General features: G+C 37.5%; 2 protein-coding genes across 4 annotated transcripts; one reads left to right on the forward strand and one right to left on the reverse strand.

Moving 5' to 3' along the window:
- Positions 1-12,343: 12,343 nt before the first annotated feature.
- On the reverse strand, positions 12,344-106,610 carry EIF3H (eukaryotic translation initiation factor 3 subunit H). Its single transcript, XM_055314381.1, has 8 exons — positions 106,445-106,610; positions 82,917-83,073; positions 26,018-26,185; positions 24,395-24,494; positions 23,046-23,195; positions 16,080-16,200; positions 13,982-14,114; positions 12,344-12,567 (listed from the first exon to the last, which is right to left on the reverse strand). The coding sequence occupies exons 1-8, from the start codon at positions 106,574-106,576 to the stop codon at positions 12,470-12,472; spliced, it is 1,059 nt and encodes a 352-aa protein (XP_055170356.1). The 5' UTR covers positions 106,577-106,610; the 3' UTR covers positions 12,344-12,469.
- An 11,911-nt stretch (positions 106,611-118,521) lies between these two features.
- UTP23 (UTP23 small subunit processome component) lies at positions 118,522-125,241 on the forward strand. Of its 3 annotated transcripts, none has more exons than XM_055314449.1 (5): positions 118,702-118,762; positions 119,603-119,806; positions 120,041-120,119; positions 122,671-122,845; positions 124,413-125,241. In XM_055314449.1, the coding sequence occupies exons 3-5, from the start codon at positions 120,061-120,063 to the stop codon at positions 124,791-124,793; spliced, it is 615 nt and encodes a 204-aa protein (XP_055170424.1). In that variant the 5' UTR covers positions 118,702-118,762; positions 119,603-119,806; positions 120,041-120,060; the 3' UTR covers positions 124,794-125,241. The 3 variants fall into 3 exon arrangements, with proteins under 3 accessions (XP_055170422.1, XP_055170424.1, XP_055170423.1); XM_055314448.1 differs by lacking the exon at positions 118,702-118,762 and adding an exon at positions 118,798-119,425; XM_055314447.1 differs by lacking the exons at positions 119,603-119,806; positions 120,041-120,119 and having other exon boundaries at positions 118,522-118,762; positions 124,413-125,240.
- Positions 125,242-144,179: the final 18,938 nt, after the last annotated feature.

Consider the following 144,179-nt stretch of genomic DNA (forward strand, 5'->3'; position numbering starts at 1 on the left):
TGCTTGTCCCTGACAGGCTGCAGCCCTAGGGCTCACAGCTCTGATGCTGCCGGAGCTCCTGCGCCCTGAAAGCAACATCTGGTTTCCTGATTCAAGCCTCTCTTTGTCAAAACAGGTTCTCTCCCGGCAGAGTCTTGAGTCCCTCTAATATTTCTTAAGCTTAATTGGAGACGGGGGTCTGAGAAGCCTCAGCCATTCCTGAGAGTCAGGGAGTCCCAGGGAGAGAGACCTTGGTCCCATTCCTAGGACCTGCCAGTTGTGTTGGCCAGAGTCCTACATCCAGCGAGTTGTGATCTGAGCCAATCCCATAACCAATTTCAGTACCTCAGTTTCCCTACCCATAAAACTTAGCTCTGGGACTTGGGAGCCTTAATGAGCATTGGCCTTTCCTGGATAAATTAACCAGGTGCCGGAAACATCTGTGGCTGGAGGCAGAGTCTGCTGTATAAACAGAATATTGTATTCTTATACACAAGACTGCAGCTAGAGCTCAAATACCAACTAAACCTGACTTCATCCTAAGTCCTATTCAGTAAGTATCTTGGGAAAAGTCAGTCCCTTCTCTAGACTAACGTTATATTTGAAGAACTCACCTTCTCATTTACCTTGCTCTATTCTTCTCACAGGACAAAGAGATGCCTGTAAAAAGTGAAGAGTCAATAATTTCTTAGAGCACCGCTTTCCATTTAAATCATAACAACACTCCGAAAATAGATACCCCAAGAGAACATATGCTCTGGGTGGACAAGGGCAGTATCTTATTCACAAACATATCCACAAAGTACTGATCCATAGAGGATACGAAAAAAGAACTTGTTGAACAAGTGAACAGATACTAGCCCTAGAAAAATACTATTCTCTGTCTGCATAGGTTTTTTGTTTTTAAGATTTTATTTATTTATTCATGAGAGACACACAGAGAGGAAGAGACATAGGCAGAGGGAGCCCGATGTGGGATTCGATCCCAGACCCCAGGATCACACCCTGAGCCAAAGGGAGAGACGCTCAACCACTGAGCCACCCAGGTGTCCCTGCATAGGTTTTAGACTGCCTTTCTGGCATGTCCTTCCACGCTGTTCTTAGTTTAAAGCTTTATTAGGGCAGAAAATACAGAGTCACTTGATAAAACTAGTAAGGCTCAAAGACGTCAACTTGATAGGCCGTAGCAGATCTGGAAACAAAATCTAGGTCTCCAAACACCCGATTCAGTCTTCATATCTTTACAGCTCACTGCTTTCCTTGGTCTGAAGTAGGGGTCCGAAAACTATATAGTCCCAGGGCCAAATACCGACCATCGCCTGAATTTTTATAAATAAAGTTTTACTGGAACACAGCCACGCCCATCTGCTTACTTATTCTCTGTGGCTGTTTTCCTGCTACAAGAGCAAAGCTGAGTAGTTGCCATAGAGACCTTCTGGCCCACAAAGTCTAAAATATTTACTGTGTGGCTCTTTATGGAAAGCATGCCGACCCCAGCTCTCTAGCAACCTTCCCTAGAATCCATAGCCGTCCTGGAGCTACTGCTAGAGACCAGGGCTCCTTGGTCCCACTGTTTCGGTCACGTGGCCTACACAACACCAGTCCACCAACGCTTGCTACTGTGTCAAGAGCTCCACACCCATCACCTTATGTAATTCTCCCCACAAGCATAGGAGCTGGGCCTCACTATGCTCATACGTAGCGTGCAAACGGAACCAGGCTGAATCATGTGAAATTGTTGTTTTTTGGTCAAATCCTAGCAACTTCCACGTTGAAGATGTGCAAGGGCAGCACAGTTACGTGAAAGTACGCAGATGCTAACCAGCTCTGTGCCTTCGCCACTGGCTATACAGTTGCTTGTTAGAATTTGCGCTCAACTTTTTGTATTATTACAGGTTGTGCAAATCTTGAAGAACCCAACCGAATGCGGTTCAAGTAAACTTTTCCTAAGTTTATGTGGCTGGAGAAGTTCTCGGGACCCCCACCCCTCACCCCCCGCCCAGCCCAGGTAGCACACATAAATATCCTGCAAAACTAGTCTTCCTTGGGACACACTGTGGAGACACCTCCAGTCCCCCATCCCCATCTGAGAGGCTGCAGCATTTCATATCCCCGTTCCCGACTGTGCCAGCTCCTGCCCCCTCAGAACACCCACACAACTGCTCTGGCAATGCCCAATTTGATACCTCCCTCCACGGGCAAATGGAACTCCATTTTCACTAAAATAACCTGAATAGTCCATGCTGTTGCTGCAGGCTAATTCCATTTACAGGAATAATGAAACTCCATCCTTGGGTGGCGTTGGATGTTCATTTAATACACTTTAACCATCCCATACCTCCCATTTGTAATGCAAATAAACTGCATCTTCCATCAGAACCGCTCACTTTCCCTCTAAGTCCAAATTCTTAGGATTTATGTGCCGGATCAGTTGCAGGCTTTTTTCCAAAGGTAGTATCCAAAATCCAGTATCCAGAGGCTGCCTTTTAGTCCAGGTCAATTAAACAATGTACTTGGCTGTTTCCCTCCCCCACACACACATACACCCTACTTTTTAAAAGAGAATAATTGCTAGTATATGTAAAGTTTGCAGTTGGGGCCTCATTTATTACAAATTTTCTCCAGGAATAATATTTAGGTCCATAACTTATCATAAGCGTCCTCTCCTACCCCCTCCTAAAATATTAACTTGGTAGGGAGGTTAGAAATCTATCATAACCAATGAGACACCCATGCACAAAAATAGCAAGTCTCAAGTTTAATATTTTATTGCCATATTTTGAAACAACTGGTTACACAGCTGCTACTGTTATCTTCCAATTATTTCGCATTTTTCCAGAGTTTTAAATGCAAGCTGTAACAAATTAAATCTAAATTTCTATATGCTCCTTAAAAAAAAAAAAAAAAGACAGTTTCAGAGAACACTACCAAAAAAAGTTGAAGTAGAGAGGAAGAAAGGTTACCGACAGCAAGAAAGAGAACTTATTTTTAATCTCTACAATGACTTGTTCCGACTGCCTCCAGGTTTGTGGGGACGCCTTCCCGCAGGTGGTTCATGCAGCCTCCATTCCCAGCAGGCTCTTAGGTTCTTAGGTTGAGACTCTGCAGTTTGCTAAAAATGCACTTCTCCCTGCCAATTTTGTAAAGGTGCTCAAGAAATCCCTTCACTGAATGCTGAATGTTTTGTATGCTCTGGTGTAACACTACCAGTGGTGCTCAAATACCCAAGGAATTTCTCCCAGGATTGAATGGGTCATGTTTCGGTGCTATCAGTTCAGAAAGAATTGCATGTGATTTTGATTGACTACAAAGGCAAAGAACAGTGTGATTATTTTTTTCCAACATCAACATGATTTTTACCATGAATTATGGGCCTTGGGGGTAATATATTTTTGCTTAAAAAAATACTTAATTGAATCTTGTGTTCTTTTTTTCCTTTTGGAAAAATCTGGCCCCTTGACCCTAATTAGGGGAAGCTGAAGATGAACATAGAAGGCAGGCTATCACAGTGCTTCTCCCTCCCGCTGCTGAGATTCAACGTAGAGTTCATGTCACCGCGGCTTTGTTTGGTGTAAGGCTGTGAAGTGGCACACACTTGCTGTCCTTTTTGCTGTAGCACGTTAGCAGGTGGCCCCTGCAATCACTGCCCGGTAAACAGAGCCCTGCTATTGTAGCAGATACCCTGTACCCCTGGTTTGAAATACTGGTGACTCAAGAGAGAAGGTCCCTCTGGGACTCCTTCCAGCCTTTGTCTCCTCTCCCTCAGGCCTGGGTTCTTTCTGCGATGCCTGGAATCCCCTTCCTTCTCAATGACCTGGCCTAACTATTACTCTTAACTTCTAATAAAAGTGGCTACTCTTTACCTTATTGAAATGTCTTCCCCAAATTCTCTCTGGCAACTTAAAAAAAAAAAAGATTCCCAGGACTGATTTCAAGACCTTTTTAAAAAAACTCTCCAGGCCTTAATGACACAGAGACACATTCAGGAACAAACTCCAGCAAGCACTGGGATCACCCAGGATGGCCATCAAAGTGCAGGGTGCTTGGCTCTGATGAACACTTAGTTCCTAATTCGGTGTGTCTGGCTTGAGGCCCGGGAATGTGCATTTCTGACAAGCTCTGGGTGATGCTCCTCCAGGGGCCACACTTAGAGACCACTTGCCCTTGGGTAAGCCTCCTGAGGGTCAGGATATACTGCCCTTTTGTTCCCAGTGTGAGTGGTATCTGGCACATTCATCTGAATGAACACCTGAAGCTGCCCTAATATTAATACCACACACAGGAAAACCCGTGATGATCACCATCTTTAAAGTGTTAAGTCTAGGATTCTACTTTCATCCCACAGTGATGCTCCACTTGCAGAGATAAAACCCAGGTGCCAATTTAGACACAGAGACTCAAAAGTGCTAAATCTACAGGGTATACACTCGATTCTCTTTAAGGAAAAATGCCACTCTTATTGGTTGGCTGGTAGGTTGGTTGACTTTTCTTCTGAGAGGTAATGAGAGGCAAGTGAGCACCTAGTATATGAAAGCATCAGGAGAAAATCATCATTTGTCCAAGTGTGCCTTAAACTGGGAGCAAAGATTTACTACTAACATTGAATTTATTCAGAATCCATGGAGGATTTGCATGGCTAGCCTCTAATCACTTTCAGCAGAGTACCCCACAACTGCCACAGTCCGTTGAAACAAGATGAGAGATTGTCATTAGAGATTTGCCACATCAGGGCTTCATGAAAATACAAAATCAACACCTTCCCTTTCTCCCTCTTCTACCCCAGATGATTTCTGAATTTCTGTACATTTGTTATTTAACAGAAGCATGAACAGAATGACGTTAACATCACAAATGCAAATGTCTTTGTTCCTAACAAATTGCTCTAGCTTCTCCCCTTCCCTAAGTTTGGGAGTGGGAGGGAATGGACTCCACACAGCATTTCATCTTAAGTACAGAAGGCAAAGGCGAGTTATATTTTTTCAAAATTTTCTGTTAGGAGTCTTCACACACACACACCCTCAACTTTTTTTTCTTTTTTTTGCAACGCTGCTCCGTACTTTAATAAAACTGACATCTGCATCTCTAAAGAAATACTTTACTGTCAAAAGCATCTAGCTTAGTCTCATTTGCTTGAAATGTTTTCATCTCAGACCAAATTTAGAATAACCCACCACCTGTTTACACCACCAATCTCCAGCAATGAATCAAAAACTCACCTCTTCCATCCACTTCCCAGATGGAACAGTCAAGGTGACCCAGATATCCAAGAGATTTTTAATTAGTCCCTAACTCCTTCTTGAGAATGTCTACCTTCGTGCTTCAAATGTTGCAGAGTACACATGAACTTTGCAGTGCGTTGGAGAGCATTTCCCTCATGGAAAGATTCAGTGTATACTGGCAACACTTGAGCTCTTTACAAAATTCTGGCCGGGGGTATAGGATGAGCAAAATGGGTGGAAGGGGTCAAAAGGTACAAACTTCTAGTCATAAAATAAGTCATGGGGACATCATGTACAGCATGGTGCTATAGTTCATACTATAGTGCATATTGCAAAGATGCTAAGAGAGTAGATCTTAAAAGTATTCACCACAAGAAAAAAATTTTTGTAACTATGTACAGTGACAAATGTTAACTAGACTTACTTATTTTGGTTATTTGGCAATACATACAAATATCAAATCAAGAAAAAGAAAAAATACTGAGGCACAGAAGAATACTGAAAGAAGAGTGAACAATCTAGGCTGTTTTGGAAAGAATATTTAAAGCTCTTGGAGCCTCTTTCCACATCTGTTAACGGGAGGGAGGTTTGTGGTGGCCTGATCTGTTGATCAGGCTAGGTTCCCTCTTACTCTAAAATCCTATTAAAATTTTTGCTAAGTAACCTTTATTCTATTACCTCTTAAGATTGTGCCTTTTCAAATCTATTAGGCCTAACAGCAAATAAGCCTTGGCATATACATGGGTTGAGTTAGGTATTTTTGAGATTGAAAGCAACAAAAACCAACTCAAAGGTACTGAAGAAAAAAAAAAAAAAAGCAGTGTTACTAAGATTCAGCTATGCTTTTATGAGACCCAAGGGCAGGAAGACAAACAGGGACAGAGGGACTGGAAACAGAAAATCCAAGTGTTAAGAACCCGGAGGCATGCTTTCATTTTTGCACCTCTCTGCTTCTTCCCCTACACGCCGCTGTACAACCCAGCCCTGTATCACAAATGGTTACAAGAGGTTAAATATTCTCTACTCAAGAAAGAGCCTGAATGGACGCTAGAACCCCTGAATCTCATTTCTTGCACATCAACCAGAAAAGGGTCCAATTATAAACAAAGACATCGAGAGCTCACCACTGGGAGCTTATGAATTTAGGACTTGCAGTGAATCACTGTAATGACGAGGGTGACACAATTCTCTGAAATTGGTGAGTGAGGGGAGAGTGGTTCACCACGGAGAAGATACATCACAGATGGGAATCCATGTTGAAGAATTATTTTCCTTGAGCTGTGTCAAGAAGGGAAGTTGTCCCAAGTACTGGAAGAGGACCCAAGACCTGAGCTCCAGTCCTGGCCCTGCCACCTAGGAATATGTTTGCTTTAATCAATCACTCTTTTGAAGTCTGGTTTCATCATATTTGAGCAAGAATTATATGTTTCTCACTCCCTTAGTATTCTCAATACCAAGCACATTGGCTTCAGAATGCATTTGTCCTCCTTTCTCATTCTAAATGAGAAAATATATGGGAAAGTACTTTGTGGACTGTAAAGTAATATATTAATGTAGATCATTCTTCAAAGCTGATTCAAATGCAACGTAACTATTCACTTTCCTCAAGTATCTGGGTCTTTCACCTCCATAATAAAGGTCCCCCTCAGCAGGTATGGACTATCAAAGACTATACGCCAAAACAATACCACCCGTCCATTAAGACCACACTAGATATTTTATGTAGGCAGCACATGCATTTTGTATTTCTTTGGCCCATTGCCTCATGAGAGTGCATTTCTGTTATAGTACAGTGGGCTAGGAGTGGAAATCATCAGCAGCAATTCCTCTCTGTATCTCATTAGAGGTCTAGTTTCCCCTTAATGCACATGAAGACCTTTCATTAGCAATAATGGGAGCTGCACGCATCAAAGAGAAAAATAGACCCTCACCATTGTGATCTAGGAGATGAGGTTACTGGGACACTTGCCTGCCCGACTGGAGAATTATGACATTCAGAAATGCATGATCAGACTAAGGAAAAATTAAAATCTGTGTGACTATTTTAAAAAATAAAATGCAGCTTAAAAACCTCAAGCCGGAGAAGGGCAAGAATCAAAACTAACACACACACACAAGCAGATTGAATCTAGGAATGAGTTAAGCAAGTGAAAGCCAAATGACAAGATAAACAAAGGTGGGGAAAGATTACTCGGGGGATCTGACAAAATAAGAGCTGTTTCCAATACATACAAAGTAAAACATTGGCAAGAGAGACTATGGTCCAAGAAGAAAAGGCAAGGACCATTTACCGTCAGAAGCGGTAAACACTGCTGAAAAGTTAAACAAATCCTTTGCCTCCATGTCCACAAAGGAAGATGGAAGATGCCAGAAATGGCTGTGCCCTGGAGAAAGGTCAATGAAAAAAAATATTACTGAAGGAAATAGAAGTGACACCTGAGTTTATGTCTTGAGGTTGACACAAATGCCAGAAGCAGTATTTTCCTGCTGCAATCAACTAAACTTATAAATAAGGAGACATGGGCCACCCTGTATTGTTAGAGGTCTGTTAAAGTGGTAGAGTCTTTCACTTTTGTTCAAATGTAGAAACAGTAATTTGGGGATTAAAAGAAGAGAAAGTCATTTTTACCTTTCTTTGTAGTATAACGTCAATGGATTATGATTTTCTTAGTGTTTTCTCGAAAGGAAGATACACATAGAAGACTAAAGATGTATCTGCAACCTACTGAAAAGGGCTTCCAGCAAGTCCCACTACAAGCATAGATTTGGCATCCCATCTACTATCCCTTCAACTCATGAAGGTTCCAGGGAATACTTAAATTAGTAAGACTCTAAGGCTACTACAGCCAATCTTTTCAAAGAACTGAAATGGGTTTTCTAACTCAGTCCTAAGAAAATGCAACTGATGTCAACATCAATTCCATGGAATCAAACAGTGCCTCTAACAAACAGATCATATGACAATTGATGTGAGGGCCTAACTCTGAGAGTTCTGAGAACAAGAATACAGGGAATCAAAGAATTGTCTAGGATGAACCAAACCCCTATGGACTGGCCCAAACTCCCCAAGCTGGGGGTAGTAGCTCTTGGAAAGCATTTCTGCATCCATGGATTTTTCTCTCTTAAATCACTATTGTGGCTTTGGTATAGCCATTATGGGTTCTACTATAGGGCCAATCAGGCTTAAGGTACATATCACTCTTTTTTCTACATAAAAAGAAAAAGAAAAGCTCAAGGCAATGGGCATTAGGCCACAGCTGTTTGCTCCAGCAAATTAGAATTTCCCAGTAGTTCTGGCTCCTCAGCCCCTCCCTCCCAGTCTCAGGTAATCTGGGGTTAGATCAATCCTATTCCAATCCATGCAAAGAGGTTCACTCTAATTTGGAAGTCACCACACGGTAAGCCAGCTCGAACTCCTCCATTGCACAATCTTGACTATGGGATGCAGAAACCACCCACTGCTTTTTTTTTTTTCTCATCTTTGTAAACATTAATTTAAGGGACTTGGGATCCTCATTTCCCCCCTCATTATTTATCTACTAACTGCCGCTACAACAGAAGGAATCCGGGATCCCTGGGTGGCCCAGGGCGCGATCCTGGAGACCCGGGATCGAATCCCACATCGGGCTCCCAGTGCATGGAGCCTGCTTCTCCCTCTGCCTGTGTCTCTGCCTCTCTCTCTCTCTCTGTGACTATCATAAATAAATTTTAAAAAAAATTAAAAAAAAATAAAAAAAAAAAAAAAACAGAAGGAATCCTCTGTTGAGACAGACCAAAGCACTGTCCAAGACACTGATGGCTTGATCAGGCTCTCTGCAGATGGGCACTTGAATCATTGCTAAAATAGGCCCTATAGGCATTTGGCTTGACCCCAGGTTAGTATTATCTCTTTAAACATCCTTGTCCCGTTTCTATGATAGGACTATCACAGAAGAAGATGCCCAATGAGAAGATTAAGGGGAAAAAAAATGACTATCATAAGCAAATAAATACATAAATCTTTAGGGGATCCCTGGGTGGCTCAGCAGTTTAGTGCCTGCCTTTGGCCCAGGGTGCGATCCTGGAGTCCCGGGATTAAGTACTGCGTCAGGCTCCTGGCATGGAGCCTGCTTCTCCCTCCTCCTGTGTCTCTGCCTCTATCTCTGTGTCTATCATAAACAAATAAAGGGGAAAATAATGGACAAATGGCATATATTTAATATGAATGAGAAATGTTTACCATAAAACTCAAATAATTCTTTCGTAAGACTCTAATATCTACATCAGAGTTCAATGCCAGCATGGTTTGAAAGTGAAGGTTCACTTAGATTTTCCAAAGACTGTTAATAAAAATAGTGTGAACAACGGAGAAACAGTTTAAAAAACACTAAAATCTGAAAATCCAAAATGATCAAGTAAACATTAGATAACTACACCTCCATTTCCAGGCTTCCAAAAATGGAGAAAATAGTTTTTATTTTACCTCAATATTTAAAAAATAAGGTTATCCGGGGCAAGCTAAAGATTTATTCTCTCAGGTAGTTCCAATTAAGAATAATGCTACGTCGTCTAGAACCTTAAAAAGGTGATCAATGATCATGGGGTCAATTTCAAGTATGTTTTACTTTTCCACTTTGTCACATTCAATTTTCCATTAAATTAACATGCTAGTTTTTTCTGTCTTTTTGTTCCTGGGTAAGTGAATGATTTATTAGACCTGATACTCAGTTTATGAGCTTTTCTCATTTTAACTTGAAGAAACTGCAAATATTTATAGAAGATGAACCATACGTATCTGTTCCTGAAAAATGTCAGAATATAGCACTCAAATCAACTGCCGAACAGAAGCTAGTCTCTAACACTACATACTGTGCAGATTTAATTTCCACTGACATGTTTCCCTAAACAGTTTTTCCCACTACAGTAATTCCTAACCCAAAACACCTAAAATATTCCATTAAGTGTGTACTCACATATTACTCTGAGTTATGGGTATCTAAATAGTCATACGGAATTTAGGAAGTAACCACGTCTTTAAAAATATAATTGAATCCTGTTAAATTAATCTTACACCATGAGGAAAACAGTAATTATGTTTGAGCTGATTTTCCTTCCTTCTATTTTGCTATTTGATACCTCAAGGGTGTTTTAACTCCCAAAAGAATTCCAAATGTAGGCAATTAGAATGCAAGGAAATAAACCAAGAGTATATAATCCACAAGGACAGAGACTATGACCAGTTTTGCTTATCAATACATCTCATCTATGTAACACAGAGTCACACTCAAAATATGACTCATATAAGGAAGCACCATGGGTGGGAGAGCAAATCAGTATAACCTTTCTTGAAGGCAATTTGGCAATACGGGTAAAAAGCCTCAGAATTTTACAGACTCTCTGACCACTAAGTCCATTTCTAGAAATTTATCCTAGAAAAATTAATTTGTGTGAGCAAATATCTGAATTCTACAATGTTCTTTTTAAAAGATTTTATTTTATTTATTCATGAGAGACACACAGAGAGAGGCAGAGGGAGAAGCAGGCTCCATGCAGGGAGCCCAATGTGGGACTCGATCCTGGAGCTCCCGGATCACGCCCTGAGTCAAAGGCAGATAGATGCCCAACCACTGAGCCACCCAGGCGTCCCTGAATTCTACAATGTTCAAAGGCCATGACCTTTTAAAAGCAAAACCCTGCTAACAATCCAATATCCCGAATAAGAATTTAAGAGTTTAACTCTCATCATAAACTCTATGGCATCTGTGACATAACAACCACTGTTTTCTAGGTGCTTTACCCCAATCTTCAGTAAACTTTTTTTTTTTTTAAAGATTTTATTTATGAAACGCAGAGAGAGGCAGAGACACAGGCAGAGGGAAAAGCAGGCTCCATGCAGAGAGCACGACGCAGGACTCGATCCCAGGTCTCCAGGATCATGACCTGGGCTGAAGGCAAGCGCTAAACCGCTGAGCCACCCAGGCTGCCCTTCAATAAACTTCTTTAACACTCACACCCACCCTATAGGATAATACACTTGTCTCCTTTTCTCATCTAATTTGGATGAGGAAAATGAGGCACAGGGAGACTAAGCAACTAGTTTAAGGACACCTTAGAGGAAAAGAGTCAGGTTTCAATCCAACTGTTTGATCCTGGAGCCCCAGCGGTACCTCCAAAACAATATGGGGGGGTGGTTTCTCAACTCTTCTTATCTTTTACCCATTCTTTGTCTTCCTATGGGCCATGTCTTCAAGGTGAGAATCACTAAATAAGAACCTCACAGACACACTTCCACCAACTGCAGATCTCACTTACTTTGGTGTTACAAATAGCAGGATTTTTTATTTTTAACAAGATTTTATTTGAAAGTGAGAGAGTGAGAGAGCCAACGATAAAGAAAGAATACGAGCAGGGGAAGAGGCAGAGGGAGAAGGGGACTCCCCTGTGAGCAGGGAGCCCAATGCAGGGCTGGATCCCAGGACCCTAGGATCATGACCTGGGCCAAAGGCAGATGGTTAATCAACTGAGCCACTCAGGTGCCCCCTTGATTATCTCTCAAATATTAAATTAAAAGGTTCCCCCTCCCTCAAAGTAGTACTGTTTTTCCAATTCTTCTCTCCCCACTTAGAAAATATGCTGTCAGCATGTTTCATCATATAGAAAAGATAAGTTCTAAATTAAAAAAATATATATACACAGAATGTATTTCATTTTCAGACAAAATGTTTTTTTGGATGAAAGTTTTAAAAAAAAATCTCGTGCCTGATTAATGACCTATGAACATGGGGACTGGTTGACCACTACCTATGGAAGTGAAAAAGTGGAGCAATGAGAAGCATGCCAAGCAATTCTAGGCCTGAGGATGAGGGCTGCCTGGGCAAGTTCACAAAGCCTGGACTTCTAGGGGCACTACTTTGGGAGCAATAAGGTAAAGAATTCACAGTAGGTGCCAGGGCCTCTGGGTCAGGAGTTAGGACAAGTAGCACCGGACTATATGTTGAAATGTGGCACCTCAGATGTAGCAGCAAAGGTGAGGGAGCCCCTAGGTCTGAGCTTGATGTAATTTCTGGTCAAATCTGTTTTATCTTGTGAAGATAAATAGCATAAGCAAAACAAAAATAACAAGCTATATATACTATGTGTAAAATCAAATAAGCAAGCAGTCAAGGTTGTTTTATTTTTATTTTATTATTAGCTAGAAAGACTTTTCAATACACAAATGTATTTCTTCCAAGGATTGCCCCAATGTGATCTCAAGAGTCCATGTTAACTCCTTTTCTGGAAAATTCCTTTTCTCAGTTGTTGTATTCCTGAAGAGCCTGGGCCATGAAGAGTTTGCCCAAGTTTTGGGCAGTGAACTCCTTGATGTTCTGACAGTAAGTGTTAATCTGGCCTGTGCATTGGGGAAAGTGAGAAAGAAAGTCATAATGTTCCACAAATTACAAAATGACTTAGAACACTAGGCAAGCAAGAAAATCAACATAATACAGAATCATCAAAATTTTGTTTTGAATCAAGAGTTTATAGGAATCAATTCTGTTTGTCCCCACCTTTATAATAAAGAACATAAATTCTTCTGAAAAGAAGCTATCTTCCACTCTTGGTTATGTGGAGACTGAAGAAAAACTACAGTGGTTACATACACATTAGCTGTTCAGAAGGCAGTGACCATGGAGATCGGACACATGCTGTACTAAGACAAGTGGGAAAACAGCACGGACTCTCCTCAGCCAGGTACAAAGGAGATGCGAAATCACAGAACTACAAACGAAATGGCCCCACCTGACCCAGATGTGCACAAGTGCAGGAGTTGTCAGGCTGTGCTCTGAAAATATTATGGTTTCCTTTTCTGATCCAAGACAGAGCAGAAACAGAGTCCCATGAAGAAAGGGCTCCGTCACTGCTCTTTAAGTCTTAAAACTCATTATCTAATCTGATACACCATTCATGCAAGGGGTTTTATATATATAAATACAACTCCGCCTGAACTGGATGTTAAGTAAGGAATGTGCCTCGGTTTCCCAAATTTAATTTATATGTGTTCTAGAAAGTTTTAAAAAATCTGGAATCTGACCCCCCACCCCCCCTACACACACTGAAAATGTGTAAGCAGAACTGAGAAGCTGTGGAATATCAGCTTTTCTTTAAGTAGGATTTTCACTCTAATAAATCTCTCACAGGCAACCGGCTGATTGAATCAAACAGTATTTAGCAACATTTATATAGAAATAAGGTTGTTACAGATAAGTAAGAGCAAAATCAAGTCTTGACATAGGACATAAGACTCCACCACTGAAAGGCAGTATTAAATGGTAGATACTCCCAAAGCACATCCAGAATTGCATTCCTGTTGCTACAATGTAAAGCAAAGTAAGGGAAATCCTTTTTCTGCAGTCAGAAAATCCAATTCAGTTCAAACACCCACATGCAGACGTGGGGCTGGGCTGGAACATGAAAAGCAAGCAGCTTGAGCTGAATGATCTTCTGCTTTGGAACGTAAACATTTTCCCCTGGTTTCTATGAAAGATGACTCAAATAAAATCTTTCCACTTTAGAAAGTTTATAATGCCATCTCAAAAATGTTTAGATAAACACAGAATGAAGAAGCACTGAAAGGACCTTAGAAATAACAAAGACTGACAAATTCTTAAATTTCAGAAATTATAGGTGCTAGATTTGAATTCATCATTCAACCATTTTAAATACACTAGCTTTTACGACGTATTTTTCAGTTTATAAATCTCTTCTTGTCTTCTACTTCCTAAGGAAAAGAGAAAACTAGCCATGTTTGCACTGGCTAACAATACCTGCAATGAGTAGAGAATCCATCCTGGCAGGAGGCTGAGGTGGTTTGAAAAGTTTGGACAGATCCTCCTCAGGCAGTGGGGGTTCTCCCCGACTCTGGCGCTGCATATTCTCCTGCTGGCGACGCTGCTGATACTAAAATTCAGAGAAGAAATGATTTGGTTATTTTTCTCTACCCGAGGAGATAAAAAGCCTCCTCAGTTATGCAATCAGAAAAACCCCGTTGCCCTGAATTCCAAGCTCAGTTTTATAAATGGTAATCCATGGTAACTCCTCCTTCTAAGAAGCTAATAAATATGACAACAAAGAAAATTTCTTTATTGGAAACTCTTGTGTCACTATGAGCTCTTAAAAGCCTATAACCAAAGACATGCAGAAAGCAAACTGGTTATGTGGCAAATGAGGGCTTAAAGGCAAAGAAGCTCATGATTAGTGAGTGAAGGGCAGTGTTTTTACCATTTAGGAAAATGGGGTAAATGACAGCATTATAAGTATGACTCATCTTAACTGTAGTAACAAAGTAATCAATCACCACACTGGGGAACTTTTTCAACTTTATCCCTACTGACCAAAACAACAATAATGCTGATGATGCTGATACTGTTAACATCATCACTATTGTTATTATAGTAAATACTTCTACTAATCAGCTGTGCTTTTAGCTCTATAGCTAAGAATGAATATTAGCTTCGATAATGTTTCAAAAACTGTCAAATTAGATTCCTAGAAATCTAAGAAGGTGGGGATACATCTAAAGGTATGTACAAACTTACTGAGAAAATTATAATCAAGATAATTAATACTTATGGGTTGCTCACAATAGCAGAGGGAAAATATCCCACATGCAGCCTTAGAAGGTCAGGTAATGAGAAACCAAGGTGGTAAAAAATTTAAGGAGAATACCCTCCTTTTCGCAAAGATTTCTATACTTATCACAGGGTTTGAGGGTAAAAGCCTGACAAATCTAAAAAGGGTACTGAATGGTGCTGGTACAAATGAACATCAAATGCAAAATTTTAAGACATGCTGGAAGTCTGGAAAGCATCTATAAGATTGGTTCCAGAATCAAGTGTCTTGATACTCCAGGTTGCATCTTTTACCTATGGGAAGAATCAGCAGGAGAATGGAATTAAGCTAGGGTTTTTTTTTTTTTTTTTTTTTTTTTGTCATCCCCTGATCCTTTATAAGTTTTTTTTTTACCATTGCCATCTTTACCACTCATTTTCTTTTCAGTTAAAAAGTATATACTTTATAGATTCATATGTCTTTTAAATCCTCAGTACAGCAGAAACAAAGTTTTTCAAATTTCACTATATATGAATATTGATATTAAAACAATTTTTAAAAATATAAAATTCTCAGAGACATTTAAGTTGTAGTTGTGTTGAAAACTATAGTTAATACCTAATTTAACATATATTTTAATGAACACACAGTAATCATATACAAATGCTTTCACAGATGAACATTCTGGAATCAACTTATCTATAATTCAAATGCTATAAGAACACTACAGAGCAATACAGTCTAAAAACAATATTCCAGGAACTGTAAAAATCATGTGGCCGTCAAGCAACATGAATAAAGAAAAGGTTAAATGGCCACAGCAGTATATATGTGGATATGAGAATATTCAGGTAATTCTGGGGTTTTTATCTGTATTATACTATCTATTTCACAGCAGTTGGTCTATTATTTCCTATCAAAATTGCTTGCTCTTAATCACAATTGCTCAGTTTTTCAAATGAACTGAAGATTGCTAACTATGCTGCAATGAGCCACTACCAAACCAATTATAGTTAGTAAAGAAATGAGCTGTGACACTCCAGAATCTCTTTTGCCTCTGATTTTCTCAATAAATGTATCTCTTATTTGCATAACACTGCCATCACAATCTGAGCGTAATACATCGGCTCTCTTTAAAACAGGTATTTTTAAGTACAACTTAGAAATAATATATGATAATAAATTAAATATGATGTAGAGTTACTAGCTAATAGTCAATGCTTTATCAAATATGATTTTGATCATTTTGAAGATAACTCTTGAAGCACCATACTTAAAAATGAATTGTTTGTCAAATTTTCCCATAACACCAACCTGATGTTTCTGCTGCTGTTGTTTACTCGTGTTCCTCATGTATGTGTTATATTTAACTATATCTTGGCTCATTTCATCCACTCTGTCCATCAGCAACTGTAGATTCTTCCCCAAATGATTGCTGAAAGGTAAATATACCGACATATCATACTTTAAAGCTATAGCTCTGCCACTGCTCTAAACACTCCTGAGATATTAAATTGATCTGTCATTTGCCAAATGAATGAGAGCACACATATGCATGAAAGCAGGGGGACAGGAAAGAATCTGAGTCAGCTTGTTATTAAACTTTCCATACTGAACCCACAACTGTAACCAACAGAGTATCTGATATAGCTCAGTTTCTTATTGTCAGAGCATACATATATCAGGGTAGGGGCTGTTAAATGTATCTAGCAGGTTATAATGTGTATTTTCTGAACCATGTTGAACTTAAGCTCAGTACTCCTGCACCTTTTTCCTTAGCACAACCCTCTCCCCAACTGTGCTCCACAGCATTTAAATGAGGAGCCATGGAAAGGAATGCCAACACACTAAGTTAGGTTACCATATGACACAGCAATTCCACTTCCAGGTAGATATACCGAAGAGAACTGAAAACATTTGCTCACAAGACACCAGACATGTATGTTAAAAATTGTATTATTCACAATAGTCAAAAAGTGGAAAAAAAACAAATGTCTATCAAAAGATGAATGGATAAGTTGTGGTATGCCCATATAACAGAATACTATTACGTCATAAAAAGAATGAAGTCCTGATATATAAATAAAACTTAAAAACATTACACTAAGTAAAAGAAGCCAGATACAAAAGGCCTCTTGCTGTATGGTTCCATTTATATGAAATATTCAGAATAGGCAAATCCGTAGAAACAAAGTAATGAGTGGCTGCCAGGTTGTGGAGGAAGGACGGGTGACACTGTAAATATATTAAAAATCACAGAATTATACTCTTTAAAATGGTTAAGATGGTAGATTTTACATTATGTAAATTTTATCTCTACTTTATACTCATTTTCTTTCAAGATTTTATTTATTTATTCATGAGAGACACATGGTGGGGGGGTGGACAGAGGGAAAAGCAGGCTCCATGCAGGGAGCCCAACGTGGGACTGGGACTTGATCTCGGGTCTCCAAGATCACATCCTGGGTTGAAGGCGGCGCTAAACCGCTGAGCCACCGCGGCTGCCCTTATCTCTACTTTAAACACTATACACACACACAATCATACATACACAGAACTATTGTGGTATTACAGAGAAAACAGTGATGGCTTAGATGAGGATGGTAGCAGTAAGCATGGGAAAAATGGGCAGAAGTGAGAGAAATTAAGAGCGACTCCCAGTTTCCTGGCTTGAGCAGCTGAATGGTTGGCTATGGCATTTCAGAGAAGGGGCAGGTTTAGGAAGGAACAGACTGGTAACGTTGGGAATAAATGAAAGTAATCCAGTTACATTATGAATCCTAAATGGACTGTATCTGTAACCTGGAGAAAATTAGCAAGTTTTGGCTCCTTCTTAAATAGCAGAAAGAGCACAGAAAGGGGGTTGGGGGTCGCACCACACGTGCACGTGTATGAATAAATGTAACCTCTAAGCCTAGGATTGGCTGTGTGTGTGTATGTGTGTGTGTGAATAAATGTACCCTCTAATCCTAGGATTGGCAGCATCTACATAACCTTGGCCCAGTGACTTGGCCTAATGACTTAATCTTTTTTCAAATGTTTCAGTTTTCTGAAAAAGTGCTTTTTTTCAAGTTAAATTTTCATATTTTTTATTCCATTTAATTGCATTTTAATTTTGTGAATCATTTTTTTTTTTTAGTTTAAAATATTTCTTTTTCTTTGGAAATGAGATTAAGTATTTGTTTCTGTTTCCTTCTAATTTTTTAACAGCTTGATTTTAACTCACCTCTAATTAAGTGTCTGGGCCAATGTTGCAAGCTGAGCAATTAAAATGATTTTTTCTATCAAGCAGCTACTCAAATGTCCAGGTCCACTGAAAGCATAGCCACACTGTGTTCCAAACTCCTTCAAGATTAAAATTTAACAATAATCTGTCGGCTAAATGTACTCTTTCAATAGATACTACTGAGTATATATGAACTTTGCCAGTCACTCTATCAGCTACTGAAGCTATGTAAGACATTGCTAAACTCCACCTATGCTAGTGAGAAAACAGGAATGCAAACAGATAAACACAACAGAGTGGTGTCTTTGCTCTAACAGAATGGAAGCAGAAAAGATAGTTTGGTAGGACCAGATGAGACCTTCCAGATTATTTGACAGTTGAATTTTGAGTTTTTGAAGAGGATCTGGAGACAAGGAAAACAGGAAGGACACTGCAGCTACTGGGTGAAGGCAGTGTGTTTGGACACTCTGGCATGAAAGACAGAAGGCCTCTGAAGAAATGCCCAGAAGGGTGAGACTGGGAAGAAAGACAGCAGTGAAACTAAGAGGCAGACAACAGGCACAGCACACTGACTTGGACGCCGGGACTAGAAGTTTGGATTCTATTCTAAGGCCAATGGGGAACCAGTCAAAAAGTTAAGCAAAGGAGTAATATAATCATACAATTTGCATTTAGCAAGATCACTACAATGAAAGAGGAAAAGGTTAAAAGTGGGAAGTTAGGAGACTGCGAAAGTAATCAGGACTAGAAATAATGAGGCCCTGGCCAAAGGTAGCAAAAGACACAGAAATAAGATGAAATCACCCCAGGAATGTACACATGGGAAGACAGACCCTGAGGTACAATGATATTTAGGGACGAGCAAAGAGGGCTCACTGTGGAGAATGAGAAGGACCAGAGTGGTAGTTGCACAGACTCCAAAAAGAAAGGTTATTTCAGGAAGGAGTCATCAACACATTAAATGTTTGAGTGCCTACAACACCCAGTAACACCGTGATAAAGTCGCCCTTTGTGACTTTAGTGAGAGCTCTGACAACAGAAGAAAAGGAACCACTAAGAAGTTTGACAATAAAAACAGGTGAATACAGGACGCTTGAGTGGCTGCTCGGTCAGCCACCCAACTCTTGATTTCCACTAAGGTCATGACCTCAGGGTTGTGAGATGGAGCCTTGCATGGGGGAGGAGTCTGCTTAAGACTTTCTCTCCTTCTCCCTCTGTTCCAACCCCCCACCCCATACTTGTGTTCTCTTTCCAATAAATAAATCGATCTTAAAAAGCAAACAAACAGGGGACTATGAACCAAAAGATGAAAGGAAATGGATAATAACAGCATGAGGTCAAAAAGTGCTCTTTTTGTAACTTTGTTTTTTAAGATGAAGGAGACTTAAGTTTAAACATTCTTATTCTTGGGAGATGTATGTTCAAATAGGGGTTAAAAGTCATGTCAGCAATTCACTGTCACATGGTTCAGAAAAAAAAGCATGTACTTATGTGTACGGACAAAAAGCAGGTACAAATATGGCAAGATGGATCAGTGGTGAATCTAGGAAATGGTTTATATGTGTTCATCAGCTCATTCTCTTTCAGTTTTTCTAAGGAGCTGAATATTTTTGATTTTTTTAATGGAAAAAACAAGTCAAGAAAGCTAATAGAAAACCAGTACAGATAGCAACTGAAGATAAGAGGAAACAGTATAGAAGAATCAAGTTGGATCCCAAGAAGGCAGGATGGATGGGAATTGAACAGCCTTAAGGAAGGGGGAACCAACTCTCACTTCCCCAGTAGAAGATCTGAGGCTCAGAGAGCTGGCAAGAAATGCTGTCATTACACAATTAGTTAGGGTGGTGGGTCGGAGATGGTAGTGATGGTGGTAGTGACATTGGAGAAAACCATAAAGGACAGTTACTGCCATATACAGAGACGGAGCTATTATTTGTTCCCACACCTTAAATCCTAGAGACAGATTATACTGATTTTAGCAATGAGAAAGGTGCTACTAGAATAGACCTTCCCTCTCCACCAAAAAATGTCTTTGATATAAAGTACTATTATTATATATTGTTAGATATATCCAATTACTGAAAGAAGACAAGCACAGATATGTGGCCTTTAAGCATTTCCTAACATTTATATTACTACAATGTTTTTCAGAAATATATCCAATAAGAAACACTCAAAAATTTGCATGACAGATCTTGAAGGACAAAAATAATTAAAAATAATACTTATTTCACAGATAACATTCACAGGGAATCGGGTCCATTACCAAGAACAATTTTATGGGGCTCTTTTTAGTACCAATTCAACTAGAATACTGAACTAGGGAATTATTGCTAGGAGTTTCAGTAATATACACTTTTCTTATATTGTCAAGGAAACAAAGAACTGAAAAACAGCTCACTTAAACAGATGTGAAACCAAGACACGCAGTGAGAAGTCTGCTCTGGTTGCAGGATCAATTTATCCTTATCCTTAATGTATAATGCCCATCCTCAGTTTACTTGTTTAAAGGAGAAATAAAAACAGAATCGTTTCTTCATGTGTGAAAAGCTGAAGACTTGGATAACAGATTTTAAAAATTTTTTAAAGGCTGTTATGAAAACAGCCATTGCTAGAACTTCCAACAAATACAATTAAAACTAAAAAAGAAAAAAAAATTAAATGAAAGGAAATGTAGTATGTTTTATTCACAGCCTAAAACAAATTTATCAAGTAAATCAAAAAAGTGGAATCCACATATGGATTGTGAAAAGCAAGACCAAGCAAAATATTTGAGGAGCTGTTTGGACATGATTTCTGATATGGTTTCTCAGAAAAAATTTTATGGTGACTGGCCTGATTATCATCATGCTATTAATGTTGGAAATTAAAATTTGAAGGGTGCCTGGGTGGCTCAGTCAGTTAAGCATCCAATTCTTGATTTCGGCTGAGGTCATGATCTCAGGGTCGTGAGATCAAGCTCCATGTTAGGCTCTGCACTCAACAGGGAGTCTGCTTGAGATTCTCTCTCTCCCCCTCTCCCTCAAACCATCCCCCAGCTTTCATGCTCTCTCTCTAAAACAAATAAATCTTCAAAGAATTAAAATCGGAGATGTACAAAGGTTATATTTCATTCTTATAAAACAGTACTGTCAGTTTGGATGAATACAATAGCCCATTAGTATAGGCACTGCTTCAGGGTTGCTTGCCTTATTTTTTTCCTTCCAACAAGAACACAAATTTACCTTTTAAATAATTTCACACGAAAAAGAAGGGGCCCCTCTTTCAATTTCACTTAAAATACAGAAGATAAAAACTATAATAAAACATTTTTCTAGATCTTAGTTGCTATGGCAAACTGGGAACGTTTTCTTGGCTATTAAAAATGCTGTTTTGGGGCCAAATGGGTGGCTTAGTCCATTAAGTGTCTGCGTTCGGCTCGGGTCATGGTCCCAAGGTCCTGGGATCAGGCCCTCCCATTCCCTCTGTCCGCCCATGCTCTCTCTCTCAAATAAATAAATAAAATGTTTTAAATAAATTTTTTGAAAAATGCTATTTTGGACAAACAGACATTATGGACCAGCTCATTGGTAATTTAAAGCACAAAGAGGCTATATTTGTTTTGTATGCTCAATAAACTTGGAAAAAGGTGAAGGCATAAATTATATAAGCAAACGCTTTCATGTAGTAAATTTAAAATTACTGTATAACTACATATACTTAATACATCAAATTGTAACCTTGCACACTAAAGAAATATTCTTAGCGCAATGCTTTAAGTACAGGTGTGCTGTGTGTGTTTGCAAAAGCAATAAAGAAAAGTATGACCTTCTAAAAGAGACAAATTAAAGGACTATTATGAATATATGTTTGCAGTCAACAGTACACTCTTCAGTGCCAAATTAGCCTTGCAAGCTGGCTGCATTACTTAGCACTCCCTTCACCATGCAGTTTCCATCTCCTTCCTCTGTACAGACTTTCTAGTGGCCCCTATGATGGATTCATGCAATAAAAAGTGGCACTTAAAGCACAGTCCTATCCAACCCAGAGCACAGAAAACAACACTGGGTTCTCTGGTCCTCCTGGGTTTACCCTAGTTGTCTTATAACAAAGAAGTACAAAGTCTGTAGATTCTTTTGTACAAGCTTCTATCTGGGATAAGAGAAACTTGATAAACAACTGTGCTTCTATTCCAAAGTGGTTGCTTAATAAAACATACCTTGTTTCTTCCAGTCATTCAACAAATGCATACTGATTACCTACTACTCTATTTAATTTCATTCTACAGGTCTGCTGCTAGCATACTCCCACCACAAAACAATCACCAAGATCAAGCTTACAGGGGATTTCATAGGAGCTACCTATAGATGATTCTGCTTATATTTCTGTTAAGAGCAATAAATGATAGAAAAGAAACATTAATTCCATAAAGGAAATAATCTATTTGGAACACATCAGTCAGCACTTTACCAATAAAATAAATAATATATAGCAACTAGATAGCTAAACCAGTCACAATGGAGGAAGTCATGTCACCCCCATCTAAGATACCAAAAGCCAGGGTCAGATTCGGAAAATTCTAATTTTAGTTGAAAAGCCACATTGGAAATTCACTAAGAGTCTGCATCTGAACAAGTGCAAGTGCTACCAGTAAAACAAAGAAGCATTTGCATTTTTCACAGTTTTCCTCAGCATTATTGAACATCCAGACATAATACCATAATCCTCTAAGGACAGTGTACAATAAAGCTAAGCACCCCCTCCCCCAAAGAGCCCTCCCTCATGGGCATTTACCGTATCAAAGCAAAAATAATACAACAAAGGCATCAGAGGGTTCTTATAACAGTATTATTAGTATTCGAACACTGTTTATCAGTTTGGCCTTTTTCCTGAATTCTTAGCAGGGCTGGACAAGTACTACGTGTCGTAATACAGGTCCTAAGAACCTCAAAATGTACTTGGGTAATTTTTTTCTTGGTCCAGGAGTTAAATTCTAACTGAAAGAATATTTCGCAGAAAGTGTTGTTGTTGTTGTTGTTTTTTTAAAGGACTTTTCATTAGACAGGGCCACTTACCTGCTAGCAAGACTGAGCAATTCATGTTTATCTGCTACAGCTGACTTCTTCTCAAGCTCCCACATTAGGACGTTGATCAGATGTGAGTTTTTAATTACAATCGGCACTTCTTCAAACATGTGCTCAAAGGTGATATTTCCCTTTTTCAATCTGTGAAGCGTGTTAAAAATACTTTAGTCTGGTGGTCAGAAGTAAGTGTTAAATTGACTATTTCATACATCTTTCCCTAATTACAGGCCCTCTCCAGGATCTCTGTTTCATTAGCACTCTTTTAAAAAAAAGAGAGAAACTAGTTTTACAGAGTCAAGCTGAAGCTGAATGATATGAATAACACTGAAAACAATCCAAGTTTGAGCTATAAAGTCCCAAAAACAAGATTCTTGGCAGAAGAAACTAGTCTTTCTTTATAATCAGGTATCTTCAAAATTTCATTGATACTAAAATGTAAATGTCATGGGAAATTATGTTATATAACTTCTATCTAAAACATTTAAATAAATAGCTGGAAAAGAGAAATACTGCAGTTCTTGGAAAGTTCCATTTTAAAAGTCTACCAAACTAAAGAAATTAACAACTAGCAGAACACTCACAGTATATCTTATAGTTCAGAATACAGCAAGAAAACAGTTTCTCATAAGTTAGTTTTAACTACCATACCCAGGAGTTGTTCATGAGTTAGGTTTTAAAATTTTTTGCAACCTAATTTCTTAAAAAGCTATTGGAAAACTAGCAAAAACCTGTCCCAAAGCTGCTAACTTTAATAAGAAACCAAAATCCCCTTAATTAACAGAAAATGAAAGAATTCTAATTTTCAAAAAATTTTAACATAAATATTCCAATGCTATTATGAAAAATCATAAAACAGCTTTACCAATTAATTCTGTGCATATCTATCACCCATAAAATTTCCAAAATGCCACATTCCTTACTGATACCTTAAAATGTTTGTCTTTCCCAACCCCACCTGCATGAAATAGGACTCAGAACATAAGACATATCTCACAATTATCCTGACACAGAGCTCAGTATGACAGCCACTGGTCACTCATCCCATTCTCTCTTTTCTTAATCATTTATATCTTCAAATCCAGTAGCTATTTAATTCCCCCTCCAACTGAATTCATACACAGTGTGAACAACAGATGAGACATTCCATAAAGAACAGTTTAAACATGGAAAGGGAGAAATCAAGAGGCACTCGGCCATGCAAAACTCTTCTACAGTCCACATGGCAAAAGCATTACCACACCACCACCACCAAGGATTCAATAAATGTGTGGCAAACTACAATCTTAAGAGGAAAACAGCCAATACTTTACCATACGCCTCACAGGCCCCCAAACACTTACGCTTCAGGAGAAAAATCCTTCTCTTTACAAACTTCCATCAGTTTAGGAGTCAGTCTGTATGCTTTCAGCGAGAGAGACCCTTGGGCAGTTTTTATGGGATCTCAAATAAGGAAAAGAGAAAGAAGTTACTAACACTTTTGTTACTGCCAGTGCTTTGCTTGAATGACACTGGTTCTAGGCACACTATTACTAATTGTACAATCTTTGCAAAATGAAGATCAAAATAAATGATCAGAACTCAGTCTGAAGCAGATTCAAATCATATAGCAAATAGTTAAGTGAAAAAACATAGGAACCCTATCATCCTACTTGTAATAGGTAGAGTAACTTCCTCCCTAAGGTAAAAACAGAAGATTCAAAATGCAGTTATTTTTAAACCTATTCGTCTGCTTGATCGAGAAATCTTGATGAAAATTAAACATCTCCTATGTTCTGTCCAGCTTATATTCATCTTGTATAATTAGAAGAAAAATATTAATGAATATTAAATATGAAAATACACCATGTACTTGTGTAATTCAGTGGACTAATTTAAATGAATGGCCCTGTGAACAAAAGTTTATCCATCCTAGTAATCATTGTCCAATTTTTTTAGTTAAAAGAGATTCTAAAAATGACTAAAAAGTGCTATCACAAAAGTGTCTTTTTAGTTTCAGAGAAACTTATTTGGTCAAAACTAGCTGCTTACACACTCCATGAGTAAGGGAGCTTAGCACTTGCTGCATGATAACGGCTCCGGCATGCCAATATTCGCCTAAAACCTGTGTTAACATTCATGTTGTCTGAAACTTAACACAGTGAAACTTTTAGCAATAGGTGATAAAATGAAAACCAAAATAGATTGAAACAAGTGGAAAATTCATCAAGGTCTGATGATGCAATGTTTCCAGCCAATATAAGTACACTTTAACAACTTGTTCTTTACTGTAATCCAATTGTTAACATACTGAAACAATTTTGGGGCAGCTCATAAGATTGATCGTATTCATTAGTATTTTTTCTGACAGATACTCAGGACGTTACATTTACTTCTCAGCTGGAAACTATATGCAAGTCTGCCAGATATGGCAAACTGTGAGTGTTTGGGGAGGGGGAAGGCTATAAAGCTGTTAAATTGCCTACAGTTCTGATACAGCACAGAACATCTGGTCTGGAGAGCTTGAGGAAACACCATTAAATAGGCCGAAAAGAAAAAAATCTTTGTGCTAAGAAACAGTCCAGGTTTTGTACGCTGCTGTCAGAGGTATAAAAAAACTTGGCACACTGTGTTATGATTGGTCAGTCACGTACAGAGCCAGACACTCTAGCAATTGGGGTTTGTTAGACATCTGGTCTAGTTCCACCAGCCCCTTCAAATGAGGGAGGGGAGATGGAGGAATAAAAATGAAGCAGCTACTCCAGCATTCCAAAATGTACACATCAGGGCTCTGATAGCAAGAAAAATAAACAGAAAGAAGGAAACCCTGTCTAGACTTAGCTGCTGCTGAGGCTGCTGCAGAAACAGGGTTGGTATTTACTTGAGAAGGCCTGCCAGGCTGCTCTTAGAGGCAAAAAGACAGAAAGCAAAAATAGTAGTAATAACATTAAGGGAAGAAAAGAATAATAAAGGAAACTCCTACTAACCGTAAATGAGAACGACAGATTCTTCAATGGCATGCTGGTAACTGAACTGAGAATCCAGGAGTGCTCGGGTGACGAACGAGCCATAGTACGTGGACTGGTACCAGCCCACGTGGAGGTGATCAATGTTGACATGGCGAAGGCTGCGCATCATTTCCATCTGATACTGGACTAGATGACAGGGACAGAGGGGTAAAAGAAAAACTAATGATGCTACAACAAATAGTAAAAACAAGATTTTTTGGAAATGAATTTTTACACAACCATTTATTAGCTAAAGGGCACAGGTTTCCAGGTTTAAAATTCAATCAGTTCACATATAACAAAAACGAATTTAAGCTTTCAAATCATTTCAAATCACTGAAGCTTTCCTTTTTTTCAATAATGAAACGACCTACTGTAGAAAACTTACTAAGAACACATTAATGCCTTGTTCTAAACAAGAAATTATTTATTAAATGTAGTTTTCACTCATTTCTTAAAACTCTTAAAAAATAGTAAATCTTTAAGAAAAAAATTTGTGTATTTGCTAAACTGGTTGGTTTTAAGACATTCATTTGAATTAGTAAAGTGAGAATACTTATCAAAGTCTCTTTCAACTCAGCTTTTAGAACTGAGAGGTTAAAGTCATCGAGAGAATGGATAGGGAAACAATTAACTACCATATTATTTAAATATGAACAGAATACAAGCTGTAGCTGATTTAAAATATAAGAATTCATTTTTGCCTTCATCTGGTGCCCCCTGCTGCATATGCTAAATTTTAAAAATAATTCTTTTTTTATTTGTATGTTCTTCTGTGTTAAGTAACAGATATTAATTTTTCATTAGTTATATGTTAATCACCATGTATAGAATGAAAAGGCTGAAAGGCTATACTTTCATCAAATTAATGACTATAATGTATAACATTAACTTAAAGCAATATTTCTAGAATAGGTGCAAACTGAGACTATAACAAGTAAAAGATTTTAAGAAGCAATAAAGCCCAATAATGAGTAGCAAGTATGTAATACAGGAGAAAATTTTATAGTCAACATAATATCCAAGCTATTTCTATTATAATGAATGTACAGCTATGTGGAATAAATATATTTGCTTAACTCGGAATCTTACCATTTCATTTTTAAAACTCTCGATCAGGTTTTAGCAAAAGTAAAATGATATGCCTGTGAATTCCTTGGTTATAGCACTACGGTTTTATAAAACAAACAAGATTCAGGATCATGAAGTAAAAAAGAACCTCCCTCAGATGTCACAATCTTATTTTTCAACATTTGTTACTAGGCAAAGAAATTATAAATCTGCTATTCCAAGAACGGTTATAATTCTCATGATAAAATATGGCAGCCAACTTTTTAACTATTCAAGAATTGAGTTTTTTAGTTTTTCTTTTTATATACAATATGATGGCCTCAAGAAGAAGTGGTATAAAATTAATATGATAATCGTATATCAATCACCTTTTACTTAAATTTTTGTCTCTCCAGCACCTAACAGACCAGACCTCCTTCCCTTTAACAGATTCATACACACCAACCACAAAAATATGATACAGAACCATTGCTATGGTTTCTTTCTGCTTTAAAATTCCATCTTTTAAAGTGAAATCACTCTTTTGTCTAATGGAATTTAATCAAATTTAATGCACACAAAGTTCCAATATCACAAGTACAACAGGAGTCAGACTAAATTTACTATTCATTTTAAAGGAGTAGGGAAGAGATGGGGAGAGATTGCCAAGCAATTGATAGTACAAACGTTGGTTGTGTAGGATGATTTTTTAAAATCAGTATTTCCAAAATATCTGCCAATATACAATTTAGGTGTGATATAAGCAGAAGTTAGATTCAGTTTACAACAGTAGGAAAAAAAGAAAAGACTTGGAATCTTGGGATCCAGGTTCTCATACTAGATCTTACATTCTTTTTCTATGGGGAATCTTGCTGTCCAGTTATTGCTCCTTATCCGATGTTCAGCCTTCCCATCTCCAGAAAGATTTGAGAGCACATCACAGTCAAAATGTTTTGACTTCACAGTGTTCGCTGAATATGCTAATTATAAGTAGTAATTTTACTACAAACTAAGCAGAGCCTCCAGCATGCATTGATACTTAAAAATGCATTCCTCTGAAAAAGAGTTGGTAATCTTACTAAGTCACTCCCCAAATAGCCTCAATACATATAATATTATAGCATTTTCAGGATGCAGGAGGTAAAATAAACTTTATGATCAGTAGCAAACCTCCAAATTCCTTCTTCACTCAGAATCTTACCTACTTTACAGCGCCATGGACAAGAATGAAAATAAAGTATTCCTCTCAGGTAGGAAGAGACTAAGGAATAGAAGGCTTGTCTATTGGAGATACCACTGCTCTAGTGTATTCACTTCTTGAGAATTTACAAGTAGAGAGATGAGTTTGCAAGGCTCTAATAAAAACCTATTTTTAAGGTCCCAAGAGTTTTCATATGACCTAAATTAAAATGTAAGGGGTAGGAACAAGACAAGTAAGTTAATAAATTGGTTCTAAAAACCTACAAGGCACTGGAATTTCACTATTGCACAAAAAATATATTCTGGACCTATTCTACATGAAACTCAACTTTAAAAATTAAAAAACACAAAGAATGTTCTCTTGGAGGCATCACACAAAGAAAGATAGGATCTTAAAGGACTGCAAGTGATGGGGCACCTGGGTGGTAGAGTTAGTTGAACATCCAACTCTTTGGTTTCAGTTCAGGTCATGGCCTCAGGGTCATGAGATTGAGCCCCGAGTCAGGTTCCATGTCGGACTTCACACTCAGCATGGGAGTCTGCTCAAAATTCTCTCCCTCTCCCTCTGCCCCTCCTGCTCATGCTCTCTCTAAAGTCAATGAATAAATCTTTAAAAAAATAAAAGGACTGCAGTGACCTGTGAAAAGATGAGCATTGGGGCTCATCTTTGAAGCTGCAGCTTCAAAGTAAAGTTGGGGTACACTGAGGCCCAGTCCTTACCAGGACTATTCATATGAGCCTCCAGTAAGTGCACAGTTCAAAGAGGTAAGTTTAATTCAATTAAAAAAATATACACACATATATATGAAGTGATACGCTTTTCTACTATATACAAACTGAGGAACAAGAAAAACCTCACAGCCAGCCAAGTGAACTGCTTTCTCTGCAGACTTTTCAGTGTGTGTCCTCCCTTCTAATGATGACAAAGACAAGTCTTCTCTTCCTTCACCCACCCAGTGTTTCCTTTCTTTCTCGCCAACCCAAATTTTCAAAAAGCACAAAACCAATCCTGCAAAAGAACCCTCATAAACCTAAGTAAGGATAAGAAATGCACAGCAGACTATCCCATGAAAATGGTCTCAAAACCATGCTCCAGGCAGCTACCACCAAATGATCTGAGCTGCCACACGAGCTAACACCTATTTACCCCTCTGGCCTATGGAAGACACAAGGGAAAAATCGTGACATAGTGATGTGCCAGTAAATTTTATGCAGGAAAGTAAGGATGGATCATTGCAGACTCTAATCTCCCAGGTGAATGCCACTGCTTTTATGGCTATGTAGTTCCTCTCAGGAGTTACACTGGAGGTGGGTACTTAAGGCACACAAGAGACCCAATTCAGCTACAATACTAAGGTAACAGGAGAGAGGAGGAAGCTTTTGCTTTCTGGAAGTGGCTGTGAGAATGCCTTGTCCCAAGCCAGAGGCTCTGGGTGAGTGGGAGATAGAGCCATATTAGCTTTCTCCTGCCCAGCTGTACTCACTTTACTGGGCTGGAGTTGTAAGAGGAAGACATAAAAGATTTGTCTAGGCAGAGATAAGGTTCACCTCTGTCTAGGAAGTGCCTCACACCTCAGAACTCGAGCGAGTAACAGCAAAAAATAAAAAAAATAAAAAAAAACGAGAAGAAAGGAAAAAGAGTACAAAAAGTACTTTGTACTCCTTGATACAAAGTACCACGACTCCCTATTGTTAATGCAGGTCAATGAAATAAGGAGCACTTCCTGGCATCTTTGAGGGTTGGTCTAGGACTAGGCACACTTTCACTTTCGTTCTAAAGTTCTCATATTTAACAAAAAGAAGCCCAAGCAGCAATTTCAACCAATGATATTTGCTTCTGAATTAATAATATTCCTGGGGGAGTTCCCAAAGATGAAGAGCAAGAGGAAAATTGTTTTTGGAGGGGGACGATTTTTAAAACATGGTAATATCCAACAGAAGGGCTTAGATCAGAATTATATAGTGAAAAGTTTAGGAAAGAAATTTTTAATTTTTAAGCATTCTTAGTCTAAAAAGCAAATATCCTACTGACCAAGGAGAAACAGTACACAGCAAATAAATTTCAAAAACAAATTGGTAGTTACTATTAAGCCAACTCAAATTACCAATACAAAAGCTATACTTATTAACATGCAACTGGGGTGGTATACAAAATTTGGAAGGATATTAAAAATGAGCTGAAGTTTTATAAATCTCTTCAACCTCTAGAATTATCTTAATTGGTAAAGCCTCTCCCAAGCAAAGGAGAGCCTGGTTTACAACACTGAATAACTGTTCGAAGTTTGGCACCAGTATATTCACATTCACTTTTTCCAGATATCCTCTTTGCAAAACAGTCAATTTTAAATTGCCTTGAGCTAAAACTGTCTTAACTGAGGCAGGCTGCCCAATAACTATTCCTTTCAAAAATCTACCACATTTGTTAGGCTTTCTCATGTTTTTATCTCCAAATATGAAAACACTGAAAATAATATGTTGTTTTATATTTAAATGCTATATCTGGAGTTACACTGGCAAACAACAAAAAACCTTTAAGAGTTGAGTCCTGAATATCACTGAGAAGAACAAGGAATTAGAAGCTTTTTAGCTCAGTAGAATAGTTAATCAACATTCTTCAATTCCTCACCCTCATCTTTAAAATCGTCTTTTTTATTTTATTATTTTAAGTGAGCCTTACTGAAATATAATCTCTCAGTAAAAAACAAAGAATTGCCACAGTAGGCTAGGCTATGATGAGCTGAAGGCAGAAAGTTAAAGCTGTAACATAGTCCAAAACTCAAGATTAATGTATGTCAGACTAAGGGAGGAAAAAAGGGGTTTTATAGATATCTTATTAGGGAACTTTTAAAAGATAATGTGACCTAATTTAAATTTTAGAAATTAAAGACAACTTAATAGATGTACTGTTTGATTTAATGACTGAATACTATTACTGAATAAATACAAATTATTTTAAAATAAAAATAAATGATAAAATTATATAAAAATACACACACACACAGCCTAGATGCAAAGGACAGAGCTAAACACCAGGAGAGAAACTCGCACTTATTGAGCACTTACTATGTCAGACTTCCTGCGAAGTGGTCTACATATGTTATTTGACTTTATTCCTCACAATAACTCTAATGAGCTAATCACCATTACTGAAAACCCCTTAGAAAAAACTGCTTACCACAGCTTGAAAAGTAGCAGGACTCAATCTGACTTCAGACTCTCTGACTCCAAAGCCCAGGCAACCACTCACAGAATTTCATCTCCTCTTACTGGTAAAGTGTAAATTATTTTTGAGCCAATAAAGCATAACACACTAACACAACAGAAATATACAATTTCTAGATTTTGAGAAAACACAGCTTGTGCACGTTTAACCACTAAATCAACAAATAATTTAGCAATACCAGCAAGATTTTAAGTTAAAAACTACCTAAAAAGATTTGGATATTTAATCCAAGTCCATAGTTATCACAAATATGTAATCAAACTTCTCAACACTGCATTCTACGTTAATATTTGAAATTTACGGCAATACTATGTTGTAACTAAGAACTGGCTTAGATCAAAAATGGCTTGTACAAATACATCAAGTAAGGGAACAGCCACTAGAACTAGTATAAATGCTCTCTGCAAGCAAAGAAACCTACTAAGTTCAATCTAGAGATGTAAATGCTTTAAAAGCAAACAAACAAACAAAACCCCACAACCTGAAACAAATCAATGATTTCAACAAACATGACAGGGAAGTGGAATACATCAAAACTTCCTAGCTGTTTTAGCTCAAGGGCTAACCTAAGCAGGACTTTTAAAAAAATAATTACAAGCTTTTTTCCCAGCAGTAGCATGGGACACCAGTGAGCACTGACAGGCTATGAACTGTGAAGGCTTTGCCTCATTATTTAACAAGACAAACCATTCTGTGCTTTCCTCTTCATATCAGACTTTCTGCCAAGCTGCACATACGTTTCAGGCAGTGTTCAAAGCTAGTAGCAGATGTAGATTTAAGCAAACAGAATGTGCATTTGAAAAAAAAAACTTAAATAAGAGTCTACTTTGGGTGAAGAGAATTATGGAATAACTTCATATTCTCTTCACCCAGTCTGTATCATATATTCATCCTTTTTTTCAATTAATACATCTGTTATTAAGGCCACCCCTGTGAATGCTTAAGGATTCTGGTAACAGTTCATTTTTCACATTAAGTGCCTGATATATATTCTACTCTATCTAGAGTAGAATATGAAAAATACTACTTTTCTTAATAATCTTACAGAAATATTTTTCAATAGTTCATTTGTCCTGGGTGGTTTAATTTCTTCTTTAAAGTGTTTATGAATTCTGACCAATAATTTCTTCTAAATGCCAAGATGAAGATAAGGAAGGGAGGGGGCTATCTTTTAAGACAAGTAAGAGCTTTGAAAACAGGAAATCAGGAGGGGTTTTTTTTTTTGAGGTCTTTATGTGTCTCTAAAAAGTCTTTTATGAAATAAACTGGACTCTTTACAGAAAATAACATGTACATCTTGTACAACCAAATCATGAAACACAACCAAGAGATCTTATTTCTTTGAGGTCATGAAATTTAAAATGTATATACATTTATGCCCTTGGTCATGAAAACACATGCAGGTAACTGGATGACAGAGAGAGCAACTAAGAAGTTAACTATATGTCATCTGAGATCTGTTTATTCAAAGTGAATTCACCTGAATGAGACAAAGGCTATAGATCTCCTTGCCCATCACCTTGAAGAATTCTATCTTGAAGAGCAGCCTGTTGACCACTGCTACCTCTTGCTACAATTATAAGGATGATATGTTAGAAGATCAAAGGAGAATCTCTGGATTCAGAAAAATACATGTTTCATACTAGGTTACAGGCTCTTTCATGAGGACAAGTAATACCTCTGTTATATTTACAGCTATATATCAGGTACTACATTAATTCTGGCCCAAAGTTAAGTACTGAAAATATTCAGAAAAAATAGAGTATTTCAAAAACATGATTGTTGTTAATGTACTAAAAAGGTCACAACTAATAATAAATTATATATATTATATATATACACATATATAAAATTTTATAAATACATAACCATGTTCACAAAGGACATGAATTAGCTTACTTTAAAACATCTAAAATCATCAGTAAATCAGGACTAGGCAAAGTATAAGTTAGAATACGTAAAGTAGAAATTGCAGGTGAGGCAGAGACCCGAACAAAATCAAGTAAACCATAGATATTTTCATTTGAATACACAAATTTGGCTCTGAGCAACCTGGCCATCAAAGCAGTAAGGGAAATATGGTCATTTATATTACCCAAAGGGAGAAAAACATCAGAGCTCAAAGTTGGTAAGACTTTTCCTAGTACTAGTTTCCCTAGTACTAGTACTAGGTTTCAAAGCAAAATTACTGTGCAATCTTTTGAGAAACAGAAGACATTTCTGTAATAGAATAATCACACTTGATTTACCTTTCCTATAAATCTGAGTTTTTAACGTAAAACAAGGAAAGAATGGCCTCATGAGTACTTGTTACAGCAAATAAAACAGTCTATAGAAGAGGAAGAAGGAGGGGGGAAGGAGGAGGGAGGAAAGAAGAAGGAGGAGGAAGAGAAGGAGGAGAAAAGAAAGGGTTGCCAAAATTAATTAATATTTTCATCCCCCGGGGCACATGGGTGGTACAGTCAGCTGCGTGTCCAACTCTTGGTTTCAGCTCAGGTTGTGATCTCAAGGTCATGGGATTGAGCCTCAAGTTGGGCTCAGCGGTCTGCTAAGAGCTTTCTCTCTCCCCTTCTCTCTCTCTCTCTGCCCCTCCCATGCACATATTCGCTTCTCCCTCTAATAAATAAATAAATCTTAAAAGTTTCATCCCTATCAATTCAAATTCCAGTTGTTCGAAAAATAGAATGAGATGTTTTAGCAGTGAGCAGTAAAGTTTCATAATGGAGAACAAATGATCACTTCTGAGAGGTACTGTTTGGAATGTACAAGCAAAACTGTACTGAAACCACTTACTGAGCACCACCTGTGCTGGGAGCCTCATAAAGTTATAGTGACACCATTTTCTAAAAAGTGCCCTCTTCAATATGGCTGCCCAACAAGCTGGTGGTAGTTAATGCACTTATCTCTCTGAGCTTTAATTTCTCCAGCTGGAAAATGGTGATTTCCACTTCCAACCATATAATGATGGCAATTTAAAAAATTTACCTCCAGCCCACATGGCTTTGTGCTTACTGAGCATTTCAGGAGAAAGTCCCATAGATACTACACACTATAAACATATACACTGACTTTATCCATCCCACCCAAAAACCCTAATCTTGACCACATTGCTCATATTCAGCTTATATAGCTATCTACTGTCTGAACTTGTCTCAAATTTATTTTCTCCAAGGCATTTAGAATGTTTCTTAAAGATTTATAAATGACTTGGGAAAATGTTCATGAGATGCTACTAGGAAAAAAGGCAGAATATAAAACTATAAACCATATAAATGCCAATATGTGAACAACCTTGGTTCCTCCCTCCTTGTAGTAGGAAAGACTAGGAAGAAATATGCTAAAATGGTAATGGCAATAGTTCTCCAGGGAGTGACATCATACATGATTTTTGTTTTCTTACTTATTCTTGCCCTTATTTTCCATGTTTTCTGGCAAAAGAATTGTGCAATACATATGACATTAAAGGCATATATGCAATATGTATCAAAAGAATTTTCTACTGCTGGCTAACTGGCCTACATTTACCATGCTTATCAAATAACCTGGGTACTGGGGGATCCCTGGGTGGCGCAGCGGTTTGGCGCCTGCCTTTGGCCCAGGGCGCGATCCTGGAGACCCGGGATCGAATCCCACATCGGGCTCCCGGTGCATGCAGCCTGCTTCTCCCTCTGCCTGTGTCTCTGCCTCTCTCTCTCTCTCTCTGTGACTATCATAAATAAATTTAAAAAATTAAAAAAAAAATAAAAAAGAATAAAAAATAACCTGGGTACTAGCACTCCTAAATTATGGGAGCAGGGAATAGAACAAGTTTCCAGACTACTCAGAATCTAAAGTAGCCAACCTGGTCTAAATACAATCTGCTCTAGACTGAATTATGACCCACTTAAAATTCTTATTTAAAGCCCTAACCCTCCAAGGTGATGGTATTTAGAGATGGGGTCTTTAGAAAGTAATCAGGTTCAGTTGAGGCCAGGAGGGTAGAGCCCTCACAATGGGATTAGTGCCCCGTAGATACAACAGGAGGAGACACCACAGAGTCGGCTTTCTCCCTTTCTCTCTCTCCCCATCTCCAACCACAGGCAGTATGGACTACCTGTGCCATGTGAAGTCACAGTGAAACGTGCCAGCTCTGTAGCACCCTAATCTTGGACTTCTAGTCTCCAAAACTGAGAAATAAATTCCTATTGTTTAAACCACCAGTCTATTTTATTTTGTTACAGCAGCTGGAGCCAAGACACCATCTTTAACACATAGCAGTTGTATAACCTACACAAAATTATTTTGGCCTAGGTCTGCTCTGTTGTAAAATAAGAGGGAAAACAGTACCTACTTTAGAAAGTAGTTAACCTCAAGAAGAATTAAATAGGTCTTCACCATCACCTATTATTCAGAAATGCTACTTAGAATTGAGAAGTCATGGCACTTATCTACAGTGAAGGAAAAGGTTTTGGAAAATTGGATTTGATTAACTTGGTCTCCAAGTGTTATATAAACTCTCTTTTGCCCATTTCCATATCAGGAGTAGGAGGGAATGAGGAAAACAGAGAAGGAGGTTAGAGGTTGTATGTGTGACTACAAAAAAAAAAAAAAAGAGTCTATGAATCTGTAACATCCGTTTCATGAAACTGAATTCATATGTACAAATATGAATATGATCAAAAAACAATCTAGCATGAGAAAAGATTATTAAACCAAAAAAATTACTTCTTAGTACTAAAACTATAAGCTAATTATATTCTGCACAATAAAGAACAGATTCAATAAAGAAAGAGACAAGCTACAGAAATTAGATTTCAAGAAAAGGTAATCTTGGGTGTTCTATTATTACTGTGTATATAACAATATAATTGCATTGTACTATATAAGTTTCTATCTCCTGATTCCATTTGCAACTCTTCCAAAGAAAGAAAATAAGTCCCCTGTCCCCTCCCAACAGGTGACTTTAAAAACAACACAGAATGCAGGTGGGGATCGGAAGGAAGAATGAGCATAATGACAGCTTACATGGGAATTAGGTAAAGGCTACTAGAAATACTGCCACTCCAAGTAAAATAGTAAACTCAATCAGATATAGCAAACAGCTTTATAACATGCCCCTATTGCTTAGAGAGATGATCCACTCCGGCAGCCTCAACTTTCCAAAGATAGGTTCCTTTACCTTCAAACATCATGACAATTTGGACTAGAAAAACAGTACTAAAGATGCCATAAGAAGAAAGCCTAAGGGGCCTAGTCTTTGAAGAATATCCCTAACTACTAACTAAAGAAGGGAAAGCTGGCAAAAATGGCAAATGACCAGAGTTAGGTTAGGAAAGGCAAACAATTTCCTATGGATTACTTAAATCCACTCTCCATTCACCTGTTTTGTGTGTGTGTGTGTGTGTGTGTGTGTGTGTGTGTCCCTCACCTCTTTCCCCACACGCTCTGCTTCGTCCAAACTTACTTTTATAGGAAGGAGAAGGAACATAAGAGTTCTATGCTGAGAAAATGATCAAGCAGAAATCCTTATGGCAGCCACAATAAATCTGAGGTTAGAAAACCCATGGCTTATTTTTAATGAGGCCATGTTGCCTTTCCTGTTACAATCTCCTTTTCCCAAAACCATATGCACATGTACTCTTGTAAAGAGAAGATCGAAAGCTTTCACTAAATTTTCAAAGGGATTCAAGATCCAAAAGATAAGTAACCAGTACTGAGATGCCATGGAGGACAGGCCAAATGTGGTCCCACCTAGGGATTACCACTCCTCTCTATGTATGTGGGGAGAGGAGAAGGGGCTAGGTGTGAAGCAATAATCGATTCACTTTTAGGGGTAGCCAAACAGCAGCACAAACAGCAATGAGATCACTAAAGATAACACTATCCAGAAGAGTAAGAATGGCAGGCCAAAGGACCAGAGAAAACACCAACTTTCAGCAAGATACTCAACAATGTCCTTCCTTGTCCTACCAAGACCAGGAAGTCCACCATGGAGAAAGCTGGATGGAGGCTTCACCTAAACTAATCTGTGACCAAGACTAGTAATTCCCAAAATGGCCAAGAGAAAACATGCGCTTACCCACACAGCGACAGTGCCTTACAAGCTAAAACTGTTCTAAAGGCAGGGAGGGAGTTGTGATCCTAAAAGAGAAATAACCCTTCTCTATTTGGGAAGAATACACATTTTGGGGGGAGAGGTTGGTCTCCACCAAAAATACTATATTCTAAAAACCAATCATATTCTGCTATGATACAAATGTACCTTGGCAATACAGCTCTACAGACACACACTAACACTAACACCATGCTCAGGCAACTCAGCAACCCTGTTATCTTTTAGAGTTTTTACAGAGATCTCTACATGCCATTACTGAGACATATCTAATCAGCTGTCCTATGTAACCTGAAGCTCCTAAAGATGTTTTTCTATGGAAGGCCTCTTGGATTAGTGAGGAAGATGAAATACAGTGTGTAGGAGGAAGCAAAAATCATTGAAAAGCAAGAAAATTACTACAGAAAGATGTTGGAAGGCTACAAAACAGACCAAATAATTCTCTTCCGCAATTGGCAGGCAAGATCCTGCCAGATGTTTGAAATAGAATTAACCTCTATGGGCTACACTGATAGAAATAAACTGCATAACTATAAATAAATAAATATCTAGGGAAGCATAAATAACTATCTAGGAAGGGCTATCTTTGTTTTACTTTCTCTGAATTTGTTTCAGATTATTTCTCCCACCCCACCAAAAAAAAAAAAAAAAAAGCTGTCCCTCACAGCAGTGTCCATAGATACTGAGAGCTCACAACTTATGCCAAGGCTTTTGAAATTATGCCAAAGGCAAACCAAACAGTATCTCCTTAAAAAGCTGAGTTTAATCAGAGTATTTGCAATGTTTCAAAGCATTTTCAAACTAGGTAATATTACCTTAACAACAACAAAAACTCTCTTTCATCTCCCAAGGGTGTGTGTATGTATGTGTGTCTGTGTGTTTGTGTGTGTCTATGTGTGTATATATATGTATGTATGTGTTTGTACAGACACACATTTTTTTCCCTTGCAGAAAAGATTACAATAGTCAGTTAGATAAAGGCATTATAAATGGCTTACAGATGTTTCCTCCTCATATTCTGGGGGAGAAAAATCTTAAACAGTAAATTCACACATTCATCTCTTCATATATTCATACAAGTATTTATTCTGCCAGACTTTTAGGTGCTGTCCAGCACTGGGCAATGAAGACAGAAAGGTTCCTGCAGCTGACATTCTAGTAGAGAAGAGCAGATATGACACACACAGTGATGGCCAGCATTCCTGGATCTACACAAACGCTTAAACATTCCCTAAAGAAAATATCTGGGCAATCCTATATAGTTCTCTGCACATTTAAAATGAAGAAACTATCTCTGTTAATAACAACCAGGAAATCAAGTTTGGGAGTCAAAGACCTGGCTTCTTACTCTGCCAAATAATGCAGTGCAAAAGAATATTCGCAGGCTGAGAAAAACAGGAGACCTGAATTCTATTTTGGCCTTGCCAGTAAATACAATAAAATAAAGCAGGGGAAAGCCTCCAAGTAACCAAACTGTCCTTAAAAATACAGTTTTAAAACCATCTAGACTTTATCTCAACTGGAAAAATGATTTGGTTTAATGCTTATCACGTGATAATGATGACAAGAGTTTTAAAGCAAGGACCAGATAAAAATCCTCCAGAAATAAAATTTCATTGTGTTTCTTTGCTAAGCTTTGAAGTTGGAATCAATGATCTCTATAATGCTTTTAGATGCTAATATTCCACAGAGATAAATGAAAAAAAGTCAGCTTCACTAAAAAATATGGTCTAGAAACTCTAACGACAAGCGTAGGTCAGAAGAGCAGGGGGACTAACAAGTATATGTGGGCCCCCCACACAGAAAAAAAAAGGTCTCGGGCTAACCCTGAAGAAGGAGTTTTGAAAGAGGCATCAAATTTTCTTTCTAACACTTATTTCAGACAAATAAGCAGTGGAACAGTGTCACTCAAATTTGTGTCATCTGGTACATCATTTATTGGACATTTGGCACTCATGAAAACCACCAATTTCAAATTTTAAAAAATGTTGTTATCCTAATTTTAGTTATATAAATAAAAGTTTGATTAAAATTAAGAACAATAACAAAACTACTGTATATCTGTGACAGAGATGCTGTGCATGATGTCCAGGGTTTAACACACAACCTGGAGATGGATGATGTGGGTTATAGGTGGTATATCTAAGAGACTTACAGGTTATCAGGAAATGCAACAAGTGTTTTGTTACTGTCAGATGATCCTACATATATATCTGTCCAAGGAACACATTAGGCCTAAAAACTACTATTTCAATTAGGGAAATTCTGGAAACTAGATTTTAACCCTTAATTTTATTAAGCTCTGGAGCTATTCATGTCCTACTGCCATATTTAGATGTAGTTTTTAAAATATGCACAGCAATCTCATCAACTTCTTCCTCAAATAAATTAAAATTATCAAAGCTTAGTAAAGTAGAAACAATCTACTTATCCCAGGATCACAATCTTAAAATTAAAAGTTGTGATTTTTTACTTAATTGTAATGCTAGTTAGGTTACTACATGTTTAGCTAAAATATGCCACCTTTAGCAAATTATTTGAAGAAATGGAAATAGCTTTTATCGGCACTGTCATAAAGAAAGCATAAAAATTTAATGTCAAAGATTCATGCAGACATCTTTCTCCTGCTAGGTAGTACTGGAAAAGCAGGGTCAGATTTCTCATTCAGCATATTCTAAAGACAAACACACTCAGAGGTTTGAAATTTTAATTTCATTACTTTCCCTATTTCCCTCCATACTAAGCTAAGATTAGGAAACAACATTATTTTATGAAATCAAAATTCCACTGAATACAAAAAAAAGGAAAGAGGGCTGGCAATTTTAATTCTTAGACATCATTGATTAAAAAAAAATGCAACCCACTTTCATTGATGTTCAGGTACAAAAAAGGGAGGATATGGGAGGAAAATTCTAGAGTCAATGAAGCTGTTCCCTGTAAACAAAGTGGTGTGTGGGTGAGCACTGTGGTAACGCCCTTTTCTTGCTAAAAACAAAACTGTATTCTATTCACCAGTACTGATCCTAACATACTTTTTTCCAGACTGTATCACAGCTCACAAAATAATTGTTAAAGAAAACTCTCCCCTCTTCAATAATGGATCTTCCATGATGAGCAAGAAAATTACCTAGCACTTCTCTTTTATAGAAGAACAACATACATGTTAGGTTAGAAGAAATGCTTCTGTGCATATCAATTGTGAAGCTGAATGAGTATTTAGTAACATGAACATTTAAAACAGTGTTTTTACATACAGTATCACTTGTATTAAACAACAGTATTTAACATTTTGTTAAAGAAACAACATAACTACTCTTTGTTCCCAAACATAGTATTTGTCATGAACTCTGCAGCTGTTTTATAAGGTTCACTGCAACAGTGTGACTTCTGCTTGTCTGTGCTTTAAAAGAAAGTACTGCTATGAATGATGCTCTGGTAGTCGGGATTTGACCATTCTTAGCTACAAAATTCATTATTTTTGGAAATAATTCTTTGGAAAGTATTATTTTAGATTTGTACTGGAAAAAACTTTATTGATTTAAAAAATATGTCACTGTAGTTTTTTTTAAACACACAAATGTTCTGATGGCATTATGCCACCACTTGAAAAAGTTTCATAAGTGACTAAAAACTTTGGGGAAAAGGGGGGAAATGACTCAAGAAGTCAATAAAACCTATTTTCAGGCAGCCACAGTAATAATAATTGTGTCACAGTAATTCCTAATTACTAAGCACCTATTATTTCAATCAATTAATCAGACACTCCCCATATTTCATACTAAGATAGGTCTTAGTTTTTTTTCATTTGTCACATGAGTAACTTGTTCATAAAAAAGGCAACCACCAGTACTCAAAACTAGCCTTTCCCAGCTACCAAATTCACCTTCTTTTCAATATGACATAAAAATGCTTATGTCCTATAACTGATTCCTCTACTAGAAATCAGCAATAAGATTATAATTCACATTTTTGGGGGGGGGGGGAGTTGTTATTAAGAGGTCATAAAAATTTTTGAACTACCCAATATGTCTGGTGACAGGAACATTTAACTATGGTATGTTCATGCCTTCAAGTGTTTACAGTACAGCTTTAACAACGATGGTGAAGATCATTTAATAACACAATATGATCTATGATGTGAGACTGATACAAAAGGTAGAAATACTAAAATTAAAATTTTTAGACATTTTAAATTTTAAAAAGCATTCTAAATTGAAGGAAATATACCAAATTATTAACAACCACTGTTAAAACTATAAGATGAATATCTTTTCCTATTTTCCAAATTTTCTAAAATATTCTATTGCCTTTTTATAATTCAAAAAACAGATTTTAAAAAGGAAAACTTAGCAAGAACTAAAAGTTCAAACAGAGTACATTCTGTTCTTTAATTCGTAACAAAATTCACATGCTCACAAAAGTGATAGTTAAGTTTAAAGATACAGATAAGATAGGGAGAGAAAAAGCAAAAGAAAGATGCAAGAATTTGAGGAGTTCAGCAACAGAAGCATTTCAAGAGGTAAACCAGATGTTCCTATGGAATTGCAGCAGAGGGTCTAGGAGACAGAAATTCGAAATGTCAAAGGCTACATTCAGATCAAAGAGCATAAAGTAGGGTCCATTTACTACAGAATTGTCCATTACACTGAAGGGATCAAGCCACACTAAGCTCTCAGCAAAACGCAAAATTAAAATCAGTTGAAGGCTGTTGAGTAAGAAAGTACTGGAAAGATGAGAAGAATGCTTCCTCAAGCATTTCATCGGGGAAAGGAAGTTTAGCAATCAGGTCGAAACACAGAGGTCAAAAGCATAATTTAAGTGAACAGTGTCTCATCTGAGACAGTAAAAAGTTACTAACGATAATTAGCAAATATCCACTTTATTTGATTTCACTGCCACCATGTCTTTCTCTCCAAGCATCTCTCTCCTGTTTTACTTTTATATAGATTAGGCAATGTTACAGATACTTTTCTCTAAGGACTTCTCAAAACCAGATTAAAAATATTCTTTAAAAAGATATTCCTGCCTCCAGAGGCAGCACAGTTCAAATGCCCTCAAGAGACAATTCACAGGTTACACTTGAAGAGAACAGAAGGTGCATACTCTTGTTAAATTACTCATAATAGGTAAAAAGTAAAAATTATCCTAAGTGTTTGGTCTGTATCTAATAATTTTACCGTCCCTACAAAATTAAAATGGAATTTTCACTAAAGATATGCAAAGTGGTAGGAATCCACCTGAGCAGGAAATATTTCATGTCTTGGGAATCAAAGTCTTACCTTCCAATTGCCTGTTACTTCTATTCAACAACCTAATCAAGAGAATCTACAAAAAATAAAATATTGTGGAATGTTGCCTGCTATAGTTGTGATGCATGAACTTTTCCTAAGAGACCTTTGCTTAGATGATAATCATCTGGTACTGAATTATGACTAGTACATTAAATGCCTGTTCAGAGAAATTAACTAAACTTGCATGAATATTTAAGGTCAAAACGTATCAGTTCCCACCATCTACTAAACAATAACATTTTACAGATGGCATCATAAAACAAAAACTTCAATAGATACCTGCTCTCCTATCAGAAATAAAAGCAGATAGAGCCACACATCACGCAGTAAATAGAATGGCTTTTCTTGTCTCAGTGCCCTATATGTATCCTTAGTATGAGAGATTAATTTGCCTACTTTACACCTGACTGTTAACTTCATTTTTGAGCTTCACTTGTTTATATATAACTGTGCTTAGGCAGCCAAAACAAAATACCATATACTGGGTGGCTGAAACAACAGAAATTTATTTTCTCACAGTTCTGGAGGCCGAGAAGTCCAAGATCAAAGTGCTGGCTCCTCAGGTTCCTGGTAAGAAAGAGCCTTCTTCCTGGCTTGCCCTACTTCTCCCTGTGTCTTCACATGTCAGAGAAATGAACACACACGTTCTCCAGTATTTCTTCTTGTAAAGACCAAATTATATCAGACTATGGCCCGAGCCTCAGCATTACATCTAACTCTAGTTACCTCCCAATGGCCCTATCTCCAAGTATCATCACACTGGGAGTTAGGGCTTCAACCTATAAAATTTGGAAGACACAAATAACATATAAATTTTGTTAGTCCATAACAATTTCTATTTCACTTTCTCAATTTGGCTATGGTGTGTCTGCACAGGGATGGATGACATAAACTAAAAATGTTTAAATCATGAAGTTTTTAAATAAAAAAACTGTTGATGTCAAAATATTCATAGAAAAGACGAAAAGGAAACAATAACAAAACTGAGCAAAAGCAAAAAACAATCTCCAGCTATAATTAAGTTGCTGTTTTGTAAATGCTAAGGTCAAAACTAGCACTGAGTGATTTATATAACCATGCAAGTTACATATGTTGAATTGTTTTTTAATTATAGCTATCTTTATTTTTTTAAAGCCACAAGATGACTATATAGCTTCCACTGATTGGTAGCCTACACACTTCTCATGTATTTGTGATAATCCTCCAAACAGTTCTATGATGTGGGTACTATTATTACTCCCATTTTACAGACAAGGAGAGTATAAGCATTGTCTACTACAGTAGTACAATTTTAAAATACAGAGTTCAAAGGAATAAAATATGATCTGTCTCTAACTCCTTATCTGGAAAAAACTTAATCACAAACCTGTAAACTTTCATTTGATTATTAATAAAAAGAGCCTGTCTCTGTTCTGTTTTAATCTTAAAGAGAAGCTATTATGCTACAACCACTAGAGAGAGCCAAGATGAAACTGGGCGGAAAGGATCAAGGTCTCACCAGATAGAAGTCTTATAGACACTAGAGCTTTTTCCAAAATATTTGATTCAAAATAGAAAGAACAGAGAGTGTATCTTCTGAAATAATACACCTACTTTAAAACTATTCTTGCTCAATCTCCCCTAAAGTGAAGATGTATAATGAACACAAAGTTTCCAAAAGAGAAGTCATGGTGACTTTTCCCTTTTCTCAATTAATACACCTTTTAAAATTACTTTGCCGCTATTCTATTCCTACCATTCCAAAGAAACAAGATGATGCATTTTTCCTTAGATACTACTGCTACTTTTACAAAACAGCACTCCTTAATGTTACATAAAACTGCTAGGCCATTACTGATGGGAAGGAAAAACAAAGAAATTTGGAATATCATGAAATCTTTTCCAGACTCAAAATTATGACTAGTGCTAAAATTCAAAGACTGAAGGAAATAGATAAGAAAATAATTCTTTTGAACTGTAAGCATACACTACAGGAAGTATGCATAGCATGAAAACAACACAGCATTTTACAGTGTTTATAAATCAACATCCTGCAGATGTTATGATTAAGAATATTCACAATTTGTTCAATTATAAATTGTTTTAAATTGTCAAATTAACAAGAACTCATATCTGCTTCAAATGCTCTTTTGGAAGGAGTATGCAAATCATAAATATATGCAGCACAATCAACAAAGAGTACTACTTTACTACTTAGTTCGTAAAAAGTACTTCTTGAAATATATGTATTTCCCAAACTTTTTCATACAGAATACAATATTGACTAGGAAAATATTTATGAAGTGTAGTTACAGAACAAGTTATTTGATATTATGCAAATCACCCAGTCTTTCAGGTTATAAAAGGCTGTGCCTTTTGTCTCTCTTACTTATAAACAACCATAGTATGTCTAAAATAAACTTAAAATTCTGACTTTTTACAGTGTTTGATACAAGAAACCAGAAGTTTGCCCTAAAGAGAAATGGAACATCTGGTGAAATGTGTAACGTGCCTCAGGATCACATCTGTTGCTAAGGTTAATATTCCAATGTGATAGCTGTAATCTCCAGGCTAAGTGGTAAAGGCATAATGGAGAATAAAAAGGTACTAAAGAAGTACCTTCTTCAGCCACAGAGTGCTTTCTTTTTCTCAAGCAAAATGCTAACAACTGGGCCTCACAGAGTACTCAGAGAAATATTTCTGTAATAAGTACACACTTCAGATCAAAACACATACCTATTCAATAGACTCCTTCTACCATGTGATTGCTGATTACATCCCTCCCCCCAAGTACATTAACCAAGGCATTAATCAAGACAGGATGTATGCTATTTCTTGTCTGTGATTCATCAATCTATTCTGCTTTTATTTTCAATTCACCAATAAGAGAACCTGGGGTAGAAGAAACAGGCAAGGAAAACTAGCAAGTCCAGATAACCAGAGAGATGGTATTATTAACTCAAAAAAGGCTGCTTTCATAAGCACACCATGCTTAGCAGCCTTTCTCCTCCATTTACTTTTACCTTTCAATTTTCTGCCATAAACAGCAACAACAAAATTCTATGCTTTACTGCAGTATAAATTGCCTTACATTTGTGACACTTTTAAAAGCCCCTACTGTGCCATCAAAGGTTCCCAAACAAGGAAAGATCTGCACAGCAGGAGAGGAACCCACTTACATTTTCTAACAGCTGTGAAGGATCAGTCCCCTAGAGTAATAGAAATCAACTGCAAACTGAAAAGTGTTTAGAAATAAAATGTTTCCATCACCTCACACTATCAGCTACTTCCATTAGTACTCATGAAAGAGACACTGCATTTTACCCAACATTTTAATACAATAAACTTTACTGACAGAAGAAAAGAGAACACAATTACAGACTAATCCTACTATTAAACACAGGAAGTTATCAATGAAAAGAATGAATACTTAACTTCTCATTTCTGCTGCTTAACTACTGGACTAAAGAACTAATCACAAAAGCCTTAAGGGATAGTTTAAAAATGTTATTTACGACATTTATTTTGGGTTCCATATTCTGGATTAAATAAAACCGTATTGCTTAAAATATAAAGCATTTAGCATGACATCAGGAATTGATTTTACACCAAGTTCAAAGTCAATGATAAGCTCTGTGGAAGTGAATTTTTTTATGTGTGGTGGTTCTGTGCATATATTGACTACCTACAAATCAGAAAGAATAATAGTCTACATATCCTTGAAAATAAAAGGTGAGGGATTAAAAAGACTCAAATCACCCATTTTACATTAAAAACAGGAGGATATGAAAAGATTACCAAAATCATTACAGAGTGAGTTGCCATCTATTTCTAGGTGTTATGGTGAAAGCCGACAGCCAGCCTTGACTCAAGCCATAGGCCTGCAGTTCGCAGTAGGTAAGAAAGTCATATTAACAATACCCTCTGATAAATTCAATAGATATATAGGGTGCAGAATTAATGCACAGGGGACCATGGAACAGAGGCAACAGTAAAGACTTTACAGAGGTTCCAAACCTGTGCTAGTTTCTAAAGGATGGGCAAGAGCTTGCCAGGCAGAACAAGTGAGCAGTATTCTGGCCTGAGAAAATCACTATGCAAAGACACAGAGGTGTGAAAGACAGACAATTTTAGGGAACTCCATACAATCTCATACTGTATCACGGGCACAGGACAAAGAACAAGAGATGAGATGGAAACATAGGCCTGAGCCAAATCTGAAAGGGCCACAGACCAGGGAGAATTGGGTTTTACTGTGCAGGCAGGAAGGTATCCGAGAAGGGTTTTAAGAGAGAGGAGCCAGGAGTGACACTGTCAGACTTCTGTTTTACAGCATCACTTTGGAGTGGAAGATGAACCCAAAAGAGAAAGACGTGGGCAAGGTGATCTATTATGGGGCTACTACAATAATTCAGTCCAGAGATGATAAGGAAGGCCTGAAGTTAGGTATGTGGACAGCCTGAGTAGTTAACACGAGAAATGGAATACGCTCAACAACTTTACATGCTACCTTTAAAAGGGGTTCATGGAAAAGTAAAGTGTGCCACCGAGGCAGTATCAAAATTCCCAAAAGCGTTTTAGGTTGTATACCATATTAAAAAATTAATACAATTTTAATTTTAGGAGTCACCAAAGTTTACATTCAAGAAGGGGACTAGAAATCCACGTTCTGCCTGCCCCACCCTTGGAGCCCCAGCAAGAAACATAAATCACAAACTGCTATCATAAAATCTACAAATCAACAGTGCAACCAGCAAGTTTTCAAATAAACAACTGCTACAATTTATAATTCCATTATTTTGTTACTATATCATCTAAAGACAAATAGATGTAGGAATTCAAGAAAAATTAATGCAGCCATTTGACAGGCTTATGAAGTGTTTTCTACTTGGCTCTGATTTTTTTTTTTTTTTTTTTTTAAGTTAGAAGGGCCAGGAGACATTTATTTAATCTGGAACATTTTTATAGGGTTTTAAAACTGCGCCGTTTCCAAACTGTTTTTCCCACGGTTGCTTTCATTTCTGAAATAATTTTCAAACCTATTGAAAACCACCTAAATTTTTAAAGCCTCTAACAATGAGGGCTGCTAAATTATGTAAATTCTTCATAATTCCTTTTAAAGTTACTTGTAATAGAAACTTGGTCACAAAAACAATCATTCATTCAAATAAGAAACCTACAATGCCCAAGACAGCAATCTAGAACGAAGCAGGTCTTACTAATGCCCATATATACTTACAATACAAGTTAAGGATAGTTAAAAATAAAGTGCTTTGAAAGGTCAAGAGGCATATTCTGACCACAGCCTAAATGCAATACAACAAAATGTTACTGTCAGTCCAAAACAATAAAAAAATAAAGGTAAATACATATTTAGTCAGTCCGATTTAACTCCTTACTTCCCTCACTTTTATCTATGGTATTATTATTGGGAAAAACTAAAGAAAAAATTGAGTAACAAGGAAAACTTTGTAACAACTACTATCAAACTCACCATAAACATATTAGACAGTAGTGAAATGTCTTCTTCTGAATATGCTCCAAATACTAGCTCTAAACACAGAATGGTGTCTAACTCTCTCTGGTATTCATACTTTAAATAAAGGTTGTAAATGGCCAACTTTAGCATAGCATAAGATGTCTTGATATGTGCAGTGCTTTTAAAAATGTAGAAATTTTTTTAAAATGTAGAAATTTCACATAATAACTGGGAACAATCCAAATACCCACAGAGGATAGAATGAATACAAAAAATGTGATATATTGACACAATAGAATACAGTAGAAAATGAATAAACTGCAGAAGATGAACCTCACAAATATGCTGAATAAAAGAAGACATAAAATACATACTGTTACTACATTAAGTTCAAAAATCAAACAAAACTGAATTCATAATAGATAACAGAGCTGGCAAAACTGTAAAAGACTAAGTCCAGAAATGTCAGAAAACTAGTTGCTTCTAGTAGGAAACACAAGGATGATCTGATCAGCCCATTAAACTAAGGGAGATTCGGTGTGCAATCCATGTTCTATTTCTTAACCAAAATAGTGGTTATGTGGGTGATAGCTTTGTAATTATTCACCTAACCACATCTGCTTTATGAACTTCTCCTGTAAATTATGCAATAAACATGCTGTTAAATGGGATATGTTTTATTAAGTGATGCAAATGGCTCAAAATTAATGAGTATTCTGATTTTTTAAAAAAGGAAAAAAAACCCCAAGTAAATGGTCTAGTCACTTTAAAGAATTCTGGTATTTCCTTAATTGATCAGACATAGTTATTATACAACCCAGCAATTCCCTCCTACGTATATGCTCAAGAGAAATTACAACCTAATGTCCACACAGAAGCCTGTATGCAAATGTTTACAGCAGTATTAGAGTCCAGTGTCCAACCACTAATAAACAAAATGTGGAATGTTACTCAGCCATAACAAAGAAAGAGGTTCTGATCAGTGCGACAATATGGATGAACATGAAAAATTTCTGAATAAGCCAATCACAAATGGACAAATATATGATTCTACTACTAGGAGGTAGCTAGAAAAAAATTCACACAGAAAGCGGATGAGGTTATTAGGGGCTGCAGGGAAAAGGAATGAGAGGGTATTGCTATCCAGGCACAGAGTTTCCATCTGGAATGATGGCAGAGTTTTGAAATAGTGCTGATGGTTGTACAACATAATGACTATAATTAATGCCACTTAATTGTATATTTAAAAATTGTTTAAGTGACAAGTTTTATTATATGTATATTTTACAATTTAAAAATATGTATATCAAAAAACATGAAGTACTGACCTACGCTACAATAGAGATGAATCTTAAAAACATGTTAAGTGAAAGAAGTCAATCGCAAAGACCACACAATCTATGATTCCATTCATATGAAATGCACAAAACAGAAAATAGATTGGAAAGTAAATTAGTGGTTGCTTAAGGCTAGAGGTGGAGGGTGGGGGGATAGGGAGATGACAGTTAATGATACAAGGTTTCTTTGTGAGGTAATGTTCTCTACAACTGACCACTGTGAGGCTGTACATATCTGTAGATACATTTAAAAACAAGGAATTGTATAATTTAAATGGGAGAATTGTATGGTACAAGAATCTTACCCCAAAAAAAAAAGTTGTTAAAGGGACCCATGGGTGGTTCAGTCAGTTAAGCATCTGACTCTTGATTTCAGCTCAGGTCATGATCTCAGGATCATGGGATCTGGGCTGGGTGTGGAGCCTACTTAATACTTAAGATTCTCTCCCTCTCCCTCTGCCCCTTCCTATCCTCATTCACTCTCTCTACCTCTCTTAAAAAAAAAAAAAAAAAACAGTAAGGTATAAAATTCATTAATACAGATGAGAACAATTTTTCTAGCCTCATCTCTCTAGAAGTAATACTGTATGTAGATGGTGGAATAATTCATATTGGGGTACCTGGGTGGCTCAGTGGTTAAGCATCTGCCTTTGGCTCAGGTCATGACTCTGGGGTCCTGGGATCAAGTCCCACATCAGGCTCCCCATGGAGAGCCTACCTCTCTTCCTATGTCTCTCATGAATAAATAAATAAAAACCCTAAAAAAAAAAAAATCTATCTCTATCCATGACAGAGAGAGAGAGAAAGAGAGAGAGAGAGAAAGAACAAAGAACAAAAGAATACATTTAATGAAATACTGCTAATATAGACTCTGGTTCAAGACCAAAATGCCATTTTTTAGTTCTGACTCACTTGTCATTTTTTACAAACCTGGCTTTCAGTAGAGGAAAGATGTACTTAAAAAGCCCTAAGGACACTCAAAAAATATGCTCTCACGTGTACTTTTTTGATTGCTCAACATGTACTAAACCTGTGTTTCCTGCCTACCACATTACATTCTTCAACTGTTTAAATTCTGCCTCAAAACACCACTACCAGTAAGCTCCACCTACTAAAAACAAACTTTTAAAATGAATCCTATAAAAGAAATGCCCATCTATTTAAAAGGGGGGGAGGGGTATATAAAGTTCCTATTTCAAAGGTTTGATAGATTAGACACAATGATTTTATTTTTTATTTTAAATACAATATAGTTAATATACAGTGTTATATTAGTTTCAAGGGTACAATATGATTCAAAAGTTCAATATGATTCGAGTTACTCAGTGCTCATCAAGTCAATATACTCCTAAACCTCTTCACCTACTTTACCCATCCCCCCACCCACCTTCCCTCTGGTAACCATCATCTTTTCTCTATAATTAAGAGTCTGTTTTTTGGTTTGTATTTTTTTTTTTCATTTCTTTTTCTTAAATTCCACAAATCAAATCATATATTTGTCTTTCTCTGACTCCTTTATTTCATTTAGCTTCATACTTTATAGATCCATCCATGTTGCTGCAAATGCCAAGAGTTCATTCACTTAAATGGCTGGGTAATACTACATTGTGTATATATACTACTATCTCCTTTATCCATTCATCTACTGATGAACACTTGAGAACTGCTTCCATAATTTGTCTAATGTAAAAACTACTGCCATAAACATAGGGGTGCATGTATCCCTTTGAATTAATTTATATATTTTGTGGGTAAATAATACCCAGTAGTGCAATTAATGAACCATAACCCTTTTTAACTTTTTGAGGAACCTTCATACTATTTTTCACAGTGGCTGCACCAGTTTGCATTCTTACCAACAGTGCCAAGGGTTTTCTTCACATCTTCATCAATACTTATTTCTTGTGTGTTTAATTTTAGGCATTTTGACAGATATAAGGTAATATCTCATTGTAGTTTTGATGTGCCTTTCCCTGATGATCAGTGATGTTGAGCATCTTTTCATGTGTCTGTTGGCCATCTCTATGTGTTCTTTGGAGAAATGTGTTTATGTTCTGCCCATTTTTCAAATGGACTATTTGCTTTTTTGGATGTTGAGTTGTGTAAGTTCTTTATATATTTTGGATTAACACTTTAACAGATACGTCATTTGTAAATATCTTCTCCCTATCTTCAGTAGGTTATCTTTTAGTTTTGTTGATTGTTTCCCTTCACTGTGCAAAAGCTAATTTTTATTTTGATGTCGTCCCAATAGTTTATTTTTGCTTTTGTTTCCCTTGTCTTAGGAGACATACCTTTAAAAAAAAAAAAAAAAATGCTGCTATGGTCAATGCAAGAGAAATTACTGCCTGCACTCTCTTCTAGGATTTTTATGGTTCCAGGTCTCCCAGTTAGGTCCTTAGTTCATTTTGAGTTATTTTTGTGTAAGGTGTTAACAAACTATTACAGTTTCATTCTTTTGCACTTAGCTACCAAATTTCCCAACACCATTTAAGAGATTGTCTTTTTCCCATAGTATATTCTTCTTTCCAGCTTTGTCAAAGATTAATTGACCATATAATTGTGGGTTTATTTCTAGGATCTCAATTCTATTCCATTTATCTATTTATTTATGTGTCTATTTTTGTGCCAGTACCATACTGATTTGATTACTACAGTTTTGTAGTATAACTTGAAATATGTGTTTATGATATATTTACAGTTTTGTTCTGCTTTTTCAAGATTGCTTTGGCTACTCAGGGTCTTTTGTGGGTCCATACAAATTTCAGGATTGTCTGTTCTAGTTCTGTGAAAAATGCTGTTGGTATTTTGACAGGGATTGAATTAAATCCGTAGATTGCTTTGGGTAGGGATAGTATGGGCATTTTAATATTAATTCTTCCAACCCATGAGCACAGAATATCTTCCCACTTGTTTGTGTCATCTTCAACCTCTTTCATTAATGTTTCACAGTTTTCAGAGTACAGGTCTTTCACCTCCTTGGTGAAATTTATTCCTGCCTGTTTCATTATTTTTGGTGCAATTATAAATAGGACTGTTTTCTTAATTTCTCTTTCTGATGCTTCATTATTAGTATATAGAAATGCAATGGATTTCTGTGTATTGATTTTATATCCAGTGACCTTACTGAATTCATATATCAGTCCTACCAGCTTTTTGCTAGACTCTTCAGAGTTTTCCATATTTAGTATCAATCAAATAGTAAAAGTTTTACTTCTTCCTTACCCAAATGCCTTTTATTCCTTTTTCTTGTCCAACTGCTATGGCTAAGAATTCTAGTACTATGTTGAGTAAAGCTGGTAAAAGTGGAGAGCCTTGTCTTGTTCCTGACCTTAGGGGATAAGCTCTCAGTTTTTCCCCATTATCCCACTGAGTATATGATTTCAGCTGTGGGTTTTTCATATGTTGGCCTTTATGCTGTTGAAGTATATTCCCTCTAAATCTAGTTTATTGAAGGTTTTTATCATGAATGGATGCTGTACTTTGTCAAATGCTTTTTCTTTTGAAATGATCATATGGTTTTTATCCTTTCTCTTGCGGCTGTGATGTATACCACTGATTGGTGAATAATGAACCACTCCTGCATCTCAGGAATAAATCCCACTTGATTGTGGTGAATAGTTTTTCTATTATATTGTTAGATTCTGCATCCTAATATTTTGTTAGGGATTTTTTGCATCTATATACATCAGAGATGTTGACCTACAGTTCTTTTTAATAGCGCCCTTATCTGATTTTGGTATCAGGGTAATACTGGCCTCATAGAATGAATTTGGAAGGTTTCTTTCCTCTTCTATTTTTTGGAATAGTTTCATATCAGTAAGTATTGACTCTTCTTGAATCTTCAGAAGAATTCACTTGTGGAGCTGTCTGGTCCTAAACTTCTACTTGGGAGTTTTTCTATTTACTGGTTTAATTTCATTGTTGATAATCAGTCTATCAAATCTTCTACTTCTTCCTGCTTTGGTTTTGGGAGGCTATTGGCTTTGAGGAATTTATCCATTTCTTCTAGGTTGTCCAATTTATTGGCATATGATTTTTCATAACATTCTCTATAATCCTTTTCTATTTTTCTTTCATTTCTGGATTTTGAGTCCTTTTTTTTCCCTTGAGTCTGGCTAAAGGTTTATCAATTTTGTTGATCTTTTCAAGGAACCAGCTCCTGGTTTCAGGAACCTTTTTTTTTTTTTTAAGTTTCTATTTCATTTATTTCTACTCGCATCTTTATTATCTCTTTTCTTCTGCTGGTTTTGGGTTTGGGTTTTGTTTGTTCTCGTTCTAGCTCCTTTAGGTGTAAGATCAGGTTGTTTGAGATTTTTCTTGCTTCTTGAAGTAGACCTGTATTGCTATACAATTCCCTCTTAGAACCACATTTGCTGCATTCCAAAGATTTGGGGCCATTGTTTTTTCATTTTCATTTGTCTCCATGTGTTTTTTTATTTTTCTCCTTGATTTCTAGGTTGACTCATTCACTGTTTAGTAGCATGTTACTTAACCTCCATGTATGTGTGATCTTTCCAGAATTTTTCTTGTGGTTAATTTCTAGTTTCAATGCATTGCAGTAAGAAAAGATGCATTGTATGATTTCAATCTTTCTGAATTTGTTGAGACTAATTTTGTGGCCTAATACATGGTCTATTCTGGAGAATGTTCCATGTCCACTTGAAGATATATTCTGCTGTTTTAGGATGGATTGTTCCATTAGATGCATCTGCTCCAATACATCATTCAAAGCCACAAATTTTCTGGTTGGATGGTCTATCCACTGACATATGGGAGGTGTTAAAGTCCTCTGCCATTATTATATTACTATCAATTACTCCCTTTTTGTTTGTTATTAACTGCTTTATGTATCTGAGTGCTCCCATGTTGGGTGCAAAAATATTTATGTATAACTGTCATAGCCTCTTGTTGGAATATTCCCTTTATTTAGTGTCCTTTGTCTCCTGTTACAGTCTTAAAGTCTATTTGTCCAATATAAATAGAGACACAATAATTTGTATATTATTCCACTCGGATGAGAGATATTCTCATAGCTAGTGAAATCACGAATATGAATTCCCTGTACCCAGTGCTCACTGTTGTATGCTGGTAGATAAGGTCTTGCTTTCTAGTAACAACCTCCTATAAATCCTCCCTTGGATCCCACTCTAGCACCATTTATTTCCACTACTGGACCAAGCTAAATGTAACAGACTACAAGAATAAATGTAGAAAAATATACGCATAATTTTACAAGCATTCTGAAAGGCTTCCCAAATCTCATACAAGTTCAACATGATTTCAATAATATTACATAAACTAAGAGAAACTAAAGGAAACAGTCATCCACTTCATAAAGACTTAACAACCAAGATTTCTCTTAATGGTGAGTTCTCAGTACATTTTAAAAGACCGTGAGATTTACAAAAGTACAACTATATTTTTTTCAGGACCTTGATTTTAAATATATACAATATATGCTATAGATGCTTTTAAGATACTTATATATATAACACATATAAAAGTATATAACATATATATAAAAGTATCAATACACTAATAAAGACCAATTAAGTCTGCTGATTCACAGAAAAGACCACCTAGCTTATTACCTTTGATTAAAAGTAAATATAGTTTTCAAATCTAACCTAACTGGAACTTAGGCAAAACATTTAGAGAATGTTTTGGTATGATAGTAAGAATTAAACTCAGGAAAAACATATAATCTGCCCTTCAAAAAAGGAATCCTTTTCCTGCCATTTTTATTTTATACTGTGGCAGACATTTATTTAGAAATACAGTACACAGTAATATGTTTAATGAATTTATTTTCCAAAGTAATATTAAAATAGTCAATATCAAATTTAAGAGAGTCTAAGAGAATAGCAAGCCTTCAATTTGGTTTCTATAATCTGCTATGTCTTAATAAATACCAAGTTCTTCTATCTGGCATAAAGCTTAAATTAATTTTATCTCTCTAGGGACGCCTCGGTGGCTCAGCAGTTGAGTGTCTGCCTGTGGCTCAGGGTGTGACCCTGGAATCCTGGGATCGAGTCCCACATCAGGCTCCCTACATGGAGCCTGCTTCTCCCTCTGCCTGTGTCTCTGCCTCTCTCTCTCTGTCTCTCATGAATAAATAAATAAAATCTTTAAAAATTAATAATAATAATTTTATATCTTCATTCATTCATTCATTCATGAGAGACACATGAATGATGTGTCTGAACCCTGGGCTGAAGATGGCGCTAAACCGCTGAGCCACCAGGGCTGCCCAATTAATTTTATCTTTATGCCAATTCCTGCTTACCTCTTTCTACTTAGGAATAAAGTGAAATCAATTTATATGCCAAAGTAACTAACTTTGAAAAAAGATTTCTTAAAGCCCAAAATCTTTAATATCCAAAGTCCAAGTCCAGAAAAGCATGCAATTAAACAAAAATGTTATGCCTCCTAAAAACTAGGTAAGTTTTTGGCCTTCAGCAACATTGATGCAAGAATCTATTAGGAAGTCAAAATAACAAATTTGGCTGTTAGATTACCAAATAGAGGTAAAGTATCCCCAAAAATACAGTGAATGTTCAATTTGCAGAAAACTATATTTTTTAATCTTATAAGTACATTATTAGCATCATTTACAACAGCAAATTTTAGTAACTGTTCATAATTATAAGTGACAGTTTAACAGAACAGCCTACCTAGGAGTAAGGGGTAGCTATTTTCAGGGCCAATTTTTTAGAAATAAAGTTTTAATGCTTCCCAAATGACATCACTCAAACCCGATAATGAAGAGAATCACACTGCCGCACTGATAAGTGGATGCTGAATACTAAACTGGGCAGCCTGCTAGGCCAATTCACTAAACCACTTTGAACCCATGATGGAAATAAGAATTACAAATTTGTGAGGAGTCCACTGTAGTGCAGTTAAAAATATTTTTAACATAAAATTTGTTTTATCTATTAAATCTCTCCTCCCAAAACACAGACTCAAAAAATAAAGAGTTTCAACCAACAAATGGAAAGTCATTTATGCTTAAGATAGAAGCAGTAACCAAAGAAACATCCTGCAAGCATCAACATCGGAGTAGGTCAACATAAAATTATTTGCTCACTTATATTAATTCAGTAAGTTTTCCCCAAAATAACATATGCCTGTGTTTCAAAATTCAGTAGGTGCAAAATGAAAAGTGGATCCTCCTCACATTCCTATGCTCCTCATTCAGACTTCAACCTCTTTCCAGTGTATTTATCCTTAAAGATGCAGTTTATGTTTATACAAGCCATTACCAATAAGGATACATAAATTCATGTATTTTCAACACAAATGGTAGCATACCAAAAAAAAAGCACCCCCCCCAAAATATTACCTTAAAAATATGTCTTAGAGATTTCCCACACCTGTTCATAAAGTTTTTCATATTTTTGTACAGATGTGTGGCATCCCACTGAATGGATATAAAATATTTTAATCATTCTACTGGTGGACATTAAAGTTTTTTCAATTGGGCAGCCCGGGTGGCTCAGTGGTTTAGCGCCGCCTTCAGCTCAGGGCCTGATCCTGGAGACCCGGGATCAAGTCCTACGTCGGGCTCCCTGCATGGAGCCTGCTTCTCCCTCTGCCTCTCTCTCTCTCTCTCTGTGTCTCTCATGAATAAATAAAAATCTTAAAAAAAAAAAAAAAGTTTTTTCAATCTTCCAATACCACACATTTCTATAATCAATATTCTTGTATGTAGTTCACTTCACACATGTGTAAGATAATATGTACATCAAATTTCTTTAAGGGAAATTTTAAAGTAAAGAACTGTGACCTCGTATTTCCATTTTTGACACTGGTATCCCCCACTTTTTGAAAGTTCATGTTAATTACTTCACTTTTACAAAAAACCTACTAAAAGAAATTCAAAGAAGACTTTCATTTTTACAGAAAAAAACAACAAGCACCCTAAGCAGTATGAGTGGCACCTCCAAGATCTTTCCCGAGGAACCTACCACTCAGCATCTCAGCATCAAGCTACCAGAGCCCTCAAATGTGTCTATGAGCATCAGTCCTTTATCTTAATTTTGCACATCCATTAGCAATTTGTGTCCTAAAGTATCACAACAGCCTAAGAGATTATTTTTTGGGTGCGAGAACTCAGAAATTTTTCCATATAAATTAATGGTAATTACATTTTCACTTCATTATCATTTTGGCTTAAAAAAGGATTCACAGAAATGTTTTACTTTCATTCAGAAAGCAGGAAAAACTTGTCTTGGGATGCCTGGGTGGTTCAGTGGTTGAGCATCTGCCTTCAGCCCAAGGCATAATCCTGGAGTCCCGGGATCAAGTCCCACATCGGATTCCCAAATAGAGCCTGCTTCTCCCTCTGCCTATGTCTCTGCCTCTCTCTGTGTCTCTCATGAATAAATAAATAAAATCTTAAAAAAAAAAAAAAAGGAAAAACTTGTTTTGCTAAATTTCTCTTCATATAGTTTGTACCAACTTCAAACTCCATCAGCAACATAAGAGGGTCCCTATTTTTTTACATAGTATTTGTCAAATTCAGCGTGCTACAAAACTTTCTAATCTTTGCAAATCTTAAATGTGGACAAATGGAATTTTGTTGTAATTTTAAACTCCATCTCTTACACATCATGAAGGAGGTTGAGTTATTTGCTATCTTTTCCTGTGAACTCTAAGAACCATCTCTGGCCCACTCTTTCCAGTGGTCTACTTGTTTTCTTTTTCCCCCATCTGATTTGTAAAAGTGATTTAAACACAATTCAGAAATTAGCTTTTTGTCAGTGCTGAACTATAAAGATTTTCTTTCATTTTGCCATATAGATGTTTTAATTTTTATTTTTTTTGAATTATCAACCATGTATTTTATTTCTTCTGGGTCCTATGCCATACACAGAAAGATCCTAATCTCTAAGATCGAATATTATATAATTCACTCATGTTTTCTTTTGTTCCTCCATGATTTTATTTTTCGTTTTGTTTTTATTACACTGAAATCTTTGGTCTATATATAAATTATTCTTGAGAAGTAGTTCTGTTACCTCTCCCTAAAAATATTCCTAAAACTAAATTATGTTCAGATGAGATCGAGATACTATGTAATGTATATAGCTTAATCATTCTAAGGAAGCAGGAACTAAAACTAACTCATGGAGGTGGTATTATAACACAGTAACAGGGACTAAGAAAATAAAAGTTTCTCTCCAGAATTCCTTTATTCATCCCATGATCAGCCCGCATCATCTTTAAACAACAATTAAGAAAATCCCATCTAATGCAAAGGCATTAAAAACTAGAATCAACCTCTTAAATTCTGTAAGTCCACACCCTGGGGAGCAGAGGGGTGTACAATGGCCCAAAGACTGAGCAGGTGAGGATGGTGTCCAAGCCTAAACAGGGTAAGAAAAGCAGCCCCACAGGAGGATGGCTGGCATGGGGTGTCAAAGACTCAGGAAAGTGGGGAAGGTGGAAGTGATAGATGAAAAAGTCAACTGAAAAGTCAGCATCTGACCTCAGGGTTAAGGAAGGCAAGCCATAGATAGTGTAGAGGTCACTTCAAAGGCAATCAACTTGAGCAATGGAAACCCGAGTAAGGCAAAAGGGCCCACAGTGACCCCCTATCCCCTGGCTGAGTATAAACAGGCCCATAGGCAACCCACCTGAAAATATCCATAAGCCATAGCTAACCAACAGGTTACCTAACGCCTGGGTACATGTACCAAAAAAAGACAATTCCCGGTTCGCATACACCTCCTCACCTTCCCCCTTTAACTGCAGCTCCCCCAAACCCCACCACCTTCCAGGAGACAGTTCTGCTTTGCTCTCCTACACACTCCTTCCTTGTGGTGTACTGAATAAACTATTTTGTTCTGCCTTGGATAAATTCTTTCACCACCCGCACACCAGCTTCCACCGGATTGTTGTCCCACATTTGGGGGCCCCCATTCAATCAAGAAACACTTCATTTAGGCACCACCTTAAATATATACATTCCCTAACCCTGTCAGCATAAAAGGCCCAGAGGAAGTGATACTGCAACAGCAATAAGCACACTCAGTGCCCAGTTCTCATCTTCTAAATACAATTCCTCTTGGGGAGAATAAGGGCTCCTTTGAGAAGTGACTGAACCCAGACCTGTTGACAGGGAAATACAAAATCAATCTGGAATATCGTGTTATGCCACAGAGCAAGGAAATGATGCTCAAATAATTGATGAGGACATTGTAAAAGGCCACAGCTACCTGGAATGGGAGCCTACTGATCAAATTTGGGATAAAATGAACATCAAAATAAATAATGACAGTAACGTATAATAATAACCCATTGAATAAAAAAGGAATACAAACAGATATATGATTAAATTGAAAAGTTTTTAAATAGGCTGCTTACAAAGTTCCCAAATACCCCGACCCCTGGCCAAATACTCATAAATGGTTCTTGCCTGACACTATTCAAAGTTTTCTAGCTCTACTATAATTCATAGTTAGGAATAGTGATTAAGATTTGATAGAAGATAAAAGCAAATTTCATGACTACATCAAAGATTAGATTCCAAGGCACTACAGAAATTATTTCTGAAATAATTTGTTACTACTATCTATAGGGTTCCATAACTAAGGCTTCAGAATATTTACAATTCAGTTTGTTGTTTGTAGGATATTGAATTTCTCTTATATACTCATACATTTAATCCTTGTATCATGCTTAGTCCTCTTGAGAAACAAAAACCAAAGTAATTTGTGAGAGTAAAATTGATGTGTAAATTTGACTACAAAACATAGGAAGAACAACCTACCTCTAAAAACAGAATGCAAAGCAGAGACCAGAAACTTTTTAAAAAGAAAAAAAAGCAAAATAAAAACAGTTAAGGCAGTACATGCAGTCAAACAAAAAAGGCTAGGACACCAAACCTCCCCATATTATAACACATAAGGGCACACAAGTGGCAGTCTCACTCACTGTGGCTTTCCTAACAGGTTACAAATCCCCCCCAGGGGAAATAATGGGCCTGCATTAAACTCTTTAAAAAGAAAGGACAGATTTTAAGGTTTTTAGAAAAGTTTAATTTTTAAAAATGCATGCCTCTTTGCAAAAAAAGACCTATTGTTTGTTGCCTGTACCAACCTTCACCAATGCTGACAGATCTGCTCCCTTTACACTTCTGTTCTACTACCAGTAAATAACCTTCCTACACACTGGGAACAAACTGGAGTTCATTCCATCTATGAACTTGTGAATTAAACTGACATTATAATGATGACCACTCTACCAGGGAGCTTGTGAATCACACTGGCATTATAAGAAGGTTCCACTGCATTATATTACAAACTTACTTTTTTTTACCCCCTTTACCAGAAACCTCTAGCTAAACCTGTCCTCCTCATACTGAATTAGTAATGGTTTACGTTTCTTCCCTCAGGGCTTAAACCTTTATTTGTTCCTATTAAATATCATACTATTTAAAAATCTAAATTTCAACTTGCCCTGATTACTTGGTATTATACAATGCAAATTAGTCTACTCAATAAGGCTTGATGTTGAAATTTGATAAGCATAATCTCACCTGATTAAATTATGCTATGGTGGAAGACAGATCCCATGTATTTCATATAGCTCCAGGCATACAATGAACCCAAAATCATACCCCAAATGTACCCAAAATTGTGAAAAATAACAATATCTACTGTTCACTGTTTACCATGAGTCAGGCATTGCACCTTACTGTTATACATGCATTCTTACCTAATCCCCAGAACAATTCTGAATGGTAGATGGTGTTATCACACTCACAATCAGATCAGATTCAAATGCAGCCAAGTCTGTTTAACATCAGAGCCTATGCTTTGACTATTACACCAGAGGGCCACAATCATGGTTACTGGGTAGCTCTGATTTCACATACCAAATAATTATAATAGCAGCTATTTTTACCACAGCTTCATTCATTCATTCATTCATTCATTTTTTAGAGACAGTGTGAGAAAGGAGAGCATGAGCAGGGGATGGAGCAGAGAGAGAGAGAGAGAGAGAGAGAGAGAGAGAATCTCAAGCAGGCTCCAAGCTCAGTGCAGAGCCCAACACGGGGCTCAACCTCAGGACCCTGAGATCATGACCTGAGCCAAAATCAAGAGTCGGACACTTAACCGAGGGAGCCACCCAGGCAACCCTATTTTCACCATAGCTTTACTTAACTGATTACTCTGATACAAAAATGTGACAAGGCTGATTATTTAAAGAAATACACCGTATACATTTCATTCAAAATGAGTTTAAGCCACAATTTCCTACATTCTCATAAGCCTACAAGTCAAGTTAGCTATCACTCACTAATACAAACTACCCCCTTACTCAGAAGACATAAAATTTCTCATATCTACCCCTTCTCTTCATTCTTACTACCAATACTCTGGTCTTCCTCTAATTTCATATTTTTCCTTAAAACAGATATGAACATTATCATAATATTCACAAAGAGCCTTCATAGTTGCTTACTGTCAATGGCATAAAGGCAAAACTGTTTAACAAAATGGTCACAACAGACACTATGTTGTAAGTTACCAATTGTCTTCATTTTACAAATGAGGAAATCAAAACTAAAAGATATTAGCACACCTTGCATATATAGCTACCTTTGGTCATGCAACAGCCTCTAAATGGCTAACCACACCAACTTCTCCCTGCCCCCATTTTGAGAAATCCTAACCTCATGTTACTTCCTACCTCTTTAATGCTGCCTATTCCTAAATATCACTGTTCAATACTTTTTTCCACTAAGAGATGCAAGACATTTTTCATATCAGTAACAGAAGTGTGGCTGTTAAGAATTTAGATGTAAGTTTGACATACACACACATTCATGCTATAGAAATGAGTTACATGTTATATATATAAATGAGGTATAGCTCCACCATCTTAAGTCATGCAATTGTATCATTCTGTGAATTACAATAAATAAATACCGATTTGATGACATTTATTTACATCTCCACTCATTTCACAGTTCTATTTCCCAATAATTTTTGTCATCAGTAACATTGGACATTTGATGCCTCTAAATTCTACAGTTTTTCCTTAAATTTCACCAAAACTGCTAATTTAAATGAACACAGAGGTGCTCTGATTAATCTCTTTTAAAGATCTATTTTTTTTAAGATTTTAATTTACTTATTTTATGGGGGAGGGGCAGAGGGAGAGGCAGAAAGTCTCAAGCAGACTCCCCACAACATGGGGCTCTATCTCACAACTCTGAGATTAGGACTCAGGCTGAAACCAAGAGCTGGACACTTAACCTGCACCACCCAAGCACCCCTCTGATTCTTCTCCTTTAACGGTAAGGACCCTGAAAATCAACCACAATGACAATGTAGATTTTTTGTTTTTAATGGAAATAATGAAGTAGAAGACAAAGTATTTTAACAGTCTTAAAAAACTACTGATAATCTGGCCCTGGAGCAAGAATGCTGGGTGGTGGCCATAGCAGTTGAAACAAAAGATTAGAGCCCATTGTGAATCTCCTAAACTCTTCAAGTGCTTCTTTAAGAAACCTCTTCACTTCTTAGCTACTGTTTAGCAAAAACACCAATGGTCAAATAGCTTACTCTTCCTCTTTCTAGTGGATCAAACAACATTCTTTTTAAAAATGGAAAAAATCAGAAAGATTTAGACAGCTTGAAAGAAACCCAGAAAGGCATCCATAAGTAAAACTGCCATTCAATATGGAAGTTAAGTTTAGCATGCTTAGGGGTTCAGAGTCCATTTTTAATGCAAAAGCTAAATTCAACATAACACTGGTACTTTTAAACACCTTTTTTGAGAAATGGGAAGGGATTTTTCTATCACTGCTAATTTACTTAGAAATTATATGCTTTCTCAAGTTAAATCCACCCTTCTAAACATAGCGTATGCTCAAAACATTCTAAAGGTACTAAACTAGTACCTTTAATCATAAAACAGGACTTATGGTCTAAATTTATTTTGTTAAATTGCTTTACTCTAATCAGTATTTCTTCAAAGCTATGAAAAAAAACTTTTTTTCTAAATATGCTAAAATTAGGGAAGAATACATTCCCTAATCACAAACAAAATTAAAACAAAGGAAACTAAAACAAATTTTTCATATGATTCAAGCACTATTAAACTGTTCCACTCACTATTATAGCATCAAGCTTAACTTCAGCTTTGTAAACAATTCACAAACCCCGTTTCAGTTCTAGCCATTCAATAAATATTTTACTATTTACCACATGCCACTGTTCTACATTCAATAGAAAAAATAAGCTGATGAGCATCCAGAAAAGTAAATGATAATAATTGAAAAAGATAATTAAGATATAGCCCAATAGTCCTTATTGTATTTATTAACTACGAGGGTATTTTTCATATACTTCAGAAATTCTTTGATATCCCTTCCACCAGAAGATGAATTTAGCTTCCCTCTTCGAGTATGGGCTGGACTTAGGACTCACTTCTAGGGAAAACAGTCACTATTCAGTGGAGAAACCTGGCACTCGCCATCCAAACCAAGTAACCAAGATTAGTATCACTATGTTGAGTTAACAACACAGCACCTGATATAATGTGATGAGAAAGGCACTTGCTTGTATTCTTCCACAAAATCTATAACATTAATCTGATCCTGAGAAAATGTCGAAACTCAAAATGACAGACAACAGGCCTAATAGCTAAACTGCTCTTCAAAAATGTCAAGGTCAGGAAAAACAAGGAAAAGATACAGATTGGAGGAGACTAAAGAGACATGACAGCTAAAGGCATATGGTATCTTGGGTTGAATCCTGGAACAGAAAACCCGAGTAGGAACGTTGGAAAAATCTAAATAAAATGTGCAACTTAGTTAATTGTATTATGCCAATTTTGAGTTTTGACAAATGCACCATGGTTTGGTTACATAAGATGTTAATATTAAGGGAAGCTGGATGAGGGTTCCTTTGTATAAAAGGCATGGTGTCATGGAAACAAACTGCCAATAACACCGTGTAACATCACACATGGGTAATGTTAATTGCTGTTATCAAATATTCCTGATATTGAAGTGCTAATACGCTACAAAGAATGTTCTCCAAAATCTAATTCAGATTCAGTCAGAAATGGATCCTACCTCACCTATATGAAGTTAGATACCCAAAAGTCTATCTAAGATGGTAAACAGTACATAAGCAAAGCAAAAGTGTCATCTAATCTGTGAAAAGCTACACAGTAAGGCACATAATATATAATATTTACCCATGTTATTTAAATATTAAACTATTAGAAACATAGTATAAGGAGGAAAATTATTCAAGCTGTTTCTTCCAAGAAAGATTTTTTCAACCACATTTGTATCACAATGGTTCCTTAAGTTACAAAATTCCAAGATAGTATGATAATTCAAAAAGGATGTCAACCACCACCATACCAAGAGACCAAAGTTTTAGCATCACTAGTGGTTTCATGTGGCTATTATTCTACCCTCTAATAGAATGTAATAAGAAGGGCACTTCATCGCGGTGGGGTTTTCCCTCAAAACCTGTAACTCTAACAATTAAAAAATATCAAACTCAAACTGAGGAACATCCTATAGAACACTTACCTAATACTCCCCAAAGCTACCCAGATCATGAAAAACAAGGGAAGACTGAGAAATAATCATAGACCAGAGGGTACTAATGGGACATGACTAAATGCAGTGTGAAATTATGAACTGAATCCCAGAAAAATAAAGGACATTAATGGAAAAAACTGGTGCAATCTGGATAAAGTCTGGAGTTTAACAGTAATGTAAGATAATAATATTAGAGGAAGTCTGGTTGAGGACCACAAGGGGGAACTCTCTGTACTATCTTTGTAAGTTTTTAGTATACCTAAAATGATTCCAAAATGAAAAATTTAATAAAAAATAAAGACTGCAGACAAACTTTATGTTTTATGTTTTTATGAAGATTATCTAGTAGCCATGGGTAAACTTTCTTATAGTAAACACTATCACCAATGAATCCAATCACCAAACTGAGTTTCTATAAACATTTCAATGCAACACCAAAAGTCCTAATTAGGTCACAAAACTATAAAGAACACAATAATCATCAGTTCAATTATATTACTACATATTCTTAAAAATCTTCAATTCAATAGCCTCTTGCTGCTTAATTAATAATATCCAAACTCCTGCAAGGCTCTCAATGGCGTAGCTCCTTGTTTCTCATTCAGCAGGATTTATTCGGACACACACTAGTCTTCTAAGAGTTGCTAAACAACGCTAAGCACATTCTCACCTCAGGGGTGGCTTTTGCACTTGGTTTTCTTCCACTCCAGGCTCTTCACTCAGCTTATCCTCACCACTCTTATCCTTCAAGTCAACTGAATATACTTTATCCTTCAGCCAAATATATCTCCATATCAGACTCCCTGAAGGGATCTGCTTAAGTGGGACACCACCCATTAAAGCATCTGCTTATTTCTTCCACAGTACTTACTTAGCACAACTTATAATTATTTGGTTAACTGTCTAAGGTCTTCCTACTCCAGTTGTTCATTTTGCTATCCCTCAACATCTGGTAAAGTTCCTGAGATACATACACAAGGTAAATATCCAGATGTGTTTTTTTTAAGAATTTATTTATTTATTTATTTATTTATTTATTTATTTGAGAGAATGCACATACAAGCATGTGGGGGAGGCACAGAGGCAGAGAAGAAAATCTCAAGCAGATTCCACGCTGAGCATGGAGCCCTCCATGGAGCTCAATCTCACAACCCTGAGATCCTGACTTGAGCCAAAACCAAGAGTCAGACACTGAATGGACTGAGCCACCCTGGCACCTCAATGTCTGTTAAATGAATGAATCCAACAAGTTGCAAAAGCTATCATTTAAGACAGGGCATAACTGTGTAAGGATCCCATCCCATGACAGAATTATTCTGTTCAAAGGGTGAAGCAAGTTTCCTTTTATTTCTATATCTTATGATCTTTTTTTTTAATTAAAGATTTATTTATTTATTCAGAGAAAGAGAGAGAGAGACAGAGAGAGAGAGAGACAGAGAGAGAGAGGGGCAGAAACACAGGCAGAGGGAGAAACAGGCTCCATGCAGGAAGCCTGATGTGGGACTCCATCCCGGGTCCCCAGGATCACACCCATGGGCTGCAGGCGGCGCTAAACCGCTGCGCCACCAGGACTGCCCTATTATCTTAGGATCTTTATAGTAAAGATTAATGCTTGCAGTGTTACCAGCTAGACCCCAAGACCTGACCTTTACTGCCCACCTGCTTTACCACACTAACCTCTGCCCCACATTTTTGCTTAAGTTCTTCCTTCCGGCTCATCTCTTAACAACAGGCAAATGGAAACTGAAACCACCCTTCAAGTGATAGAAACTGCCCTAACAAGACCCTCCACTGGCCCAGACCACCCAGACCACTTTGAGGATACCCCTAACTCGTGCCTGCGCACAGGAACCATGAAGTGACCTCTAGAATGACCGACAACTCCCTTTATCTTATCATAATACTAAAATTTCTGTCCAAGGAGGCACACAAGCCTCATCTACATAACATGCAATGTATGAATAGGCATGTTTTCTTAAGGTGTATGCCCAGCCTTATACCCGCCTTACATACAATGACAAGGCTTCCCTATTTAAATATTCATCCTAATCCTTAAAAAAGGAACCCATTTACACCCTTGCTCAGGGAGTCATGGCTTTGGAACTTATTCCCAGTGATCTCCTTATTTGCTACAAATAGTTTCCTTTGTGTGACAACTCACCTGGTATAGTTTCTTATCCGTGACTCACCAAAGAGCAAACTCAAGTTGGTTCGATTACATTAGGACAAAAATAAATATATCATGTCACATCTATTTCATATCAACTATTCCAAACAATATATGTACTTTCAAAATGTACCAAACAACTCCCTGAGTTGAAAAATCTTAAATATTTAATATTTTAGCAATGCTAGTATTGTAAGTACAGGAATCCCCCTGCTGGTTATCAACAGCTTACATTTACTATACCCATCTGCTCTGTCATACACACCATTATCACACAACAGGTATTTTTTACAAACTATTCAAGAGGGAAAGAGATAACAAGCGGAAATTTAATTCTTCTAGAATATGTCAGATATTAAAGTCTGATATCTGAAGTCAACCCCTCAAAATGTGTGTATACTACCTTGATCTCAATCATTTGCCATTTCTTCCATCTTTCTAGAACTCACCTTTTCATTCTTATTGCTACTGCCCATACTTCATTCAAACCCCCATTATCTATCGGTTTGTCCTGCCTCTGGCCAAAAAAGATTGATTTTATACTATCACACTTCTTCTGGGGAACCTAGAATGATTCACAGCTGCTTCGTGTCTATGCTGCTTTTTCAAGCGTTCAAAGTCTTCCATGATCTGACCCTATTATTTCAGACCATTCTCCCTGTACTAAGTGCTTGCTCTAATTAGCAGATTCTTCTCATTTTTCTATGCGTATATCACACGCTTATTCCTGAATCCATGCTTCTCTGCCTTTTGTCAGAGTTCATCTTTCTTTCCTCAATCTATGAGTCACATATCCCTAAAACTTAGAAGTACTTCCCTATTTTCCAAAAATCAGAATGTTACAAACACCTGGTAAACAACTCTATCCATGTTCACATCATTTTCTATTTTTAATACTTTTCTCCTTTGTCTTAACAGGGAAGAGAAAAGCGCTGTTGACTGCCACTTCCATATAATCCTTGCACTGCCAAGGGCAAACAAGATACACTAAAAGAAGAACATTACATCCTTAAGTGACCAAAACCAGGCTTAAAGTTACACTGGGACATGGAAACTTCAAGCCAAATTATAACAGTTATAAGAATACTCAAAAATCAGGGATGCCTGTGTGGCTCAGCCGGTTATGCATCTGCCTTTGACTGAGGTCATGATCCCAGAGTGCCGGGATTAAATCTCCAGTGGGGCCCCCCACTCAATGTGGAGTCTGCTTCTCCCCTCTCCCTGTGCAACTCCCCCTGTTTGTGCTCTCTCTCTCTCTGACAAATGAATAAAATCTTTTAAAAAATTTTTAAGAGTACTCAAAAATCAAAACAGTAAAAAAAAGCACGTGAATGCATGTACAAAGCATTTATATGTAAATTTTCAAAATGGTACTTAAAAATGATTATACATTATGCTAAGGATAACATCCTAAATTTCTAAATCATCCCTGTTCTCCCCCTTTACTAATCAAAATGAAGATATATTTTCCCAAACCAAAATAATTACTTAAATACATAACAAACATGTACTAAATATCTGTGAAAGATTATATAGTAAAGAAAATTAGTGGATAGAGTCTGTTGATTTTGATCACTAAAAATTTCATTCATCTGTACCAGACATAAGTTTAAAATTTCAAGTTCAAAGACAAACCAAGATAATTTCTCAAACAAATTAAATAAATTCTATGATTAGTATATAATTCATTCATTATGGGTGAAATAGTTCAAATCTTTCCATAAGTCCTCAAAGATGTCCATCACCACTTAATACCAGTTTAAGTTAAACCAGTAGCAGTACTATATTCTCATAGCACGAAACCTGTATTTTAAAAGCACATATTTCTTTTTTTTAAAAGATTTTATTTATTTATTCATGAGAGACACACACGGAGAGAGAGGCAGAGACACAGGCAGAGGGAGAAAGAAGCAGGCTCCACGCAGGAAGCCCGACGTGGGACTCGATCCCAAGTCTCTAGGATCACACCCTCGGCCGAAGGCGGCACTAAACCGCTGAGCCACCTGGGCTGCCCAAAAGTACATGTTTCTATCAAATAATAACTAATTCAATTACGCCAAACATCCTGATAGTACTCCACTATCATATGATAAACAAAAGCATAATTATGATCCAAGCAAAAAACTAAAGAGAAGCAAGGTGAGATGAACTTGATATTCAACTACTATACTTTCAAGCTTTTAATTTTATGTTTACAGGTTTTCTCATTCTATGATTCACTTAGCTACTGAACTTGCACCTCCCTAGAATTCTGGCTTGGGCAGAGTCTTTCTTTAAAAAAAAAAAAAAAAAATCTCTTCACAGTGAAAAAAATTATGGTCTAAATCACAAAGATGACGAGAAACCTTAGCAATTTAAACAGACAAGCCTTGAAATAATATTGTGATCAAAGTATCAAGCAGCTTAATAAAACCCAGGTGGCTCAGGCTTATCATATATGGTACTCATTACCACAATTGCACTATTTAATCTACTTCCTGGTGTCAACAAAAACTTTCTGTTATTAATTCCCCCCAGTTATGGATCTGCTTAAGTTTACTGCAGTTTTCTGATAAGCTAACTCTTCGTCCAAAAAAATTTAAAAAGAGAGAGCGGGTCTCCTTTTAAATGTTTTAGAACTGGAGCCATGGCGGGTAAAACCACAGAAACCACGGTGGCTTTGTATTATTAGTCATCTATATAAGTATGTTAATTCCTAAGAAGGTACCAGATGACTCATGGTTAACACAGTTTTATAAGGGCTCACATGTTTACATCAAAAAGGTAACCATATGCACATAAAAAGAACTGTTTACAAGTTATAAACCTCAGATTCAAATAAGAGATTTATCCACTGACAAAGGTACACAGGTTAGTTTGTACCAGTCAGTTCCTCTCACCCATACAAAACTTTTCCATCATCCATATGATTCTCTGGTTACAACTTTAAGATTTTGAAGCAATTTTCCTATCTATAGGTCTTACTGACGTTTTTCAAAGGTACTTAACTGTTTCTCAGGAAACTTGTTTTAGAGCATAATTTGTTTCCAAAAAGATTCCATTTGGCACAGTAAATATGTGCATATTACATCTACCTCCATATTGGTGCCAAACACCGAAGCAGCAAAAAGATTATAACCAAAGATAGAGAAGAGTAAGAAAAGGGTAGCATGATCATAGTTAAAATCCCCAGACTTCCTACTTGGTCTCAACCACAGATACACACTGTGACATCCAAAAAGGTCAACTGTGAGAGGTGTACATGTTGCACACCTCCAGTTTACAGAGTTAGTTGTACTGGTTACAAAGGAAAACCACTAAGTAACTGCTCAGTGTTTCACGAGTGGCACCCAGCGTTCAAATAGATTCCTTACAACTAACTAATCCATCTCCTTTCCATGCTCCCTTCTTTTTCATTCTGCTTGCAGATGGCAATCACAGCAGATTGGAAACAGTGTACAAGATACCACTTAACAATGCATGTACTCAGTCTCTATCACTACTGCCTGTTTAAGTCATCTGCAAAGCAATGTGTTCTAGAAAGTTTTCCTGTGTCAGTCAACAATGATTTCCTAAATTAATTAAACCATCTATTCAACCTATTGTTTGGAACTGCATTCAGTAGAACTTAATAAGAACTATTTTCCTCCCTTAATCTACCCAGATTAACCTATAATTACTTTCTTCATTCCATGTAGCAAAATATCAGAACCCATGCTTTCAGTATTTAAATGGGTTTCAAGAGTCTGAGCCGAATGTACATATTCAACTAGTATTAATTTTCAGTTGACCTAAAGGTTAGAATTGTCCTTTATTTTTTTTACTACCTAGTGTATATACACAAACTTAGGAAACTTTCTGAAGTTTAACATTAAAGTCAACTATGATTCCAGTAGTGCTGGCAGTAACTGGTAACACTAAGAAGTAAACTTCTAAGTAAATATATCATCCTGCCAGTTACAACTGCAGGCATCTATATCACTCACAGTGATTTTGACAAAATACCTAGGATTATTGACAACCCTCCTAAATTGTTGTGGATTACACATTTCATGTTGGGGTTTCTTGTTTTTTTTTTTTAAGATTTTATTTATTTATTCATGAGAGACACAGAGAGAGAAAGGCAGAGACAGAGGAAAAAGCAGGCTCCACACAGGAAGCCCGATGTGGGACTCGATCCCCAGACCCAGGATCACCCTGAGCCGAAGGCAGAGGCTTAACCACTGAGCCACCCAGCCGTCCCTCAAAAGTTTCTGTTGTGATCTACTCTGCAAATGTGAAAACTGAGGCTGGAGAGACCCCTGATTTCAATTAGTAATAACCCAGAACCTTACCAGAACTTTGGCTAGAACTCACTCTAAACATCCTTTTTTTATGCCTTTCAGAAAAGTTTGCAAGATCTGTCTATGAATGATTTTGGGAATTCTCTCAACTAAGATTATAATGGGGGGGGGGGGTAGGGAGGACAGGCACCTGGGTGGCTCAGTCGGTAGAGTGTCTGCCTTGGGCTCAGGTCATGATCCCAGGGCCCTAGGATCAAGACGCATACCATGCTCCCTGCTCAGCGGGGAGCTTGCTTCTCCCTCTGCCACTCCCACTGCTTGTGCGTAAAATCTTTTAAAAATATATTTAAAAATGACTATAATGATATTTATGCATACACACATCATTTCCATATATGTGAAACTGGCTATCTTCTATCAGGGTGCTCACAGAATAGAGACAATTCTAAAGAAATTCAAGCCTGGATTCTGATAAAACATCACAGTCTTATTATTAGCTAAAGGAGCAAGGAAATAACTCAGATATGGCTTACAATGATCTTAATATTTCATATTATGTCCATACCATCCCATTCCTCAAGCGATCACCAGAGAAAATGGCTAATACCCATCCAAGTTTTATGTCACCACTCTTCATAAAACCTTTCATTTCACTCTCCCCTAGTACTAAATCTTTTTGTATTAACTACATTTTCAGGGCAGGAGTGGTGATAGGAGTAATAGGAGAAGAAATTTTAAATCTAAGGAGAAGTAATTCACCTTACCAAAAGAGTCTTGGTGATAGACTTTTGAAACCAAGTATATTTATTTACAGATTAAATTATTGTCAGAAAAATGTTCATCTAAAAATCTAGGAGTCACTACTAAATGAGATCAAAAATAAAAACAAAGTATTTCCACTATGAAAGTGAAAAACAGATGATTTACAAATTTTCAGGAACAAAATTATTTTAACAACAGAAACACTCTGAATTGCAAACTTGGAGACACAGATTTGCCAATATATACTTGTAAACGTGAGTCATTCCCCAACTACATAAAAATATTTTCTGGACACTTTCACCCAAATAACATTACAACCTTTACTTTATACTAATAATCTAACTTACTAAAATAGGGATGCCTGGGTGGCTCAGCAGTTGAGCGTCTGCCTTCAGCTCAGGGTGTGATCCCGGAGCCCCAGGAGAAGGTCCCACATTGGGCTCCCTGCAGGAAGCCTGCTTCTCCCTCTGCCCATGTCTCTACCTCTCTCTGTGTGTGTCTCTCATGAATAGATAAAATATTTTAAAGTAATAATAATAATTCACTAAAATCATGTGCTAACAAACCTTCAAGTCAAATATATCGCTTAGAATAGCTACGTAAGTTCTTTACATAATGAAGACTTCAGAAAACATTCTTAGTAGAAACATAGGTACATAACAGCCAGTAGAAATGCCTGGCACCTGGTTCCCACTTAAATATTGATTTGATGAAATGAATAACAAAGGAATAAAGAAAAAAAAGGGGAAGGTGAAGTGAAAGGAGATGAGCTAGATAGATAGTGGTTTGAGGACAACTGGTATTTGTAGAGCAACTGCTGCTATTGCCTGCCTGCTGGGGTTATTAACGGCATGCTCCAAGTCCAAAGAGCCCCACCTAGGACTCTGCTGTTGGACTCTTACAGCCACAGTTGCCAGTTGCGGGGTTAGTAACCTGCCATCAAAAACTCCCTCTCTGAGGTGAGCACTATTCAATTCTACAAAACAGTCATTACGTAATATTTCTACAAAGACCACTATGATAACCTTGTGATCTTCTCACCAATCAAGCAGGGAAGAAAGGTCGCTATATATTAAAATGTCTGTAGGTTCAGTGATAGAGAAAAAAAAATGAATATATATGAGGATAAGGGTAGTGGGGAGATGTAGGGTTGCATGATAATGCATTTAAGTAATCAATTATACTGTTACTTAAGCCAAAATAAAAACTGCCTTTGTTCTCAAATAAATCAGAAAGTGTCTAAAATGCACTGGGTAAAAATTACTACTAAAAAATAAAGCAGCTGATAGCCCTCAAGGTGGAAAAAAATAAAGGTATGAAAACAGCACTCTCAAAGTGGCGTAAAAGGTAAGCCACAAAAGTAATCGCAAATGCATAAAAGTTTCAAGATCTATGAAAATTTCACCTAGTGAGATAAGTTGGTTTGCATTTCTGGGCAAGATAGGAAGCAAGTTTAAACTGTGTTGCTTAAGACAATTTTTGGAAAAGCAGAAACAGCAAGGATCTTTGGTTACACACTGTAACTGTGGCTTTCTGACATTTAATTAGTGCCAAAACAGTTCATTTTTAATGGTTATTACTTAAAGTTCAGTAATAAATTCAAATATCTATACCTAAAGTTGTTGTGGTTCAAAAGTTAAGACAATTTTTATTTAATTAAAATGTAAACCACTGGGAATAGTAATTTAAGGATTACACTTTTAGACTTGGGAAACTTAGGAATTTTAAATACTATTTAAGTACTGTATCCACCTGTAATTTTCAAATCTTAGAGTATTACTTTAAGTCTGCACAAAATTTGAACACGTTTTACTTGGCTTCTTTCCAAACCATAGCACTTACACTTTAGGGACCAAGGGAGGGTATAGTGTAAAGCGCTTTAATTTCTTTAAGCAGAAAAATCTTTTACCTTGACCACATTTTCAATAGAATATATCCTTCCATGCACAGGAATTCCTCAACTCATTTAAAAGGGGGGAATAAACCTAACTTTTAAAACATTAAACGCAAAAAATTTCTTCAAACTTTTAAAAAGCAAGACTTTATTCCTACTCTTGTATTTACTATCTTGAGACATCCAAAGTAAAAGAACAAAAAAGGCATAAAAACACTGGGATTGATGCTTTACATTTGAATTGTATGTCTCATATTCTAATCACCTTAATAAACCAAAGACTAAACATATAAAGTAAAATTCTTAAGTCACTTCCAAATCACAAACCAGACTTTCTGAGCAATCAAAATAATTTAAGTAAGCAATAATAATCTAAAGTTCATTGCCCTGAATATTCAGTGATAAGCCATTAAATGCAAATGGTTTAACATTTTCAAAATACTACCATGAATATCAACAAAGAGATCAGTACCCAGGAGAATTATATCATAATTCAGTGTACAGATTCTCTCTAGTTACCTACCTATACACTGTTTCATTTAAAATGAAATATATATTAAATGTTTTATTAAATATTTACAATTTATTAGATATCACATTTAAATATTTATTAAATATTTTACATAGAGCTAAGTGCAGCATGAGTCCCAGATTTCTTTTTAAAAAAATTTTTTTTAATTTATTTATTTATGATAGTCAGAGAGGGGGCGGGGCAGAGACACAGGCAGAGGGAGAAGCAGGCTCCATGCACCGGGAGCCTGATATGGGATTCGATCCCGGGTCTCCAGGATCGCGCCCTGGGCCAAAGGCAGGCGCCAAACTGCTGCGCCACCCAGGGATCCCGAGTCCCAGATTTCTATAAACATGGCCCTAAATTATTGTCAGGAGCCCTTTATGTATCAAAAAAAAAAAAAAAAAAAAAAAACCACCCTAGATGTCAAAAACAGCTTCCCCACCTGGATACAAAATCAGCAGAAAATTTGAAAAATATTGTCAAGGAATATAATTTCCAATGAACAATAAAGATAAAGATGCCAAGTTGAATATATAATCAATAATTTGCTTTGTTTCTAGAAATGCTTGTATTATTTATGCAGGCCCAGAAATGTGAATAATTGCAACAAACTCACAAGATGTAACTTCCTTAAAAATTACTTAAAATACAAACAACATCCACCTACAAAATCAAACTTCTGCTCTCCTGTGGAGTCATTTCCCTGGAGGAATTATTAGGTAATACCTGAGTGTTCGCATCACTTTTTGTCCTTCCCCACTCTAGACTTTTCTCAACTCTGTTTCATAATTCTCCCACTTAGTATCTTTCCAAAGCAGTAACCAGGGTTCCCTTTCTTTGGATCTTTTCCACCACCCATTCCATGTAATTTGCTGAATAAATGCCGAAATGAATTACTAAGAACTAGTTTTGTTTTCTGAGATATTTGAAACATTTTATCATACCTCTTAAGGATCTGAGGTCACAAATTAAACATCCTCCGACTTCTCCAATAAGTTTCAAAACACACTCCAAAACGATCTATATGTATTTCCAATATTTGCACCAAGAAAAGCTATTTGAAAAAAAAAATGCAGTAAAAACAAGATTTATTTTCAAAACTGAATCTGCAAACAGATCACAATGATCACTGATTATTCACACAGACAGAAGATAATACAAAATAAGCATCATGTCTTGTCACAAAATGTCCCCATCCGTATTAAAAAAAAAAAAAAAAAAAAAAAAAAAAAAAACAAAGAAGAAGAAGAAAGAAAGAAAGCTTTCTCTATCCTGACTCAACTCTTCCCTGAACTGAAAGCAATACAAAGCCAAAACAGTAATTATTGGGGAGGTTTCAAGCAGTGTTGCCCTGGGTGTGGGCTGCAGGCAAACTAAGAAGAAAGAGAAGGAAGGTGAGAGTTCAGGAAGCAAGCGATTAAGCAGAGATTTTCCCCAATGCAAACTATGGCTTGCTTAAGTGGACAGTGTTACAAATAAGGTAGCTACATAAAACCTACTCTCTCTGAACTCCCAGTATATTTTATTGTAATTCCATTTTTGCCAATTCATATTTTGGCTTTGAAAAGTCTGTTGAATACTCTACATAACTGCTTTTCTTTTGGAAGTTTAATCATAACAAAATAATTGTGTCCAACAGTCTAAGGTAGTATTTCTTGCTCTAACACCAAACTTGAGTAAAAAAATAATTTTCGAGTATGTGGAAATGAACAAAAAAGCCAAAAGCGATCTCTGTGTACATATCACGTCTGTGTGTGTAATTACTTCACAAATTCTACATGCTGCACACGTTCGTACTGTCTGAGTAAGTTAGGCATCATTTCATTCTCCTAACTGCATTTTAGTAGTACAATACAGTCCTCATGCTTCGTTTTTGAAGGAAACTTATTTGAAGTCTAAGCATCATCCTTTGGACTGACTTAAAGAGAGCAAAATAAGAAATCTGTCCATTCCAAATATGAAAATTATGGATTTGGCTCTGATGCAGAATAAAGTAAGCTTCTTATATCACCTGCAATATTAAATTGATTTAGTCTGCTGAAAAACAAGACAGTGAGTTATTAGATCTGTGTTTAATTCAGTGCACTTTATAACATATTTAAGGAATTCAGTTGTATAAAACAGTATCTGAATCTTATCAGATGAAAATATTTTTCCCTTTTAGCAAGCCTCGGGTAGCATGTCTGAGAAAACAAATTAGTCTCCAGTTCTGCTAAGCTTGATAATAGTGCCCCCTAATGGGAATTTTAATATGAGTCTTTCTACTCAATTTTTAAAAAGCATATATTCTCTAATATGAGCAAGTTATCTCACTTTTAACCACAAAGTAAATCCAGTAATATAAAAGAGTATCAAGATTGAAGCCACTTAAGGGAGAATTATCACATGTGGAAAAGCAAAAAGTGAATTCATGGAGAGAAAGAAAAAAGAAAAACTTCATGCCCTAAGTTTTCCTGGTTTTGAATCACCCTCTGGTAACATAATCCAAAGTGGCACTGATCTCATAAAGAAATTATCCTTCAGCTACGTTTCTAGTACTCAGTAAGTAAGCAATTAACATTTGTTAAATGAAAGATAGTAGAGAGTCAGGAAAAAACTAGCTCAGAACTGAAGTCATTCAGTGTCACATTGATCTAAGTATAGAGCTGAGATTCCCACCCAAGTTTTTTGGCCTCCTACCATTCATTACCTTTCCATAATACAGGCATACTCTGCTTTTGGAAGTTTGTGGTATACCACTTCACTTTTCCAAAAGTCCTACTGAAAGAAATGCAAAGAGAATTTTCACTCTTACCAAAAGAGGCAAAAAGCGAAAATAACATTCAGCATTTGTTTTGCAGTGAACTGTCAGAGGCAGCACAGATGCCAAGCAGCAAGAGTGGACCTAACAAACTTCCCCAGTATCAAGCTGCCATAGCTTTGAACTGTGCCTATAAGCATCTGTGCTTTATCTTGATTTATTTTGTGCATCCATTAGCAAGATGTGTATGAAGGTATCAGAAAAGCCTAACAGAAATTATTTCTTGGGTCTGGGAACACTCAAAATTTTTTCCATATAAATTAATGGTAATTGCCTCTTCACTTTGCGACAAAGGTTTCATAGAAACACTCTACTTTCACGGAAACCTGTACCTGGCTCACAAGTCTGCAACTGTGAATTAAATGTTTTTCTTCCCTAATATCTATAGACAGTTCCCCTAAACATCAAAACTCAAATGGGGGCGGGGGGGGGGGAATCAAAAGAAAAAAATGCATTAAAATAAAGGAAAAACTACATCCTCTGATACTTTCCAGATGCATGTGAAACAAATACCCAATGATATCAGTGTTTTTCTTACAGTGCCCACAATACATTCTGGACTCAGAGTCAATGTTAAGACAACATCTAGATGGAATAAGCAACAAAGAAAAAGTCATCTATTCATGACACGAGAGAACTATTACCTTATTCTTTAATCTTATGAGAGACGGAAAATAACAAGAAGAAAAATGTGTGTGTGTGTGTGCGCACATACACTAAAGAAAAGTGGTCAAACTTTAAAGGGCTGGAGAGTTAAAAAAAAAAAAAAATCAGGTTTGGTGCCCATATGGTCTCTGTCACAACTAGCCAACTATGCCACTGTAGCAGGAATGCAAGACACAGAAAATATATAAATGAATGGCCATGGCAGTGTTCCAATAAAACTTTACATGCAAAAGCAGGCCCAGATTGTAGCCTGTCAGCCCCTAATTTAAAACATTTCACTTTGAAATCTGAGATTAAAAATCTCTACTCTACATGAGGCACCAAAACAAAAACACAGAAACAAACAAACACCTAAGCAACTCAAAATATTTAATCATTAAAACTATTAAATAGTTTGTGAGATCTTTACTTCCATAAAGTGAAGGGTAGAAAAAAAGGATATTCCCTAAATAAATATTGGTTTTAGTAGGCATAAAGTAACAGAAAAGCAACACGTAAACCAATGGATGTTTAATGATTTAATATAATCAACATGAAGGGCTCTTCTAGTCCAAGATATATCCATATAATGAGAAAATTTAGCTTTTGCCTAGGTTTGATAAAAATCAAATGGTGACTACATACTAAAGCCTATTCAAATTCATTTATTTAATGAATTATGTTAGAGAACCTAAAATTCGAGACTGACTCTCTCTTAGGGTAGGAAGAAATACAGAGTATGATCTTAGATTTTTCACATGCAAGAAAAATGGCAAATCCTACTAGCTTCTAAAGATAAATTAAAAACATGGCTGTTTTACCAAAAAACAGATTTCAGTTACAAAATAATGATGCCTCCTCATTCTATATCCTTTAATCACTGACTTCCAGTTCACTAAATGTCCAAAAGTAACAATATATAGAAGAAAAATCATGAGACTTGGAACCAGGCAGCCAAAATTTCAATCCCTATTCTATAAATTCCCAGTTAAATTATTTTTGACAAGTTATTTGTCTTACTGAGCATCAGTTTCCTAATTTGAAAAATGGGACTGATAAAACGTTCAAATGTGCAGATTAATTACAGACTATGTACTTATAATACACAGCACACAACACTCAGCAAGTTTTTTTGTTATTTAACGCTAAACTGAAAATTCTTATTATGCCTATGTTGTTAAAACACCTTTTTAATGAGCTTCTTAAAGTACCTGTTAATAAAACAGCATGTTGATCAATCACCTGAAAGCCCAATTAAAAAGTCAGCATCCAGGGATCAAGATAAAAAATTAATAATACATTTTGCTTTGCTCATCTACCCAAATTGCACTGACCATTATTTCTTACATGTATTCTAAATTGAGAATTTTATAAGGCAAAATTAATTACCTGAAAAACTATGTGACAATATAAACTATTCTGGAAACAATTCTACTCCCAACTACGCCACTAACAAAGTAACTGAGTCACTACAAGTGAACCTCTCAGACTCCTCACCTGCAAACCAAAAAAACTACGTTAACAATCCCTTGTCATCTCCCTAGTCTTCCAGCTCTAATAGAGCTATTACTGAGATATAATTAAGCATCTCCAGATAGAGTGGTAAAGAGAGGAACTGAGATATCCTAACACTGCCGGAATAGAGTGCAGAGAAATCCCAACCATAATCTGAGAGTATTACAGTACTTCAGATAAAATGTTACAGTTCAAGGATGCCTGGGTGGCTCAGCAGTTGAGAATCTGCCTTTGGCTCAGGGTGTGATCCTGGGATCCAGAATCGAGTCCTGCATTGGGCTCCCTACATGGAGCCTGCTTCTCCCTCTCCCTGTGTGTGTGTGTGTGTGTGTGTGTGTGTCTGTTCTCTCATGGATAAATAAATCTTTAAAAAATATATTACAGTTCATATGAAACAAGGAGAGCTTAGCCACCTTAAGAAAAAAAAGTACATACTGCACTAAAGTTTTTAAAAACGTAAATACACAAGTGCCTAGAATAAAACAGCCTTGTGGTTAGTTTCTAAAGGTATTACTTTAATGAAAAAATGATTTTTGTAGACAAACTGCAATATCAAGGTACTAACCTTAGCAAGAATACGTTTGGTGTCTAGTATATCTTCAAGGTAGTGTGAGTATGTGAAATCAAATAATATAAGTAACATTTTATCCATGTGAAAAGTCATCAGTTAAAAGCTCCACAGGTAACAAATAACAAAAAGGAAAAAATTTTAAAGTCTCATTTATAAAAGCATCAAAATGAATAAAACACCTGGCAATAACTTGTACACTGAAAACTACAAAATAGCTGGAAGAAAATAAAGACAACACAAATAAATGGAGAGACATACTGTGTTCACAGATTGAAGATTTAATATTGTTAAAATGCCCATGCTACCCAAAGTGATCTACAGATTTTATGTAATCCCTATCAAAATCACAATGTATTTTCATGGAAATGGGGGGGGAATCCTAAAATTCATATGGAATTTCAAAGAACCCTAAACAGCCAAAATCTTGAGAAAGCAAAACAAAGCTGGATCACATTTCCTGATTTCAAAACATACTACAAAGCAACAGTAACCAAAGCAGAATGGTACCAGCATAGCATTCCTAGAGGAAAATATAAAAAAGAAACTTCCTAACATTGGTCTTGGCAATAATTTCTTACATGTTACACCAAAAGCACTAGCAACAAAAGCAGAAACAGACAATATGGATTACATCAAACTAAAAAACTTCTGCAAAGGAAACAACCAACAGAGCAAAAAAGTAACCTACACAATGGGAGAAAATATCTGCAAACCATACATATGATAAACTGTTAATATCTAGAATACACTGAGAACTTCTTCAATAACAATCCTATAAAATGGGCAAAGGGCCTTAAAAGACCTTTGTTCAAAGCATACATACAGACAACAAGCACATGAAAAGATGTTCAACATCATTATCCCTCAGGGAAATAGAAATCATAACCACACTGAGATATCACCTCATACCTATTAGAAGGATCGCTATCAAAAAAATAAGTAACCAGAAAATAACAAATTTTGGTGAGGATGTGAAGAAATCAGAACTCTTGCCCAGTACTGGTGGGTAATATAAACTAGTGTATCCACTATGAAAAACAGTATGGAAGTTCTTAAAAAAAAAATTAAATACAGAATTGCTATATCTTGCAAATCCCATTTCCGGGTATACGTTTAAGAGAACTAAAAACAGAACCTTGAAGACATATCTGCAACATTATCCAAAAGAGCCAAAAGACGGAAACAATCTAAATATTTATCAACAGATAAATGGATAAAGTAGTATATACATATCGCAGAATATTATTCAGCCTTAAAAAAGCATATCTTGTCATATGCTATAACATGGATGAACCTTGAGAACATTAAGCTAAGTCAAGTAATCCAGTCTCTAGAAAGACAAACACTGCATGATTTCACTTTTATGAAATATTTAAAGGAGTCAAACTATTAGAAACAGAAAGCAGATGGGACACCTGGCTGGCTCTTGATCTCAGGGTCATGGGTTTGAGCCCAACTTTGGATATAGAAATTAGTTAAAAATAAAATCTTTAAAAAAAAAAAAGAAAAGAAAAGAAAAGGAAAGGAAAGCAAGTCAGCAAGTAAGCAGGCAAGCAGAATAGTGGTTGCCAGAGGCTGGCAAGGAGGAAAAGAACTGGGATTGGTCAAAGGATACAATTTCAGGTTTCTGCCAGATGAAAAAATTCCAGAGCTTTGTTGTAGAAAGCTCATATAGTTAACATGCATATAGTTAACACTCTATATTACACACCCAAAAACAGTTTAAGATGGTAAATTAAGCTATTCATTATCAATATAAAAAAAAAAGTTATATAGAAAATGATCCCTGAGGGTTCAAACAAATGGGAAATTATTGACCTTGGCCTTTGGTGTGAGCTGTAACTACTAATGGCCTTTGCTAACAAAGCAATTATATCTGTAGCACATAAATAAATAAATAAACAAACAAACAAACCAAAAAACCCCACAACTCCTGAAATGTTCAGTGTCTTCTTTTTGAAATAGATGGCTATGCTGATCCTCTTAAACATTAATTCAAAATACTATAGAAGAAAATGGATGATGGACACATAATGATAATCTCTACCCTTCACCATGTCAGTCATTTGCAAGTGATTTCATGATGGGAAACTTAACAGCACAGCTCCTATCCAAATTACAAAATCAGAATCTCAAATTCCAAATAAGGCCAACTACTGAAGTTTTTAATATAAATCCTCATTTCAAATAATTTGCATAATTTTTTCAAGAAACCCAGCAATCAAATGTACTAGGCTGGCCTGATAAGCTCCCAATAAGAGATAATCAAAGATTATGGTAAGATCTGTATTAAAAACCATTTCTGGAGCTCCTGGGTAGCTCAGTCAGTTAAGCATCCAACTGTTAAATTTCAGCTCAGGTCGTGATCTCAGGGTAGTGAGACCAAACCTCGCATCCGGCTCCAAGTTTGACACAGAATCTGCCTAAGAGTCTGTTTCTCTCTCCTTCTGCCCCTCCCTCAACTCACAAGTCAACATTTGTGTGTACTGTAGACATGTGAAATAAGTACCCTTACCTTCATCAAAATCAGCATCATCTTCTGTGTGCTGGGGGAAAGGAAAGCAGTTGGTAATTTCAAGTCGATCTTCTACAACCAAGCCCAAAAGCACTCCTTGAACCACTTCAGTTCCTTGTCCCTCTTCCTGATAATGTTTGATTATTTTTAATACCACCTAAAAGAAATACAAAAGTAAGTTTAAAACAATCCTAACAATTTACATTTCCTTATTTCAAAGGAAAAAAATGAACCAAAATAGTGGGTTTGCAAAAATCACAAAATTATGTCAGAACTAACCAAGTTTCTTACAAATCAATTCCTTTACTCTGATACAAGTAATAAAACTGATACAATCTAAATGTACATCTGTAACTCCTAGAGTTTGAAGATATGTCAAAAACGTCCAAGTACATGGGGATCCCTGGGTGGCTCAGCGGTTTAGCGCCTGCCTTCGGCCAAGGGTGTGATCCCGGAGTGCCGGGATCAAGTCCCACATCAGGCTCCCTGCATAGAGCCTGCTTCTTTCTCCACCTATGTCTCTGCCTCTCTCTTATGAATGAATAAATTTTAAAAAATGTTTTTAAATGTCCACGTACAGCACTTATGACCTTCAGGTCAAGGCTTCCAAAAGGTCTGGCATCCAGGAATTCCTTCAAAAAGTATCACCTCAATCCAAAGTTAATGTCTGTTAATAGGATGATAATTTCATGGCAGAGATGATAAAACCATCAATAAGACACAGAGATAAGGGCAGCCCCGTTGGGACAGCTGTTTGGCGCCGCTTTGGCGCCGCCTGCAGCCTGGTGTGTGATCCTGGAGACCTGGGATGGAGTCCCCACATCACGCTCCCTGCATGGAGCCTGCTTCTCCCTCTGCCTGTGTCTCTGCCTATAAATAAATAAATTAAATAAATTAAATAAATAAATAAATAAATAAATAAATAAATAAATAAATAAATAAAATCTTTAAAAAAAAAAAAAAAGACACAGAGATAAAGAACTCAATTACCTGAAAACCTGAAACAAACTAGTCCCCTGACAATTTCAACATCTCAAGATGGTTCCTGAACAGAACATCTCATTAAGCCAAAGAAAGCAACAATGAAAATCTGTATCCAAGAAGGATGTTTGGTAACACAAAAAACAAAGAACAAAGTCTCCAGCCCTAGCTAATTTTCCTCGACCAGAAAGATACACCAAATAACCTTTAATGGAAAAACTGGCTCTTATATTACTCCCTCCTATAACATTTCCACAAAGATAAAGAAGTAACACTGTAAGGCTGGACATGCAATTAATTTAAAAGTTCACAGTAACAGTACTCATTAACTATAATTCCTAGGAAATAAGGTTTTTATTTTTTTTAAAGGTTTTATTTATTTATTCATGAGAGACACAGAGAGAGAGAGGCAGAGACACAGGCAGAGGGAGAAGCAGGCTCCATGCAGGGAGCCGACGTGGGACTCAATCCCGGGAATCCAGGATCCCACCCCAGGCCGAAGGCGTTAAACCACTGGACCACCGGGGCTGCCCAGAAATAAGGTTGTGAAGTGCTTTGTATGGCAATTGGCACATAGTATTTATTAATAGTAGTAACAGCATTTAGTATAAGCACATGACCTGAAGACTAAAGGGCAACACAATCTAAAATGTAGTAAGTTCCCAGAGGGCAAAATAAGTCTTACAACAAAATGCTAATTAGTATTTTATTGATTTGTGTTTCACTTAAAACAAATACATTATGATATAAATTAATCATAGATAACCAGTTAATAACAGGTTATAATTAGTGAATATTATATGCCAGGCAATATTCTAATTATTTCATGTGTATTATCAAATCATGTAATTCCTATAACTATTTTAAGAGAAAGGAATATAATCTTTCAACAAACAAGAGAACAAAAGCAGTGGGGCGCCTGGGTGGTGCAGTCAGTTGGGCATCCAACTCTTAGTTTCTGACTCAGGTTGTGATCTCAACATCATGGGGTTGAGCCCTGTATATGGCTCTGCATTCAGCACAGAGTCGGCGTAAGACTCTTTCTCCCCCTCCCTCGACCCCTCTCCTCTCTCTTCTCTAAGATAAATAAATAAATCTTTAAAAACAAAACAAAACAAAAGCAGAGAGAAAATAAATGGCTAAAGGTCACACATCCAAGAAGTGGAAAAACCAAGTTTTAAACCAAGCCGAACTCCAAAGCTTTGTGAGTATTTCAACTTTAATAACGAGAAAACTGACTTTAATATCAATAATTCAATAACTAAAACAGTGGATTGGGATCCCTGGGTGGCGCAGCGGTTTGGCGCCTGCCTTTGGCCCAGGGCGCGATCCTGGAGACCCAGGATCGAATCCCACATCGGGCTCCAGGTGCATGGAGCCTGCTTCTCCCTCTGCCTGTGTCTCTGCCTCTCTCTCTCTCTCTCTGTGTGACTATCATAAATAAAATTAAAAAAATTAAAAAAAAAAAAGTGGATTACTCACAGATTAACTGACCCCAAAAAGATTTTACACCAATGAGACCCAGCCCTTTTAAGGATACCAAGCAGGGAAAAGAACTTAACGTGGAAAGAATACCAACTGATTAAGACCATCAATACTGTGAAATGAAGAAAGTGCACCATCTTACACATTTGTACATAAAAGACCTCTTCCCCTTCTTGAAAAAGCACAAAATGAGCTTTAAGAGTCATGCAGGTATGGGTAGGAGTTCCAGTTCCAACATTTACTAGCTGTGACCCTGGGAAAGCTATTTGATCTTTCTAAATCTTTGACTTCTTTTTTTTTTTAATATTTTATTTATTTATTCATGAGACACAGAGAGAGGCAGAGACACAGGCAGAGGGAGAAGCAGGCTCCATGCAGGGAGCCCGACACGGAACTCGATCCCCGAACTCCAGGATCATGCCCTGGGTCAAAGGCAGGCGCTAAACTGCTGAGCCACCCAGGTGTCCCCTAAATCTTTGACTTCTAATTTGCAACATGGACACTATTAAAAATGAGATAATGTATGATAAATACTTCACACAGGGTCTGGCACGTAATAAATAAATGATCAAAATTATTGATTTTTGTCAATAAAAAGCACTAACTAATAAACACCACTAACTCCTATTCAATTTGCTTCTCTGCTAAGGGCAATTGTTGTCACACTTAAAAGAGAAACATGGATGACTAAGAAAGGATAAACAGAACTAATTAAAAGTTATTAAAAACACACCTATCAGCTTGTCTAGGCTGCCTAGGTCCCTAGACACTTAACCCTATCAATGAGATCACTGAACCACTGTTGAAATCAAAGTAAATGAGAGATGAGAGATGCCAGAAGACAGAGGAGCTTAATGAAGATCTTTAGACAAACTCTAGAGTTGATTCAACAGCTGGCACACACATGTGCAAAAAGGAGTGTGATGACAAGGACCCAGCAGTTTCAAAAAGAAGCCAGTCCAAAACAACCCCATTTCCTTTTACAAAGAAAATTAAGAAAAATTATTATACTTGAAAATTAGTCACCACAATACAAAAATAACTTATACGGAAGCACTGTCTTAACTGTAACAAAAATGAACTGTAGATCAATGGAGGTGGAGGGATAGGAGAAAATATAACCAAACAGCACCGCAGCTTGATATGCCTAAAGAATCACTGCAACTTCATATAGCATCAACAGAAGTACAGTACTTCAAGTAAGAGAAATTATCACCTGTCATATTCAGTTCTCTATGATGACCAGAGAACATTTACAGGAAGAGTACCCAACCAGAGATGGGAGAAGCAGGTGGTTTAACTATCTGCTATAAACAATCAACACAAATAAGTATACACAGAAAGGGGTAATTATAAGTAAGAAAGCTTAAAACCCTGTGATGAGAACTAGTTCAATGAATTCCAATCTCTCTCCAGAGTAGAGCCCATCACAAACAGCACTCTCTAGTGAGGCACAAGAGGATGTGTCTTCTTTTGAAAGACATACTAGACCACAGGTGACAGTATCAGGAAAGAAGGCTTAAATTTTAAGGATGAATTCTCTCTAGCATTTAATGCTGTTCAAAATAAAAAGACTTTAGTGATCAGTAAAATAATTCCCCACTCTATCATTTATGATCTTGCACTGTAATGTAATCTGATAAAACATCCAAAAATATTTTTTTTAATTTTTCTATCAAAATTAAGCTAACTCATTCTTCTGTCTGACATCTTATGCCCTTATTTCCTACATACATGCTAAAATCTCTATTTTTTAGTTCAAAAAATCATGTAATGGACTTGTAATTCAAACTTGAGAGATGTCAAAAGGAAACTCCTGATTAGAAGGAACAAATTCACAGGCAAGTTTTTGATATTCTATAGAAATATCCAATAATTTACTGTATAAATAAAAATGTTCGACATATTTCTAAGACAAAAATTCATGTTCTGCTTTCCTCTTAAAAATTCTCATAGAAACAAAGAGATGTTTTTATTCACCACATCTTCAACACCCAACACAGGTACTGGCACTTAAAAGATACTCAGAATATATTTGCTGAAGGAATGAAAGTTAAACATTTATCAATAACTTACATCAAGCACTCCACAGTGTCTTACACACAATGACTCAATCTCATAACTATTGTATGAAGTGAGAAATATTATTTCCTCATTTACTTGACAGATAAGGAAACAGAGACAATCTGACACAGACTTATTAAATCAGGGAGGTGAGATAGGACTTTCGACTTCAAGGTACTTATAATTACTTGACAATAACTGAGTAACTTTGTAATTACAAGGTTAAAACAGAATGCAGGGGCCAACAGCTCTGAAGAAGCCCCTGTAACTAGGCTGCAGAAGCAAGGTTTTGTCATGAAGCAGAAAAAGTTCAGTGTAAGGTTATAGGGTCAGGCAGCAAAAGACAGTAAGGGAATGGTGCTAGAGGTGAAATTTTTTGGCCCTGACCACTAGGTATCAAGTAGCATCAAGAGGAAACTGCCATTAGTTGCCAGAATGCAATACAGCTTCCAATATTGAGCAGCACTATTCTCACAAGCCACAAGATGGGAATGTTCCACCACAGAAGTCCTGTTTCAGTCAAGCTCATCCCCTTTTATTTCCCTCCCTCAACCAACCATATGCCTCTGTCCCTAAAACAGTGCTGATATATTTTTAATTAATACTGTTTATGTCATGCTTCCTCTTTTAAAAATAGATACATGAAAACTTAATAATCTCCAAAACAAAAACATACTCCTATATTTTATTTGTAAGTGTCACAAATGATCCCACATACTCAAGAGTTCTATATCCCTTGTTCTCAGCTCATCAAAATGGCCTGCGGAATATTTTTAAATAAATGAAGAGTGGTCTTCATCTCGGCTATATATTAAAGCCATCAGTATTAAAGAACAAAAACAAAAGCAAAAACAAAAAAGAAAATAAAAAGCTGACGGCCTAGGGGTACTTGGGTGGCTCAGTGGTTGAGTATCTGCCTTCAGCTCAGGGTGTGATTCCAGGGTCCTGGGATTGAGTCCCTCATTGGGCTCCCACAGGGAACCTGCTTCTCCCTCTGCCTATGTCTCTGCCCCTCTCTCTGTGTCTCTCATGAATAAATTAAAATGAAAAAAAAGAAAAAAGAAAAGAAAGAAAAGAAAAGAAAAGAAAGAAAAGAAGAAACCTCTAACGCTCATAAATGAAAGTAAAAATGACAAGTAACGTTTAAATATTATTATGAAAATAGTTTAGACCTCAGAGACCCTCTATAAAAGTATTGGGAATTCTCCCACTTTAAGAACCACTATTCCTGGGACACCTGGGTGGCTCAGGGGTTGAGCGTCTGCCTTCAGGGTGTGATCCCGGAGTCCCAGGATCAAGTCCCTGCATGGAGCCTGCTTCTCCCTCTGCCTATGTCCCTGCCTCTCTGTGTGTCTCTCATGAATAAATAAATAAAATCTTTAAAAAAAAAAAAAAAGACCACTATTCCAGAATGACAATTAAGAAAGTGAATGAAAATTATAGTGAAGTGCACTTTGAAGAAAATAAAGAGAGGAGTGAAAAGGAGGTAACCTCCACTGGAATGACCCTGGAAAGACCTCTGATGACACCTGAACAGAGAAGTGAAAATCAGTCAGCTTGGGTGAAGAGAATACTTGCCAGCTCTGGATTTCAAATTAAAATGCTAATATTTACTTTTTATGAAGTACACAAGTCAAACTTCAGGAGAACAAAAAGGCGTAAAGATGGATGAACACTAGGATGGGAGCGGAAGACTTTCATGCTTTTACCAAAAGCACTGGTATATAAATAATAAACTCAATCTCCTCACAGGAAGTTATGTCTCAAGATACCATCATATTAATTTAAGATGAGAAATTTCATATAATTTTTGTAGATTAGCAAAATCCTTTCAGGAAATATTGCAATGACTTTTGATCAACAATATTTCCAATACCAGTATCAGAGTCCATCTTTACCCAGTAAAATTAGGTCTATGAATCTACCACACAAAATTCCCCTTTTAAAGAAACTTTACTAAAGTTCAGGGTTAAAACAAACTAGGAAATATACCTGGAATTTTTAGTCTTTGCAATATGCCAATCTGCAGTACCCGAATCCCCTCTACTCCTGTAGACATACAGAAATGTTGAATATATTGAATTTCTATAAAGTTTAAAAGAGATCAATCCAGTGAAGACAAGGAAACCAACAACCAGAACATTAACCGTGTGAATTAACACACCATAGTATCCAAAGGTACATCAGGCCTAGATATAATATCCAAGAGCTAGGAGTTGGATTACAATCCATTTTCTGTCCTGGATCAAAAGATGGTGTCCTAGACTTCTGAGTTAATAAAGTAGAAACTGAGACCCTTCCAAAAAGTTAGAATTCCATGAAAAGTGTTGTGGAAAGGTAGAACACAGTAACTGCAGCATCTTCTAGTTAAATATAAAGTAACTACATGACCCAAATTCCTATTGCTAGGTATTTACCAGGAGAAACGAAAACATACACACATAAAGATACGTCCACAACTGTTCATAACAGCATTATTCATAATAGCTAAAAACTAAAAGCAACCCAAAGGCCACCTAGGTTAAACCTACATAAACAAATTGTACTATATCCATTGTATGTACTACTACTCAGCCCAATAAAAAGGAACAAAATACCAGTACAACAGAAGAATCTGAAAAACACTATACTAACTGAAAGAAGCCAAACAAAATGCTATGTACTATATGATTTCATTTATTTGAAATTCTAGAAAAGGGAAAACAAAACCTAACCTAAGTAGTTGCCTCGGGCCAAGGTGAGAGCTGATACTGACTGCAAATGGACGCACTCTTTAGGGCAAAGCAACTATTTTTACAACTTGATGATGTGGCAATTGTACAGTTATTTATAACTACAAAAGTTCATATTACATATTTAAAGTAAGTGGATTTTATTCTGTATAAATAACACCTTAACTTTAAAAACCTATACACATTTTTAGAAATCTGATGAAGGGGCAGCCCCGGTGGCTCAGCGGTTTAGTGCCGCCTTCAGCCCAGGGTGTCATCCTGGAAACCCGGGATGGAGTCCCACGTCAGGCTCCCTGCATGGAGCCTGCTTCTCCCTCTACCTGTGTCTCTGTCTCTCTCTCTGTCTCTCATGAATAAGTAAATAAAATATTAAAAAAAAAAAGAAAAAGAAAAAAGAAATCTGATGAAGAAACAACTCAGATATGTAGGCACTACCAATTTTTCTCAATTCAGAGTTCAAAGATCCTCTGAAATGCTTACAAGGAACTAGGTAAAAAAGCACTGCTATATCCCTGCATTATGTATAATATATGTTTTATATAAATATAAACACAAGTTTATAATAACTCACGTTTATAATAAGCCCAGGCAATCAAGAATAAATTAAACTGTACTGTTTTAGAAGCCAAAAAAAGTAAAACATTCACAATTTTGCCATTTTTTGAAGTATTTTGGAACTTAATGGGATTAATTAGGTATTTTACTGATAATCTCTATATACTTAAAGGCATTTTCCTGGAAGAAAGGTCTGGGGCATTCCTCAGATTCCCCAAGAGGCCACAACACACAAAAGGTTAAAGTTTTAAAAATTAATAGTAATAAAAATGTATTATATACATACAGGTATGCTTTTATGTCTGCATGAACAAGAATGGTGAAGGACATATCTTTTATGAATCTGTTATTATTTAGTTATAATAGGCATGTATTTGTTTTCAATTCAAAAAACATCAAATGTTAAGAAAAAGTTAAAAGATGGGCAGCCCCGGTGGCGCAGCGGTTTAGCGCCGCCTGCAGCCTGGGGTGTGATCCTGAAGATCCAGGATCGAGTCCCGCGTCGGGCTCCCTGCATGGAGCCTGCTTCTCTCTCTGCCTGTGTCTCTGCCTCTCTTTCACTCTCTCTGAATAAATAAATAAATAAATCTTTAAAAAAAAGAAAAAAAAGGAAAGAAAGAAAAAAAAAGAAAAAGTTAAAAGATTTTAAAATCCAGCGATTACAGCAATTTACTGCATGAAGTTTCACCCAAAAAAAAAAAAAAACCCCAAAATTTCTTTCTGACAATGCTCCAGAGTTTACAGAATGTGGACTTATCTTGATTTTAGCATGTTTCTGGGGGTATGTAAAAAAGGAGTGGGTGAATAAGTGGCTTTGAAAGAGAAGAAAACGAAAAAATACGACTGTAAGCCTGAACATCTGCTGACTTTAAATTCTAATCTCCTGCTGATATGGTTACTCTTCACCTCTATTCACAGATCTCACTGCACTCACATACACAAAGGACTACACAATATGTGTATGTACATACCACCAAGGTCAAAGTTTCTGGATATACAGTCTGGTTTTCAACAAGCAGAGATATCTGTTTAAGAGAAGCCTAACATAAGCCAATTTAAATCAGCAAAAATATCAATTCAAATTTTGAGCAAATTAACAGCAGTAAGTCTTCACCAAGAAAAGCTGGTTTCCCACTGTCCCTATAGTAGACAGAAAAAGGATCTGCTGAAAGCCCAATTAAAATTAGAGACATAAGGGGATCCCTGGGTGGCTCAGCAGTTTAGCGCCTGCCTTCTGCCCAGGGCATAATCCTGGAGTCCGGGATCAGGTCCCACATAGGGCTCCCTGAATAGACCTTGCTTCTCCCTCTGCCTATGTGTCTCTGCCTCTCTCTCTGTGAGTCTCTCATAAATAAATAAAATCTTTAAAAAATAATAAAAATAAAATAAAATTAGACATAAGTAGCTTTTAAATTGTAGAACTATACCTTCTATCATTTTAAACCTTCTTGTATAAAGCTGAGTTCACAGGCAATGTTCAGAGGTTGCAACTTGTATTGTGCACCTAGAATAAGAAAATACTAAATCCATTTGTTCATCTTTTTAAACAGCTCACAGATAAAAGAAATGCTGAAAGTATTTAAATGTTTTATCACTAAAGCCAATACAAAAAAAGCCAATCTAGTGATATTTAATAATTACAATAGTATTTTATACAAGGTTCTATATAAGATTATTATTAGACTCTGGTTATTTGAAGATGCTATTAGCTAAATAAAATAGGTATGCAAATAGTTTATAACAGGGCTTCTCAAAGTATCCATAATGAAGAACTTATTTTCCTCCAGACCCTCACAGACCAATACCATAGTAAAAAAAATAAAACTTACAAGAAAAGTGACATTTTTTCAAAAGAGAAAATACAAGCCCAGGGATCACACTCTTGGCTATCACAGCAATATTATACTGCTATAGAGGTTTTTAAACACTTAATCTCAATCCTGTGTTTATTTCATATAGACAAACAGTTCACAAACCATACCCATATTTTAGGTGGCACTGGTTTATGGAAGCTGTAACATTAAGCAGGTAGACCATTCTCTCCTAGCTCTAGAAGATGAACATTTAGACATTATAATCAAACAAATCTTAATTTATGTTACTGATACGAAGTCTTTCAAAATATGACAATATTTCAATAGATATACTCCAAACCATGGGGCTATCGAGCCCAATAGTTCCTCTACCACCCCATGCTGCTTCTATACTATAGGAGAGGACAAGCATAGTCCTTAGATGGGGTCAAACCACTATTCTCTTAGCTCTAATTCCATTCTGAACACTGCATTTTCAACAGGGGTAAAAACAAACTTATGTCAGCGGCCCACTTTAAATTATAAGCTCTACAGGACAGAGGTAAGAAAGTAGATTATTTATCCAGTGAGTAAGCCTAGCTGAAGACCCAACATTCAAATGTCAATTTGCTGTCTTCCACTTGTTGTACATAGTAACTCTAAAAGTAATCTTAATTTATTAACCTTAATTTACTAATTTAATCTAGATTACTCTAGAAGTAATCTTAATTTCTGTGTGAAAAAAAATAATGTTCAAGTGAGAAAGAAAATTTTAGTAAAAGCTTAAAAATTATTTCTTATGATTGTATACACAAATGTGAACCTCTGGTTTGTACAAAGAAAAACTATATAGCACAGTTAAAAGGCTGGAGTACTAGAATTCATAATAAAGTTTGGCAGCCCTCACCTACCTCCTGTGGAGATAAATCAGTGCCTATCTCACAGCACTGTTGCAAAGATCAAAAAATAATCCGCCCAAAGTACCTAGAGCACACAGTGCCTAGTAAATTCTCAGAAACACAATAGCTACTAGAAAAAACATTTCACCTAATCCATTCACTCATCTGTCCACCTATCCAACAAATATTTAGTGACTGACTAGAATATGCCAGGCATGTCACTGACCCTTGCCTCTCCAGAATGTTCAGTTTATTCCTCAGAGATTTTTTTCAGTCTAGTAAGATGTAAATATAATGTATTAAAAATCAACCACCTGGGCAGCCCAGGTGGCTCAGCGGTTTAGCGTCGCCTTCAGCCCAGGGCTGGATCCTGGAGACCCGGGATCGAGTCCTGCTCGGGCTCCCTGCATGGAGCCTGCTTCTCTCCCTCTGCCTCTCTCTCTCTCTCTCTCTCTCTCTCTCTCTCTCTCTGTCATGAATGAATGAATGAAATCTTAAAAAAAAAAAACCTAATCTAATAAAGGAGATTTATTAAAAAAAAAAATCAACCACCTGACACCAAACTTCTAGTTTTGTTAAGACTTATCAATCATGTTGATCTAGAGCTATCTCTTATAACAACCAATACCACAGGGTTTTAAAACAAGACTTTTAAATCTGTATTAAATTGTCAAAGTTAACAGTAAATGGACTTATTCAAAACAGCAGTGCATATGGTGTATACATGTGTTTACATATGCACCAAGTTCCCTTAAAAATATCATCATCCTTGCTAAAGGTAAAGACTAGATCCACTCCAAGAGTTTCTTAAAACTGAAATAAAAAGGCAAAACAGCCAACTGCACCAGTTGCTGGTCATTTGGAGAAGAGGTCAGGCAGGATGCATGACTCCTACACTGGCTTTATTCCAGTTTTATAGATTCTGGGAGGTAAGGTCCACAGCCTGAATTTCTCACATCAATCACTGTCAAAGAACAGCTATTACCATAGAAGAATTTTAGTCTCAAAAAAACTGTAATGCCACAGAATCTCCCCTTAGCATATTCTGTAAAGTCAATAACTAGACTTTCATTTAATTCTGGCTTCTTTCACTGACTGATCTGTGAACTTGGCAGTTTTCTTATTTGGTTAAGCCTAGATCATTTTTTTCTAACACTGAACAAAGAAGGTAGTTACTGCCAAAATGTAAATTCAAAAAGCAGAAAGAAGCATTAGTCTTAAATTTAACACATTTTATGGCTCAAGTGGGATAGGGGCTCCATTTCATAACTGGCTGAGTCAAATAATAAATAGGATTTAAATCACTGCTGTTCAGTTTTGATGTGAAAGAAATTTAAGTAACTTCAATAGCGCAAAAAAAAAAAAAAAGAAGAAGACATTCTGCTCCTGACACATACAGGATTAGTTGCAATGCTCCAAAACACTCAATCAATATCACTTCTAGAATATTTCAGTTGAAAGAGCATACTTCATCATTATTCTCTTGGATCTAATGTTCATCAATGGTCCACAATTTTAATTTTTTTATATATTTTTTATTTATGATAGTCACACAGAGAGAGAGAGAGAGAGAGAGGCAGAGACACAGGCAGAGGGAGAAGCAGGCTCCATGCACCGGGAGCCCGACGTGGGATTCGATCCCGGGTCTCCAGGATCGCGCCCTGGGCCAAAGGCAGGCGCCAAACCGCTGTGCCACCCAGGGATCCCCGGTCCACAATTTTAAAGTTAAATCAACTAATAATTGTTGCAGAAAGGGGGAGAAAGGTAAAGTAGTCTCCAGAAATTCAACAGAATAGCACTGCTCTCCTCATAAAAATTGGTCATGAGAAAGTTCAATAATGTAATCAAACATACAAATGTATAATCACAATTAAATATTAAGTGATGAGGATGTTTTATTTTTAACGTTAAGTTTTTACCAACTCAATGTACATAACCGATCTGCAAATTTTCCCAAAAACTAAAAAATTAATTTTTCCAAAGTAAAATGAGTGATAAAAAAGCTTTCCTGGGCGTCAGGCTCCCGGCATGGAGCCTGCTTCTCCCTCTGCCTGTGTCTCTGCCTCTCTCTCTCAATCTCTCTATCATGAATAAATAAATAAAATCTTAAAAAAAAAAAAGCTTTGCTGAACAAAATTCATTTCCTCTCTCATACAAAACAAACCAAAAAATTACAAAACTGCTATGAGCGATCCACTCCTAACATGTTTTAAGTTTGTTATATTGAGGAGAATGGATCACTGCTTAGTTAGAAGGCCTTTAGGTGATCTGGGGGCACTTCAATTATAGTTTGTTTCTGTTTCTTAACAGGAGGCAGTGCTTACTAAAATAAGTCCAGAAGGACACATTAAAAAGAGTAATTGTGACTGCCTCTGAGAAGATGGTGGTTGAAGATGGATGAAAGTGAGAGCTTCTTTGCAATACATACTCTTTTTTGCTTTTTGATTTATGTACCATAGGTATCCAAATGGCTGTTTAATTGAATAGGGTTAATATTTTTAAAAGACTTCAGTTTTCAAAAAGCACACCACAGTAATACCAGAAGAAGGTGATTATTCAACTTCAGGAGATCCCTCAGAACCAAAGTGAAGATTATGCATTTCTGCACAAAATATAACCGTAGTTTTCTTCTATTCAAGGGAAAATATTTTGGTTTTAATTGTTGTAAAGGCTATCCTTAAACCAAACTTGAAAATTTATCTACAGTTATCTACAAGTCCTCATTTGGAGGCAAAAACAGAAGATAAAGATCTTAATAGTCAGGGTATCAGGTTGGATTTTATTTTGTGTAATGGGGATTTTCCAAAAGGTTTTTGCATTCTAGGACTATAGCTGTCCTTTAAGATAATTATTTATGGGATGCCTGGGTGGCTCAGTGGTTGAGTGTCTGCCTTTGGCTCAGGTCATGATCCCAGGGTACTGGGATCAAGTCCCACAACAGGCTCCCTGCAGAGAGCCTGCTTCTCCCTCTGCCTGAGTCTCTGCCTCTAAGTGTCTCTCATGAATAAATAAATCTTTTTTTAAAAAAGGTAATTATTTACTCAGCAGCATTGTGTGTAGTAGTAGCCAAGTATAAAATAGAATCTGTAAGGCCAGTCACATGAGATTTTGCAATAATTCAGAGAGTAAGAAATGAATACTGTAGATAACACAGTTATAGACTCACAAACTAAGTGATCCTAAAAAAACAATCCAAGGGAAACCCTATAGAGCAATCAAAGATGATATCAGAAGCCCTAGTGACTTGGGCAGATGGTGGTAACACTAACAGACAACAAAAAGCATCTCACTGGAATCACTGTAACAAGTATATTAGCATACTAATAGGCACATGTAATTTTAAAAATATAGAATAAGATTTTGGGCAGCCCGGGTGGCTCAGCGGTTTAAGCGCCGCCTTCGGCCCAGGGTGTGATCCTGGAGATCCAGGATCGAGTCCCACGTCCAACTCCCTGCATGGAGCCTGCTTCTCCCTCTGCCTGTGTCTCTGCCTCTCTCTCTCTCCATTTCTGTCATGAATAAATAAATAAAATCTTAAAAAAAAAAAAAGAGTAAGATTTTTAAAAATCCTAACTCCTTTGGCAATGATGCCAAGAAGCAGCACTTCAATCCTCTATACATGGGAAAATAAACTATATTATACAACTATTCTGGAGAGCAATTTGGCAACATGCTTAAAATCATGCATAATCTTCAAGCCATTAACCTCAATGTAGGTATTTATTAAAGCATAGGGAAAACATTAGAAAAGTAAACCTCAAAATCTTAATGGTGCTACCCACCCTCATGTTATGAGCTTATAAACTGAGAAATTTTCTTTCTGGTTTGTGTGTGTAGGCGTGTGCATGTGCATGTATCTATGATTGATTTCTCCAAACTTTCCATTCAATGAATACATATTAATTTTTGTTAAAAAAAATTGAATTTTAGCACATTACTACTGTCTCACAGATAAACTTTTGCTACTTACGTCAGATTAAACTAGCTTGGGACAAGGACAGAAGTAGAAGAGGCACTGAGGAAAAAAATTCATATTAATCATCAGGATGTGAGGAGTATCTGTGGTATTTAGGTACTATTTGGAGTAAAACTAAAACTCTAAAACGTTATGCCAAAACACAGCTGCTATCCAGACTCAAACAGTAAAAAAGTTTTATATTTTGATTAAGTTAATACTAAGTTATCACTATTTTGCTGAAATCAATTTTCTCTCCTGTATTTTTGGGCTTGGTGCCAACATTAACAAAAATACAGGGTACTACTCTGGCATACACCAGTGTCTGTTTCAGCTTTTTCGGTTTTAATGAAATAAGTACAGTTTGTCACCATATAGATGGAGATGTATACTGCACTGTAATTTCTGCTATTAAATCTTATCTTTAACAAGATATAACCATTTTATAGAATGATCTAAAAAAATAAAAATTAAATTAAATTTAAATTAAAAAAAAAGAATGATCTACAGTTTATGAGAAAAAAATCTATTTTCTCTTTAAGTATATTTTCTCATACATTGCTGAAGGAAATCATGTCCAAGTACCATAATTTAAATATTTTACAAAAGAAAAATTATGAACTAATCTTCAAGAGAAAAGGAAATGCAACCAAGTTTCCGTGTCAGTGCTGAAATCGTAAGTTTTCACCCAAGAAATTAAGGAAGACCTGGTAAAGTACAAGTGAGGATATTTGACCACAGGACCCTAGCCAAAGCCTAATGCTTTACAGAGGCTTGTCTCCCCAGTATTAAAGGCTGGACTAAGCTGAACATCCAGAAAAACGCTAGGAAGACTTAAAATACCTAGTGCTGCTCAGCAAAGCTCTTGAAATCTCAGAGTTTAAGCTGAAGATCAGAATTTATAATTATATAAGAGCTAGCTGGAGCCAAAGATGACAAGAAAACAAAAGAAACCTAAATATTGTGCACCCACACCTTTTAATGTCAAAAAAACCATTTGAAGAGTACATATGTCATTTCATCTGGGTCAGATATGCTACAACTAAAGTTAAAATTTTTCATTATCTTCCATTTACTCTGTAAAACATCGAGTTTGGAATCCCACTGTAATGAATACCAACTATTAAAATCAATACCAACTACTGAATCTGTTACTAGCAATAATTAAACATCAATAAAAATATATATTAAGCTTCTATTTATTACAATAGGAAGGCCACACGTTATCCTCATATTAAAGAAGAAACTAAGACCCAGAGATGCAACTGATTTTTTAAATCATCTCCCCCATGAGAAATACCGTGTATGCTATGCTCCTTAAATTATTCCAAGACAGCTACAAGAAACACTGATGTATATGCCATAAACACAAGAAGCACGATCAGAAAGCGGTCTCAAAAGGCAATGGATTTCAATAAGCCCTCTGACCTTAAAGGAAAGGAACAAAGTCCAGAATGTCTGCACGATTATACAAATCTTAAAAGCATCCTAAGAAGTCAGACAGACTTAGATTTGCCTATCCTAAGGCAAGTAAACAACCTTACTGAGGAATACCTACCAGCACTCCTCTCAATTGTCTTTGGTATGCCTCCTATTTTCTTCAATGTTGATTCCCCAATATCTTACAGTGTGACCCACCAGCTAAAGTTGCCTTTTCCTAAATAAGAATGTTCACTAAATTGACTTCTTTTAGCTACAAATCTTCCCCTTGAATATGACAGATTATTAAATATACAGATTCTGATATATTAGCTTTCTTGTACATTTTAAAGTTCTAAGTCTGTAAGAGACTTAAGTTTTGGAAAATGCACTTCCTGATGATCGAGCAAGAAACACTGGATTAATTCTTTTGTGAACACTACTTCTATTTCCCCTTATCCTGAGATTCATCAAGTCACATAACCTATATATATATATATATATATACATACATATATATATACACATACATACGTGTGTGTCTGTGTGTGTGTATATATATATAAATATATATATGCTTCCTCATTTGTAAAATGGGGGTAATAATGGTTCCCAAATCAGAGCTATAGTTTCAATGCTATAATACATATAAAGTACTCTGAATAGTACCTAGCACATTAATAAGAGCTAACATCTACTGAGTACTTACAATATATGAAGCAGTTGAATAATGGAAAACAAAATGAAAAAAGGTGGCAATTTGTGATTTGAGTCCAAGCTCCAAATTAAAATCACTTTCACTTTATGCCCTTGAAAAGCCACTCAGTTTCCATGAGTGACTGAAGACATCTAATCCAGCTAATATTAGTTCTATCAGCTCCTGAAGTTCCAGGGATATAATATTGTATGTCCTGTCAAATGTTTTAATCTACTATAAAACACTATTACATAAAATTAGTGATATCTTACTTGCCAAAGCAAAAATATAAGTAGTCAAAATTGACATTTTGACTGCATACTTAATTCAATCCTCACTCAGAGTCTGTTTAGTCTCATATTAAAAATAATGCTAACAAGACTGCTTATCTGGTTTACTATCCACAGCAAATGACAAGTTGGAAATAAATGGGGTAAAAGACATGTAAATTTACCAACAAAACAGTAAAAGAAAGGCAGCCAACTAGAAAGACAAATTACTCATGACACCTCAAAGACACAGGACAATATAGAAATAAACAGATGTAAATACCCAAAGGGATTCAAGAGGACTGTCTAGTATGGGGCAATAAATTTTGTTCTTAATGATAATACTAAGTCATCAAAACTTGGCTATGTCCAATATTCTCTGACTAAAGAGGCAGAAATTTATGTAATACACTTCAGAATGATTTATAATTAAAATGGCTAAAATGTAAAAATTTTGGTGCTTGAAAGAATTTCAAGTTATTTGACTAAAATATCCAAGTATGTGAAGCAACTTATTCTTCCCTGAAGACAATTTGGAACACCTGGATGGCTCAGTGGTTGAGCACCTTGCCTTTGGCTCAGGTTGTGATCCCGCGGTCCTAGGATCAAGTCCTGAATCGGGCTCCCTGCAGGGAGCCTGCTTCTCCCTCTGCCTATGTCTCTGCCTCTCTCTCTGTCTCTCTCATGAATAAATAATAAAAACCTAAAAGGAAAGAAGGAGCCAAGAGCCACACAATTTTTTGTTGTTGAAACATTAAAAGGCCAAACTGTATTCTACTTGAGACATGGATTTTAGACTAGGGCTTCCATTTCATAGTTTAATGCACTGCAATCTAGTCTCTGTAACTTCATGTAGTGTCTCACACACACACACACAAAATATACAGTCATATATGTCATAGCCTCATATAATCTCCTTACAAATTGGAATTACTCATTTCAGTTCACAAAGCACTTCTACCACCATTTTCTCATCATATCTGAATAACCACCAGTTAAGTAAGACAGGTAACATCTACCCTTAAAACTGTTGTGAGAATCAGACATAATCTAACTGAACTTTCCTTCACAGGGTCTTATAAATAACAGGTGCTCAATTAACACTAGTGATTTTTCTTATAGATAAGACACTGATGCTTAAATAAAGGAAGAAATATGAGTGAGTTTATAAAGCTCAGTCTCCCAGACTCACTGTGTTCCTCACCGACACATTTCTACAAAGCATTTACTGCCCCAGTTTCCTCACAATTCATTTTCAAGAAAATTTCTTGTACCACAGAACTGTATTAATTCATTTATAGTATCTTAGTGCTTTCTTTGTGTCAGTCACTATTAACATTGCAGTGAACAAACCTGACACTGGCCCTGCTCTCAGGAAGTTGGTATTTTAGTTTGAGAAGACAAGCAACAGGGCAGCCCGGGTGGCTCAGCGGTTTAGTGCCGCCTTCAGCCCAGGGCCTGATCCTGGAGACCCGGAGTTGAGCACCGCATCAGGCTCCCTGCGTGGAGCCTGCTTCTCCCTCTGCCTGTGTCTCTACCTCTCTACCTCTCTCTCTCTCTCTCTCTCTCTCTCTCTGTGTGTGTGTGTGTGTCTCATGAATAAATAAAATCTTAAAAAGAGAGAGAGAGAGAGAGAGAGAGAGAGAAGACAAGCAACAAATAAAAGAATTTCAACAGTAACAAAGGGCCCAACAGAGTGAATATAAAGGTCAATGAACTGATGGGGTCACTGTAGAGCAGCTGGGAAGTACCTGTGAAGTAACATCTGAGCTGACACCCAAATGACAAAGTATATGGAACTCTGACTTTTTCATTTATTAGTAACATACTTTACCTTACTTCCAATAAAGGACGGATGAAGTAGCTAACAATTTTAAACAGTAAGATAGTTTTACATAAAGAGAAAAACAAAATTTAAGAGGAAATAAATTTCTATGGTAATTAGTTTTAAGCACTGGAACTATGAAAGATACAAATATTTTACAATTTGGTACCTGGGGGGCATAGTCAGTTAAGCAATGGTCTGACTCTTGATTTTGGCTCAGGTAGTGATCTCAAGGTCAAGACCAAGCCCTGCTTCTAGAGTTTGGCTCCAGACTCAAGAATTCAGCACAGTGTCTTCTTGTCCCTCTCCCTGCCCCAATAACGATCACTCTCTCTGTAAAATAAATAAATAAAATCCTAAATTTTTTTTTTTACAATTTTGCCTTCAAATTGTCATCTCAGTGAGAAAAGAAAAAATAAACAGGAAACCAGTAATGAACAGTCCAGGACCATGTGTCAAGATGAGCAATATAAGCAGTCATCATAAAAAGTTCAGATAAAGGAAATCAATGTGGACCAGAACAATACTTCTCAAACATTAATATGCCATAAATCACCTGATGCAGTAAATCAAGATGGGGGCCTGAGATTCTGATACACCGTATTTCTGCATTTTTAACAAGGTACCAGGTGAGAGCAACTCAGCTTGTCTCTCTAATCCATGGAAACTGGTTTGGGGGAATGACATGGGTTTTACGTGAAAAGTTCAACAGGAAGGATAAGTTTGATCTTTTCTAGGAACAATGAGATCATTTGACTACAACAAAGATCCACAGATCCACTCTTCCATTCCAAGAGGATACATGAGCACTGACTCTGCAGGGTACAGTACAAGTCACATTGACAAGTCTAACGGAATGGACAACGAAAAGATTCTTGTGAGATACTGTTCCACACAAGGAAAACAAGCCATCTAATTGTCCATTAATGGTCAGATGAGGACAATTATGTCATATCTATACAATGAGATGCTCTACCGTAATGAAAATGAATGAATTATAGCCACTTAGTCTAGAATGGGCTAATCTCAAAAACAATGTGAGATATGCATATATGACTCAAGACATTAGAGCACATGTACTATGATTTAATTCACATTTCATTCATATTATCAATATAAAGAGGCAAAAATAAACAAATTGTTTAGAAATACTCTATGGTGAAGCTATAAAGAAAACCCAATCCTTGAAACAAAATTCACAATAGTGATTACATAGTGGGGATTAGGGATGGGAGAAAAGAACGAAATAGGGGAAGAGGTTTCAAAGATATTCATAATGTTCTATTTCTCAGGTTGAATGGCAGATAACTGCATGTTAATTTTGTGATTATTTAAATTATGTATCATAGATATAATTGCATGTGTGATATTTTGCATGTGTGAGAATATTTTGGCATTTTTTTATACTTCTTTGCAAATGCTATCAATGATTTTTCTAAATACTAAATCAGGGGGACACCTGAGTAGCTTAGCAGTTGAGCGTCCGCCTTTGATTCAGGACGTGATCCCAGGGTCTGGGGATCGAGTCCCACATCAGGCTTCCTGCATGGAGCCTGCTTCTCCCTCTGCCTGTGTCTCTGTCTCTCTCTGTGTCACTCATGAATATATAAATAAAATCTTTAAATAAATAAATAAATACTAAATCAGGGAATTACTGGTGATGGAGAGTCTAACAGTGAGTTGAAGAAAGAATGAAAAACTACAAATCTATGTAATTGTTTAACCGTTGACTTCAAAAGGAAAAAAGTGGCAACTAAGAATGGAACACAGTGTTACGTGAAAAAGAGAACTGAACATTTTAACATGGGAAAAGTCCTGACAATGTTCGTAAGAGGAAGGTAATATTAAAGATATAGAAGATTTTATGAAATAGACCAAAGGTAGGAAAGGAAAGGGTCAATACAAGAAGAAAAACAGGTCTTGACCTCTAACAAGATGGCAGGAACAAATGTAATTAAACACCAAGCTAACGAATTGTCCTCTGTGGCTGGAACATACACTTTCTACAAGTCTTGGAAATAGTAGGAAATTAATCTGAACACAAAACCAAGGACATCTTAGTAGGCCTTGAATTCAATACAATATCACTGTAAACATTTCAGGAAGGAAGTTAACAAGACCTTAACTTTCACATTAAGTGAAGGTTTTAATGAAAGTATGAAGGAAGGGGGCACCTGGGTGGCTTAGCTGGTTAAGCATCTGCCTTTGGCTCAGGTTATGATCCCAGGACTCTGGGTGCCTCGTGTCCAGCTCCTTGCACAGAGAGGAGCCTGCTTCTCCTTCCCTGCTCTGCTTGTGTGTTCTCTTTCTCTTGCTATCTCTCAAATAAACTAAATCTTAAAAATGAAAATTTAAAAAAAAATGTATGAAGGATTGACTGAAGAGGGCTAAGAGAACAATTCAAGATATCATTAAAATAATCTATAAGATATCAGGACATGAACTAGGACCAGTATAAAAATGAGGGACACCTGGGTGGCTCAGTCATTAGGTGTCCAACTCTTGATTTTGGTTCAGGTCATAATCTCAGGGTCATAGGATGTAGCCTCACAGCCAGCTAGCACTTGGTGGGTGGGAAGTCTACTTCTCTCCTTCCTCTGACCTACACCCTTACCCTGCCCACTCCCCCTCTTAAAATAAAGAAATCTTAAAAAAAATAAAATAAAATGAAATATTTTATTCATTCATTTAAATTCTATCCATATCAGCTAAAAGGTTCACTGGAAACATAACTCATGAAAGAGCATAGTCCCTTGCCTGCCCTCAGGAGCTTACATTCTGGTAGGGGAGACAAGAAAACAAAGACAGTTACGGGCAGTGGAAAATGCTATGAAACAGAGTGGTGTGATGGAGGATGATGGAGAGAGAGATACATTTCGACAGGTTTGGTAGGCAAAGCCGTTCTTAAAATGCAGCATTAAAGTCAAGGACCAGGGCAGCCCGGGTGGCTCAGTGGTATAGCGCTGCCTTCAGCCAAGGGTGTGATCCTGGAGACCTGGGATTGAGTCCCATGTTGGGCTCCCTGCATGGAGTATGCTTCACCCTCTGCCTATGTCTCTGCCTCTCTCTCTCTCTCATGAATAAATAAAATCTTAAAAAAATAAAAATTAAAAATAAAGCCAAGGACCTCGAGGATCATAAGAAGCCACCAAGTAGTAACAAAGAACTAAAATGTCACTAGGAATGTAGTCTACAAGTAGGAGGTGAGTTTGGAGAAGAGACTAGAATGACAGGACCTTGAAGAATGGGGTAAGAAGTCTATATTTTATTCCAAGTGGACATGATTGATGGCATATAGATGAGAAGCAGAGAAATTTGATATAGGGACGCCTGGGTGGCTCAGCGGTTGAGCGTCTGCCTCTGGCTCACGCTGTGATCCTGGGTCCTGGTATCAAGTCCCGCATCGGGCTCCCTGCATGGAGCCTGCTTCTCCCTCTGCCTGTGTCTCTGCCTCTCTCTCTCTCTCATGAATAAATAAATAAAATCTTAAAAAAAAATGGAATTTGATACATTTTGAAGGTGGAACTAACAGGATTTGCTGACGAAGGGAAAAAAAAAAAAAAACAAATGTAGGTTAATGCCTAGGTTTTCTGACTTGTTCAAATGCATAGATGACAGATCCATTTCCTAGGACAGGAGGCCAAGGAAAGACCAAAGAGGAGAAAGGAAGGAAAGGGAGATGGCCATACTTTTATTTTGGACAAGTAAAATTTGAGATGCCTATAAGATATCCAAATAGGGATGTCAGGCAAGGAGTGGGGTGTTCAAGAGTGGCACTCAAAAACCAAGTCTGGCAAGAAATATAAATCTAAAGGTTATCAGAATATAAGTTATATTTAAAGCCACAAGAAAGGAATTTAAGGAGTATCTACTGTTGTGACTTTTTGGAACACAAATAATAACACTTGAGCAACTAGGGATTAAATGGTCATTAACTATGTCCCAGAACACTGTTGTAGTTATTGACATATATTAAGCCAATTTCAATCCTCAAAACAACCGAAATGAGGAACATAAATGTAAAGATTAACTTAACCAATACCATTCAGCTAATTTTAATTTCTTTTAATGATTTTACTTACTTATTCATGAGAGACACACAGAGCGAGAGGCAGAGACACAGGCAGAGGGAGAAGTGGGCTCCACGTGGGGAGGCTGATGCGGGACTCGATCCCAGGACCCGAGCCGAAGGCAGATTCAACCACTGAGCCACCCAGGCGTCTCTCATTCAGGTGGGACTCAAACCCACGCCGTCTGGCTCCAGGAGTGTGCTTTTACCTCCTCTGGTTACACCAGTCAAACAGAGACCGGATAGAAAGATGCCTAAACCCCAATCCCGAGGCACTCCAACAGGCACAGACGGGGAAAGGGGAAGCCAAGAGAAGAAATGTTTACCCCCACTCCACGGCTTCACCGGCTCAGAAGTGACTATAAAGTCAATCTCCACTGGGGAAGTTACGGATGTCAGACCCCAGCAGAGAAGCAATGAAGTTTACCTCACCTTCCAAAAGCCGTAGATTCCTAGATCCTTCTTGATACCTCCCTTCCCCTGTGTGTCTTCCAAACGACTCTTTCTCCAAATCTAAGCGTCTCCTGCCAAGACCCCAACAATCTGTCGCACACACGCCCCTAGCCTCTGTTCCCTAAGTCCTCAAGCCCCACGATGGGTGGCAGAGAAAGTTGTCGCGCCTCCCCACAAACAGTGAAGATGAAAGAGAAAGGTTTTCGGAGAAAACTTTGTCCCAGTCTCACGAGGCCCCAGGGAGAGGCTGCCGAGCAGCGCAGCGCGTCTGGCGGGACAGGACGAAGAACTGAGGTCCCCACGTGGACCCGGCGAAACGGAAGCCCACTCACCAAGCCATCTATCTGCACTTGCTTCACGGCCGAATCTCCGGACCCGCCTTTGCCTTTGCCTTTCCCCGCCGGGCCGGTGGTGGAGCTGGAAGAAGCGGCAGCGGAGCCGGCGCCTTCCTTGCGGGACGCCATCTTTTCAGCCGGACAGGAAAAAAGAGAAACGTGAGTGGCCGGAAGCGGAAGTACGAACTTCACGTGACGTCACGAACAGCCCGGCGCCCGCGGGGCGGAGCGGGGAGGAAAGGCTGGCGTGGGGCCCCGCCTCCCTCCGCTCGTCCCGCCTCCACGCCTCCGCCAGGGTACGCCTTTGCGCATGTGCGAAGTGCGTTTGCGGCTTCTTTCTCCTCGAAAGCTTTCTAAGACGCAGGTAGACTTTTAAAGATGTTTCCCACCTCACGCTTAGTCAGTCTCCGTGAGTCAGTTGGCCGTAACAGCGTTATAGCTCTCATGCATGTAGCGTCTCGCCTGAAAACGATTTCACTTTTGATTTTTTTTTAATTAAAAATTTTGTAAAATTTTGTAAGCCATGAAGAGCTCTGCTAACTCCGATCACACATACTGGGAAACTGGGGCGCAGTTTGTCCAGGGTCACTCTGTTGATCAGTACGAACTGGTATTGCAATTTGCTTTATTTAGGTAATTTTACATAGCGGTCTCTAACCACTTGGAAATTGATTAAAATGTGGCAGCTTTGATCAGAATACAAAGAATGAATAGCCCTTTGCTGATATTAGTTCCATGCAGGATTTACCCGAGTACCAAAGAAGCTATTTTACGTAGTGTTCAGGGTTGATGCAGAACATACTCCCTAAAAATCATGTTGACTTCCAACAGTTCTCTGAAATACAAAAACCAAGTCTTTGAAAGAATACTAAAAAAAATAAATAAATAAATTTTTAAAAAAGAAAGAATACTTGACAGCTTTAGCAAATCATTTTAGATAAGGAATTTAAGACATTCTTTCCGTCTTTCCAAATTTTGCCTGTTGCTTATTTTTGAAATGTTTACTCCTTCAAGAGATGTCTATGCAGAACTGATAATTCCCAAATTGATTTTCCCTAGACCCCTCCACTGAAGTCCACACCGTCATGTCCATCTGCCTATGCAACTTCTCTACTGAAATGTTCAACATGGACTTCCAACCCAGACTTTCCAAAACTGAACTCCAAATACCACCTCCCTCCATAGTCTTCCTCATCTCATTTGATGACAGCTCAATTCTTCCAGTTTATTAGACCAAAAACCCTAGAGTCATCTTTGACTTCTCTGTTTCCCTCACACCCCTGCAGCCAACCCTAGCTCAGACTCTACAAGAAAGGGAATTCTAGGAAGTATGATTCCAGCTTAGCAAAGTTGACATAGTACAAATCCACCCAATTATAGGCTGCCGAAAAGAAACTCATTTCCAATATAGTAATATAGGCACACTGAAAGTGAAATGATGGAAAATATATCATGCAAACATTACGCCAAAGAATGCAGGAGTGGCTATATTATTAATATCAGATAAAGGAGAATTTGGAGCAAAGAAAACCACCAGAGACAGAGAGAGACATTATATAATGATAAATTGGCCAATCACCAAAAACACATAGTAATTCTAAAAGTGTATTCCCTAGCAACAAAGCTGAGCTTCTGTAAAGAAAAAACTCCTGGAACTCAAAGACAAATAGACATATACACAGTCATAGTTTAAGACATCAACTCCCCTCTCTCAACAATTAACAGAACAACTAGAGAGAAAATCATCAAAAATATAAAAGAACTCAGCAATACCATCAACAGGATCTAATCAACATTTATAAAACGTTCCACCCAACAACAGAATACACATTTGTTTCGTTATTTTCAAATGCCCATGGAAGGTATAAACCGTATCCTGAGCCATGAACAAACCTCAACAAGTTTAAAAGAACTGAAATCACAGAGTATGTTCTCCAACCACAACAGATTCAAACTAGAAGTCAAAACAAAAAGGTAACAGAAAATTTTCCAAATACTTGGAAGCTAAACAACATGCTTCTAATAACCCATGGATCAAAGAGGAAGTCTTCAGGGAACTTTAAAAACACAAACACATTGAACTGAATGAATGTGAAAACATAAAATGTCAAAATTTGTGAGACACAGCTACATCAGTGCTAAGAGAAAAGTTTAGAGCTAAATGCATACATTATGGAAGATGAAATATCTCAAATCAATAACCAAAGCTCCCTTCTCAAAATCTTAGAAAAATAAGAGCAAAATAAACCTAAAGTCCTAGGTGGCTCAATTAAGCGTCTGCCTTTGGTTCAGGTCATGATCCCAGGGTCCTGGGATTGTGTAGGGCTCCCCACTCATTGGGGAGTCTGCTTCTCCCTCGCCCTTCCCCCTGCTTGTGCACTCTCTCTCTCTCTCTCTCTTTCCCTCTCAAATAAATAAATAAATAAAATCTTTAAAATAAACATTAAAAAGGGCAGCCCAGTGGTTTAGCGGTTTAGCCCCACCTTCAGCCCCGGGGCATGATCCTGGGTTCCCGGGATTGAGTCCCATGTCGGGTTCCCTGCGTGGAGCCTGCTTCTCCCTCTGCCTGTGTCTCCGCCTCTCTCTCTCTCTCTCTCTCTCTCTCTCTCTCTAATAAATAAATAAAATCTTTTTAAAAAATAAAAATAAAAAATAAAAGAAAATAAACATAAAAAATAAAACTAAAGCATGCAGAAAAATTTAAATAACAGATTATTGCAGAATGCTGATTATTCTGTACTGATCACCCAAAGAAGGTTGGTCAGAGTCATTACACTGTACTTCTGCCCCCTGCCCCAGCCAAAAGCAGTTTGATATCATGGATATTAATGTTATTGTGGCTATTAATTTACTGGACAAAATATATTTACCCTGTATTTGTAATAATACATTCTTCATTATTTCTGTCACAGGAACTAAAGTTTTTAGCATACTTCTACATATCCCGAAAATATTACAAATTTAGTCAGAAGCAAAAAGAGAGAGGATGGTAAGGACCTTCCAAAGCAAGCTGTGGGCTGTGCCGGGGGGTGACTACTGCCTAGAGTCAGGAAGCAAAGAATAGCCTGTCATACCTGAATGAAAAAATGAAAAAATAAACAGTCTGACTAGTTCTGCTTTGTGGCATAGTAACTCTACCCACTAGGAAAACACAGCCCATTGAATGTCAGACTGTCACCAGTCCAGCCATATACTCTAGAAACCAGCTAGTGTTGGAGCTGCTTTTTCTGACTTGGCTAAGGCCTACTTAAATCTTTCAATGTAGTAAAATGAGAGTCAAGACACCCAAGATGAGCCATACGATTTTTTTAAATGCCACTTTATTCCTATTTAGTACACAGATGAGCCGAAGGATTTTTTTTTTTTAATATCAGCTTATTCCTATTCAGTTGTTGCCTGCTTCCAGACCTCTGTGGAAGGCAAAGTTCCTTTGAACATCTGATAAGTCTTGAGGCCTGAGCTGAGCAGCTCTCTAGGTCATGGAGTAAATAGACATAGATTGGGCTCTGTGTCTGTGCCTGCCCAGGGCTCATAGCTAACCTCTACAGGACCAACTTAACATCTGTTCTAGCTTTCGTGGGAAGGAAGAGGGTAGGAAATAATCTGATCTTTCTATTTACTGTTCCTTTTGGGAAATAACTGTATATCCATGACAACAGCTAAGAGGTTGTCCTCTACTATCCATTAGAAACAAACAAATCAAGGAAACTTTCAAAGCTTCCAGCAAGAGATTCTGTAAGAGATGTTATGTTCTTAACTCTTCTATATAGATTATTTTCTAGGAAAGAAGTACAAAGATCTTTTTTACCCTTGGGAAGGAAATGTAGTTATGTAATGGTTATGAGATCTCCAAAAATACCAGATTAGCTCTTCCTTCTTTCAGGCATCACAAGTAACAGGGAATGGAGAGAAACAGGAAGGCTACCCTCCAATGATACTCACTCGTCAGGAGGGGATCAGAAACTCCCCCTTCTATGGAAATGAGAGGAAAGGGCAATTTCTCCTCCTCCCTATGAGACTATATGGTGTCATCATAAATAACAGGCCAGGTCTACGACACAAAAATTAGATGTAAGCAAAGCCAGAAGAAACAACATATAAATAAGGAAAAACTAAAGTTCTGGATTAAGCTAGTATACTTTTTTAGAAGTCTACAAATATTCACTTGGCCAAAGAAAATCATCAGGCTGAAAACACTAACATTTTGCTTAATATTTATTTTTTTATTTTTATTTTTTTTTAAGATTTTATTTATTCATTCATGATAGACATAGAGAGAGAGAGAGAGAGAGAGAGAGAGAGAGAGAGAGGCAGAGACACAGGCAGAGGGAGAAGCAGGCTCCATGCAGGGAGCCCAACGTGGGACTCGATCCGGGGACTCCAGGATCACGCCCTGGGCCAAAGGCAGGTGCCAAATCGCTGAGCCACCCAGGGATCCCCTTTGCTTAATATTTAACTAGAGTGGAAAAGATGCCTTTGGGAGATGCTGAAAGCAGATAATAGCAACAGGTTTCTGCATCCAAGCCTCTTCCTAATGTTGCTCAGGATAAGACAAGAACATATGCAGAACATCTAAATTTCTTTAAAGCAAGGTATTATAGAGGTAATACCATCATTTTTCCTTTTACTTATTTATTTTTTTAAGTGAGCTCTACGCCCAAAATGGGGCTTAAATTCACAACTCTGAGACCAAGAGTTGCACGTTCCACCAACTGAGTCAGCCAGGCACCTGCATCATTTTTCCTTTTAAAATACACTTTTTGGGGGTATGGATTTAGCAAATATTCCATCAGTTAGGTCATTTTGGGCTATAAGTAACAAAAAAACAAATACACACACAAAAACAATTTTAATTATTTTAAACAAGAAGGATATATATTCAATAACATAACAAAATTTCTAGTACGAGCATATTCCGAATAGAGTAGCATAAAATCTCAGTTCCCTATCATTATGATTCTCTTGACTCTGGTTTCTGACATGTTTTGGTTCTGCCCACAGACTGGCTACCCCTATAATTTCAAAACAGCTGCCAGTAGCAATGGACACAATGCACTTATTTTCTTACGTTTATTGCGAGAAAAAGAAAACCTCTCCCCCACCCATGGGGAAAAAGGATCTTTCTCTTTAGTCTGATCGGGATCAATTTAAGTCCTAAGCTTCCCTCTATGTACATGTGGAATGAGACTGTGTGAGGCCATTGTTTAAAGAGCTAAGTGATTTGCTCAGTATCACGAAAGGAACAATAGATCAAGCCAATAAAAAGAAAATAATATTCATTTATACATATGACCCAGCATGTAGGTATTTTCTATGTGTTTGCTAAAATAATAATAATTTAAAGAACAACATTTGGCCTTCTCATCCCAGTATTTTGATTTATGAATTGCCAACTAGTATTAAAACAAGTGATCTAGCACTGAAAACATTTGCACAGGTTCTAAGAGTGACTGTTCTTTTGTATAATATCATGTAATTAATACCTTGTATTGGTGCAATTTAATTATAAATATGAGACTTTGAAATAATATTCTACTGGATTATTGAAAGTCTCTTTAATTTCTTGCCACCAGGAGTTCAGTTTCTGCCCTAAAGTCCTCCTGCTGCTTAAAAATATATACGAAAGCATGAGTGAAATGGTTGTCTTCAACATTTTGTTCAATATAAATAAATAGTGTTTGTAGAAAATCCTTTTGATGCCATAATCTGACATAATTTTCAATCTTCGAACTCCTTTAAGTAACAGCAATAATATTTGCTTACCTAGAGTAATTTTACAAGGATTCATTAATCTTCTAAAATGCTTTGATAAGTTAAAATGAAAGACCCCATACGGTACAAACTTCTCTACTAGTTTCAGTTATGATTTAATTAAATTTCAAAGGGCAGTTTGTTATGCATCAAAGTAAAATAGTTTGCACATTGCAGACACTTTTGAACTTTTCTCTACCAGTTTTCGATTTTACTTTAATTAATACCATTAAACATTTTGTTAGTAACCTCCCGATGTAGAACACTATTCAGATCTGTTATAATGAAATACTGAATCCCTTTAGACTTAATTCCCGTGGCAGTATTTGTTCTCTGTATGACTTCATTCAGATAGACTATTACAGCAAGCAAATTTGCTAGCCTAATTTTACAGCCATCTGATAACCAATGGTGGATACTTCCTGTTTACTGCCTGGTTTGAAAATATCGTTGACAAACCGAAATCCCTTGAAATTTTTTTCTAAGAGACATTTTCTTTATTCGCATATACCCTGGAGGAAGTGCTCACTGGTACTAGTTGGGCCAACAGACAAAAATCCTAATTGCTTTCTTTAATTGACAACTGGGTTGCACTAACATTTCCTTGATGTTTATTGCCCAAGCAGCTGGAGGTGGTGGGGGTGGGGGGTCTTCGTATTTAAATAACTTTACTCAACAGAAGATTCATCCCATTGACATATCCAATTCAAATCAAATTGTTTAAACTTTCAAAAGAAAAAAAAATGTTAAGATAGTTTTTATTGTATGTAAAAAGGTTTAACTTAATTTGCCTTGAAAAAATATTCTACCTTTTACAGAAAATATATAAACTAGAATTTTTAGTCTGTTCAAAGAAAGGGCAATTATATTGGCAAACACAAACCGACATCAAAGTTTCATCGAAAACATCTGACAATTTAAAATTCTGGCAAGTAGTTTTAACTTTATCAGTTAGGAGTGGGTTTGGCTGCATATAAAAGAAACTGAATGTGCCATTCTAGATTTATCCTCGGATAAAAAAAAAAGTACAATTCTGGTGAGTGATGTCGATAATGAGGGAAGCTGCGTATGTATGTCTTGAGGCTGGGGATATATAGGGAATCCCTGTATCTTCCTTTTAATTTTGTTGTAAACCTTAAGTTGCTCCAAAATAAATAAAGTCTCGGGAAGTGAAAAAAAAAAAAAAAACTTAAAATAATATTTTTTAAACCAAGGTAAAAGTTTATTTTTCTTCTCATGTAAAACAAGTCCAGACATAGAAAGCCTAGATTTGGAAAGATGGTCTCACAAATAACACAGACTCCTTCCTTTATCTGCTTTGCCAGCTTAGCATGGTCTCCATGCCCAAGTTTACCTCATGGACTAAAATAGGCTTCTAGTATTCCATTCATCACAACCCAATTCCAGTAGGAAGGAAGAAAGTGGAAAAAAACCAAAGTGCCAATCGCTGAGCTAAGTTGGCATCTTTTAAGCAGCCTTCCCAGAAGTCCCTTGTAACATTTATACTTATGTATCCTTGGCTAGAACTTAACCATATGATGATACTTACCTGCACAGAAGTCTGGAAAATGGATTCTTTTCTTTGAGCACGTATTAATGTCCTGAATAAAATCAAAATTCTATTACTAGAAAATAGAGAGATTGGGTGACAATTCACAGTCTGTCACATCCACTATGTTACATGTGATGGTTTTGTGGGGAATGTCATGCAGCCATTAAAAATAATGAATGAGATCTATGCCAACTGACTTGGGGTATGTGGCGGGGGAGGATTTCCACAAGGATTGCCGGGTGAGAAAAGCAAAATGTATAAAAGTGATAAAATATGATTTCATTTTTAATAACATAAAGTGGCAAAACTCTACATGTGTGTCTGCAAATGATGTGTAAGTATATGAGTATGAGAAATTGAAGGATACACAGTAGGTTGTTCATGTTTTTTCTGGGCAAGGGAAGAAGGGATGAATATCTTTGTGTTGTTCCATTGTTCCACTTGTTGTGATTGCCATTTTTGCGATTTGAAAAACATAAAAATGTTTTAGAACACTGAGAAGCCTCCAGATCCAACCTTCAAAACACTGTCTGCCATATATGAAAATTCATGGTAATCAAGTCCAGGATGGAGTCTATCACAAGAGATCCCAGTGAAGAACTTAGTAGGCCCTGAATTCAGTTTACCTAAGTTGTTTTAAATGACTTATTTAGGGAAATTATTTGCTTAGGACATGTGTTAGCTACACAATATTAGAAAGAACATTGTATTATTTTTGAACTAATGGATGTTAACCAATGTTTTAAAATATTTAAATATGAATGTAAAGCAGAACAATGTCACAAGAGATCTTTGTGAATTATCTGGAATACTAACATTTATGAAATTAAACAAAATAACCTTTATGAGTTGTATTTAATGTTTACCCATTTAATTCCATTTCGGCCATGAATCTTTCATGAAGAAGTCTTGTTTGGGAATTAGCCACACCTTGCAAGAATAAATCATTCTGTCAACTTGGCTTCATCAAAATTTCATGAAGAAAAAAACTTCAAAATCATGTACAACAAATCATATTATAAATTATATTTGATCCAGACATAATAAAGAATATGAAGGGCATGAAAAAATAAAGAAAAAAAAATTAATTCCCTACCTAGCTGAGTTGAATGTCTATTTGGCATGGAAAATGTCCAGGATAGTGACCTAAGAAAAAAGCTAGCAGATTATTGTTCCAGCAATAGAAGGCCAAAATTATTTTCAATGACTATTAAAACTCTTAACAATGATATCATAATAATTTTTAAAGAAAATTTCAGATTTTAATTTATATCTAAATAGTTCAACCATTAACGGCAATATTTGTCTTCTGCCTTGGTTGTGGCCACTTATTGGTTTTCTAATACTAGGTCATTGACCATCAGACCAAAAAGTATTCATTGGACTACCTACTGAAAATGTCCTATTGGATAAACAGTGATGCTTTACTGCAAACCTCAGGAACATTAATATGCATAATAATGATTTGGGAAGATTGTAATAAACATGACTTCCTTTCTGAATAGCATCCCTATCCCTCAATACATGTTCCAAGCCAGAAATGGTCATTTTAAACAAGCACAGCAGAAAAGGCTCAGAAAAAGAGCCTTTTTCTGTATGTCCCAGGATCATGTTTTGAGAAATACTGCTATAACAGAAAACTGTTTTAAACTTGGTAATCACCATTATTGACTGTCTTCATGTTTGTGAAATAAGGATCTGATATGCAAGCTGCACTGTCCTATATAGAAAATTTGAAAAATAATTATACTGTCATTTAGTAAATTAAAAAAAAAAAAACTAGAATAAGACTCCCTAGTCCTGCACCACATTTTTCTCACTAGTAAACCTTAAAAATCAAACCAGTTATTTTAACCCAGTTATTTTACCAAGGAAAAAAGATGGCTTCATTCAGGAATAGCAGACAATTGCGATACCAGACACGTGAGCTACAGCAAAACCATAGGCAAATCTGGGAAACAAAGAAGAGGTACTGGTCTTTTTATAGAGGTAATCAGAGGGTTAGAAAGACCGGGATAAACAAAAAGCCCATTGGTGTAAACTGAGAACTTTGTAGTGGCTTCTCCAGGGCTAAGTTGTGACTGTCTGTCATTGGCTGGGCTGTTGGTGGGGCATTGGATAACGAAAGCCTTTTATCCCCCTGCTGGGGTAGTAAAGTAGTATCCACCTACAAGGTCTGTCGCTTCCGATTGGGTCTGTTATTGAGTAAGAGTAGTGGGGTGTGAGAGCTCTCTCTGCCTAATTTTCCAACTCCATTACAGTGAGGTTTCCCTTTATTAATGATCACAAATAAAATACGACCAATGGGATGAAGTTGGTAGATAAACCTGTGAATCTTATGTTTTTTTTTTAATGTTTTAACTGTTGCCCATTCTCTGTTCTTTTTTTTCTAAAGATGTTATTTATTTATTCATGAGAGACACCCAAAGACAGAAGCAGAGACATAGGCAGAGGGAGAAGCAGGCTCTATGCAGGGAGCCCAAAATGGGACTCGATCCCCGGACTCCAGGGTCATGCCCTGGGCCAAAGGCAGGCGCTCAACCACTGAGTCACCCAGGCATCCCTCTCTGTTCCTTCTTATCTTAGGAATTAAATGAGGTAGAAAATCGAGATGACTGAATAGAAACCAAATGGTAGTGTGCTAGTAAGTTTAAGGGAAGAATGATATGCATGTATTAAAAAAATTATGCAAATTAGCAATACACTCAGGGTCAACTAAATTTATGTTGTTGAATTTACTTTGTTCTTTTTTTTTACTTTCTTCTTGACTACAAAAAATCGTAAAAAGTTATTTGTGTTCTCTGAAGCCAAATAGATGGTATTTTGTGATCCAAAAGATGTTGGGTTATGCATACATTATTAAGAAGCTTGCATTTTTACTTTCGGAATATGATATTCATTCTTGAGATATTATGTAGGATGGTGTATTGGATAAAAACAATTTTGTAAGTACATAAATATGTGCTAATAAATAATACCTCAATTAAAAAAACAAATGTTTTAACTGTTTTGCAAGGCTCAGATGGTATAATTTCTCCGTGGCGGGAGTATAGCTGGGGTGGGGAGTTGGCATGAAGGATTAAAAGAGTAACACTGGAAAGCAGTGAGCAATTATACTCAAGAATCATGAATCCTATCCCATAATAACACGTTAAAGCTTCCAGTTCCTACATTTATTTTCAGTCAGATAAAAGTGCCCATCTAAGTGTTGGTGTTGGGAATTAGAACACGGCAAACATTATAGAAGGTCTTAGTTCCAATTTCATAAACCTGGATCTTCAAAGACAACCCCAAATGCAAATAATACATCTCAATCACTTTGTAAATCACTGTTCTGTGTGTTGGTTCTTTCTTTCGAGCGTTTGCCAAAACTAGATCTGGGACAGATTCCAGGCCAGGGCAAATATGCAAAATTCTATTCTCCCCATTCTTTGATTATCATGCTGTGAATTGAGGCGGATGCTTGGCAATTACTTGCTGGAGAACAACGTTTTCTAAATAACTCTTCATTAGTTGAGTTGACCACGTAATTTGTAAACTTTTGGCCATCTTTTCCCCTTCCTATTACTACTGCAGTATGTGATCTTCACACCTCAGAGAGTGGAGACACAAAGTGTTCTTAGGGGATCCCTGGGTGGCACAGCGGTTTGGCGCCTGCCTTTGGCCCAGGGCGCGATCCTGGAGACCCCCGGATCGAATCCCAGGTCCGGCTCCCGGTGCATGGAGCCTGCTTCTCCCTCTGCCTGTGTCTCTGCCTCTGTGTGTGTGTGTGTGTGTGTGTGTGTGTGTGTGTGACTATCATAAATTAAAAAAAACAAAAAAATAAAAAAAATAAAATTAGTCTCACCCAGGGGCAGCCTGGATGGCTCAGCGGCTTAGTGCTACCTTCAGCCCAGGCCCTGATCCTGGAGACCCGGGATCGAGTCCCACGTCGGGCTCCATGCATGCAGCCTGCTTCTTCTTTACCCTCTGCCTGTGTCTCTCATGAACAAATAAATAATATATATATTTATATTTTAAATAGTCTAGTCCCACCAACCAGTTGGGAGACTGAGGAACTGGACCCAGCTCTTGTGAGTTGTTGCTCAAGATGAAACAGCTTGGGTTAGTGGCAGAAATAGGACTCAAGTTTAGGGATTCTGACCCTCAGAAAAAGCAGCTCTGGAGAGTGTTTTGAGAAACACCTTGGGGAAACCATTTAGAACGGTCCTAAGGGGCGGGGGAAATGGAAAATGATGTGACCTTCCGCCCAAACTTCGGCTCGCAGCCACAGTAGCTCCTCCGGAGGGCGGGTAGCAAGAACATTGCACTACAGGGACCCTAACCCCAGCGGCGGTTTCCAGGTTCAGTCCTATCGCTGCAGACCCACGTGCCCTTAGCAAACTGCCTTAACTTTAGGGGAGGGCAGTCGGACAAACCTGCCCAGAGTCGTCCAGCTACTCTGAGCCCTTTCCTTACCCCACTTGGGAATTACACACATCAAAGGGAATGGTAGGTGGTAAATTACTGAGAACGGTGGCGGCGGCACGTTAGGGTTCCGAGATCTCTCGCTGATTACCGTTCACTGCCAACCTTCGAGAGGCTGCCTGACGGCAGGCCCAGGGTCGCGCCAGGCGCAAGCACGGCTCCGAGGGCGCGCGCCGCAAAGCGCGGGCGCTGCGAGGGAAGCGCGCGCTCGTCTGACCGTGACGCAAGCAGGGGCGGGGCAGGCCCGGGAGATGCGGGCGTTTGCTTCCGGGGGCAAAGGCGCTTTACTTCCGGGAGGGGCGGCCGGTGCTGTAGGCGTCTCTTACCGCCGTAGGTCTCGGTCCTCGACAACCGGACATGAAGATCACGAGGCAGAAACATGCCAAGAAGCATCTCGGCTTCTTCCGCAATAATTTCGGAGTTCGCGAGCCGTACCAGATCCTGCTGGACGGTACCTTCTGTCAGGCGGCGCTGCGCGGCCGTATCCAGCTGCGGGAGCAGCTGCCCCGCTACCTCATGGGGGAGACACAGCTGTGCACCACCAGGTGGGCCCGGCGGGTCCGGGGAGGAGGCCCGGGCGGGGGTCCTGCGGGGGTCCTGCGGGTGTGGTGGAGGCGGGGGCACGCCGTGCTAAACGCCCCACCCACGAGGAGGTGACTGCGCAGGCCCTGAGGAGGCCAGGCGAGTGTCTGCAATGTCGGTAGAAAGCGCAGCGCCACAGGTAAGACCAGTGCCCCGCAGGGCGACCTGGCCTCGAGTCTAGGCCCTAGGCCCCAGCCCCACCCCCACCCGCGGGGTGTTTTCCGGCGAGTTCGTCTCTGGGCCTCGGAGTTCTCGTCTGTGAGGAGGAGACCGTGACTGAGGAGGTTGCTGTGAGGATCAAACGAGGTCGAGTGTGTGTAGAGCGCTTGCGGGCACCCGAAACCTACCCCGTGTCAGGGGTTGCTGTCATTTGTGCACCTTTTCCTGGCGTAAATGAAACAGATTTTCAAGCCTGCCCACTGCTCTGTGAGGTGACATCTTCGATTGCTAGGCAGAGAATTCAGAACTCGAGGTCAGAACCGTTGCCCGTGGTCATTTGTGTATTGAGCTGCCTCAGTGAGTACCAGCCGCAGGCCCGGCACCGCTCCGGTCACGCGGGATTACTCCAACCGGACACACACGTCCAGCCCTCGTGGCCAGCGAAGTGCCTAAGTCCGCCTCCGTGGGTGAGATTTGACCCCAGCCTGTCGTGACTTCCTCAGTGTGGGGACACGTTTAAAATGGAACTTCTTGGGGATGGGAGTGAGGATGGAATCACCGAGGGTTTCGTAGAAGACCTCACTTTCGAGCCCAGTCTCCTTGCGGTTCTGAGGCGAAGGACTATTTTTTTTTTTTTTTTTAAGATCTGTATTTATCCATGAGCGACACAGAGAGAGAGAGAGAGAGAGGCAGAGACACAGGCAGAGGGAGAAGCAGGCCCCATGCAGGGAGCCCGACGCGGGACCCGATCCCAGTTCTCCGGGATCATTCCCCGGGCTGAAGGCAGGCGCTAAACCGCTGCGCCACCCGGGCTTCCCCCGAAGGGCTATTTGAGTGACAGAAAAGAGGTAAGTGACTTGTGGAGACCTCCTGAGTAAAGAAATGGACTCCCGGATGCCTGGGTGGCGCAGCGGTTTAGCACCGCCTTCGGCCCGGGGCGTGATCGTGGAGACCCGGGATCCTATCCCGCATCGGGCTCCCTGCATGGGGCCTGCTTCTCCCTCTGCCTGTGTCTCGATCTCTCTCTCTCTCTCTCTCTGTGTCTCTCATGAATAAATGAATAAATCTTTTTATTTAAAAAGGAAAGAAATGGAGTCGTGAAATGCCTGGAAAAGAGGTTAGAGCACAGGATGTAATTGGAAACGAAGCTGTGGGAAGAAGGTAAATCGAATATACAATATGAACTGATAAGAAACTTAGGGGGTTCTCCCCCATTGGAGAGTATTTACTCAAAAAAAGTAAAAAAAATAAATAAATTAAAATGTCCCCAGTGAATTACTACCACTGTTAACATGCTGCAGCCATCCATCCCGTTCTTTATGTATACATATGCACACACACAGAGGAACGGACTCTTCCTGGGCATACAACATTATTGGCCTGCTTTTCTTTTTTAATTTATTTATTTATGATAGTCACAGAGAGAGAGAGAGGAAGAGACACAGGCAGAGGGAGAAGCAGGCTCCATGCACCGGGAGCCCGACGTGGGATTCGATCCCGGGTCTCCAGGATCGCGCCCTGGGCCAAAGGCAGGCGCCAAACCGCTGCGCCACCCACGGATCCCTGGCCTGCTTTTCTTGCATAATACTGAACAGCTTTCCATATTCTAGTAGCGCCTCAGATTGGTTATAGATACCCCACAATTTTTTTATCCCCTTAGCCCTCAGGGCTGCCAGACAGCTCCTTAGTTGGCCTGTGCCCGAGTCCATCGCTTCTGGCTACACAAAACCTGTCTGTTTACTCCTGTGTGCCTAGAAATATTAATGTTTTTAATGTAGTACTACAATAAAAAAGTTTGGGAAGTACGGCATGAAACAATATTCTATAGCATTTTTTTCCTTAAAAGATTCATTTTAACTTCAAGAATATTTTATACATACGCAAAAGTAGAGTAGTCCAATGAAATGTCTATCACCCAGCTTTTCGAATTATCGACACAGCCAATCTTGTTTCATTTATCCATCCTCCCACCTTACTAATAGTTCATTTTAAAGCATATTATTCTGTCAATTCTTGGTGTGCATTATGAAAAGATAATTGCTGTCAGACCTGATAGCTGTCTTTTAGAAAAGCTAATTACGGTGGTGCGGCAGCTAAGTTGGAGAAGCAAAAGCATGAAGACAGGCAAACTCCTTTTATGGTTGTCCAATCAAGATACAATGGGAGCCTGGACTTTAGAGAGGAAAGGCAGGAATGTCGGAGTTCTACAAAGAGACATAAGATAGGACTAACAGGTGGTGGGGTAGAGGTAGGGATGAGGAAGAAAAGGTCAATTAGGATTTCTGACTTACACCCAGGGTCTCAGAAATTAATAAATTCCAAGAGTTAGGGCAGCCTGGGTGGCTCAGCGGTTTAGCGCCGCCTCCAGCCCAGGGCTCGATCCTGGAGACCCAGGATCAAGTCTGCGTCCGGCTCCCTGCATGGAGCCTGCTTCTCTGCCTGTGTCTCTGCCTCTCTCTCTCTATCTCTCTTGAATAAATAAGTAATTTTTTTTTAATATGAAGATTTTATCTATTAAAAATAAATAAATTCAAAGAGATAGCATGCCCTGGAGAAGTTTGGAGGCAGGGAAGTACTTTAATTATAGACATGAATTTGAAGAGCTGACGTACATCCATAGGAAACATTCAATGAATACTTGGCAGTTTGGGCCTGAAACTCCAAAAAAGGGTTCAAAACTGATGACCAGAAAGCAGTCTCTTCTTAAAAACTAGAGAGATGCTAAAGGGAGTGAGTCAACGTAGAGTCTGGCAAGAGCTGGCTAGAGATTAATTTTTAACTAGGTAGTTCTCATAATTTTTTCTCCCTTCCACCAACTCACCCTCCCAGTTTCTTTCCTTCCTTTCTTTTCTTTCTTTCTTTCTTTGATGGAAGAAGTGCCTAGGGAGCTTATTAAAATGCTAATACGTGGCTCCCGGAGAGGTGCAGGTTTGGGGATGAGAAAGGAGTAGAAATTAATGCAATTATCACTTTCATTTTGATATGGTTAGTTTTTAGCTGACACTTTGAAAAACATTGGCTTATATTAATACAGAAATGCAGACTGAAAAAGCAAGTTGTGATATTAAAATGATGACTTGAAAATTTTACTCTTCTGTACTGAAAACAGTTTAAAGATGTACCAGTTTGTACCTGTAGAAGCATGTAGCACTAAGGTTGGGGCAAGGCATCTGTTGTCAACTACTTGGATTCACATTTCAGCTTTACCATTTATTAGTTGTGTTTGAGCATGTTACTTGAAATCTCTCAGACTGGGACGCCTTGAGAGTGGTTGAGTGTCTACCTTTGGCTCAAGGTGTGATCCTGGAGTTCTGGGATCGAGTCCTACATCAGGCTCCTTGCATGGAGCCTGCTTCTCCCTCTGCCTATGTCTCTGCTTCTCTCTGTTTCTGATGAATAAGATAATTTTCAAGTAAAGTGGCTAACTCAGGGCTGCTTTAAGATTAAAGAGCAGTTAGCATGCAGCCTGACACATAATAAATGCTCAGTAAACTTGAACTATTATTCCTTCTACTTAATGTTTGTGTTTTCCAGGTTTTTAAAAGAGTAAAATGGCTACCATATGATTGGGGCCAACACATGACAAATTGATTGTAATGATACAGTTTTAATTTCATAAAATTGAGTATTTTTTATACTTAGTTTATGTGAACAATTGATATATGTCTATTATATAATTGTGAGCTGCTAATAACTTTTTTTTTTTCCCCAGATGTGTGTTAAAAGAGTTAGAAACGTTGGGAAAGGACTTATATGGGGCAAAACTGATTGCACAAAAATGCCAAGTCCGAAATTGTCCCCATTTCAAGAATGCAGTGAGTGGATCAGAATGTCTGCTCTCCATGATTGAAGAGGGAAATCCTCATCATTATTTTGTGGCAACACAGGTGATAATGCTTTTGAAACCAGATTCCATTTTAATCATTTGTATTTATATTTCATGTGGAGCTACTTATAATCAGAAAAAATTAGGTGGAAGTGCTTGGTTAAAATGTTTCAACTTTTTAAAATGAAGCCTTTTAAGTTAATTTACAGTCAATAAAAGCAGTTGTCAGTGCACCTGGGTAGCTCAGTTAGTTAAGCATCTGCCTTCGGCTCCAGTCATGATCCCAGGGTCCTGGAGTTGACTCCCACGTTGGGCTTCCTGCTCTGCAGAGAGCCTGCTTCTCCCTCTCCCTGCCACTCCCTCTGCTTGTGTGCTCTCTCTCTGTCAAATAAATAAAATCTTAGAAAAAAAAAAAGCAGTTATCATTGGAGAATTTGAGAAGAGAACCTTAAGCATAATTGATTTTTCTTCTTTCTGAGGTTTTTTTTGTTTTGTTTTGTTTTGTTTTGTTTTTTAATACATTTATTGGGCAGCCCGGGTGGCTCAGCAGCTTAGGGCCACCTTCAGCCCAGGGCGTGATTCTAGAGACCTGGGATCGAGTCCCACGTCAGGCTCCTGCATGGAGCCTGCTTCTCCCTCTGCCTGTGTCTCTGCCTCTCTCTCTCGCTTTCTCTCTCTCTCATTAATAAATAAATAAATAAAATCTTTAAAAAAATAAAATAATAAAATAAATACAGTTATTGACAAAGGTATGATTGTATGTTTCAGGGTTCTTGAAGGGAAAATATGTGGAGCAAAGATTTTACATTCTGTGTTCATCAGGTTTTTTTTCGTGTTCTTATAGTTTATATTTTTTCTCAAAAAGTCATGTTTCATATTACTTGAAATTGTGCTACCAATATAGAACTGTTTCTGACTTTTAAAGACTAGGAAGGGGAAAGAGAGACTCTCAGGATTGACGTTAACAAAGAAGTTCACATACATACAGATTTGTTTAAATATGCTTAGAATTATAAAATCATACAATTAGATGCAGAGCTGAATCTAGAATCTGAGTCAGCTAATTCTTTATTGCTATTCCTTCATCCTCTGTTAACATTCTTACCCCTTTTTGAAGCATGTCTTAGAGTAGAAACGTGGGGCATTGCCTAATACATTTACCTTTGGGTTAGTTTGTAATTTGTGGTGCTACATAATGATGTCTGGTTCACATTGTTGCCTCTTAACTGTGTTCAGATTTCATGGTTGTCTTCCTTTTTTTTAAATCATAATGTATATTCCCATTAGTGATACCGACATACTGCTTTGAAAAGTAAAACTTGTGGGCAGCCCTGGTGGCTTAGCAGTTTAGCACTGCCTTCATTCAGCCTGGGGTGTGATCCTGGAGATCGAGGATCGAGTCCCACATCAGGCTCCCTGCATGGAGCCTGCTTCTCCTTCTGCCTGTGTCTCTGACTCTCTCTCTCTCTCTCTCTTTCTCTCTGTGTCTCATGAATAAATAAATAAAATCTTTAAAAAAAGGTAAAGTAAAACTTGTGATCTCTTTTATTTTTACTATTTAAGGCATCTTATTTAATTGGCTCGTTTAATTAATATCTGAACTAAACAATTCTTTTTCCTTTTAATAGGATCAGAATTTGTCTATGAAAGTAAGGAAAAAGCCTGGAGTTCCTCTCATGTTTATTATTCAGAACACTATAGTCTTGGACAAACCTTCTCCCAAAACAGTTGCTTTTGTTAAAGCAGTAGAGTCAGGTCAGCTTGTCTCTGTGCATGAGAAACAAAGTATCAAGCAACTCAAAGAAGAACAGGGTTTAGTGAAAAACCCTGAACAGAGAAGAAGAAAGAAACACAAGAAAATAAGTGGCCCCAATCCTCTTAGCTGTTTGAAGAAAAAGAAGAAAGCACAGGATACAAAATCGTCTGCCTCTGAAAAGAAAAGAAAAAGAAAAAGAATTCGGAACAGATCTATCTCAAAAGTACTTTCTGAAAAGCAGAATGCAGAATGATAATTCTTTGAATACTTTTAAAGACACTCAAATGTGAAAAACAAATTTCTTTTTAAAACTGTGGAAGTATTTACAATAAAAGACTATTATTTTTATAAATAGATATTGACCCATAAGCCTTTGAGTAAAATTATTTGTATTAAAAAAAAAAACACTTTTTCAGTATAAAACTGTTGTCTCTTTGTCTCACCATATCCCTCTACCCCCTAACATTATATGCAAATAGTGTAAAAAAATACAAAAGACTTGTAACAAGAGGTTGTCCCTTTCACATTCACAGAAAGTCTTCATTCAATTCACACAGTGGTTGTAAAATTTATACTTCCAAATAATAAGAATATGCTGCTACCTTTTCGTCCATCTGTTATTTGACTTTCTACTATAAAGTGGAAATTTTGCTTTTATTACTCCTCCACATTTCTAATATATTAATACTTTAGCCTTTATAAATAAAGCATTTTCATTATTATGACTATAAACTTTTCCATGCTATGATTGAATTTATTTCCTGTACTACTTTGTTATTCTGAAAGTTTATAATGTCCTCATTTTCTTTAAGTCTCTGACTAGGTTTTGCCTTATTTTCCAATAACTCTGTAAAGGAACTTAGAATTTTCTATATGATAATGTGAGAGAATTCCTCACTCCAGGAGATACTTCTAGAGTCCTCTGTCCTCCAATGTAGGAAGGTTTTCTGCCAGCTATGTTGCTCAGCTGTCATCCAAGCACTTCTTGCCCTTATCCAGAAACTTACAGGCTTTTGTACTCTTTCTTGGTTTTCCCCTTTGCTGTAGTGAAGCACGGAGTGTGTAGGTAGTACATTTTTTGAGGCTCAACCAGTGTTTATCCTCATTTGTTGCACTAATAATCTAGCAAGATAATTATTTTTTTAAATTTATTTTATTTTTTAAAGATTTTTTTTAAAGATTTTATTTATTCATGAGAGACACAGAGAAAGAGAGGCAGAGACACAGGCAAAGGGAGAAGCAGGCTCCCTGTGGGGACCCCAATGTGGGATAAGCTCCCAGGACCCTGGGACCATGACCTGAGCAAAAGGCAGATGCTCAACCACTGAGCGACCCAGGTGCCCCAAGATAATTACTTTAAAAAAAATTTAAAGTAATATCTGCACCCAACATGATACTTGAACTCACAACCCTGAGATCAAGTGTTGCAAGCTCTACTAATCAGGCAGCCCTAACAAAATAGTTCTTTTTTCAAAAAAAAAAAAAAAATTATTTTTTTTTGACACAGAGCACAAGCAGGTGGAGCAGCAGAGGAAGAAGCAGACTCCCCACTTAGCAGGGAGCCAGATGGACATGAGGCTTGATCTCGACCCTGAGATCATGAGCCAAAAGCAGATGCTTACCACCTGAGCCATCCAGGTGCCCCCCTTTTTAAAAAAATATTTTTTTGACACACAGCACAAGAGGGGGAGCAGGAGAGGGAGAGGAAGACTCCCTGCTGAGCAGGGAGCCTGAAGATAATTCTTGATTGAGGATCATTTCACTCAGTTCCCCTAGAGAGTCTCCTAATTGTTTACAGGGTCCAAGGGGGAAAAAAGAAATTTTTTTTAAATTTTTTTACTTCCATTTGTCCACTAAGAAAGTAAATGTTAAATTCAATAGCAAAATTCAAAAATAATACTCTAAGATTGGTTATGAATGTAAATTAAAGGGTGTCTAAGGGGTCACCAGAATTTAATAGATTTTGGGACACCTAGGTGGCTCAGTGATTGAGCATCTACCTTTGGCTCAGATCATGATCCCGGGGTCCTGGGATTGAGTTCTGCATCAGTCTCCCTGCAGGGAGCCTTCTTCTCCCTCTGCCTATGTCTCTGCCTCTCTGCGTCTCATGAATAAATAAAGTCTTAAAAAAATAGAACTTAACAGGTTATGTAGTAAATACATTTGAATTTTTTAATAAAATGTCTGAATGGCTGATTCTATTAGGAATCTATTAGGAATAAAGTTGTCTTTTTCAGCCCTCTCCCCAATTGTTTTAATTATCCACCAGACCAAAATTACAATGTTTCTGTGCTGTACTATTGAAATATAAAGTTGGAAAAGTGGAATCTGATCTTTAACGCCTGACTTTGTACTGCCTATGACATCTTTGAATGGTGGTTCTGAATCAGTATCCCTAGGGTTTCATGATCAGGTATGAAGTACATCATGAATAAATTCTTTTTTTTTCATGAATAAATTCTTAATGACTAAAATTATGTTTCTTAAATTTGAGACCATTTACATTTTTCTACAGAAATATTCACAGTGGAATTCAGAGATGCTTTTTTGGGGTAGAAAGTGAAGTTTCAGCCTTAAGTACACCAGGAATAACATTCAGGTTGTATTACCTAGCAAGCTAGGTTAGTGCTTGATTGTCATTGCATAATTCTGTTTTAAACTCTTAACGAACATTTTTTAAAAAGAAGGAAAAGATACTGGGAAAAAGTGATTATAGCTCTATAGTTTCTGTGAGGAGAAAAAACTGTCAAGAGTGATGAGAGGATTACCAAATCAAATGTAGACAAAATGATAAAATGGATGAAATGTACATTGATGAGATTTTCAATATGCTAAAATGCATGGTTTGGGTATTTCTCTTTTTAACAAATTTTATTGTGATTTATAATAAGTACATATATATTTGGTTTTTGGCTCACAGCTCCCCAAACTGAGAATTTCCTAAGTGATGAGAACTTAAAGGTGCCTCATGTTGAAATGGTTTTGAGGGATATCTAAGGATGGCAGCTGGTTACCTTTGGAGCCAATCATGTGATTAGAGGGTTGGAATTTCTAGTCCCACCCCACCCCTAACCTGTGGGGAGAGGTAACAGGCAGAATGGTCACTGATTTAATCAATCATGGTTATGTAATGAAGCCTCTATAAAAACCCACTGGGACTGGGTTTGGAGAGCTTCCAGGTTAATAAACAAGCGGAGATTGGGGACGGTGACTCACTGGGAGAGGGTTTGGAAGCTCCTACCCTTTCCCCATATCTTGCCCTATGCGTCTCTTCCATCTGGCTGTTCTTGAGTTATATCCTTTTATAATGAACTTGTAATGTAATAAGTAAAATGTTTCTCTTGAGTTCTGTAAGCCACTCTAGCAAATTAATTTAATGGAGAAGAGTGTTGTGGGAACTCCTGCTTTATAGCCAGAAGTCAGAAGCACAGGCATAGGTCTGAAGTGTGTGTGGGGTGGGGTGGGAAGGTGGCAGTCTTAAAAGACTGAACCCTTAAGTTGTCAGCTCTAATACCATCTCTGGGTACATAATGTCAGAATTGAGTTGAATTGTAAGACACACTGTCTCTTGTATGTGTAAGGGCTAAACCCCCAATATACATTGAAATTGGGTCTAGGGAACAAAAATATATATTTATTCAGTGCTATCTGGTCACCTATTAATAGCATCTGAACTGGAGAGCTAGAAAAGTCAACTTATTTTTATAAAATAGTAATTTTTAAGTTAAGATATTAATACATTGTATTATAATATTTAATATTTTAAAACTAGTTATATAAATATTACATATTTATAAATTACTTTAAAAATATTTTGACTAAAGGATCTTGTATCTGTACAATTCTTTTGTGAATAGTACCCTCATAACACCACCCCAGAAATCCTTAGTGCTACTTGCTTTATTTTTCTCCATACGCCTTAAGGAAGGGGGCGTGGCACATGAGAGTGTACACATGTGATCAGAATCCAATTTGCAGTTTGGGAAAAAGAAAATGTTGAGAGCATCTGCTTTAGAGGGTAGCTACTAGCTTTGTTGGGGGATAAAAGTGAAGTACATGTGCTTTTGAACTCTGAAGTTTGCCAGACTGTTTGGTATGAATGCTTCAAAAAAGTATTTGTAGTTGACTTTCTGAGGATTCTGTAGTCCATACATTTTTGAAGCCCTACGGCCATTTCTCACTTCCACAAATATGTAAGTCAAAACTAGAAGTCATTTCAGAACAGCTGAGTTTCAAAAGTAAGATTTCCTGTTTTCTATTTATGTATAGAGTTAAGAGATAGTATTTTATGTCTCTGTACCTGGTAAAGCAAGTTGGCTGTGATTTAACAGGTTTAATTAATAGATTTTCATGGGTGGCTAGGTGAATAGTTTGTATTCTTTAAAATGTTTTTAAACATCTTAAGAGTTCTTAGCTTAAATGTAAATGAAAAAATACAATAAGTTGGTATAACTCTCTATTTTGAGGTCCAAAACTAATTAGGAATATAGGCAAAAGAAATGTCTGGACTGAACTTATTTTTTTAAGATTTTATTTATTCATGAGAGACAGAGAGAGAGAGAGGCAGAGACACAGGCAGTGGGAGAAGAAGGCTCCATGCAGGGAGCCCGATGTGGGACTCGATCCCGGGACTCCAGGATCACGCCCTGCGCCAAAGGCAGGCTCTAAACCACTGAGCCACCCAGGGATCCCCTGGACTGAACTTATGAGCATATAAGAAGTCATATGATCCTAGATTGGTGGCCTCTGAATATTTAATCATACATCCTTGTCAGTAAAAGAACTTTTGTCTATAACTATAAATGTATATTTATAAACTATATAGATTTTTTACTGTACAGTATGAAAATACACACAGAAAAAACCCAAATGTAAAGGATGGCGAAGATAAAATATACTATTTTAAGATCTTTGCCATTAGATGGCTTTGTAAAGCTGGTATTTCAAGTCATAAGTTTTATCAGTAATATTGGATATGAATCCACTTGAAGTACTTCTTACAATTACATTTTTTGGTAAGAGTTGACTATATCATTGACTTTCCTTTATGACAGTATACTAGGCAAACAAAGAGTGTACTAAGAGTAGGATGTATCAATACATATTTGTCAAATATGTGAAAATGAAGTCACATCTCTCAGAAAGAAGAGCTATAGCGATCTCATTCAGTTTCCACACCTAAATGAGTCCAGAGGCCCAGAGCCCTTCAATTTAAGGGGAAGCTGGGTTTTTTTCAGAAAAGATCCTGAAGCACTGCTATAAGTTTCCCTGAGGCCATTTTCTAAAGTGAATGTGCATTGGAAAATGGAAATACCTAGACTTTGCGAGGATTTTTGATACTGGTTCTCAATTGATAATAATGGTGAGGGACCCAAATGGTGCTGCTCCGACAATCAAAGTAGGGATTTATGGGGGTCAGGTGATTGAGTTACAGGCCAAGTTTGAATCACAATGGGCTCCGTAGGTCTGTGAGCTCACCCTGTGTTTTTCTCCAGTTCCAGAACGTAGAATTGGTAAAGGTACACTAGGCAATTGGTGTGTCCCATGTTAGCTCCCTAATTTATGGACTAAGGATCACTAGGATATGAAGAGTCAAGGGGAAGCTGTTAGCATTTCTCCTCCTTAGCAGGATAGTAAACCACGAGAATAGGATGTCGTTGGAGTGACTACAGGAATTACTACCATCATTAAACACTTGATTGATGCAGAAGTGTTGATTCCTATTACATCTCCACTTAACTCATCTATTTGGTCTGTGCAGAGGCAGATGGACTTCAAAGCATGACTACATTATTTTAATGTTGATCAGAGGGTGACTTATTTGAAGCAGCTCTTCCAGATGTGTAGTCCTTGCTGGAACAAATCCGCACAGCTTTTTGAACCTGACACGAAAAATGCTTTTTTTTCCCCTCCCCCGCCCCCTTTGTTTTTAATAATTTGCTAGTGCCACCAAAAGCAGTATGCTTTTCCTTGATAGAGTCCACAGTACACCTTCACAATCTTTCTTCATGCTAAGTCAGCTTACCTGCTCTCAGCCATAACATAGTCTGCAGAGATCTTGACCATCTTGACATTGCATAAAACATCACACTGACCCATGACATTGATAGAATTATGCAAATTAAATCTGATAAGCAGGAAGTAGCAAGTACTACAAGTGTCTTTGTCAAGTTTTATGAACCAGAGGGTGGTAGATAGATCCTATGAAAAGTCAGGGGTCAGCTACCTCAGTGACAGAGAGTCTAGAGCCCAAATAACCTCTTGATGACATATTGTTGCACCACAACCATGTATCACTCAAGAAGGGGTACAAAAGCTTGGTAGGCTATTTTGAGTATTAGAGGCAACACATGCCACATTTTAATTTGTAACTTTGTCCCAATTACTAAATAACCCATAGGACTGAGAGTTTGAATGGGGGCTAGTCAAAATAAGACTCTGTAGCAAGTCTGGGGTGCAGTGGAAGCTGTTTTTCTGTTTGGGCCACCAGATCCAATGATATTGAAGTGTCTGGAGCAGCGTGAAGTCTCTGGCAAGTACAATAGAAGAATCATGGCACATACCTCTAAGGTTTTAGAAAAAAATCATATCCTCTTCTGCAGATAATTATTATACTTTGACAAAGAGCTATAATCTTGCTACTGGGTCCTAGCCATAGGACATCAAATGACCAGGCAACCTGAATTTCCTGTAATTAACTGGATGCTATCTGCCCATTAAGCCATGAGGTTGGGCATGTGCATCAAGTGGAAATGGTGCATAAGAGATCTGACTTAGGTAGGGGAAGCATGTACAAGTAAGGTGCATGAATGAGTTGTCTCATACTCTTTTAACACAAACTTGTGCTGCATTGCCACCGCTCCCTCAGCTCATACTTATAACCTCAAGGAGTTTTCCTATGATCAGTTGTCTGAGGAAAAAAAAAACCTCAGCCTGGTTTACTGGATGCTATATGCTGCCCAAAACCAAAAGTAAATAGCTGCAACATTAAAGTTCCATTTACTGATAGTCCAGGAAGACAGCAAAGGAGGGAAATTCCCCTGTTGGCAGAAATTTGAACAATATATCTGGTTGTCCACTTTGTTTGGATTCAGAAATGGTCAGAATCATAGAACTGCACTTATTTATGGGCAGTTGCTAATGGCTTGGCTGGGTAGTTAAAGGTTTGGAAAAGATCAGATTAGAAGATTGGTGGGAAGGATGTCTGGTGAAGAGTATGTAGATAGATTTTTCAGAATGGTAACAGAGTATGAAGATATTTGTGTGTCATTTGAATGCACTTATGCTAATCAGACTTAATTTGCATAACACCATTATAGGCATTCACTATATAGAAAGCTCTCAGCAATCAGGTAGACAAAGGTGCACTTTTTATAAATGTCAACTTCTTTCCCTACCAACTGGGTGTTTGTTCACTGGGCTTATGAACAAAGTAGTTATGGTGGCAGGAATGGACAGTATACATGGGCTTCAACAGCATAGCTGACCTAGCTACCAAACCAATGCAACCGGTGCCTAACATGTCACACAGAGATCAATAGTGAGCACCCAATATGGTGCCATTCCTGGGAATATAGAGGGAAGGAACCAGTGAGCCACCTGGTGGTAGGTTGATTACACTAGTATCCTTTCCATTATGGAGGGAATAGAAAATGTATCCTTAGTGGAGCAGAGCCTATTCTGTATAGGACTTTCTTTTCTTTCCCATAATGCTTCTGCCAGCATCACTTAACAAAATGCCTTATCTGGCATCATGGTATTTCACCGACATTGCTTCTGGACAAGGAATTTGTAGTATTAAGTGGTTTTGCTATATAAACATTATTTACAGTGTCAATTTGGAGACAACACCTGGAAAGAATAGACATTTTCTCTTATTAGATCTAGTATAAGCTTTGAATCAGAGACCAATGTATGGTATGTCTCTCCTATAACTAGAATACACAGGTGCAAGAATTGAGCAATAGAAGTAGAAGTAGCTTCTATCACTTCTTATAACCTACTCAGAGAATTTTTGCTTCCTTCTCCCACAACTTTGGGCTCTGCTGGTTACAATGTCTTGTTCCCAAAGGAGGAATACCTCTACTGAGGACACAACAATAATTCCATTGCTTTGGAAGATAAGACTGCCACCAGGTCACTTGGGAATTTCTTTCTTATGCTTCTGAACCAACAGGCCATGAAAGGATTTATTCTACCGATGGGATGATTGCCCCCAATTTCCAAGAACAAATTGGATTGCTGCTATAGGATGAGAGTGTGAAAGACTATTTCTGCAATCCGGGAGAGTCTCTAAGATGTCTCTTACAACTTCTATGTCCAATAGTGAACATTAATGGAAACTACTACAAACAAAGGTGGATAGAATTCAGACCTTTCAGGAATGAAAGTTTCGTTACCCCACCAATTAAAGAACAAAATGAGATTCTGGCAGAGGTCAAAGGAAATATGGGACAGGTAGTTGCAGTAGCCAGCCTCCAGGATGGTACCCAAAGATTCTTACTTCCTGGTATTCATAAGCTGTGTGTCCTCTCCCAGACTGGATAGAGCTGACCCATGTAACCATAGGATATTACTATTATGGAAGTGATGGTGTGTAACTCAAGTTTGATCATAAAAAAAACATGGGACCTTCTTCCATCTTGCTGCCTCTTGGATCACTTGCTCCTCTAGGGGGAAGCCAGCTCCATGTTGCAAGGCCTACCAAGAATTCCATGTGGAGAGGGAAGGATGCCTCCTGCAAACAGCCAGCATCGCTTTGCTAGCAATGGGAGTGATCCATCTTGGGAGTATTTCCTCTAGGTGTCCTCAAGCCTTCTGATGACTGCAATCCAGCTGACATATTGACTGTGAATTCACGGGAGGCAGAACCACTCTGTTCAGCCACTCTTGAATTCCTGACCCACAGAAACTATGTGAGATAAATGTTTGTGGTTGTTTGTAAGCCACTAAATTTTGAAGTCATTTGTTATGCAGCAAAAGATAACTAATACAACAGCAGAAGAAGGAAGTTTTAAAAAAATATCAACTATGGCCTTGTGACCAGTTACATAAATTATGTCTCTAACCTGTATGAGTATTTTCTTCCTTGCTTGTCATATGTGTATACATCTATGTCTATATGTATGTGTAATATACAGCCATGTATATTGACAATATGTTAATGTAATATAAATATATGTGCATATACATTATTATGCATACACACTATGTATTATATATAATAGAATCATACATTCACACATATATACTATTTACTTCTCTCTCTTCTCTCTCTCTTCCTTTCCCTGGGTATTTAAAGATTTTATTTGTTTATTTAAGAGACAGCAGGTAAGAGAGTGTACACACAGAGGGAACGGGAGGGGGAGAAGCAGACTCTTCTCTGAGCAGGGAGCCCGATGTGGGGCTTGATCTCAGGGTGCTGGGATCATGACCTGAGTGGAAGGCAAATGCTTAACTGACTGAGCCACCCAGGCATCCCTCCCTGATTATTTTATTTTTTTAAAGATTTTATTCATTTATTCACGAGAGACATAGAGAGAGAGAGATGCAGACAGGCAGAGGGAGAAGCAGGCTCCATGTAGAGAGCCTGACGTAGGACTTGATCCTGGGTCTCCAGGATCAGGCCCTGGGCTGAAGGCAGCGCTAAACCTCTGAGCCACCCGGGCTGCCCCTTCCTGATTATTTTATATGAGTGTTTTTGTTTATTTGAGGTTAACTTTCCTATTTAATCTTTAGGTAACAATTTCAGATGGGACTGAGACTGAATTGAGGCATGATTAGTATAGCTCAGAGATAGCTACAATGACCATTAGCACTTTGCATCTTCCCATTTTAGGAAGAGGGTGAAAACATTTTCATTTGTATGAAAGATCATTACATCACATTAGATGACAGGAGGAGTTGTTTAATTGTTACATGAAAGTTAACATTGGTACAGAAAGGTATGATGGATGCTGAATAGCCAAAAGGGTTTTTTGTGCTGGCTCCAAGCCCACCTTCCTATACTCTTCAGGGTAATGATGGAGGCGGAACTCTGCAAACCACAGTTCTCTGGGGGCAGCTGCTTTCTCTTAAATTCTGCCAGTGAGAGGTGCCAGAGGCAGGACCTGGAAGAAAGGTAGGGTGGAAAGAAGGTGCTTCCTCCCGTGAGTTTACCGTAGACTCCTTGAGGTTCTTGCGAGGGTCACCGCTTCACTGTAGGAAGCAACAACCTTTTCTTTCTTACCAATGGTCCCTAAATCTAGTTTGCAACACTTACAGAAATGGCTGCATTGCCTCCATCCCTCTCCCCTAACCAGAGAAGCAGACATCAGCACTCACTGGCTGGAGCCCATTCTTCTGAGTTCTGTCTCAGTAGCAGATCCATGGGGCTCCTCCCATGAACGGAGATGATAGCACCAATGAATTAGAGCCTACCTCCTCACAGGGTTCAGCTCCACAGGCCTCCTTCTAGTTTTTAAGTTTTAATAATGCTAACCTCTTCCTGGGTGCCTGAGTGGCTCCATTGTTAAGCATCTGCCTTTGGCTCAGGTCATCATTTCAGGGTCCTGGGATCCAATCTTGCCCCCTCCATGGGGCTCCCTGCTCAGCAGGGGGTCTGCTTCTCCTTCTTCCTCTGCCCCCCATCCCACCCCGTGCTCTCTGTCATCTGTCAAATGAATAAATAAAATCTTTTTTAAAAATTCTAACCTCTTCCCTTTCTCCCCTTCCCCTAAGGGCAGAGGCTGCTTCCTGTAGTTGCTACCTCTAGAATTCTTAGAGTTCTAAGAAAAAATTCTAAAGTTGATTGTACTGATGGATATACAACAGTGTATGAATATATTAAACCACTGAATTTGTACACTTTAAGTGGGTGAATTGTACTATGTGAATTACATCTCAAAAAGCCATTTTAAAAAGTATATACCATAGGTGTATATTATATACTTACTCATAAATTACCCATGTACCTGAATGAATTGAACAAAATATACTTTTGCACCTTAGATATTTTTAGTGGCAGCTAAAGAAGAAAAGAAATCGTAGGAATGTTTCCACTTTCTTTTAAGGAAAAAAATCATTGGCAAGCTATCTGAGTGCTAATGCTTCATTTCTGCTTCTCCTATGAATTAATCTCAGGTGGATCTCTGCCAACTAGCTAATGCTTATTGTCCACTTCCTGATGTGGTCAGAAAGGTGCCATCTGTTCCCTTCAGCTGCCAAAATTTTACAAATTATCTAAATCTTTCTACAGGCAGCAAATGCTGAAAAGGAAAGTTTTCCAAATGCTCATAACTTTACACAACTATTATACAATGATATTTTGTTCAATTTGATGTGAAAATCATAATCCCTAGGTAATTAAAGATTTTAAGTTCCAAAACTGAATTAGCACCTGTAAATCTTTCACATGGTAGGTAACATGAGCATGATGCTGTTTAGCTATATGATGTAATAACATTCACAGTGACATTTATAGTTTCCACATTCAGAAAGAGCAGAGGCATGAAAAGAAACTGTGAAGTTTAGAAGACCTACGTTTATTGTTAGCATGTAGTGTCCACATGTGTGTCCCCTTAGAATGGCAGCAAGCCCAGAGTATGAGTCAGGTAGGTCCCAACCCTAATCCTGACAGCTTCTGGGTTTTTCTGTCTCATCATCATTTCCCAAAACAATACATTTAGACACTCAGAGCTGTCACTAGGATTTTCTTTGACTAAACTTCAATGCCTTTTTTAACTTCAGTCTTGTTTTTTAGTAGTGTTTGATATCATTTCTGGTACCTAGGTACTTAATAAATGTTGAATGAGTGAGTGAATGAATGAACGAATGAAAAACTGAATTGGATGAAATGAGTTCTTCTATTATATCTGTATCCAGAGTCTCCTGCCTTCCAAACTCATGACTCTGTTTCTGTAATGTATGACAAAATAAGGGCCATCTAATTTAGCTTGCCAATACAGCACATACATTGCTCAAAATTTTATTCCTTGAGCACTTTAGAATTTGGAAATAGCCAGCCATAAGGAAGAAAAAAACTTACATTTTGTTGAAAAGGAAAAAATATTTAGAAATATGTTGGTTGGCAAAATGTGTACCCCAACTAAAATATTAAGTTTATCTGCCTCTAAACGTTATTTAGTACTTTTCTCATCATTGTTTTATGAATTATACTGATTCAGGTAATCTAATGTGTGTGTGTATGGGGGTTCTGAGAGAGACTGTACATGTATGTGCACATGTGTGTACAATCTGTTACACATAAAACACATTACTTTTTAGAACAAGTATGGTTACGGTGCAAGGCTACTGGCTGGGTGCCTCACCAGTTCTAAAGCTCTGTTTTCCAGAGGTCATTGCTGACTCACAGGGGGCAGAGATACACTCTTTCCTTTCTGTCTCTGTCAACCAAAACCAGTTGATTATAAGGGAGCCATCATTGGACCACACTCAAAATTTCTCTGATTCAGTGTCCTTTCAACCATGTCTTTATTCTTTGCACTGATACACATGCTGTTCTGACTTCCTGGGAGGACAGCCTCTACCTCCCCATTACTTCTCACTGCAAAGAGAAAGTACTTTAGCCTCTCTGAATGTAATATGCCACCATCATAAATTTTCTGGCCCTTACCATATTCTGGCTAAATACACTCTAGACCTTCTGAATGTTTTCTTAGTGACTTTGGTGAAATAACAAAAGGAGGAGAAGAAAATGACTCTGCTAAAGCAAAAAAGGAAAAAGGAAGTCAGAAATAGGTAGGGGGGCACCAGGGTGACTCAGTGGTTGAGCGTCTGCCTTTGACTCTGGTCATGATCCCAGGGTCCCGGGATCGAGTTCCACGTTGGGCTTCCTGCAGGGAGCCTGTTTCTCCCTCTGCCTATGTCTCTGCCTCTCTCTCTCTGTCTCTCATGAATAAATAAATAAAATTTAAAAAAAAGAGCGAGAAATAGGTATGTATACTATCAACACCAGAAGCAGAATGCTGTGGGACAGTAGGTCTTAGCCCTTACTTTGAATTAGAGTCATGGGGAATAGTTAAAAAAAAAAAAAAAAAAAAGATGCCCAACTCTCTCACCCCTTCTTAAGAGGTTTAGATTTCTTTAGTCTCGTGTGGAATCCAGGCATTCATTCATTCATCTATACATGCATACATAAATACATAATTGATTACTGATTCATAATAAAAAGATGTCATAAAAAAACAAGAAAAAATAAAATCTTTAAATAATAATAATAATAATAATAATATGTCACCAGGAACAGCCAGATGAAAGAGATGCATAGGGCAAGGGCAGGAGCTTCCACACACTCTCTGAGCATGGTATCTCCCCAAGTCTCCACATGTTTACCACCTGGAAAGCTCACATTTATGTAATTTCAATGTTCCTCAGGTGTTTCTCAGGAGCCACCAGATGGAGAACCTCTGATATAGAGAAGAATTTGGGTCTGGGAGTCAGGCAGTTCCAGGTCCAAACAATTAACAGAGCTTTCTCAGCCTCAGTTTTCTCATGGGTAAAACAGAGTTAATACAAGTTGTAAATAAGATATTGTCTGTCATTTAGTACCTGTTCAATAAAAGTTCATAGGTTATAATAGAATACTATGAAGCCATCAAAACTCATATTAGAAGGCTACTTAATGATCTAAGAAAATAAATGTTCCCTTACTCTGTCCTCCACTCCACCCAACTTCTATAGGCACACACCTGGGCCCTATTTTCCTTTCTAAGGAAAACATTATGATTCAGAGCAGCTTTTCTCATCCCTCAGCTGTAAACTCGTCTCTAATGAGACGTTTCCAAATATCAAATGAGATTCTCTAAAGGAGGTGCCTAAGCTTCTGAATATTTTTAAAGTTTCCCAAATGATTCCAATATGTAGTGAGGGTTCAAGAGCACTAATGGAACAGTGGACCTCAAACCTTGGTGCGCATAAGAATCATTTGGAGATTTTATTAAAACTCAGATTTCTGGGTCTTTCCTCAGAGCATCTGATTCAGAGGGTCTGGGGTAAGACCCAGAATTTGAATTTTTAAAAGCTTTTTATTTAAATTCAATTTAGTTAACATATAGTGTAGTATTGGTTTCAGGAGTAGAATTTAGTGATTCATCACCTACATATCATACATTGTTTTTGAGAACAAAATAAAATACAGGTGGAAGTGTTTTTCAGGGTCTGGTACATAAGTATTTAGTGAATTCTAGGAATTGCTTTGACTAAAACAGCATATTGTGAACACATAGTATAATTAGATTAGGAACTATAACTTTTATATTTCTGATGTTAAAAAATGTTTAAAGAGGGACACCTGGTTGGCTCAGTGGTTAAGCATCTGCCTTTGGCTCAGTGCATGATCCTGGAGTCCCAGGATTGAGTCCCACATCAGGCTCCCTGCATGGAGCCTGCTTCTCCCTCTGCCTATGTCTCTGCCTCTCTCTCTCTCTGTGTCTCTCATGAATAATAAAAATAAATAAATAAAGGCCACACTCTAAAAAAAAAAAAAAGAAAAGAAAAGAAGTGTTTAAAGAAAACTGTGTATGTGACACAAACTTCAACACTTCATGAATGGACTATCTCCTTTGGGAGAACTGCAAAATGGGGCAAAAGGCAGAACACTGGTATAGGATAAAGAGTAAAGTACAAGGAAGAGAAAAATATCTGATTGGCTGGGACTACCAAGTCAACCTTGTTTGGGGTGAGAAGGAACAAGGAAATAAATAAGGAGCCCAGAGTTGGCTTGGTGTCTGGGGATTAGTTGACTGGATACACTACATTTTTGGTTCAGGCAGAGCAGTTACAGAGACATGAGAGTAACCTAAGTCTTAAGTTACTGATATGGCACCCTGGGCAGGAGCAGCTCCATCTAGAAATTAATTAATTAACTGATTAATTATTTTTTAAATTTACTCATTCATGAGGGACACAGAGAGAGAGACAGAGACACAGGCAGAGAGCAGGGAGCGGAGCCTGATGGGGGACTCCATCCCAGGTCTCTAGGATCATGCCCTGGGCTGAAAGTGGCACTAAACCACTGAGCTACCCGGGCTGCCCTAGAAATTTATTTTAACATGGAGTTTTATGTTTAGATCTATACTCCATCTTCAGTTAATTTTTGCATATGGAATGAGGGGTCAAATTTCTTTTTTGAATTAAGAATACGGTATTTCCAGCTACAGCAGCCTTCAAAAGAAAAGGCTTTCCTTTCTTCATTAAATTAACTTCATTCCTATTTTCCCATTTTGATTGCATACTCCTGGAGGGCTTGGACTCTATACTCCTTTGTATCTGAATTAATTTGGATTTGGTTAGTTTCTAAATAACAGGCAAAATGACAGTAGCTTGAACAAGTATGTCAATGAGGTATTCCTAAATACCAAAGCATACCAAACTCATTGGCTTAAATTAATACTCCTTTACAATTGGTGGCTATGGTTTTGCAGACCTAGGCTGAGCTTGACTGGATATTTCTCCAAGTGTGGCAGCTGAGGCAACTCTGCCTCTCACTGCAGGTCTGTGGTTTGCCTGGGGTAGTCTCCTTCCTTCTTGGATTGGAGAATGAGGGGCAGTCTAACCAAGACTATTCTTCTGGTAAAGGAAGGGATGCGAAATGGCAAGTAGAAATGCTGAGCCTCATAAGACTCAGGCTCAGAACCATCACACCATTACTCCTACCCATGAAGCATTCACATTGGCTGAGCCCAAAGTCAGAGGGTACAGAATGCACTTGGCCTGTGATGATGAATATGGATATAGGGAGAAGTGAAGATTTAGGGACACATTTTCAATCTACTACAAGATACAAATTTATCTCCTATAAAAAGCCAGAGGTAGGCAGTCTGGGGCTGCCAAGGTCTGCAAAATTCTCAGGAACTCAGATAGCTTCATATCTTACTGTACCACTGTTGAGGTAGCTTCTTTAGCTCTAACCAGGAGATATGAGGAAAGAACAAAGCAGAAAAAGAACAATGGGCTCATGTTCTCTATTTTTAAGGGATGTTCCTGGAAATTGCCACATGACCTTTCCATTAACAGGTGGCTGCAGCTGGTTGTAAGGGAGACTGAATATATAATCTTTATTCCAGTTAGTCCCATACCCCAATAAGCCAGGAGGTCTGTTACTAAGAAAGCAGAGAAGAATGGATATTGAGGCCAAAAAAAGTAATAATTTATACATATAGCCTTGTATAACCTATGGGCTCAATGAGTTTTTGTTGCTTGATTTATAATTTTTTACATGCTACAAAACAATGATTAGTAATTTTCCTATGGGAGAAGAGAGTAGTCATTCTCAGGAACAAAATAAGAAAAAAAATTTTTTTAATTCAGTAGTTCAAATTGTCTAGCATTTTGAATACTTCCTTCAGGTCCCACAATTACAACTGAGAAATGCATCTTGAGTTCATAGCAGTATTCTCTCTAGATCTCTAGACTTGACTCACTGGCATCAGTTGTACTCCAATCAAGGGATTAAAACTAGTAAAATTCCAAACCACAATGAGGCACCACGCTATACCTATTTATCTATTACTTTAAAGAACCAAACTGGCAAGGATGTAGAGAAGTAGGAAATCTCCTACATTGCTAGTGGGAAAGCAAAATGGCATAGCTACTTGGGAAAATAGTTTGACATTTGCTTGTAAAGTTAAACGTTCACTTACCAGGAGACCCAGTAATCCCACTCTTAAGTATTTACTGAAGATAAATACAGATGTATGTTTATACACAATCTTGTATGCAAATGTTTACAGCAGCTTTCTTCATAGCACTAAAAACTGGAAACAAATTGAAGTGTCTATTTACAGGTGAACGGATGAATACATTCTGTTACATCTATAGGATAGAATACTATCCAGCAACAGAAAGAAATGAATTCCCGATACATGTGGCAACAGAAATAAATCCCAAAATAATTATGCTAGGTGAAAGAAGCTAGAATAAAAAAGCTGTAAACTTTATGATTTCATTTATATGACATTCTGGAAGAAGCAAAACTGACAAACAGATCAGTGGTTAACTGGGTCTGGGAATGAAGGGAGATTAATGACAAAGGGGTATAAGAAACATTTTGGGGTGATGGAAAGATGATTATGTGGTTGTTACAGAATTGTATTCATTGACAACTTTCCTAGCATTTGTACATCTTGGTTTGATAATTTTGTATATAAATTACATCTCAATTTTTTTTAACAAAAAACCACAATTCTGATAAAACTCAGAAGGAAAAAGTGGTTCTGATGTAAATGGGTGTTTGAAACTTTTTTGATTAATGAAATAGTGAAGTTGGTTATTGCTATAATCAAAGATTCATTTATAGCATGGAATTAAATCTAGTTTCAAAGAATTAATTACTTTTACACTTTTATTTTAATCCAGTATTTGTAATGGCCCAACAAGGGACGGACAAATCTATTTGGGAAAATGCCTCTCAGCATTGTTTGATGATAGTTAACTCAGGGTTCTCTTCTGCTGGGTACTGACAGGGCTAAAAGGAATAATATTTGTAATGCAAATGACCTATCCTAGAGCCCTGGAAACAGATGTGGGGAAGTTCTAGAAGAGTAATTGTTCCCTTCTGGTAGAGGAAAAGCTCTACCAGAAGCTGGTAGAGCTTTAATAATAGCTTTAATATTAATTAAATTTAAAATATTAATTAAAGCTTTAATAATAGCTCTCACAGATTCAAGATGCAGTCCTTTGCTTTCATTACCACCTAAGGAGTAAAGAAAGAGAATCCCCTGAATGGGGTTTAGTGGGGTAAAAAAGTGGGCTGACAGGATGGAGAGGGAAAGGGGGATAAGTTAGTCTCAGCAAGGGACTGTTCTACAAAAAGGCTTTGGTCTATGGGGCACCTGAGTGGTTCAGTGGTTGAGCCTTTGACTCAGGCCATGATCCTGAGGTCCTGGGATCAAGTCTTGCATCAGGTTCCCTGCAGGAAGCCTGCTTCTCCCTCTACCTCTGCCTCTCTCTGTGCCTCTTATGAATACATAAATAAAATCTTAAAAAAAAAAAAGATGAGGCAAGAAAAAATAAATTACAAAAAGACATCCATTAAATGTTCTAAATTCCCACAATAGGTGGGGTTTTGGATTAGTACAAAATATAGCACCAAGTTACTGCAAAGTTAAAGAAATGATGGAGCTAGCTGGTGTGGAATCCCAAGGTATCTTTCATTTGGTGCCATCTGATGGCATATATCTGCTCTTGTTATCTCTCAGAACAATGACCTAAACTGGTCTATTTTTGTTTGGGACTAATGTTAAATGTGACCAATACTAGGGTTATGGGTGTAAACTAAGATGGTCCCAACAAACTGAATATATGGTCCCCCTAATTCCGAGTCCTGTGTGTGGCTGGGACTTCTGGGAATCTCTTGGTTAGTTGAGGTTGCTTCCTTTGGTCTGATTCTGAAACATGGAGCCAGGGTCCTGTGGGTGCATCCTCTGCTTTGCCACCTGATATGGGGTGGGTTCCAGTCCCTGGCCTTTACCTACTTTCCCTTCCTTCCCTTCTGTTTTTCCATCACCACTCAGAACATATGAACATTAACCTGATCCATCTTAGGGTGAGCAGAAGGCAGAACCTGATGACTATTTGCATTGTATCCAGATTGTCCTCATCAGGCTTGTGTTTTAGTATATTTGTGTTGGTAACAAAAAAAAAAAAATAGAGGAAAAAAATTAAATGGCGGCAAAAATCATCTTGATTATTTGTATCTTTTGAATTCTCCCGTGTATGTCTCTTAAGTTCCTACCACATAATATTGGTGGGAGAACAGGGCTAGCTGACGACAAAGCATAGCTGGTATCCCACAAACGACACCCACCCAGGGTGAGATATGTGTGACTTTCTTCAGGAAATTACTAATTGTCTTATTTATTTATTTATTTTTATGATAGAGAGAGAGAGAGAAAGAGAGAGAGAGAGAGAGGCAGAGACATAGGCAGAGGGAGAAGCAGGCTCCATGCACCGGGAGCCCGACGTGGGATTCGATCCGGGTCTCCAGGATCCCGCCCTGGGCCAAAGGCAGGCGCTAAACCGCTGCGCCACCCAGGGGGATCCCTGTAATTGTCTTAATGTTAATGCCTTGCTAGAGGAAAAAACCATCTTTAACTTGACAATGTCAAGACCTTTTGTATCTTGAAGGTCCTCCTTAGCATACGGAAATCCTTTTGAAATCTCCCTTTCCTTACCTCCCCCAACTCCCAGGTATATAGTCAGCCTCCCCTCACAGGCCCCAGACAGCAGCTCTTCCTGCCCACAGGTCCTGTCCCTGTGCTTTAATAAAACCACCATTTTGCACCAAAGATGTCTCAAGAATTCTTTCTTGGTCATGGCTCTGGACCTCACCTATATTCCAAAACTTCATCAATATCAATGCCATTTTTTCCCCCTCTAGACTTTGGACACCTTGAACAAAGGCTACGTCTTATTTACCTTCATGTCATCATTTCTTATCACAATGCCTGGGCCTTTTCAAGCATTTCTTCAATTAAACTAAAGTTTAACATTAGGTTAATAATTGTGCTATTAAATTCAGCAACAGAGTTAAACTGAGAAATTACTTCAATGGACAATCTATCCACATTAATTTGTGTCCTCAGTATAGCTTCAGTAGTAGTAAGCCATGATACATTGTTTGATTATGGCAATATTTAAT

The sequence above is a fragment of the Nyctereutes procyonoides genome, unplaced genomic scaffold (genome assembly GCF_905146905.1).
Source record: "Nyctereutes procyonoides isolate TBG_1078 unplaced genomic scaffold, NYPRO_anot_genome, whole genome shotgun sequence".
Classification (NCBI taxonomy): domain Eukaryota; kingdom Metazoa; phylum Chordata; class Mammalia; order Carnivora; family Canidae; genus Nyctereutes; species Nyctereutes procyonoides.

What these genes read in the sequence shown, in the direction of transcription:
- EIF3H (XM_055314381.1), bottom strand. Translation starts at nt 106,576, where the DNA reads ATGGCGTCCCGCAAGGAAGGCGCCGGCTCCGCTGCCGCTTCTTCCAGC. An exon ending in ATCTGTCGTTCTCATTTACG is followed by an intron (nt 24,495 to 26,017) that starts GTTAGTAGGAGT and finishes TCCTTATTTGAG; the next exon opens with ATCCCATAAAAACTGCCCAA. An exon ending in GGATTCTCTACTCATTGCAG is followed by an intron (nt 12,568 to 13,981) that starts GTATTGTTAGCC and finishes CCCAATGCACAG; the next exon opens with GCCAGATTAACACTTACTGT.
- UTP23 (XM_055314447.1), top strand. Translation starts at nt 118,575, where the DNA reads ATGAAGATCACGAGGCAGAAACATGCCAAGAAGCATCTCGGCTTCTTC. An exon ending in ACACAGCTGTGCACCACCAG is followed by an intron (nt 118,763 to 122,670) that starts GTGGGCCCGGCG and finishes TTTTTTCCCCAG; the next exon opens with ATGTGTGTTAAAAGAGTTAG. An exon ending in ATTATTTTGTGGCAACACAG is followed by an intron (nt 122,846 to 124,412) that starts GTGATAATGCTT and finishes TCCTTTTAATAG; the next exon opens with GATCAGAATTTGTCTATGAA.